This window comes from Chiloscyllium punctatum, chromosome 24, assembly GCF_047496795.1.
Source record: "Chiloscyllium punctatum isolate Juve2018m chromosome 24, sChiPun1.3, whole genome shotgun sequence".
Classification (NCBI taxonomy): domain Eukaryota; kingdom Metazoa; phylum Chordata; class Chondrichthyes; order Orectolobiformes; family Hemiscylliidae; genus Chiloscyllium; species Chiloscyllium punctatum.
In genome coordinates, this window is record NC_092762.1 from 44997999 (window position 1) to 45123699 (window position 125701).

The 125701-nt window shown below is 40.2% G+C and overlaps 1 protein-coding gene and 1 long non-coding RNA gene across 2 annotated transcripts; one reads left to right on the forward strand and one right to left on the reverse strand.

Moving 5' to 3' along the window:
• Positions 1–20812: 20812 nt before the first annotated feature.
• LOC140494517 (uncharacterized) lies at positions 20813–21469 on the reverse strand. The gene is made up of 2 exons (XR_011963999.1): positions 21164–21469; positions 20813–21044 (listed from the first exon to the last, which is right to left on the reverse strand). It is a non-coding gene; the product is annotated as an uncharacterized lncRNA (long non-coding RNA).
• On the forward strand, positions 20841–113131 carry LOC140494516 (E3 SUMO-protein ligase PIAS4-like). The gene is made up of 12 exons (XM_072593779.1): positions 20841–21065; positions 32771–33295; positions 66188–66560; positions 76258–76339; positions 78487–78528; positions 85868–85958; positions 92339–92470; positions 92884–92989; positions 95934–96007; positions 98963–99123; positions 105015–105154; positions 111235–113131. The coding sequence occupies exons 1-12, from the start codon at positions 20841–20843 to the stop codon at positions 111312–111314; spliced, it is 2031 nt and encodes a 676-aa protein (XP_072449880.1). The 3' UTR covers positions 111315–113131.
• The last annotated feature ends 12570 nt before the right edge of the window (positions 113132–125701 follow it).

Sequence of the window (125701 nt, forward strand, 5' to 3'; positions counted from 1 at the left end):
GCAAATTTGGGAATGATTTTCAAACTCTAGAACTTCTTTACCAATTTTAGGATCAATTTCTCTCACTTTTAATTTAGCAACCACAAGTAACTGAAATTAAACAAACTATCTCACCTACATTTTATTTATAGATCTAAGACACTAATTGGCAAGTGTTTAAATCTGCTGGGATCTTTCATACCCCAAATCTGTTTAAATTTGTCCAAATCTCAAGAATGGATCTGTCTAGATCTGTCCAAATTACAGACCTGAACTCCTAAACTGTAACGGCATAGGGTAAACCCTTCTGCTAATTAAACCAAACACACAGAAAAGCTCACCTTGCTTCATAATCTGAGAAAGGATGAGTGACAGAAAGCTACTCAAATTCTACTGTTTAAAGAAAAAAATAAATTAATTCTTTGACTTCAAAGGTGAACTTTAAACAGTAACTAGTTACAACTCTAAGCCCCCTTTCTCTGAAAGATTTGTTATCTACCTTCCACCCTATAACAATAAACTGATCCGATAAAGCCCCTGTTAAATTTACATCAAATCAATTTTTAAAGGCTAACCACGGTTGTCATCTTCGGGTGTCGATTCTTCTTTGCTTGTAGATCTCCCTGGGTCATCTTCGGTCTTCTGCTGCAAAGATGTTTCATATGAAAAAGGTTACCGTTTAGAGAGAGGGTTTGCGGACAGTCTGTCAATGACCAAAGGTGCTCTTTCTCTGGATAACTGTCCAAAATACCTATATTTTACACACCAAAACATCAGATTGTCTCATTGGTTCAATGTTGCCAAAACAGTGTTGCCAAATTCTAATTTGATTGGTTTTTAGTATCTTGGGGCATAATTTAAACTGATTGGTTAAATTCAAACTGCTGTGAAAACAGCTTTATATCTAAATTACAGCTCAAATGTTACATCTTCAAATTGTCCAGTACACTCTGTGGCATTACAGGTGTTTCCCAGCTTTAACTCTCTCTTAAAAGTACAGTACATGCCTCAAACCTCATAACACATAAGGAAGGGTAATTATATAAAGACAAGGGCTCAGCTGGCTGGAATAGCCTTGGAAAAGAGTTTGGCAGAAAAGCTAGATGACCAACAATGGCAGACATTTAAGAAAGCAGTTTATGACTCTCAGCAAAGATGTATTTTGTTGAGGAAGAACGACTCGAGGAAGAGAATAAACTGATTGTGGTTAACTGAGGAAGTGAAGAATAATATCAAATTGAAAGAGTAAAACACATTTTGGCAAAATTAGTGGTAAACCAGAGGATTGGGAATGTTTTAAAGTTAATAAAAATCATGGGCGAAAATAAACTATGCAGGCAGGTCTATCCCCAGTTGGCATAAAATAGATAGTAAGAGCTTTTTTAAATATATAAAAAGGAAAAGAATTCAAGTGAACACAGGCCCCTTAGACTGGACCATTGCCAGAGTAATAATGTTATTCAAAAAGAGTGGGAGGAAAAAAACTCATAGGTAACTACAGGCCGTGTATCACTGAAAAAAAATGTTAGTGTTGAGTATAAGGAATACAATCGTGCTTGACAAGTTTATTACAGTTATTGAGGACAGAACAAATAGGACAAATAAAAGGATAAAAGTACATGTTAAATATTTGGTTTTATATAAGACTACTTAAAAAGATCTCATGAACCTGAGGTTAGTAATATATTAGCATGTTTAGAGGATTAGCTAGACATTTGGGATAAAAGGGGCATTTTCAGGATGGCAAGCTATAACTAATGAAATACCACAGGGATAAATCACAATGCATACTCTAAGCTTAGCTGCAAGTAGGTGTTAAAATGGGAATTAGTCCTTATTGGTTCAGTAAAAGTCACTGTGGAAAGAACGTCCGAATATCCATTTCCAGAGGTTACGGCTTACCTGTTGGGAGCCCTCTTGCAGTAAGAAGCATAAATCCATCCAGAGTGGCTCTCGATCTTTACAGCAGTACTGGTGATAAGTAAAACCTGAAATGGATCCTCGAATCTCAATTGCAAGTTGTTCCTTTTCTTGAAAACTTCCACATACACAAAGTCTCCTGGCTGTAAGTTCTGGCATGATTTCTCAGCAGGTTTGCTCAGTGCTTCTCACACTTGTGAATAAAATCTGGAAATATGTTTAGTTAGGGTGAGACAGTAATTAAAAATTGCAGTGTGTCTAAGAGAAATGAACAAACAGTGAAATTCACAGCTGATCTTGGAGGAACCTGTGTGAGGGGAGTTCACAGAATAGGAGCAGCTAAGTACATAGTTTTTCAGTGTAAGCTTGTTGTTTTTTGTAAATCACCAAAGTTAGTAGAGTGGCTTCTTTTTTGATGATATATTTTACTGAGATCTGTTTCTTGATTAAATTTTAAAAATTTAAACCATAGATACTAAGTTAGTCTGGAAAAGCGTTTTTTAAAGCAGGAAGACGGTGCTATTTACTGGGTCTGTAGATTGTTAAGGTGCAAAGGTGGCCTTTAGTAGAGTGATGTGCTCTTCCTGTCGGATCTGGGATAAGGGAGGATTTCCATGTCACTGATGATTACGTCTGCATTAAGTGCGTTTGCATATCCTGTCAGATTGCATGGATTGTTTGGAGTCGCATTTTGAGGCAGTGAAGAACTTACAGGAGCAAGGGGTTGTGATGGATGGCAGTTATAGGAAGGGAGAAAAAAATGCATATCCAGTCAGGTAGATGGGTTACCTCCAAAAAAGGGTAGGAGAGAGGGGCAGGTAGTGCAGGAGTCTTCTTTCACGATCCCCATCTCAAACAAGTATATTGTTTTGGAAAATATAGGGGGTGACGGACTCTCAGGAGAATGTAGCACAAACAGCCACGTTTCTGGTACTGAGAATGGCTTTAATGTAAGGAGGGGTACGTCAGATTCCCAAGTGATCAATTTTGATAAGGGACTGTCTAGTCAGAGGCACAGACGATTCTGCGGCCAACAGCAAAAAATCAGAATGGCGTGTTGTCTCCCTGGTTCCAGGATGAAGAATATCTCGGAGAGAATGCAGAATATTCTCAAAGAGAAGAGGGACCAGCAGAAGGTCATTTACACACTGGAACTAACAACATAGGAAGGGAAAAATATTCAATTCTGAAGGTAGAATATTGGAAGTTAGGCAGGAATGGCAGGATGGGGTGGGACTCAGGGAGTTAATGAGGAAAGAGATCAGTCTGAGACTGGTACAGTTGGGAAAAGGAGCAAGTAAAACAGTCAGGGTAGGCAGGAACAAAGCAGAGAACGAGGTTGGACTGATAAACAGTATTTATTTCAATGCAAGAGGTCTAACAGGGAAGGCAGATAAACTCAGGGCATGGTTATAACATGGGACTGGGACATCATAGCAATTACAGAGATGTAGCTCAGGGCTGGACAGAACTGGCAGCCTAATGTTCCAGGATACAAATACTATAGGAAGGATATAAAGGGGAGCTACAGAGGAGGGGCAGTGGCATTTTTGATACAGTATAATATTACATCTTTATGTAGGAGGGAAATTCCTAGGAGTATGTCCAGCGAAGTTATTTGGGTGGAACAGAGAAATAGGAAAGGAATGATCTCCTTATTGGATTGTACAATAGACACCCCAATACTCAGAGGGAAATTGAGAAACAAATTTGTAAGGACATAAAAGGTTCTTTTTCAGAATGGCAGCCGGTGACGAGTGGTGTCCCGCAGGGTTCGGTGCTGGGGCCACAGCTGTTCGCATTATATATTAATGATTTGGATGAGGGAACCGGGGGCATTCTAGCGAAGTTTGCCGATGATACGAAGTTAGGTGGACAGGCAGGTAGTACTGAGGAAGTGGGGAGGCTACAGAAGGATCTAGACAGGTTGGGAGAGTGGTCCAGGAAATGGCTGATGGAATTTAACGTGAGCAAGTGCGAGGTCTTGCACTTTGGCAAAAAGAATAAAAGCATGGACTACTTTCTAAACGGTGAGAATAAAGCCAAAGCACAAAGGGATCTGGGAGTGCTAGTCGAAGATTCTCTAAAGGTAAACATGCAGGTTGAGTCCGTGATTAAGAAAGCGAATGTAGTGTTGTCATTTATCTCAAGAGGGTTGGAATATAAAAGCACTGTTGTGCTACTGAGACTTTATAAAGCTCTGGTTAGGCCCCATTTGGAGTACTGTGTCCAGTTTTGGTCCCCATACCTCAGGAAGGACATACTGGCACTGGAGTGCAGTGGAAGCCGGGACGCTAAATGTCTTCAAGGCCGAGATTGATAGGTTCTTGTTGTCTAGAGGAATTAAGGGCTACGGGGAGAATGCTGGTAAGTGGAGCTGAAATGCTCATCAGCCATGATTGAATGGCGGAGTGGACTCGATGGGCCGAATGGCCTTACTTCCTCTCCTATGTCTTATGGTCTTATGGTCTTATTTTAATTATCTGTAATAATAATGTGGTGGTCATGGTAGGGGACTTTAACTTTCCAAAAATACACTAGTATTGCCATAGTGTTAAGGGTTTAGATGGAGAAGAATTTGTTAAGTGTGTACAAGAAAATGTTCTGATTCAGTATGTGAATGTACCTACTAGAGAAGCTACAAAGTTTGATTTACTTTTGGCAGGTGACTGAGGTGTCAGTGGGGGAGCACTGTGGGGCCAGCGACTGTAATTCTATTAGTGTTAATCATGGAAAAGGATAGATTGGATCGAAATGTTAAAGTTCAAAGGCTAATTTTGGCAGTATTAGGCAAGAACTTTCAAAAGTTGATGAGGGGTGAATGTTTGCAGGTAAAGGGATAGCAGGAAAATGGGAAGCCATCAAAATGAAATAGCTTTAGTCCAGAGACAGTATGTTCATGTTTGGGTGAAAGGCAAGTTTGGTAGGTATAGGGAATGCTGAATGACTGGAGACATTGAGATTTTGATGAAGAAAAATAAAGTATATGTCAGGTATAGACAGCAGAGATTGAGTGAATGCTTATAAGAGTATAAAGGCAGTAGGAGTTTACTTAAGAGGGAAATCAGGAGGGCAAAAAAGGGGACATGAGATAGCTTTGGCAAATAGGGTTAAGGAGAATCCAAAGGGATTTGTAAATACATTAACGACAAAAGGGTAACTACAGAGAGAATAGGGTCCCTAGAAGTTCAGCAAGGCAGCCAATGTGTAGAACAGCAGGAGATGGGGAGATACTAAATAAGGATTTTGCATCAGTGTTGACAGTGGAGAAGGATATGAAAGATATAGAAAGTGGGGAAATAAATAGTGACATATTGAAAAATGTCCATATAGCAGAGGAGGAGGTGCTGGATGTTTTAAAACAGTGGATAAATCTCCAGGACCTGATCAAGTTTAACCTAGAACTCTGTGGGAAGTTAGGGAAGTGATTGCTGGGCCTCTTGCTGAGATATTTGTATCATCAATAGTCACAGGTGAGGTGCAGGTTGTCTAACATGGTGCAACTATTTAAGAAAGGTGATAAAGAAATGCCAGGGAGCTGTAGACCAGTGAGCCTGACATCGGTGATGAGCAAGTTGTTGAAGGAATCCTGAGGGACAGAATTTACACGTATTTGGAAAGGCAAAGACTGATTAGGAATAGTCAACATGGCTTTGTGTGTGGGAAATCATGTTTCATTAACGTGATTGTTTTTTTTTGAAGAAGGAACAAACATTTGGGTAAAGCGGTGGATGTGATATATATGGACTTCAGTAAGGTGTTTAACAAGATTCCTCTTAATAGACTGGTTAGCAAGGTTAGATCACATGGAATACAGGGAGAACTAGCCATTTGGATACAGAACTAGCTCAAAGGTAGAAGACAGAAGGTGAAAGTGGAGGGTTGCTTTTCAGACTGGAGGCCTCTGACCACTAGTCTGCCATAAGGATCACTGCTGGGTCCATTGCCTTCACCATTTATATAAATGGTTTTGATGTGAATACAGGAGGTACAGTTAGCACATTTGCAGATGATACAAAAATTGGAGATGTTGTGGACAATGAAGGTTACCTCAGACTACAAAGGGATCTTGATCAGATGAGCCAGTGGGACAAGGAGTGGCAGATGGAATTTAATTGAGATAAATGTGAGGTGCTGTATTTTGGAAAGGTAAATCACGGCAGAACTTATACGCTTAATGGTAAGGTACTGGAGGCTGTTGCTGGACAAAGAAATCTTTAAGTGCAGGTTCATAGTTCCTTGGATGTAGAGTTGCAGCTGGATAGGAGGAGGAGGCATTTGGTCTGATTTCCTTTATTGTTCCAAGGATTGGATATCGGAGTTGGGACGTCATGTTACGACTGTACAGGACATTGTTTAGGACACTTTTGGAATAACGTGTGTAATTCTGGTCTCTCTCCTATAGGTAGGATATTGTGAAAGTAGTTTGGTTAGAGACACTGTTCTCTGTGACCAGGATCAAGAGTCCCAAATGTTGTATTGCCTGTGGTGCTTCAGTTCGGAAGAAGGATTGATATGGGCAGAGCAGTAGATGTGATCTATATGGACTTCAGTAAGGCGTTCAACAAGGTTCCCCATGGGAGACTGGTTAGCAAGGTTAGGTCTCACGGAATACAGGAAGAACTAGCCATTTAGATACAGAACTGGCTCAAAGGTAGAAGACAGAGGGCGGTGGTGGAGGATTGTTTTTCAGACTGGACGCCTGTAATCAGTGGAGTGCCATGAAGATCGGCGCTGGGTCCTCTACATTTTGTCACTTACATAAATGATTTGGATGAGAGCATAACAGGTACAGTTAGTAAGTTTGCAGATGACACCAAAATTGGAGGTGTAGTGGACAGCAAAAAGGGTTACCTAACATTTCAACACGATCTTGACCAGATGGGCCAATGGGCTGAGAAGTGGCAGATAGAGTTTAATTCAGGTAAATGCGAGGTGCTACATTTTGGGAAAGAAAATCTTAGCAGGACCTATACACTTAATGGTAGGAGTGTTGCTGAACAAAGAGACCTTGGAGTGCAGGTTCATAGCTCCTTGAAAGTGGAGTCGCAGGTAGATAGGATAGTGAAGAAGACGTTTGGTATGCTTTCTTTTATTGGTTAGTGTATTGAGTACAGGAGTTGGGAGGTCATGTTGCAGCTGTACAGGACTTTGGTTAGACCACTGATGGAATATTGCGTGCAATTCTGGTCTCCTTCCTATTGGAAAGATGTTGTGAAACTTGAAAGGGTTCAGAAAAGATTTACAAGGATGTTGCCAGGGTTGGAGAATTTGAGCTATAGGGAGAGGCTGAACAGACTGGGGCTGTTTTCTCTGGGGCATCGGAGGCTGAGGAGTGACCTTATAGAGGTTTACAAAATTATGAGGGGCATGGATAGGGTAAATAGACAAAGTCTTTTCCCTGGGGTCAGGCAGTCCAGAACTAGAGGGCATAGGTTTAGGATGAGAAGGGAAAGATTAAAAAAAAGAGACCTTTGGGGCAACTTTTTCACACAGACAGTGGTATGTGTATGGAATGAGCTGCCAGAGGATGTGGTGAAGGCTGGTACAATTGCAACATTTAAGAGACATTTGGATGGGTATATGATTAGGAAGAGCTTGGAGGGATATGGGCCAGGTGCTGGCAGGTGGGACTAGATTGGGTTGGGATATCTGGTCGGGTTGGACCGAAGGGTCTGTTTCCATGCTGTACATCTCTATGACTCTAACTCATCTGGGCCGCAGAGGAATTTGGAGTGGGTGGGTAAAGATCCAGTGGTTGTGGTCCATGTAGGTATCAAGATCATAGATAAAACTAGGGTAGAGGTTCTGCAAAAGGGAGTATGAACAGCTAGGAACTAAATTACAAAACAGAACCAAAAAGGTCATAATCTCTGGATTACTACCTATACCACAAGCTAATTGGTATAGGGTCAATAAGATTAAGCAAGCAAATGCATGGCTCAAAGATTGGTGTAGGAGAAATATGTTTGAATTCATGGGACATTGGTACCAGTACTGGGGAAGAAGGGACCTGCTCCAATGGGACGATCTTCATCTGAATCGTACTGGGACAAGAGTCCAAGTGAATTGCATAACTAGGGCTGTAGACAGGGCTTTAAACTGAATGGGTTGGGGGGGGGGGGGGGGGAGGGGGAGGTGGGGGTTCAGCGAGAGGGAAATTTAGAAAACAGGAATTAAAGGATGAGGTGAGAGTCTAGAACTCAGAAGTTATTAAAATCTCCAGCACAGACACTAATAGGATAGAGTGTATGGAAAGGATTAGCTATCAAACTTCACTGGACAAATGAATGAGAAGAGGAATGGTTAATACAGGACTGAAGCTGTTAGATCTGAATGCATGCAGTATAAGGAAGAAGGTAAATGAGCTTGTGACACAGGTTGAAATTGGCAGGTATGACATGCTGGGCATCACGAAGATGCGGCTGCAAGGCGATCAAGATTGGGGGCTGAATATTCAAGGATATACATCCTACCGAAAAGATAGGCAGGTGGGCAGATGGGGTGGGGTTGCCTTATTAGTAAGAAATGAGTATGGTCAAGTGGTGTAGAATCTGTGTGGGTAGAATTGAGGAATAGCAAAGGTGAAAAATAACCCATTGTTGAAATTATGTACAGGCTTCCAGACAACATTCAGGAGTTGGGGTGCATGGCACCAGGAGATAGAAAAGATATGTAGGAAAGGCAAAGTTAGCAGTGATCAAGGGGGATTTCAATATGCAGGTGGACTGGGAAAATCAGGTTGGTAGTGGATTGCAAGAAAAGGACTTTGTGGAATGTCTACAAGATAGCTTTCGGAGCAGCTTGTGGTGGAGCCAATTGGGGAACAGGCAATACTGGATTTAGGGTTGTGCAAGGAAGCAAACTTGATAAGGGAGCTTAAGGAGAAGGGATCCTTAGGAGGCAGTGATCATAATATGATTGAGTTTACTCTGCAATTTGAAAAGGGAGAAGATAGAATCAGAGGTACCGGTATTACAGCTGAATAAAGTCAACAACAGAGGCATGAGGGAGGAGTTGGGTAGAATTGACTGGGTCAGGAGCCTAGCAGAAAAGACAGTGGAACAACAATGACAGGAATTTCTGGGAGTAATTCAGGAGACACAGCAAAAATTCATCCCAAGGAAAAAGAAGCATGGTACAGAGAGGATGAGGCAACCATGGCTGACCAGGAAATTAGGGATAGCAAAAAGGCAGAAGAGAAAGCATATAATGTAGCGAAGGGCATTGGTACACCAGAGCATTGGGAAGCTTACAAAGACCAACAGACGGCAACAAAAAGAAAAGAAATAAGAAAGGAAAAGATTAAATATGAGGGTAAGCTAGCCAGTAATGTAAAGGAAGACTGTAAGAGTTTCTTTAGAAATATAAAAGGCAAAAGTGGACATTGTGCCCCTCAAAAATGATGCTGGAAAGATAGTAGTGGGGAACAAGGAAATGGCTGAGGAACTTAGTAATTACTTCATGTCAGTCTTCACAGTGGAAGATAAAAGTAATATCCCAAAATTTCAAGAGAGTAAGGGGGCAAAACTGAGTATGGTGGCCATCACCAAGAAAAAGGTGCTACAAAAACCGAATGGGTTGGTGGATAAATCACCTGGACCAGATAGACTACACCCTAGAGTTCGAAGGGACATAGCTAAAAAGAGATAGTGGAGGCGTTAATGGTGATCTTTCAGGAATTGCTAGAGTCAGGGAGGGTCCCAGAGGAGTGGAAAATCGCTAATGTAATACCCCTATTAAAAAGGGAATAATGCAAAAGATGGAAAATTACAGACCAATTAGCCGAACCTTGGTTGTGGGTATGATCCTGGAATCGATTGTGAGGAAATAGATTTCTGACTACTTGGAAATGTATGGTAAAATAGGGCAAAGTTAGCATGGTTTCATCAAGGGGAGGTCAGGCCTGACAAGTCTTCTAGAACTCTTTGAGGAAGTAACAAGCAGGTGAGACCAAGGATAGCCAATGGATGTTATCTACCTGGACATCAAGAAAGCCTTTGACAAGATGCCACACAGGAGGTTACTGAGTAAGATAAGGGTCTATGGTGTTAGATGCATGATGCTAGCATGGATAGAAGCCTGGCTGTCTGGCAGAAAGCACAGAGTAGGGATAAAAGGGCCCTTCTCAGGATGGCAGCCGATGACAAGTGGTGTTCCGCAAGGCTGCGTTGGGACCACAACTTTTCACTTTATACATTAATGATCTAGATGAAGGAACTGAGGGTATTCTGGCTAGGTTTGCAGACAATACAAAGATAGGCAGAGAGACACGTAGCATTGAGGAGGTGGGGAGGCTGCAGAAGGATTTGGACAGATTAGGAGAGTGGGCAAAGAAGTGGCAGATCGAGTATTATGTGTGAAAGTGTGAGGTCATGCACTTTGGTAGGAAGGATGGCTGCATGGACTATTTTGTAAATCCAGAAGTCTGAACTGAAAGAAACTGGTCCAGAATTCTCTCAAGGGAAGTTTGCAGGTTGTGTCAGTAGTTTTGGAGGCAAATGCAATGATGGTATTTATTTTGAGAGGACTTGAATATAAAGGCAGGGATGTACTTCTGAGGCTCTATAAGGCTCCACTCAGACCATATTTGAAGTATTGTGCACAATTTTAATTCCTATATCTCAGTAAAGATGTACTGGCATGTTCAGAGGAGTTTCACAAGAATAGTTCCAGGAATGAAATGTTTAACAAATGAGGAACATTTTAGGACTCTGGGTCTATACTCAATGGAGTTTAAAAGGATGTGTGTGTGTTTGGTGGGGGGGGGGGTGGGAAATCTAACGGAAACATAAAGAATACTGAATGGCCTACATAGAGTAGATGTTGGGGAAAATGTTTCCATTGGTAAGAAACACTAGGATCCGAGGGCACAGCTGAAAGTAAAGGAACGAATATGAGGAGCATACGAGGAGAATATGAGGAGAATTTTAGAACGAATATGAGGAGCAACTTCTTCAGCTAGAGAGTGGTGGATCTATGGAATTCATTTCCACAAAAGGCTGTGGAGACCACACCATTGAGTATATTTAAGACAGAGATAGATAGGTTCTTCAGTATCAAGGGGATCAAGAGTTGTGGGGAGAAAGTGGGAGAATAGGATAGAGAAACTTAGCCATGATTGAATGGAGGAACAGACTCAATGGCCTAATTTCTGCTCCTATGTCTTATGAGATGGTTCAGAAAAGATTTACAAGGATGTTGCCAAGGTTGGAGGGTTTGAGGTACAGGGAGAGGCTGAGTAAACTGGGGCTGTTTTCCCTGGAGGGTCGGAGGCTGAGGGGTGATTTTATAAAATCATGTGGGGCATGGATAGGGTAAATAGACAAGGTCTTTTCCTTGGGCTACTGGAATCCAGAACTAGAGGGCATAGGTTTAGGGTGACAGGGGAAAGGTTCAAAAGGGACAACTTTTTCATGTAAAGGGTGGTGTGTGTATGGAATGAGCTGCCGGAGGAAGTGGTAGAGACTGGTACAATTACAACATTTTAAAAGACATCTGGATGAGTATATGAATAGGAAGGGTTTAGAGGGATATGGGTCAATTGACAACAAATGGAATTAGATTAATTTAGGATATCTGTCGGCATGGACGAGTTGGACTGAAGGGTCTGTTTCCGTGGTGTACATCTCAATGACTCTACTCTCCTCCAATTTATGAATACCCATTGTTTGACAGTTAGAGGTGCAGAAAATGGGGGTGGGGTTCATAATGATCTAGTGTAGTGATATTCCTGTTGTTCTATTAGAAGTAGACTGCATACACATTAGGGCAGAGGGCAAAATGTTAATCTATTTCAATCCCGTTTCCTAACATAGTTTTGCAAGTTTATTTTTTAATACTCAGTTGTATTGTTCTACTAGTCCTATTGCCTGTTGATGCTAGCTGCAGAAAAAATGCTGATTGATCTGCAAGGCTTTACACATTTCTTTAACAATGGTTCAAGTAAAATGTGATCCACGGTCACTTGATAGTTGCACAGGTATACTGAACCTTGGTACAATTTAACAAATGCTTAGTAACTATAGTTGCACTGTTTTTTACTACAAGGAAAGGCTTTGATCCATTTAGAAAATATATCAATGATAACAAGTACATGCCTAAATCCCTTAAATGGGGGTAGTTCAATAAAATCCATTTGTAAATGTGCAAAAGGCCCTGTGGGATTCCGGTGGGGGATAGCCTGCACTTTCTCAATTTTCTCCAGATTCATAGTTTGACAGGTAATGCACCTTTCACTAATTTGTTTCACAGCTGATGAAATTATCAGTGTATACTGTGTTTTCAAAACGTAGTCTGCCATTCTCCCTTTGCCTGCATGTGTGAATGAGTGAACACAGTGGACAATCTACAAAAGCAGAGCTCTGGACACCACCACACAGTCATGGTGATGAACCCAGACCCCCTCTGATGTCTTGTTACATTGATTTTGTGCCCTGGCTAACATCTCCTCAGCAACGGCCTGAGACTGAAAGGCCAACATGTCATTAATTGTGGTCAGTAAATCAGTAGGTGCAGATTTTTCAAAACAAAGGCTGCGACCTGCAAACTAGTATCGGACAAGGCAGTATTACAAGCCATCTTATCAGCCCTGTCACTGCCCAGTGCAATCTCATCCCACTTGGCTGTATGTACCTGACACTTAATAATTACTACTCACTGAAGACACTGAATAGCATGCAAAAGGTTGTCAACTTGTTCAGCATTTTTGATAGTTGAGTCTGAAGAGGTGAAATAACCCCTAAGCTTCCAGATCTGTCCAGTCATGAGCAATGCCAAACACATAACATGAGTAAGTGTAAGTATCAACAGTATTGCCTGTAGCCAATATACATGCTAGTGTTAGGGCAAAAGGTTCAGTTTATTGTGCAGGGAAATTGCTGGGGACAGCTGCTGCCTCAGCAGTAGAGTAATTTGTAGTTACAACATCATCTGCACAGCGTTGTCCATTCTCGTTTCTCAAGACAGATCCGTCAACAAAATAGACCAAGTCCAGATTTCCTAGGGAGCTGTCACTCATGTCAACCTGAGGTTTTGAAACTAATAGAGTACTGCAATTGTTTCACAGCAAAGCAGAGTACCATCTTCAGGAGTCAGCAGAAATATTGCCGGATTCAAGGTTCTGCAGCATTTGATGATTAAGTTCAGATTAGAAATTTTAACTTCATGCTTAGTGGTACGAGTGGAGTTCACACGTTGAGCGGCACATTTAGTTAATAGAATCTCAGTATAGTACAATGAATCAGGGTGATAACTGAGCTTGTTGAACAGCATAGGAAGTGGCAGAAAGGGTAGCTAGGCAGCCAGATAGACCCCTAGCAATGGGGTCCAACTGAGTACTGAAATATGTCACAGGGTGCTGGCTACCTCCAATAGTTTGTGTCAGGACAGACTGCGCAAAACCAGATGTATGATTGACGAATAAGTTAAGAGTTTTGCATAATCTGTGAGTCCCAAAGCAGGAGCAAAATGAGAGATTGGTTTAGAGAATTAAAAGCATCCCTGGCTTCCTCATTCCAATCCAGAATATCAGACTGCGAAGTCATGGAAATGTCTAGGACCAGGTGGGCCAGCTTGGCATAATTAGGAATCCATTGCCTACAATATCTGGTCATGCCTAACAAATGTTTCATCTCCCTTTTGGTAGCTGGCTTATGGGGCAGAGCAGAGAGCCTCAATCCTATTCCTGTATAGCTGACTGATATCCCTGTATAGTTCATGAACCAAATAATGAACCCTTTCTGACACAAATTGCAGCTTAGCTTTAGAGACTTTATGGCCCTTTTCTGCTAGAGACCATAGTGAAATAATGGATCGGTCTTTCAAGCCTGTTTACTAGGGGATGCCAGAATGTACTGCATTAAAGTAGAACTGCTTGAAAAATTACACCTTCCAATTCTTTCTTCAAACACAGGAAGAGACTTGTAGGGCTTTCTGTGTACCATTGCGGGAGCCTAGTCCACGTGTACTGAGTTCCACAATAGTTAAAAGCAAGAGAAATTCTGAATCAGAGTGTATCAGGATTGAGAAAAAGACTGAACATAAATCAATGACAGTGTAATAATAGGGAGCCTGCAGGAATACTAGGAAGAATTATAGCAAGATTTGGAACCAATTGATAAGTGGGAAAGACTGATCCATTAATCGCCCAGACGTGCAGAACAAGTGCCAATTGTCAGTTCTGAGGCCAGGTAGTGACAGGTATACTGCAGGGTCTTCTGGTAGGCACAATAACACACTGATCGAGGAGACACTTTATGGTGGGAGTAATTCTTTCTTCTGCAGTTTGAGAAAAAGGATACGGAGACTTTTGTGGAAGGGGCACCACTGGGTTAAGGGTGACTTTGTAAGGCTGGGTGGTCAACATTTTCCTGACTTCGTTGGGGTGACTAGACCAAATTTGTGGTGTGGCTTGGCTCAGAAATTCTTCCACCTCCTAATGGTGGGGAAGACCAATACATCCGGTAGGTGCTTCTCAAATTCACCATCAAAGCTAAGTGGAGTATTCACGGAAAGGCCATATCCCTGCTCAACTTCATAGCAGACCAAATTACCTTCATGCATTTGCCATTCCCGTTCTACATCTAAATCCTTCATGAGTTTTATCATGGTTCCCAAATCGCGCTGCTCATATCCATGTGAGACCACTAATGCACAGTGGGGCTCATTATTCTGCAGCTGGAAGAGATTATATGCTTGAGCAGGGAGAAGGAAAGTAGCAGCTATACCCTCAGGTCCGACAAGGATCTTTGTAATTTTAAAAAAAGACTTACAGTGTAAAAAGAGCTTGTAAAAGACTTGTTCGGCTTGGTTCTTGGCATCCTTGTCATAAAATGTGACACGATGATGTTTAAAGTATGAGGGTCCCAAATATGAGGAGTCACAATAATAGGGGACCACTTTCAGGACAGGTACAATTGTATTCACAAGGGTATTGCCTAGTTCGTGGGAATAGCTGAACCATACATAAAGGACTGGAGCTGAATTTGTTTGTAGAGGACACATACCATATTTCTCCTCCAGGATATGGACCGCGATTCCATTTTCTGAGCATTTAATGACTGCGTTCATTTTACACAAGTCTCTCCCACACAGGTTCAAAGGAGACTCATCAGACTGAAGGAACAAGTGACAGTTATTATGCCGATTGTGGCCATATGCAGAGGTTCTGAAAACGATGTCATCTGTACAGTACCCGTGACTGTAGCATGAGTAGTTGGGGGAGCTATTTCCTTAGCATGCTCCTTAGTTAGGAGGGAGTAAGTTGCTCCAGTGTCCATTAAAAACAGACTGTCTTTATTGTCTAAATAGAGAGTGTTATAGTGGGCTCTTGTATTGCACTGGTTGACACAACAGGCTGCTAGGATAGGGAGGTGGCTGTGCGTGATTCTGACAGTCAGAACTGCCGTGTAGATTGGTCACGGTGTTCATTTTAATTTCCCAAGGATTTTGGACTGTGAAATTGGCCTGAGGTCTAGTGGGAGCTTGGGCTTGCTGAGGCTGTTTAACTATCATTTGTCTAGGGCTTTCCACTTGTTGTTTACCATCTACAAACTTGCTGTGACTTTTCTTTGTTTTTCTTCCCTGCATAACTTTTCTCCCTACTCCTCTCAGCTTCCCTTTTCCAATCTCCAAAGTTTACCTATTTCTTACCTCTTCTAAATGGATCTTGTTCTAAAAGGCACTCTTCTAAGCAGAATACTCTTTCCAAGTTAAAAGAGCCATCAAGTGGAAATGGCTGGTGGCTAACTTTAGTCCACTTTATTGTAGTGTCTTAATGGTCAATTGATGTCTGGCTGCAGTTTTGTAACATAAAATAGGCTGGGGTATCTTTAGGTGAGATTTTGCTAGCTCTGGCACCCATCCTATTTTTGTACTATACATTCTTGGCCGATTAGTTTTAAAATTTTCTCGGTCACTCAGTTTTTTCCCCTCTCCAATTGGTGGTCTCTACTCCCACTTCTCCTGGCCATCACGTGGCCCTCCTGGGGCTCAGTCTGGGTGTTTAAGAACTTTGTTGGGAAATGACCAGCTTGTTTTTGGAGTGACTGAGTTCTTAAGTTTTAACTCAACCAATTTAAGCATGCTCAATGTCCAAACGCGCCCTGTTCTTTAGTTTCCTAAATCTCACAAAAATTACACATACAATTAAACAATATTAAGACAAATCCTTTAGTCTAATAAATCCAATCAATTCTCAGACTGTGTTGTTTCCCACTACAGTCTGAGTCCCTAACATTGCTAAAAGGTCTTAATTAACATACAATAAACAGATCAGACAAACAACAGTCTCAGTATTGGTTTTACCACTGGCTGGGCTAATCAAGACTACTCTGAGACTTAGTATTTAAAATTGCCAGCATAACAAGGTCACACTTTAAAAACAAAAACAAAAACAGATAATTATAATACAGACACTTAGCAGTTTGGTATGTTTGACAGCCGTCGACTTGGCTCAAAAAAAATCACACTTAAACAATTAACATTGGTCGGTTTGTTATGTTTGACAGCTGCTGCCTGAACTAATAAAAAAAACTCTCAAAACATCAGTTATTCTTCATAATCTATTCAAAATATCATTAACTCTTCATATCTTTTAAACAGCTGTGGACCCTTCTGGTGCGCACAATTATCAATTTTTCAAAACTTAATGAAACTCATTCTTTATCAATGTCAACTGTACCTGGTTTGTTTCCCGAAGCAAAATCTCACCAGACTGGATCCATGGGACCCATCGAGGGAGAAATAGTAAACCAAGCACAGAAATGAGCTTTGTTGATCACAGTACCTTCACAGAGGCAGACAGGCAACAATGCCACACTATCCAAGGAGAGAACCCACATGACGATCAAGTGTTGCCGCTTGCTGGCTCAGGATTCCACCTCGAAAGGTGACAGCACTCCCCTCTGCTGTCTCTGCAAACAGCAAGGGATCTCGGTGGAACCTCCAAAATAACTCGAGTTTTTTTTAAACAGACAAGACCCAAACAAATGACTTCTTTGTACAAAACCTTTTTTTTTTATTAGTCATGTATGAGGAGTGATCCTATAGACATATAGGAAGCATCTCCAAAGGGTTATTCGAATTACAGTCTTTTATAACAAAATTATGGGAAAGTCATAGTCATACTATACATGACTTATTAATTTTAGGAATAAGTGCAATTATGATAAAATGCCATGCTGATAACAAATGAATGGAGGTACAGTTTTACAGTTATATAGTATAGGTCACAGCTTGTTCATGTCACAGAAGCTGTGTTTTCTTTCCCAGGGACTCTAGCCAAAAAGACCTATACTTGTTAAGGCTAACTGATTATAACCATAAAATGTCTGCTTCAGAAACAAGTGGACTGATTTTAAATGGTTACTGCTTTATGCTTTTAGCTAAATACCTTTATTGTTAGTAATAATATATTTTAATCCTTAAACTATTTTGTCTTTTATGTTACTAAATTTTAATCATTGAGCTATTCTACCTTTTATGTTGTCCTAGTAAACAGTTTTAATCTCCCCCAAGCTAAGGTAGCACAATGGAAACTGAGCTCTACTACTCCCAGAGTCATCACAAAGGTTAATGATTTTGAGGTACTGTAGGTACTTTATAATTCACATAACCTATAGACCCAACTTAATAGAAAATGCAGCTGAAAAACGTGTTGCTGGAAAAGCGCAGCAGGTCAGGCAGCATCCAAGGAGCTGGAGAATCGACGTTTCGGGCATAAGCCCTTCTTCAGGAATTCAAGAAAAAGGGCTCATGCCCAAAACGTCGATTCTCCTGCTCCTTGGATGCTGCCTGACCTGCTGCGCTTTTCCAGCAACACGTTTTTCAGCTGTGATCTCCAGCATCTGCAGTCCTCACTTTCTCCTCCTGATAGAAAGCACAGTCCAGATTTCCATGCTGAACAAGAATGATTACTTATTACAATTATACTCAAGCTACAGATAAACAATTATAAATCATCAAAATACAGTACTGCTAATTAAATCTCTAATCCACTGATAAACTCCCCAATACACACACCCACCACCCCATCCCACACCACACTGCAAGACAAACAGGGTAAAATGGATTATGGGCAGATGGGAAAAACTAGAATGACCATTGAGTAGTCTTTGTTCTCAGGTTTTCTCGTTAAGATGATCCTTGGAACTCTTCTATTGGCCAGCATGTTGCTTCAGTCTCTTTCTCTGGATACTTCTACTGGTTGTTAAGAGACACAAAGTGGCCAATTCATTTTTATTTATTAATAGGGTAATGACTAATTAGTTAAAAGTCACAGCTTAGAACTGCTGATAGGAAAGATAAACTGGTTTTCTTCAATTTTAAAATTAGTTTTGTCTGCACAGAACAGAGACTACCTCTGAGCGGAGGAAGAACATCTTTCTCTCTCAATTCACTCCCAGTGCCAAGCTGTTCAATTACCTGCAAATCAATCACACAGTTGTTAGCAGGCAAAAGGTTTTTCGCATGGATAAATGGTCACATAGACCATACACCAACTTTTTGTTGTCAGCGAATGTTGTAGCTGTAACCTTGGCTCCAAATGAATCTGCAAGATGAACTTCAATTACTGCTTGTTCAAATACTGGTTTACATGATGCTTGCCATGAACGCTAGGTGCCATTATTTTATTTATTATTCTTATTTTTCTTGCACTAATTTTGGCAAGTTCCCTATTCCTGATTCAATATTTGTGGCTAAGTGTTCACCTCCCTAATATGTTTTTTTTCCCCCCAGTTTTTGTTTGTTTTTGCTAATAACCCAGTCAGTCATTCTAATCCTTATTGTTCTGTTCTTTATCTGACATGGGGATTACCCTTACACTGTACACACTGTTACACCAATCTCATTCTGAAACTGAGCCAATTCAATATATTGAAAGTCTGGAACAAACTGGCCAAATATGGTTATAGAATCATAGAATTTACAGCATGAAAACAGACCGTTTGGTCTAACTCATCCATGCTGAGCAGATATCCTATCTAATCTAGTCCCATTTGCCAGCACTTGGCCCATATCCCTCCAAACCTTTCCTATTCATATACCCATCCAGATGCCTTTTAAATGTTGCAATTGTACCAGCCTCCACCACTTTCTCTGGCAGCTCGTTCCATACATGCACCACCCTCTACGTGCAGAAGCTGCCCCTTAGATCCAATTCTCTCTTCCCAATGTATCAGTGTTTCAATTCACACTTCAACTCAATAAGTCTGTGCCAGAAAGATTTAAGATGAATACAACTATTGGAGAAGTGTTCATGCACACTCTGGACAGCATATACTAACTGCAACATACTTTAGATCAGACACAATCTGCCACATCTTTATCTAGATTGCTTACATTTTACATATTAGTTGATACTTACGTGAATTACTAAAATAACTAAGAAATGAAAGCCAGTACCACCACCTCCCTCTGGATCAAACTCCTACTTGCTCAATCACAATGTTTACATTTTGTTTACAGTGCAGTCATCTTTTGTTTATTCTGTGTCAACCATAATAAAACCAACTGCAACCTTGATGTAAAAGTTCTCAAACCTCAAGGAGAAAAAGTGTGGACTACAGATGTTGGTGATCAGAGTCAAAAAGCATGGTGCTAGAAACGTCAGACAACATCTGAGGTGCTTGAGAATCGACATTTGGCCAAAAGCCCTTCATCAGGAAGGTGGGAGGGGGGAGTGCAAAGGGGCTGAGAGATAAATAGGAGGGTGGGGGGTGGGCCTGGTAGCTGGGAAGGGGATAAATAGATGCAGGTGGGGGTGACTGTGATAGGTTGGAGGGGAGGGTGGACCAGATACGTGGGACGGAAGATGGACAAGTAGGACAGTTCAAGATGGTGTGCTGAGCTGGAAGGTTGGATCTGGGATGAGGATGGGGAGGGGAGGTGAGGAAACTGGTGAAATCAATGTTGATGCTGTGGGATATAGGTAAATTAATGTTATTTCTGCAATTCTGCAATTCCATTTTACAAAGTAAATGAACTCACACCAGTGTGTAATTGTTTTGGCCAAGAGCTGAGTCAACAAGAATGGAAACGATATGGAGGAAATACATAATTGTTTTTGTATAAGCTAAAATTGTATGCCAGAATATAGATATTACGGGCAAATAGATAAGATGTTGTGAGGGGATGAAGTTAAGCTAGTTACGCCTGTACAAACAGTAGGTATAAACATCTGTTTCCCACTTTTACAGAGACAGAAACAAACCCCAATTAAAAGGGCCATAGGGATCAGAATGGCCTTGGGAAAGGCACAGATGGAGGGGGTAGATAATGATGAAGAAAGAATATGCCCAACAATGACCTACAGCAGGATGAGGTCAAACGGCCTTGAGAGACCAGAAATAAGCATTTTGTCACAGACAAGGCCGGATAAGACAAGAGATAAACAGGGGTAATGGGGGCCGGTCTTAGGGAAGTGGGAGATGTAAGCAGGGGAGGAGCAATGTAAAACAAAAGAAATCAGATTATATAAATATTGTGTATGAATTGAATTTGGTGTGTGTACGTAGGCACTGGACATCTCACCCTCTTGCGAGTGTAAAATAAAGGACACTGCTTATTCAGATTTTGTCTCGGACTGCAATTATTGAAGTGTGTGAGCTTTGTTTCTCACAATGCCATGTAGTTGGAGAGTTCCAAGGCAAACCTCTAGTTTTCTGAAAACCAAAGATTACCTGCATTATTCTCATCTGCTCCCTAGCCACCTAATCTCTCCACATGAATGTCCACTGGTACCTTTTGGCTTGCTGTTTATTGTGCATAACATTAATACCTAATGTATCTGCACTTTCTACCTAATCTCAAATTCTTTCCTTGCCTGCTCTGCTAACAGTCCCAAGCAAGTGGCATACTGGCTTTGCCTGTCATTCCATTCTTGCACCAATATTAATTCACAGCAAGAACCTTTTTTCCTGTTTACCACATTTGCTTTAATGGGGGTAAGATCGCGGCATGGCGAGGACACAGTGAAAATCCTCAACCCCTATGTCAACAGCTGCCTGACACGTTGTAATTGCAGGCCTCCAGACAGTGGCGGCGCCATCGGGCTAGGCCCAGTTAATGGGAGTTGTTGTTGGGCTCCTCGGCTGCAAAAGGGCTTCCAACCTTTTCCCTGGACACAGCACCGGCCTGGAAACCTGCACGGGGGAAAAAAAACCGTAAGAAACTATTTATATTATAAATCCATTTCTTTCTTGTTCATCCACAAACTTCCTAAAGATCAAAGCGACCCCGCCCGGAAATAACAAGATCCTACCCCGGAGCAGTGATCCCTGTTGCTACCGCTGAGATCGAGTGCGGCCATTCGCTGCTCCGACCAATGCATTCTGCAGCCCGTCCCAGTGCAGCGATCAAGCCGTCCTGGAGGTTATCAGCCACCTTCCTGGAATAGGGCCCACCCCAGCAACTCCGCTTCCGCCAACCGGCTCTTCGGTTTCCAGAGAAGAACTAAAAAGGTCACCCGCCCGACCCATTGCGGGCAGCGACTAAACAAAAGATCACCCGGCCGACTCGCCGCCTTCGAAAAAAAAAGCACTTCCTAAGCACCCCTCCCTTGATGTTTATTATACCTTCCTCTGCACCTTTTTTTCTTTATGTTCTCTTTCTTTAGGGTGTGAAGAACGATATTCATTTGCGCCTAAGTCAGCTGTTAGTGTTTGATGTTGGCAGTTGTTGGGGTGTCTGATCAGTGCAATCCAGTTCCGCAAATGAGACTTTAAAGGGCAGGTTGCAATTATATTCCGACCGACCAGCTCAACTTGTAAGGCTGCACAACTGAAAACTATTGTACAATTAAAATACCTTAACTGATTTAATAGCTACATTAATGAACAAAAATGTTGGAAAGACCAAGTAGCAGCATCTGGGGAAAGACTATGTTTAATGTGTCAGGTTCATGATCGTTCAATGCATAGAATTCCAGTAGTTACTTCGTTTAAATATAAAATTCATAGACTTTTTTTCAGCAGTGGCTTTAGATATTTTTGAAGGAAGAGCTGAAGTTTTAGAATACGTATTTCATATCTTGATATCCTAAAGAATTTTTCAGCCAATTAATTACTTTTGAAATGCAGTCACCGTTACTTCTTCCCTCCCCTGCATACTGAGGGCCTTTCGTTTACTGCCAACAATGCATTATTTCATCACGAAATTGTCAGCATTATCACAAAAGTAACAATCGCCTCGGAGTCAGAACGTCATGTGTTTGACCTACAATTCGTACACAACTAGGCAGCTTACAACATTGAGTGAATGCTGCACTGTCAAAGTACTATTGATCGTTCAGATTGTGAAAAATTCGATTTAAAATATCTCAGCATTATCTCAGAATAAACTCATGGAAATGTTCCCTTTGTCGTTGCTAATATACTTTAATCAGCCTCAACATAAACAGTTGAACTGATTGTCCATTTTGATGCTATTTTCTCAGACCTGTGTTTTAAAATTGCTTGGTTTAACTATAAAAATAAGACCACTTAAAATGTAATAATTACTATAGAATAATTATAGAAAAATATGTTTTGAGGTTGGTTCTAAAGGGAAATTTGATTTTTGACATGATTATTGCATTTTCCTACCCTCCAGGCACCCTTTTTACATGCAGGATCATATTTCCATTACCTTTTCTGCATTCAGGATATAGTCTGCCTAATGTAAAGATTGGCAGGTTGCATAGCAAGGTCCCACCAAGAACAAGCAAGTGAATGGTAGTTAATTTCTGGCAAAGTTGAGGAAGCAATCTTTGTTGACCAGAGCATCAAGAGAACTGCCTTTGCTTCTTCCAATAAGTCAATCATTATCTCAATTTTATGTCTCAATTGAAGGTAGCACCTCTGACAATGTAGTACTGCACTGAAATGTTATTTTACCTCTGGTAGTGTATTCACTTAAGAGTTTCTGCAGCAAGATGCATTTTTACATGCATGTTGTAATGTGGAGCTATTGATAGTGAAGGGAAAGACTTCAGTGTTCCTGCTTACATGGCTGACCTAGAATCTTTCCTGTTCTTACTGCGTTGGGTGGATATGTAAACTTGATACTCAATTCATTTTACCATGACATATCTTCCATGATTGTTAAGTCCTGGGAAGGAACTTGAATCCAAAGCTTCTCATTCAGTGGCAGTGACATGATTCTCAGGATCACAGACTTCTCAATTTAACTACATAAAATGTCATCCAACTAATTTGATTATGTGAAACAGACATTTAATTAAGTAAAAAATCAAATTAAATGACAGTGTCAAATAATTCAGTGGAACAGGCTAGAACGAGATATACTTAAGTTCCATTGGGTGATACCACAGGTTAAATGGAACAGATTCTGAACAAATCTAGCAGCTCAAAACTGGGCATCCATGAGGTGCAGCAGGCCATCATCAGTGTGTAGTACTACAATCTGTAATCGCATGGTTTGACAATATCCATCACTATTTTATTACCATCAAGCCAAGGGACCAACCTTGGTGCATTGAGTAGTGTTGTAATATAGGGGGAGGGGTGCGGGAAAGAGGTGAAAGCATCTGTGCTGTTATTGAGCCCACAAATTCAACTTTAGCCCAGAATTGCCAGCTCTCTCCTTCATCTACCATGAGAAGCCTTCCAGCTATATTGCTCAATGACTGGCTATTTATTGGCCTGTTTTTTAATTACAAAAATATACTTTATTCATAAAAGTTATGTAAATGCACAAGTCCTAAAACAGTTCTAAAAATCTGTTTTCTAATTTACCCATTCAAAAATGTTATTACACACCTCTGAAACAGGTGGGACTTGAACCTGGGTCTCCTGGATCAGGAGGTAGGATGCTACCACTGTGCCACAAGAGTCTCAAAAACAGTTCTCTCCAGTATTTGCAGAGAGAGAAAAAAATATAAATGACACATTGTAATTTGACATTCCTCAGAGCTTCCCTGCAGTGCAAAAACAAAGGCATTTTCTACTCATGCAGGAAACTATTTACATGCACTTTGAGGCAATGGAGGGTCTGAGAATTGAATGGATCCCTGTTATACTTTGGCAGAAATACCTTAGACAATGGTCTTTCCCCAGTGCACTTTGGTGGCAGCTGGCCCAAGCTTAAATGCATCACTCAGCATAAAGTCCTGGACCTTGGACTGTGTCAGTCTGCAATATGTTCTTTGTAAAGGCCTATTCCAGAAAGAGATATGTGCTAGTCTCTTTTCCTCCCACAGCCACTTTGAGGGCAGTGTGCAATAGTGGAGATTGTCCAGGCATACTAGCCTTTGCTTGTGCTCCTCCCTTCTGCAACACCTCTCCTGGATTCTTAAGTCATGGCCCCCCCCCAAACATGTGGAACCTCATCCTCAGTAGGACAAAAGTTATTAAGTATGGACCATCAAGGAATAAGCCATGCATGTATATGAGATACATTCTGGCTTAGAATGTTTGTTGACAGTAACTGACATTAGTGGCAAAAACTGAAGTTGCTGGAATAGCTCAGCAGGTCTGACAGCTTCTGTGAAGAGAAATCAGACTTAATGTTTTGGATCCGGTGACCGTTCCTCAGAACTGACATTAGTGGGTCTACTTTACTGCTGAGATGACCATTTTGGGACTATCTTTATGTTGGCTTGGCAGTTAACTATCAAGCATAGTCTAACTGCTGCATTATCCATGGCAATATCTCTATCAGAATATATTTACTAATGAATCAGCACTATCCTCTCCACACAGTAATCATATTGTTTTCCTTTTATAATTGTGAGCCCAAGACAAAGACTTTCACAAAGTGTATTTTTTCAGTAGTTATAAATGTTCTTTTCAAAATAATTTACATAGATTGAGGATTTGTATGAAGGAAGATCCAAGAGAGGAGGGAGGGAGAAAGATTAGCTTTTTAACAACCCTGCAATGTAAACAGCAACCACCACAACATATCTCAATTCTCCGCTCCCCTACCTCCACCTGCCTGTCACAGCAACTTTCAAGCCTCAAAATGGGGTCATCATAATGCAAAATGGTTTGGGAAGCACTGTCTTAAACCATCTAACTAGACATAGGGTAGGAGTGTAATTAGAGTAGTTTCAATAACACTCAAAACTTGACACCCCATCTGACTAAAAGCAGGCTGCCTGGTTGATAGCTCATTCATCACCTTAAACATTTACTCCAATCACATACTTAACTTTAGGAAAGTTAAAAAATGAAAACAGAAGCAGTCCATTCAGCCCATCAAGCCCATGCTGGCATTCAGCATAACCATGGCTGGTCCTTCATGTCTTACTTTTGCTCTGTCTCCATACCTCTTGACACCTTTTGCCTCTAGAAAGCTATCAATTTCTTTCTTAAATATATTCAGTAACATAGTCTCCAATAGCTTTCTGTGGTAGAGAATGACCTCTTGTGTTTGAACTTCTAGTCCACTGAAAACATCATTCCTTCATCCAGACTTTGCAGCCCTGTCAGAATTTTGTATTTTACAATGAGATCGCCTTTCATTCTTCTAATCTCTAGTGAAAACAGGCCCAATTGTCCTAATGTCTCCTAAAAGAACAACCCTGCTATCCAAGGAATCAATCTAGTGGAGCTTCAAGATGAACCTCCATGGAATCATTAGAGTAAAATTTCCTTTGTCCAGTACTTGAAACCTTCTTGTAATGAAGGCCATCAAACCATTTGTCTTCCTAAATGCTCCTGCACACTTGCTGTAGCTCTCAGGTCCTTTTGTACATCAACATTTCCTCAATCTATCACCATTTAAATAATACTGTGCTGTTCTGATTTTCTTCCTAAAGCAAACATCTTCACACTTATGCACATTATACGACACCTGCCACTCACTAAAGCTGTTTAAATCGCCTTGATAGCTGTTTGAATACTCTTCACCACTCATAATCCTACATAGTTTCGTACTGTCTGCAAACTCGGAACTATTACTTTTGATTCCCTTTTCCAAATCGCTGATATATACTTTAGATGGTTGCGATCCAAGCACTTCTGTACCCTTCTTGACACACTCCTCTATTCTGAAGAACTCTCCTCTATTCCTAATCTTAGTTTCCCATCAGGTAACGAAATCTCAATCCATGCCAGTATATTACCATTAATACTATGTACGTTTATTTGGCACATTAACTTTTTATGTAGGACTTCATCAAAAGGTTTCTGAAAATCTAAATGCACTACATTCACTGATGTTCCCTCATCTATTCTACCAGCACAATCCTCAAAAAACACTTTGGTAGGTTTGTCAACAAAATTTCCCTTTTATAAATTCATGTTGACATTGAGTAGAGAGAAAGAGAGTAGCTTTTTATTTGTCATTTCTACCATATACCACTGATACAGTTTTAAAAAAAGACAGTGTTCCTTCAGGACAGCACAAACTACACAATCGTACATGGCATAAAGTGCATAAGAAGTGTAAAACACACAAGTTACAGTGTAATTGAAGAATGATAAATAATAGATATGTTTCTAGCAGCAATTCAAAGTCGTGCAAAGAATTTCAGGTGGGAAAGAGTCAGATCATACTGTGTTAAGAAGCCTGATGGCTTGGGGGAAGAAACTGTTGTACAGTCTGGCTGCGAGAGTCCGAATGCTCCAGTATCTTCAGCCAGATGGCAGCAGGGAGAAGAGTTTGATTGAGGGGTGTGTGGGGTCTTCCACAATGCTCTTAGCCTTTTGGATCAGAGTAATCCTGTAATCCTGTTAGTATTTTTCGAAGTGTCCTATTATCAAATGCTTTATAATAGTTCAGCTAACCAGTCTGTAATGTACGGTTTTCCTGCTCCTTTTTTAACATTTGCCACACTCCATTTTGCTAATACTCTAAGATCAACATAATTTTGAAAGGTGACAACCAAAAGAGCCATTATTTCATGGTCAACTCCTTCAGTACCCTGGGATGCAGATCAGGTCCCAGGGATTCTCAGCTACTAGTCCCATTAACTGCTCTAGTACTTTTGTTTTACCAACACCAATATCCTTCAATTCCTTGTTCCCAGGAGATGCTGGTTTCCCTAGTATTTCTGAAACTGTATTGGTGTCTTCTTGCATGAATTTAATTAATTTATTTATTAAATTAATTGCTTTGCCATTTCTTTGTATATGATCACTTTTCCGATTTTAATCTGATAGGGACCTATATTTGTTTTTGCTAATCTTTTCCTTTTTACAAACTTATGCAAACTCTTACAGTTGGCTTTTATGTTCCTTGCAAATTTGGTTTTGGTTAACCAAAGGGTTAACGAGGGTTTGGTTAAGAAAAAGAAGGAAGCATATGTCAGGTATAGACAGGATAAACCGAGTGAATCCTTAGAAAAGTATAAAGGTAGTAGGAGTATACATAAAGAGGGAAATCAGGAGTGCAAAAAAGGGACATGAGATAGCTTTGGCAAATAGAATTAAGGAGAATCCAAAGGGTTTTATAAATATATTAAGGACAAAAGGCTAACTGGGGAGAGAATAGGGCCCCTCAAAGATTAGCAAGGCAGCCTTTGTGTGGAGCTGCAGAAAATGGGGGGAGATACTAAACGAGTATTTTGTATCAGTATTTACTGTGGAAGATATAGAATGTAGGGAAATGGATGGTGACATCTTGAAAAGTGTCCATATTACAGAGGAGGAAGTGCTGGATGTCTTGAAATGCATAAAAGTGGATAAATCCCGAGGACCTGATCAGGTGTACCCATGACCTCTGAGGAAAGCTTCGCAAGTGATTGCTGGGCCTCTTACTGAAATATTTGTATCATCGTTAATCACAGGTGAAGTGCCAGAAGACTGGAGGTTGGCTAACGTGGTGCCACTGTTTAAGAAAGGTGGTAAGGATGAGCCAGGGAACTATAGACCAGTGGCGAGCAAGTTGTTGGAGGGAATCCTGAGGGACAGGATGTACATGTATTTGGAAAGGCAAGGACTCGTTAGGAATAGTCAACATGGCTTTGTGTGTGGGAAATAATGTCTCACAAACTTGAGGTTTTTGAAGAAGTAACAAAGAGGATTGATGAGGGCAGAACGGTAGATGTGATCTATATGGACCTCAGTAAGGCGTTTGACAAGCTTCCCTGTGGGAGGCTGGTTAGCAAGGTTAGATCTCACGGAATACAGGGAGAACTAGCTGTATGGATACTGAACTGGCTTAAAGGTAGAAGACAGAGGGATGTGGTGGACGGTTATTTTTCAGACTGGAGGCCTGTGACCACTGGAGTGCTACGAGAATCAGTGGTGGGTCCACTACTTTTCGTCTTTTATGTAAATGATTTGGATGTGAGCACAAGAGGTATAGTTAGTAAATTTGCAGATGACACCAAAATTGGAAGTGGACAGCGAAGAAGGTTACCTGAAATTACAATGGGATCTTGATCAGATGGGCCAATGGGCTGAGAAGTGGCAGATGGAGTTTAATCCAGATAAATGCGAGGTGCTGCATTTTGGGAAAGCAAATCTTAGCAGGACTTATACACTTCATGGTAAGGTCCGAGGGAGTGTTGCTGAACAAAGTGAGTGCAGGTTCATAGCTCCTTGAAAGTGGAGTCACAGGTAGATAGGATCGTGAAGAAGGCGTTTGGTATGCTTTCCTTTATTGGTCAGAGTATTGAGTACAGGAGATGGGAGGTCATGTTACGGCTGTACAGGATACTGGTTAGACCACTGTTGGAATATTGTGTGCAGTTCTGGTCTCCTTCCTATCGGAAAGATATTGTGAAACTTGGAAGGGTTCAGAAAAGATTTACAAGGATATTGCCAGGGTTGGAGGATTTGAGCTTTAGGGAGAGGCTGAACAGGCTGGGGCTGTTTTCCTATGGAGTGTCGGAGGCTGAAGAGTGACCTTATAGAGATTTACAAAATCATGAAGGGCATGGATAGGATAAATAGATCAAGTCTTTTCCCTGGGGTCAGGGAGTCCAGAACTAGAGGGAATAGATTTAGGGTGAGAGGGGAAAGATATAAAAGAGACCTAAGGGGCAACCTTTTCCACACAGAGGGTGGTACATGTATGGAATGAGCTGACCGAGGAAGTGGCGGAGGCTAGTAGAATTGCAACATTTAAAAGGCATTTGGATGGGTATATGAATAGGAAAGGTTTAGAGGGATATGGACTGGGTGCTGCCAGGTGGGACTAGATTGGGTTGGGATATCTGGTCGGCATGGACAAGTTGGACCGAAGGGTCTGTTTCCATGCTGTACGTCTCTATGATTCTATGTTTCTCCTCTAATCAATCTCTTGGTCCTCCTCTCCTGAATTCTGAACTGCTCCCAATCCTCAGGCTTGCCATTATTTCTAATAATTTTACTCAATTCCTCTTTGGATTGAATACTATCCTTAATTTTTTTGAGAGCCATGATTTAGGCGCTTCTTGAAGGATTTCTCACAGCAAGGTTATTAACTTCTCCTTGTTACAATCTGCACTGCAGCAATTTGCCACTTTTTTTTGGCACTGCCTCTTAAACCCAAGACTGCCACCACCTAGAACAAGGGCAGCAGGGCCATTGGAACACCACCATCTGCAAATTCCCATCCAATGTTTTCTTCCCCAATGCATTCACAGGATGTAGGCATTTTTGGCTAACAAATTTGCTGCTAATACTTACTGCCTATCCCTCCTTGCCCAGCGGGCACTTAAGAGTCATCCACATTGCTATGAATCTGGAGTTACATGGTGATCAATCAAGGTAAGGAAGGCAGACATCCTCCCTAAAAGAAATGAGTGATTTTTTTTCTTTTATGACAATCAACATGGTCACCATTAAACCAGTTCTCTGTTTCAGATTTTATTGAATTCAGATTTCACCATCTGTCATGGTGCATTTCAAACCAATGTTGCCATAGCACTGGCTCTGGATTGTTAATCCAGTGACATTACGATTAGTCCACCTCCCCTAAAGTCACACATCATCCTAACTTGGAAATGCATTATCCTTCCTTTCTCATGGTGAGCTCAAAATCCGAGAACTCACTTCCTATCAGCTCAGAGAAAGTTCTTTCACAACATAAACTACCTTCTTAAACTGTTTTAATCTACCACCACTGTCGCGAGGACAACTAAGTATGGGTGATAAATGCTGGCCTAACCAGTGACACCAGATCCCAGGAACAGTAACTAAAACTAACAGGCGAGGAGAGTTCATTAACTGCTCCAAATGGTTTCTCATCCAATTATTTTCGATTCATTTTGGATATCTGGTCGGCATGGACGAGTTGAACCGAAGGGTCTGTTTCCATGCTATATGTCTCTATGACCTATTCATAACACCTGGCAAAAGAAAAGGAGGAGGAGTTGTAACAGAATCCACAGAGCAGGTGTGCTGTAAATGTTAGCATACTGCTTTGTAAATTAGTCTTGTTTAATGAGATTATTAAAAAGCAATGCATCTGAATGAATGATATGATTTTGCATGCAAATTTGTGATTGAGATTTATTCAGCCAGTGAGTAGCCTCTGCATAAAGCAAGCTGTTTGCTTAATGATCAAAGTTTCAAATAAGGCATGAATTCCAGCTGAACCTCAACAATAAAGGAGAATTTAGAATGCGCGAAACCATTCTTAAGAGAAATTTATCATGAACAATTAGTGGAATAAGTGTTCAATTACTCACTATAAAGAGGTTAAGCAGAAATGAGTAGCAGACACTTTACAATATAATATCTTTGTATTAAAAGTGCAACCCATCAAGCCATTTGACTGAGTTTGCAAGGGATGTTTATCCTGATCTCACATCTATCTTGTTCCACTATCCTTATCACTTTTATCACCCTATCCTTCAATCTCTAACCTAATTTTTTTGAATGTTAACATGGTCTCTGCTTTAATTACTAGCTCATTAATACAATTCCCAGTCTCAAACCTGTGTACAAATGCTCTGTCCAACATTTCTTGCATTTAATTTCTGGCACTAGTGACTCTTAATGTTACATCTTGCATTTTGTAGATGGAACGTGAAGACAGGACACAAATTTCAACCAACAGTGCACAGAGAAAAAAATTCTCAAATCACTTAACAGCCAATTAAATGTTTCTGAAATGTAGTTATCATCACAAAGTACAAACTAATATTGGGGTATGGGAGGGCATTCAGGTCATCTAAACACAATATAGAACACAGATTTAACAGTGAGGGAAAATGCACCTTAAATAGATGGAACACAAAGTATGATGAGAAAAGGTAACAGAAGCCATTCCAAGGGAAATATGAGTGTTAGTAACAGAAGGTGGGGAGGCAAATGACCATGAAAAAGAAGGGGATAAAAATGGAAACACAGGAAGAGGTACAACAAAGAATATAATAAAGCAATGTCTTTAAGCTGGAATAAACAGAATGAAATAAAAATAATAAAAAGAGCAGGGATTGAGTGTGGCTAGAGGGTGCTAGTAATAACAGGGAGTGGAGGGAAAAGTTACAACTCAGGTAAATGTGAGAAATTGATGAAAAAAAGTCTCAGTACAAGATCTTACTCCCACATTCGAGCTGTTCAAGCTATATTTTCCTCTTTCCTTTGAACTCAGCATGAACTACCTGAATACTGTGGCTACAGTATGTATTGTCTAAAATATGCACTGCAGCAACTGACTAAGGGTTCATCAACAACACCTCCCAAAACTGTTAACCTTGGCCTAGAATCACAAGAGTAGCATGTACATGGGACCACCATCACCTTCAGTTTCCTCCTAGTCCCACACCATCATCACTTGAACATCACTGCTTGTTAAAATCTTAGAACTCCTTATCTAAGTACTGTATTTTGGAAATAACGTTGCCACCCAAATGGAGCAATTAAAGAATAAACCACAGTTTCCTGATCAGTAACTAATGATGGGTAACAAATGCTATTCTAAGTAGTGATGCCAACATTCCCAAGAGTGAATTAAAAAACCAAGTGATTCCTTTGTCTTCTGTGGATGAACTAAATTTGCAAGATGAAGCTCAAGCTGCAAAGCAACAGGCAATTTACTTAAATGATCAGTAATTCCACGCAAAGCGCTATATTTTGTGCAGTAGATATGTACTCAAGAACAACATTTTAGCATATTTAATTAATTAAATATAAAAATGACCTAAGGCATTCTATAGCAGCAAAACAAAACTGTTAGGACTGAAGGGAAAATTTAGGATAATTAGTGACTTGTAACAATTAAATTACATTTCTTTTTATGTTGTAATAGATAAATGCATTTACATTACAAACAATGATATTGTCCATAATATCATAGTTAGCTTTTCTTCATGTATGTTTGTCCCTCAGATGACATATTTGCAGTAACTGAATTCTAACAGTACTCAATTTGCATTGAAAGAATCTGCTAGACAAAACTGAACATAGTATCTCTGCAACCAACACATGTCAACTTAATTTTATGGGAAGTATGGCCGAATTAATATAGATTAACATTTGGCTGCTTGGGACAAAAGCGACTAGCCAATTTTTCTACATGAACTGAGGTTACTAATCCATCCTTGGTGGAATACAAATTATGAATGTACTACAGGTAATAACACCCTCATTAATCCTTTAAGTTTTGTCAAAGAATTGTTATCTTGTCTCAGAATTTGCTTTCTTACTTCCATTGAAGTGTAGGCCAAAGCATACCTTTACGACTTACATTGTTCTTACTACATTCCTAGTTTTCTCTCTAATTTGCTGTACTTTATTCTCATGAAGGATAGTCTTGTACTAGACCGTATCTAAATGGTCATAATGTTAGGTTACTCATTCCCTTGCTTTAATGCATGCCTTTCCCTAAAATGCCAACATTTGTTTGTGCTACTGTATTTAATTTTGAGTTTTTCAATATGCTTAATTGTCATCATTTTCCCTTGGAATTTGAGTTTCAGCTTAGTGGGTGTCGTATGTGATAGTAACTAGTCTCTCTTCATACTCCTAATCTCTTTTCTATCAAACAGTTCTTTTCCAGAATGGATGCACCAATGTCTTCTGATCATGAAGTCCACTCTGGGCCAGAAGAACATGTTGAAGTTGAAGTGTCTGTTTTCCAGATAGAGAGAGAGGAGCCTGAAGATGCAATTATACGAATTAGATTGGGTAATCGATTACGGCAGCGAAGGCGACGGCAACGTCTTCGTGCTGCTAGAGCTGGGGCTGAGAGGGCAGAGCGACTGCAAGTAGCATGTCCAGTACAGACTGTTGGGAGTGAAACTGAGCAACCAGAAAATCATGCAGAGGTTTCACAGTTAAGCCAAGAAGAGCAACAGGAAAATCTTCCTAATGGTCGAACTGCAGAATCTTCTGCGAATGAGGATTCTGATGAACAACTTGCAAGAAATAGAGAAGCTGCTAAATTAAATGAGTTTGAGCGAATCCTAAGACGTAGAGAGACTATAAGATTGAGCCAGCAAAGACGAAGAGAGCGTCTTCGTAACATGAGTCGAAGTCTTGAGGAATCTCCTGATCCACTTGCAAGGTGTCGAGTGAGTGAATCATTGTATGAACATCAATATGAAAATCTTAAAACTTTAAAAGGTCTTCATTATTTTGTGTACTGCAGTGGGAGATCGAGATGTATGGATAAAATCTGTATTACAATTAGAATCTTTCCACAGTGTGCACAACGTCAGGCTAATTTTGACTTTGGTCAATAAGTTCAACCAGAAAATATTAATTCAGCCATGCAGTATACATCTCTCTCAATTTTCAAAACCAGGAGTAATTATGAGCTACTGTTTTATATTATCACTCAAAATTAGCCCCTTAATTTTCTAGTCAGGTTTTATGATGCACTTTTATGTCACCTTTTTCTCATCATAAATTAATCAGTCAGCATTTATTATGGAGTTGCCTTGCAATCTCATCATTCAAACAGCGTAATCTGGTTGTGCAGGACACCTACCAGATTTCAGTTCTTTCAAAATGCTTTCTCAAATATTTTTCTCAATTTATACCATCTGAAATAAGGGTTCAAAAATATTAAAAACTCAGTTATGTATTTAATTATAACATGATTAAATTTATTCATTGATTTGGCTGTTCAATGTGTGTTCTAATGAGCTCATTAAAGTTTTTATTCAAACACCCAATCTATCCCAAGAAACTTAACACTTGAAACTTAAAGACCATAAAAATTTGGAAAACTGAATTTTGGGTACAGGGGCTTTAATTGGTGGCCTATTTGGATTTTGAAAACAAGCTAGGTTCCTTTATCCACCTCAGTTGCATGATTATAGTGTAACTGCAAATGGCTCCCGAACAGCCCCATACTCAATTTTGTATATTGTACTCTTGCATGCTTTAGGGTCAGCTAGCATTATACGTGCACCTAGTAACCTACCCTTTTCAAAAGTACAGCCTACCCAAAAGGGAAGCTGTAGCAATGCACTACAACTGTTTTTGAGTATTCAGTGACAAACTGGTATGCCAGGGTAAGAGGAGAGCTTCCACCACTCTTGATATACTTAGCTGAATTTCTCAATATTTTATTTCTGTCCAGTGGAACCATGTTTGGACATGAACTTGATTGTAGCAGGACTGCTGATTCAATCTTCTAGAAGGCATCTAATTAGGAAGACACCTCTGGAATTGTCGGCCAATTAAGGACAATGAGAAGGTTGAAGAGGTGGGAAGAATGTGCACTGAATATACAGTCATTGGGCATGATGTCAAGGCTGGTCAGAGGCCATTGCTATGTCTACAGGGAGAGTGCTGCTGAGGTGAATGGAACAGCAGAGGGAGGACAAAACAGAGGTGCAATTAAGTCCAAACGAATCAGTAGCACATCTTCACTGAGGCATCAGACATTAGGAAGTAATCAGACAATTGATAGCCTCTGCCTGCAAATGGCCTCAGACTCTCTGATTTGCACCACTAACACTCAGAATGCATTGAACTTTTGTGCCACATTGACTACCTATGGTGCATTCGCCACCTCTAGTGAGTGAAAGTGCAGCTGCCACAGCATGGGTCCCATGTGATGCTGTTAAAGACAAAATAGATGAAACTGGTAAAATTATACTGTCTCTGGAAAACTGTAAATTACTAATGATTTCCCACCACTGTCAACTGGTTTCTGATGGCAAAGGAGGTTACATACAGCAGGTAAAACAAGCAGAAGAACGGCATGAATCTATTGCCTCAACATCCTCGGGACTGTGGGTACCAGTGTTGTATATCTAGTAGTACTAGGTATTACCAAGGTCATTGTGGATGACAGAGCATTGTCTTATTCCTCACCCTGAAAGATGCCACAAAATGAAAGCTGCAGATGGAGTAACTGTACGCCTTTTCCTTTCTTCCCAAACCTCTTACTTTACTTTGCTCCCACCCTTCACCTAAGTTTTTGTGTTTTCATAATGTCAGTGACTGCCGAACTGTCAACCTCTGCAGCCTCAGGTGGTAAAATGTGAGAGTTCACAGGAAGAAGCACAATCATTTAATTTAACACTTGAGGTCACCAACTCAGATACTAGCATTAGAATATTAAAGGCTAGCTTTGAGCCTGGGTAGCATGTGGTGAGTCATGGGCATAAGTGGGTCACAGTCAGGCCGTGTAAGGGAAAGATCACCTTGTATACAAACAGATCATGCATCAGGTTTTCTTCTGGAGATTTAGTTAAATAAGGCAAACACTAATGTACAAAAACATACAGTTGGTTGGTATATTGATAGGGTTGCCAGATAAGCCACAGTCTTTGGCTAGAACTACAAAAGCATTCTGACTTCATTGTGGCCAAGAGTATTGCACAAAGTCTAGACTCGCTCTTTCTACAGTGGGAGTGGTGGGCACTCCATATTAATACTGCCTATTAGAGCCAGGATAAGAGCACATGTTGGTCACCGTATCAATTTCCATTTTACTGAGGAAACCTCTCAATGAATCAGTGTTGCAGTGGAAATTCAAAGGCCATGAGATCCATGTGGATCTGTGTTCAATAGGACATCTAAGCCTTCACAGTAGTCCAGCAATTACAAGGATTGCTGAGGTGCTCCCCTATGAGAGTTAATGGCATTATGAAGCACAAACCTGCTGCCCTTTTTGAGGATAACAGTATTCGTGCTTCCATCAGTGCTTCTCTCCAGATGACCTTGCTATTACTTCTTGGCAACCTACCAAGACTGCTGCTGTCATTCTAATGTGTCTAAAGCAAGGGTGAAGAGTCATTTGCAGTGTCCATTGGGTAGATCCTCCTAATTCCAAGGTTGTGGAGGAGACAACATGCTATCACAATCATGGAGATCCTCTGAGTTATGTGCTGCAGATTATCTCCTTTTCTGTCCTCCATGTGCAGAGGGTTAACCCTTGTTTTCCAGCATCAGTGCTGTCAGTTTTGGAAGCCTGATGATTTTAGGAACTGCTGATTGTCAACAACACCAAATTGTATTTTAAATGTAACAAATCTCAAGGAATTTCAGAGGCTTTATTTAAAAAATACTGAGCTGCATACGGGGATATTAGCTCAGATGACTAAAAGCTTAGTCAAAGGGTTAAGTTTTAAAGAGTGACATAAAGAAGAAAATTGGTCGAGAAGTGAGAAGGGACTTTGAGGTTAGGATCTAGGCAGCTGAATGCACAGCCATCAATACTGGAGGAAATGAAATCAAGGTGCCCAAAAGGCCAGAATTAGAGTATACATCACAGAGGGTTGTAAGACTGGGGGAAGATGAGAGAGATGGGAAGGGGCCAGGTCAATGAGAATGCAAATTGATCACAGGGAAGATGGGTAAATGACAACTGGTATAAATTAGGACACAGGTAGCAACATTTTGATAGAAGGGGGAGGCTGGCCAAGAGTGCATTAAAATTGTCAAGTCTGGAAGTAACAAAAGCACAGATGCAGGATTCTACAAAAGTGTACTGAAGTAGCAATAGAGATATGCAGAGTTATGGAAGTAGAAATAGATGGTCAGTGGTTGAAAGTTCATCCCAGAATTAAATATGACACCAAGGGTGTGAACAATCTAGTTGCACCTCAGTTACTAGGGCGATGGATGGAATTGGTCAGAAGGGAGCAAAATTTGCAGTGGGTCCAAAGATTTAATTGGAGAAAAGTTCTGCTCACACAGTCTTTTAATGTCAGATAAGCAGCTTGACAAGTTAGAGATGGTGCCAGAAGAAATGGTATGGTAATGGTAATGAGGGAGAACGGTGTGTTGTTAGCATATGTATGGAAATTAATGTGTTTTTGGAAGATGTTACTGAGGGGCAGCATGTCGCTAAGAAATAAGGAAGGGTACAAGGATAAAGGCTTGGGGATACTAGATGTTACCATAGGAGTAAGAAAAGAAGCCTTTGAAGGTGATTCTGTGACTACTATTGCATAGATAAGAGTGGAACCAGAGAAATAAAGTCCCAACAAACTGGAAGGCAATGGAGGTATTGGAGGGGGATTCTACCTGTGTCTGCTTGGGTTTCCTCCGGGTGCTCTGGTTTCCTCTTACAGTCCAAAGGTGTGCAGGTTAGTGAAGTGGCCAAGCTAGAATGCCCATTGTGTTCAGGGATGTGTAGGTGAGGTGCATTTATCAAGGGCAAATGTAGAGTAATAAGGTAGGAGAATAAGTCTGGATAGGTTACTCTTCAGAGGGTTGGTGTGGACTTATGGGCCGAAGGGCCTGTTTCCATACTGTAGGGATTCTATGTAATCAGTTGTATCAAAGGCTTCAGATAGGTCAGGAAGGAAAGGGGGGATAGCTTCCTTTTATTACAGTCATGTAGGATGTCACTTGTGACTCTGTTAAGAACCATTTTGATATTGTGGTTTGAAGGGATTCTAGATTAGAGTGGTGCTAGAAAAGCACAGCAGTTCAGGCAGCATCCGAGGAACAGGAAAATCGATGTTTTGGGCAAAAGCCCTTCATCAGGAATAGAAGCAGAGTGCCTGCAGGATGGAGAGATAAATGAGAGGAGGGTGGGAGTGGGGAGAAAGTAGCATAGAGTACAATAGGTGAATGGGGGTGGGGATGGAGGCAATAGGTCAGGGAGGAGGGTGGGGGAAGGTAGCAAAGAGTACAATGGGTGAATGGGTATGGGGATGAGGTGATAGGTCGGGGGGGGTGGAGGGTGGAGTGGATAGGTGGAAAGGAAGATAGGCAGGTAGGGCAAGTCATGGGGACAGTGCTGAGCTGGAAGTTTAGAACTGGGGTGAGATGGGGGAAGGGAAATGAGGAAACTGGTGAAATCCACATTGATGCCCTGGGGTTGAAGTTTCCGAGGCAGAAGATGAGGCGTTCTTCTTCCAGGTGCCAGGTGGTGAGGGAGCAGCAGTGAAGGAGGCCCAGGACCCCATGTCCTCGGTTGAGTGGGAGGGGGAGTTGAAATGTTGGGCCACAGGGCGGTGTGGTTGATTGGTGCAGGTGTCCCAGAGATGTTCCCTAAAGTGCTCTGCTAGGAGGCGTCCAGTTTCCCCAGTGTAGGGGAGACCGCATCAGGAGCAACGGATACAATAAATGATATTGGTGGATGTGCAGGTAAAACATCCACCAATATCATTTATTGTATCCGTTGCTCCCGATGCGGTCTCCTCTACATTGGGGAGACTGGACACCTCCTAGCAGAGCGCTTTAGGGAACATCTCTGGGACACTACAGAGATATAGAGTTCATAAAGGAATATTTACAACCAGGGCAGAAGGAAAGTAAATTGCAAAGCGACCAATTGCGCTGGTTAAATCATATCCCAATTAGCTTCATTGACAATCTTTAACAGGTAGTACATTTCTTGTAAACATTTCCATTGTAAAATTATGTGACAGTTACACAGCAGTGGAAAGCATAATAAATGCATATACAATATCGATTAGACATGGTGCAAGTTTGTTAAAATAAGGATTGAATGTGTCACTTTAAAATGGAAGCTGAACTATCTTTGTGTGCTTATGTCCAATCACTTCTTGTCCTCTATTCGTATTTCACTTGAACACTTTTTTTTGTTTTAACTCTCCATTTACAAAGCTATGGGAGACACCTAGAGGGAGGAATTGTTTATAGTGCTGTTGGAAGCATGTTATGCAGATGTTGTGGTTCTGTTCGCCGAGCTGGGAATTTGTCTTGCAAACGTTTCGTCCCCTGTCTAGGTGACATCGTCAGTGCTTGGGAGCCTCCTGTGAAGCGCTTCTGTGCTGTTTCCTCCGGCATTTATAGTGGCCTGTCTCTGCCGCTTCCGGTTGTCAGTTCGAGCTGTCCACTGTAGTGGCCGGTATATTGGATCCAGGTCGATGTGTTTGTTGATAGAGTCTGTGGATGAGTGCCATGCCTAGAGGCACTCATCCACAGACTCTATCAACAAACACATCGACCTGGACCCAATATACCGGCCACTACAATGGACAGCTCGAACTGACAACCGGAAGCGGCAGAGACAGGCCACTATAAATGCCGGAGGAAACAGCACAGAAGCGCTTCACAGGAGGCTCCCAAGCACTGACGATGTCACCTAGACAGGGGACGAAACGTTTGCAAGACAAATTCCCAGCTCGGCGAACAGAACCACAACAACGAGCACCCGAGCTACAAATCTTCTACCAAACTTTGAACACCTACGGGCGAGAGACGCTAAGACATGTTATGCAGAGACTATTCCCCTGAAGCAGACAACATCACAGATTACTTGAAAGAGAAGGCATGATGTAAATGTCATATTCTGTGCATTACATGTAATCATACTCTTTGAGATCCTTGATAGATAACGTGAAAGGGCTCCTTAAGTTATCTGCATAGCCTTTGCAGCTTCATTACTAATGGTGATTTCCAAGCAATGACAATCCAGGAAACTACCTGCCCTGAGAAAATTGACAAGAGTGCATAGCACAATTCAAAGCTGTGCTCTGAAGATATTCCTCCTCACAACTCCCCTCCTGCGTGCTTAAAATAAACTGCATGTTCCATTTTGTGACTGCATTACACATTCAGAGGTGATCCATTATATTCTAGATAACTCACATAAATATAACACCCATTATGGAAAGGACACTAAAACCATGGAGTATGAGGGATGATGGCATAGTTGGAAACTATCGTAATACGGAGACAATTGGGATATTCAAACCAATTCCACTGAAGCAAAGAATGTTAAAAGAAATTTTCACTATGTTTTAAAAATACATATAATAGATGTTGATAGAATGAATAGCAAAAGATTTATTTTGGTTGGGAGGCCATCAATTTAAAATTGTTGCCAAATGAGGGCATATGTTAGAATCAGTATTTCTGAGTGAAAGGTTGTTGATGCATGCAATGCTTAGCCACAAGAGATAGTTGATAAAGAGCCCACTGCATCTTTCAGGGGAAGATTGTAGATTTTGTTGAAACTCTTAGAGCAGAGGAAAAGACTGGGCATTAAGAGGGAACATGTATTTAGTTTTGGTCTGCTCCAGCAAAAGCCATAGAAATGGAAAAGAAAAGATTTCCATTTTTACAGAACCTTCCACAACCTCAATGCAACTGAAGATTTTTTTTCAACAAAATTGTTGTCGGAAACCATCATCCAATTTTACACAGCAAGATCCCACGACAATAATCAGCAAATTTTAGTGATATTGACTGAATAAGTACTATCAATAAATGTAATAATACTTGATAACAGGAGCTGAATTACACCTTCTCCAGTTCTACCCCATTACAGCTTTTAAACCTATGTCATTACATATGTAAGTTTACAAAAGATTGGTTAATTGTCAAATAATATGCAAATACATGTGATGGCTGCTTGAGAAGCATTTCAAGTTTAACCCATATTAAAAAAAGTACTTAGAAAGATACTATTCCTCAGCTTGGTAAACCTCTTATAGTTCATAATAAGATGTTATATAGAAGTGTAACTTAAACGTTATTCAAGTATTCTAGTTTACATTCAGATCACTTTTGAAAACACATTAATTACTGTGGACAGAAATAATTTGATGCTAATACTTAAAAGAAATAATATTAGAACGTACATCATTTAAAAACAAGGCCATACTAGGTATATAATCAATAAAGGATCACATACAAATATGGGATACATGTAGTATGTATTACTAAAATGGCTTTACATGAATGATGTTTCAAACATTTGCCTTGCGTTTCCACAAACTATTTTCAAAAACAATAAAGTACATACCGTTGAACACCTAATACAATTAGAGTCACCAAGTCCTACAGCATGGAGACAGGCCCTTTGGCCCAAACTGGTCCAGCCAACCAAAATGTTCATTAACGCTAACCCCATTTCCCTGCACTTGGCCCATATTCTTCTAAACCTCTCCTATCCATATATTTATACAAATGCCTTTTAAGTGTTGTTAATGTACCCACCTTAAACACTTCCACCGGCAGCTCATTCCATATGCGTACCACCCTCTGTGTAAAAAAGTTGCCCCTCAGGTTCCCATTCATTCTTTCCCCTCTAACCTTAAACTGATGTCCTGTAGTCCATGGTTCCCCATCCCTGGGAAAAAGACTGAGTACATTCACCCTATCCATGCCCCTCATGATCTTATACACTTCTATAAAATCCCCCTCAGTCTCATACGCTGGAAAGACAAAAGTCCTAGCTTGTCCAACCTCTCCCTATAACTCAGATCGTTGAGTTCAGGTAACATCCTTGTAAATTTCTTCTGTACTCTTTCCAGTTTAATAGCTTCCTTCCTATTGCAAGGTGACCAAAACTGAACACAATACTAACACAACACAATTAAACTCCAATTGCCATTTCTTGGCCCACTTACCCAGTTGATCAACATTATGCAATTTCTGATAACTTTTCTCACTATCCACGAGATTTCCTATTTTAGTGCCATCTGCAAACTTATTAATCATGCCTTGTACATTTTTATCCAAATCATTAATATAGATAACAAACAGCAATGGACCCAGCACCGACCCGAGGTACTCCACTGGTCACAGGCCTCCAGTCTGACAAGCATCCTTCCGCTATTACCCTTTGCTTCCTACAATCAAGCCAACTGTGTATCTAGTTTGCCAGCTCTCCATTGATTCCATGTGATCTAACCTTCCAGAGCAGCCTACCATGTGGAACCTTATCAAAGGCCTTACTGAAATCCATATAGACCATATCTACCGCTCTGCCCTCGTCACCCTTCCTGGTTACTTCATCAAAGAACTCTAACAAATTATTTCAATCAGTCTGAGTAAATTCCACAGCTGTACACTAGGAAATTGTGCTCCCTACTCATGTTGAAATAGCAACAACCATTTTCAACTTTTGAAGTTTAAATACTAAAAATGATAATTGAGTGAATGAATGTAGTCAGGTCATTGTTAAATATAATTAACTTTATTAAAAAATCTTCCAGAAAACCTTATTTTAAGTCTCTCAAATTTCAGCAGTGGACCAAAAAAATTGTAAAGTACTGATTTGATTAATCCAATTTAGAAGTTTTTAAAAATTCATTTATAGGATGTGGGGGTAGATAGCTAGGCCAGCAAAAATTGCCCATGAGAAGGTTGTGGTGAGCTGCCTTCTTGAACTACTGCAGTCTATTTTGTGTTGATAGACCCATTATGCTGTTGGATTTCCAAAGGTTTGACCCAGTGTCACCGAAGGAACTTTGTTATATTTCCAAGGCAGAACAGGGAATGGCTTAGAAGCATACGTGCAGGGGTGGTATTCCCATCTGACTGTTTCTGTTGTCTTTAGTGGCTGGGAGTTTTAAAGATGCTAAGGAGTTTTAGTGAATTTCTAGGGTATATCATGTAAATGGTACACACCACTGCCAATGTTCCCTCTCAGCTGCACAGCTGCTGGGAATCTCTCTCTCTCACACACACACACACACTCTGATTGTCATGCTGCTGCATAATTCTAATAACAGAAGTCATTCCAATGCATGGATCTCAAAGGTCCACTAAGAGTGAAGGAAAACTAGAAGAATCATTGCCATCAATGAGCATTGGTATTGGAGGAAGTAAATTTGTAGATATTATATCAAGCAGGCTGCTTTGTCCTGAATGGTGTCAAATGTTTTGAGTGCTATTAGAGCTGCACTCATCCAGGTCAGTGGGGAGTATTCCATCCCACTTCTGACTTGTATCTTTAAGACAGCAGACAGGCTTTGACAGTCAAAAAATGAGTTACTTGCTGCAAAATTTCTTACTTTTGACCTATTCTTCTTGACAGCATTTATTCAGCTGGTCAAGTTCAGTTTCTGGACAACTCCCAGGATGTTGATGGTGGGCATTCAGCAATGGAAATGCCATGAATATCAAGACTTTGTGATTAGATTCTTTCTTGTTGGTACGGTCATTGCCTGGTACTTGTGTGGCACAAATGTTACTTGTCACTTTTTAGCCCAAGCCTGAATATTGTCCAGGTCTTGTTGCATTGGACGCAGACTGCTTCAGTACCTGAGGAATTATGGATGGTGCTGAGTATTGGGGAGGCATTGGTGAATGTCCCTACTTCTAACCTTATGTTGGAGGGAAGGTCATTGATGAAGCAACTGAAGAGGGTGGGTCTAGGATACCATCCTGAGGAACTCTTGTAGAGATGTCCTGCAGTTCAGATGAGTCACCTCGAACAGTTAAAACCTTGATTGTGTGATTCCAACCAATGGTGCCCCCCGCCAAACAAGCAAACCCCCATTCCCACTGACTTTAGTTTTGCTGGGACTCTTCAGTCAGATGCAATCTTACTGTCCTGATGCAATAAGTTCAGGAGCTGAGTGGCCTGTTCAGGTTGGGGTCTGAACTGAGCAACAGTTGCAGGTTGTTGCTAAGCAAATGCTTATTGATAACACTGCTGCTGAGCCCTTTTGCTTATTTACTGATAATTTAGAGTCGATTTGTTGGATGAGTAGATAGGTTGGATTTGTTCTATATTTTTGTGACAGGACATAGCTGGATAATTTTCCACATTGTCAGATAGATGCCAGTATTGTCGCTGTCTGGAACAGCTTGGTTAGAGGCCTGAAATTCTGGAGCACATGTCTTCAGTACCACTGCAGGAATATTGTCAAGGCTCACACTCAGTGCCCTTAACTATTTTTGTTATCTCGTGAAGGAAATCAAATTCACTGAACACTGGCATCTGTAATGCTGGAGACCCTCAGATTAGGTAGAGATGGATCATCCACTCAATACTTATGGCTGAATGTGGCAGGACTGGCATCAGATCCGTTGCTGTGGAATCGCTTAGCTCTATCTATTACTTGTTGCTGTTTGACCCACAAGTAGTCCTGTTTTTTAGCTTCACCGTGTTGATATCTCATTTTTAGGTGTGTCTGGTGTTGATCCTGGCATGCCCTCCTGCATTCTTTGTTGAACCATGGTTGATGTAATGGTAGAGTGGGGATGTGCCATGAGGACACAGATTGCGTTTGAGTAGAATTCTGCTGCTGTTGATGGCCCATAGTGCTCATGAATACCAGTCTTGAGTTGCTACATCTGGTCAAAGTATTTAGTATGGTGATCATGCCACACAGTTAAATCTAAGACAGAGGATGGGAAATAATTGTGGCTGTAAGAGCTGCTCCTTGTTTGAGGTATTTTAGATTATGGAGGTGATTTCCTTGATTCCAGGAGCAGCAATTACTGTTTTACATGCTGTTGCATGGTTTTGGAACCGTGGGGAAAAAAGATCAAAACAATGGCACTTTTAAGAGGAGGAAGACAGTGATCACATTGTCCGTGAGGGAGAGAGAGAAAGAAACCTACACTGCCAACTGACACAGCAATAAATGTGCACAGTTACTGCCTTTGCTGTTTGAGTTCATGTATATCTGAATATTGGAGTGAGTCTAGGAAAAAATTGACAAACAGAGAAATTCACAGCTGACCTTGGAGGAACCTATGGGGGAAGAGCTCAGCACATGAATAGATAAGTGCATAGCTTTTAATATGTAACCTTGCTGCCCTACAGTAGTGAGTAGAATGGGTTCTTTCTTGATGTTTTATTGAGATCTGTCTCTTGATTAAAAATTTAAAAAATATAAACCATAAATACTAAGTTAGACGGTGCTATTTTCTGGATCTGTAGATTGTGAAGGAGGAAAAAAAGCCTTTATTACAGTGATGTGCTCCTTCTGTCGAAAGTGGAAGTTTGGGGAGAATTTCAATGTTACTGATGATTATGTCTGCAGGAATTGTCTTTGGCGGCAAAACCTATCAGATCACATAGATCGGGTGGAGCAGCAGTTAGAGGCAATGAAGAATTTACAAGAGCTGGGGGTGTGATGGGTGGCAGTTATTGGAAGGGAGAAAAATACAGATCCAGTCAGGTAGGTGGGTTACCTCCAAGAAAGGTAGGAGATGGGAGAAGGTAATGCAGGAATCTCCAGTGGCTATCCCCATCTCAAACAAGTATGGTGTTTTGGAAAATGTAGGGGGTGATGGACTCTCAGAAGAATGTAACACCAACAGCCAAGTTTCCAGTATCGAGACTTGCCCTAATGAGGGGTACATTGGGTTCCAAGTGATCGATTGTGATAGGGGACAGTTTAGTCAGAGGTACTGACATTTCTGCGACAAGCAGCGAAAAATCAAAATGGTGTGTTGCCTCCCTGGTGCCAGGATCAAGGATATCACAGAGGGTGCAGAATGTTCTCAAAAGGGAAGAGGGATCAGCAGGAGTTCATTGTACACTTTGGAACTAATGACACAGGAAGGGAAAAGGATGAGATACTGAAGGGAGAATATATAAAGTTAGGAAAGAATTTAAACAGGAGGTCTTTGAGGGTAGTAATATTTGGATTACCCCCAGTGCTATGAGCTAGTGAAGGTAGGAATAGGAGGATTGAGCAGATGAACGAGTGGCTGAGGAACTGGTGCAGGGGAGAAGGGTTCACATTTTTGGATCATTGGAATGTCTTCTGGGGTACAAGGAGGACAGATTGCACCTGAATTGGAAGGGGGCTAATACACTGGCACAGGACATTTGCTAGAGCTGCTGGAGAGCATTTAAACTAGTAAGGTAGGTGGGACCCAGGGAAATAGTGAGGAGAGGGATCAATTGGGACTGGTACAGTGCAGAAAAGGTGCAGGCAGGAACAAAGCAGAGAAGAAGATAGAACTGATAAACTAAACTGTATTGACTTCAATGCAAGAGGCCGAACAGGGAAGGCAGATGAATTCTGGGCAGGGTTAGGAACTTGGGACCAGGTTGTCATAGTAATTACAGGGATGGACAGGACTGACGGTTTAATGTTCCAGAATACAAATTCTATAGGAAGGATAAAAACTGGAGCGAGAGGAGGGGGAGTGGTGTTTTTGATAAGGGATAGCATTACAGCTTTACTTAGGGATGATATTCCTGGAAATACATCAAGGGAAATTATTTGGGTGGAGCAGAGAAATAAGAAAAGGATGATCACTTTCTTAGAATGTGTGGAAATAGATGGTGATATCTTGAAATATATTCATATTACAGAGGTGGTGGTGCTGGATGTCTTGAAATGCAGAAAAGTGGACAAATCCCTAGGATCTGATTACATGTACCCTAGAATTCTGTGGGAAGCCAGGGAAGTGATTGCTGGGCCCCTTGCTGAGATATTTGTATCAGCCCATTGGCCCATCTGATCCAGATCCTGTTGTAATCGGAGGTGAAATTCTTTGCCATCCACTACACCTCCAATTTGGTGTCATCTGCAAACTTACTAACTGTACCTCTTAAGCTCGCATGCTTTAGTGAACAAGATTTTTTTTAAAGACGATGAATGATGATTAGACTTTTAATTCCATGTTTTATTGAATTCAAGTGCCATGAAGGGATTCAACCCCAGGTCCCCAAAACATTACCTAGGTCTCTGTATTAGTAGTCCAGTGACAAATTCCACTATCACCTTTCGAGTTGTTTCTGCTCATTCGGAATGGATTGGTTTCAAAAGGTCATTAAGACATTCTTAATGGAAGTTTCCAAGCAAATTTACTTTGTTTTGGTTTGTTAATGCCTTTTAAAATTATGAATTGATATTTTACATCGAATCACAAATGGCATATGACAACAAAACATTAAGTCAATATTTATACATTTTCAGAATACAGTAATATCATGACAAGGTACAGTTAATATGTACACAAAGTGCATACAATAATGAAGATTATTAAGATTAGTTTGTGGTGTCACTTTACAATCCTAACAATGGGGTTATGCTAATCTACAACATGGTTGCAGTTGTAGATGAAGCACAATGTGTAGAATTCAAAATTGGTTAAAGCCCAAGTTCTATCATCTGCAACGACATCTTATATTTAATACTTAATGTATATAATATTCTGTAATGTTCCTGTGAAGTTCTATAAAGCATGACAGCTTGATAAAAGAATACTGGGTCAGATGAAAATGGTAGGTTTTAAGGGATATCTCAAGAAGGAAAGTGAGATACAAAAGGCAGAGACAACAGTGATTAAAATTGGGACGCTCATGCAGCCAGAATTAGATGCACTCTGATATCTTGGAGGTTGTGTGCATTTACACAGGTAACAGAGAGCAAGGCCATGAAGAGATTTGAAAAGAAGAATGAGAATATTCAAACTAAGATGTGTTTGGCTGCTAACATAGATCAGTGAGCACAGTTGACAGGGAATTGGTCCAAGTTAGGGCACAGGCAGTATAGCTTTGAATGATAAAATTCACAGATGGCAAAAATGTGGAAGAACACCAAGGATGTGATGGAATAATAAAAATGAAAGCTAACAAAAACAATATTGCAAATATTTGGATGGAAATCAGCTCAGCATCTAATATAACATCAAAGTTGTGAGATGTGTGCTTTAGTCTAAGTTGCGTGTAGATGAATCAAAGAACATTAGAAATAAATGCAGATAAATAAAGTATTACATTGCAACACTACAATCATTCAAAAGTAAAAGGAACAAGAGTGTGAGAGCCTAAAAGCTGTGCTGCAGATTGTAACTGTTTTCTTTACTTGCTTCTTGACATTTAGTTATTTATTTTGCACAGACTCATACTTGTACTTTTCTGGGGAGTAGGAAAATAAAAGAAAATTTATTTAAAAGCAGAAGATTATGAATGGAAGGAAACAGAATCAGGTGTGGTTACATTTGGTGAGATGAAATTGCAGGGATTGAGCAAGTCCAAAATTTCATTTCTTATTTAAATTTTTTAGTCCTAACAGCATTCTCAGAGCAACTCTGTACATCTCACATAATTACAACCTTATTGTAATGTGACTAGAACTATATATAACAACTGAGATGCGGCCAAAATAACGTTTTATACAGTTCTAGCATATTTATTGTGCATATATTCTAAATTATGGTCAAGTATTCTGCATGCCTCAGAGTCACAGTCCTACAGCAGAGACAGGCCCTTTAACCCAAACTGGTACATGCTAACAAATGTCCATCCATACTAATCCCATTTCCTTGCACCTGGTCCGTATTCTTCTAATCCTTTCCTATCCATGTATTTGTCCAAATGCCTTTTAAATGTTGTTAATGTACCCGCCTCAAACACTTCCGCTGGCAGCTCATTCCACATGTGTGCCACCCTCTAAAAATAAAATTGCCCCTCAGGTTCCCTTTTATTCTTTGCTGTCTACCCTTTAACTGATGAGCAGGAGAATTGACGTTTCGGGCATGGAATGGAATATTCCTGAAGAAGGGCTCATGCCCGAAACGTCGATTCTCCTGCTCCTTGGATGCTGCCTGACCTGCTGCGCTTTTCCAGCAACACATTTTCAGCTCTGATCTCCAGCATCTGCAGTCCTCACCTTCTCCTACCCTTTAACTGATGCACTCTAGTCCTCGATTCCCCAACCAGAGAAAAAAAGATTGAGTGCATTCACCCTGTCCATGTCTCTCATCATCTTATACACCTCTACAAAGGTCACCCTCAGTCTCCTAAGCTCTAAAGAAAAAAGTCCTAGCTTATCTAACCTCTCTGTACAACTCAGACCATTGAGTCTAGGCAACGTCCTTGTAAATTTCTTTGGCAATCTTCCCAGTTTAATAACATCCTTCCTATAACAAGGTAACCAAAACTGAACACAATACTTCAAGTGCGGCCTCACTAATGTTCTGTATAACTGCAACATAACTTCCCAATTCTATGAAGGCCAGTGTGCCAAAAGCCTGCTTCACTGCCCTGTCCACTTGTGAATCCACTTTTCAGAGAACAGTGAACCTGATCTGCAATATCCTTCTGATCCATTACACTTTTAGACCCTACTATTCACCATGAAACTCCTACCTTGATTTGACTTTCCAAAATGCAAGAACTCACGCATATCTATATTTAACTCCATTTGCAATTTCTCAGCCCACTTCTCCAGCTGGTCAAGGTCCTGCTACAATTTCTGATAACCTTGCTCACTGTCCATAATACTGCTTATTTAGTATCATCTGCAAACTTAATCATGCCTTGTACATTCTCATCCAAATCATTGATACAGATAACAAACAATAATGGACTCAGCACCAACCCAAGGCACTCTACTAGTCACAGGCCTCTAGTCTGACAAGCATTCTTCCACTATTACCCTCGGCTTCCGACCATCAAGCCAATTTTGGATCCAATTTGCTAGCTCCCCCTCAATTCCAGAGCAGCCTACCATGTGGAACCTTATCAAAGGCCTTTCTGAAACGCAACTTAGTCAACCTGCCCCAACATCAAATATTTGAGGACACGCTCTCCAATATTTCACTATTTCTGTACAATTCTCCACATATTCTTTTGCCAGGTTTGTCTTCCCCTAATGCACATTTCTCCAGATTGAAACCCATTTACCACCAATCCGCCATTTGACCAATGCATTGTTTTAATTCTTTATTCATGAACAGGCAAGCCCAGCATTTTTGACCATACCTATTTCCCCTATAAATGGTGGTATTGACGGTCTTTTGGAACTATTGCAATACACATGATACAAATATACGCAAAGTGTTGTTAGGAAGGGATTACCAGAGTCACTCAGCAACATTTCCTCCAAAGATGAATGCAGTCATACTGAACATGAATGTTAAAGGCGCACATTAAAAATAAAACAAGAAATGCTGTCAACAAGTGACAATGAAAGAATGGTGATGTGGTTCCAGGTCTGGATTTGGGAGCATTGAGGGAACTTACAGGTGATGGTATTTGCATGCAGATGCTGCCACTGTTCTTCTAGGTGGTGGTGGCTACAAGTTTGGAAGATGCTGTCAAAGGAGGATTGGTGAGTTATTGGGGAGGTATAGATGGTACATTGTAGGAGCAAATTACTACATCTGTTGGAATCTGTACTGAAAACAAAAATTGTTGGACACCACAGCGGGTCAGGCAGCAGCTCTGATGAAGAATTATCTAGACTTGAAACATTAGCTTGCCTTCTCTCCGTGGATGCTCCTTGACCCACTGTGATCTCCAGCATTTTTTGTTTTCAGTATGGATGATATGCTGCAGTCAATGTGGACTTCAGAAACCCAAGATCCCTCCGTGCATCAATACTGTTCAGGGTCCTGCCATGAACTGTATAGTTTCCACTAACATTTGATCTCCCAAAGTGCAGCATCTCCCATTTGCCTGTATTAATCTCCATCTGCTACTTCTTCACCCTAATCTGCAACTGATCTACATCCCTCTGTATCCTTTGGCAAACTTCTAACTATCCACAATTCCACTGCTGTCATCTGCAAACTTACTATCCCACACATTTGCATTTTCATCTAAGTCATTTACATATATATTACAAACAGCAGAGGTCCCAGTACAGATTCCTGTGGAGCACCATTAGTCACAGAACTCCAGCCTAATAAACACCCTTCCACGATTACCCTCTGTATGCTACGGGCAAGCCAATTCTGGATACAAGCGGCCAAGTCACTGTGGAGGCCTTGCATTTTAATCTTGTGGATGAGCCTACCATAAGGGATCTTGTCAAAAGTCTTAGGAAAATCCATGTCGACAATATCCATGGCTCTAGCCTCATCGATCACCTTCATCACCCTCCTCGAAAAATTCAATCAAATTCCAAAGACATGACATGCCCTACACAAAGCCATGCTGACTGTCCCTATTTTGACCATACCTTTCCAAATGCATGCAAATCCTATTCCTAAGAACTGTTTCCAATAGCTTCCCAACCACCGATGTAAAACGCACTAGTCTTTATTTCCTGGGTAATCACTATTTCCCTTCTTGAACAGAGGAACAACATTAGCTACTCACCTGTCCTCTGGGACCTCTCCAGTGGCTAGCGAGGATGCAAAGATCTTGGTTAAGGGCACCAGCAATCTCCTCTCGTGCCTCTCTCAATAACCTGGGTACATACCATCGAGCTCTTGAAACATACCAACCTTAATGGTCTTAAAAAGAGACCTAATGTTATGACACGGGATAAACTCCTCTGCTAATTTAAAACAGCCACACAGAAAAGACTCATCTCATGCTGTAATCTGTTAAAATGAGAGAGGCAAAGTGCTATTCCAGAAGTCACTATTTAAAGTAAAAATTAACAACTTTATTTCAAGTCCAACAGAAAATATCAAAACCAACAACTACTTAACTCCTGTCTCTTAAAAAGAAATCTTCTACCTCCCACTCTACTAGTCCGATAGAAATTCCAATTAAGATTTACAAAAAAAAAATTCAACTTTCAAAACCAGTCAGTTGTCTAATCTTCTCTTTGTATCTTCCTCTGCAGATTTTCATCTGTCGTCTTTTCAATTTTCTGCTGTGCAAACTCGCCATAGACCTGTATGTTTCAGAGAGCTGTTCTGTTGGCCATCTGTACTTGGTGGTTTGGCAGTTCTCCCTCTAGCGGTTTAAAATGTTTGGTTTTATATCTCAAAACATCAGACTACTCCATTGGTTTTAATATTATCAAAATACAAAATTCAAATTTGATTGGAGTTTGGTATCTTCAGACATAATTTAAACTGATTAGCCGAAATTGAATTTGTTTTTGTATCCTGGCAACTCATCTGCACTATTTGTTTTGCCCAAGTGTTACACTGTTACCCTGTTCTCGACTGAGTGTGCTTTGTCCTTGCAAGCTTTCAAACTCTTAAAAAGGTACAGTACCTCCACACCTTTCATAATACCCAACTCCACTTCTTTCCTGATCTCAAAATGCTATAGCATATTAGTATGCTCCACCAACCTCACTGTCCTCCATGTCCTTATTCTGGGTCAATACAGATACAAAGTGCTCATTTAAGATCTCGCTCACATCCTCTGCCTCCAAGCACAAGTTCCCTTTGTCCTCGAGTGGTCTTAACCGCTTCCTCTTTTTTAAAAAATATATATGTATGGAATGCCTGGGGATTTTCTTTAACCCTACTTGCCAAGGTCATTTTATGGCCTCTCCTTGCTTTCCTAATTCCCTGCTTGAGTTCTTTACTGCTTTCCTTATATTCCTCACAGGCACTGTCTGATTTTAGTTTCTTAAGCCTTACAGATTTTTCTTTGTCCCCTTTTGACTAAATTCGCAATCTTCCTCATTACCCAAGGGTCCCTTACCTTGCCATCCTTGTCCTTCCTCCTTAATGAAGCATGCCAGTACTGAACTCTGATCAGCACGTTTTTAAACAATTCTCACGTATCAAATGTGGACTCACCTGATGACAGCTGCTCACAATTATATCTCCCTAGCTCCTGTCCAATATTATCATGATTTGGCTTCCCTCAATTTAGTGCCTTGCCACAAGGTCCTGACTTATCCTTATTCATACCTATTTTAAAATTTAAAGTTGTGATCACGGTTTCCAAAATGCTGTCACACAGAGGTCAGTCGCATGGCCAGGCTCATTAGCCAAACGTGTGTAAATCCTATCCCTAAGAATTCTCTCCAATAGCTTCCTAGCTACCAATGTGACTCACTGGTCTATCCCTATTTTCTTGAACAGAGGGACAACATTAGCTACTTGCCAGTCCTTCAGGACCTCTCCAGTGGCCCAGTATGGCTCCTCTGAGTTGGAATATCCACATACTGTTAAGAAATTCTCTTTGATGCACCCTAGTTGCCCTTGAGCTGGTGGTGGTGAGTTGCCTTCTTGTAGTCCACGTTATGGTTGGCCTACAGTGCCCTTTGGGAGGGACTTCCAGGATTTTGACCCAGTCACACTAAAGGAATGGTGATATATTTCCAAGTCAGGATGGTGAGTGGCTTGGAGAAGAACTTTTAGGTGGTGGTGTTCCCATGTATCTGCTGCCCTTGTCCTCCTGATGGAAGTAGTCATGGGTTTGGAAGGTGCTATCTCAGGATCCTTGATGAATTTCTGCAATGTATCTTGTAGATGGTACACAGTGTGCTATTGAGCGTTGGTGGCAGAGGGAGTGGATGCTTGTGGAAGTGATGCCAATCAAGTGGGCTGCTTTGTCCAGCATGGCATCAAACTTCTTGGGTGTTAGAGCTGCACTCATCCAGGTAAATGAGTATTTCATAACACTTCTGACCTGTTCCTTGTAGATGGTAGATGGGCTTTGAGGAATCAGGAGCTGACTTGCTTGCCACAAGATTCCTCGCTTCTGACCTGCACTTGCAGTCACTGTATTTATATGGCAAATCCAGCTGAGTTTCTGGTCAATGGTAACCCTAAGAATGTTGATAGTGGGGGATCCAGTGGTGATAACATCACTGAATGTCAAGGGATGGTGTTTAGAATGTCCTTTTTTGCAGATGGTCATTGTTTGACATTTGAAACACTGATGTTACTTGCCACTTTTCACCCCAAATCTGGATATTGTCCAGATCTTGTTGGATTTGTGCATGGATTGCCTCAGTATCTGAGGTGTTGCAAATAGTGCTGAACATTGTGTAATTACTGTTGCACATCCCCACTTCTGACCTTTGATGAGAGAAGATCATTGATGAAGCAGCTGAAAATGATTGGGCTAGCACACCACCCTGAGGAACCCCTGCAAAGATGTCCTGGACTGACCTTCAACAACCACAACCATATCCTATGTGCTGGGTATGACTTCAACTAGTGGAGAGTTTTCCTGCTGATAACATTGATTCCAGTTTTGCTAGGGCTCGTTGATGCCACACTTGGTTGAATGCCTGATATCAAGGACTGTCACTCTTACCTCATCACACTGTTAACTTTTGCAATGTAGATAGTGCAAAGGCTTTTGGGAGTCAGGAGACGAGATAGGAGATATTTGTTGCAGAATTCTTAGCCTGTGGCCTTCATTTGTAGCTACAGAATTTAGATGTCTGGTTATAAGTTTTTCATCCATGGAAACCTCTGTGGATGCTGATGGCGAGTAATTCAGTGATTGTAATGCCATAGTACGTCAAGGGTAGATGGTTAGATTTTCTCTTATTCGAGATTGTCATTTAAGCCACACGAGGAGGCAGCAATATCACTTTACCATTCTTATCTGAATGTTGTCCAGGTATTGTTACAAGTATGTATCAGCCTGGATATACGTTTCTTTGCTGAGCTGAAAGGTTAATTTTCAGACATTTCATCACCATAATAGGTAACATCTTCAGTGAGACTCCAGACGAAGCACTGCTGATGTTTCGTGCTTTCTATTTATATGTTTGGGTTTCCTTAGGTTGGTTATGTCATTTCCTGTGTTGACATCATTTCCTATGGTGATGTCATTTCCTGTTCTTTTTCTCAGGGGTAGTAAATGGGACCCCAGTCAATGTGTTTGTTGATAGAAACACAAACACACTGACTTGGATTCCATTTACCACCCTGAGAAAAAGAATAGGAAATGACATCACCATAGGAAGTGACATCACCAACCCAAGGAAACCCAAGCATCAAACAGAAAGCAGGAAACACCAGCAGTGCTTCGTTTGGAGGCTCACTGAAGGGGTTACCTAGAATGCTGACAAAACGTCTGAAAATGAACCTTTCAGCTCAGTGAGCAAACCGACATCCAGAACCTCAACCTCAGCTACAAATCTTCTCAAAACTTGATAAGTATCAGTATCTGAAGTCATGAGCACACAGCGTTCAATACCAATCATAAGCAACCACTTCCACTTCTCTCAATAAGAATGGAGAATTATTGATGGAGACAGTCAATCCTAAAATACTACTACACTGACTCCTTCGGTTTTGAGGCTGAAATGACTGGCGTCCGACAATCACAACCATCTTAATTTCTGCTGAGTATGACTTTAGATAATGGAGAGTTTTCTCCTGTTTTCATTTTAAATTCATTCCAAGGATGTGGACATTGCTGACTGGGCCAGCATTTATCGCTCAACCCAGTTACACTGGACAAGGTGATGGTGAACTGCCTTCTTGAACTACTACAGTCCTTGTGGACACCCATAAAACTATTAGGAAGGGAGTTTCATACGTTTGAACTAATGAGTCTAGGAACAACCACACAGTTTCAATTCAGGATGGTGTGTTACTTGGAGGGGAAGTCACAAGTGGTAGTACTCCAATTCATCAGCTGCCATTGTGCTTGTAGATGATAGAGGTTGCAGGTTTGAAAGTTATCGGTGGAGGTGCCTTTCTGAATTACTGCATTGCATCTTGTAGTTGACATAACACTGTTCATGAGTAGTTAAGGAGTGAATGCCGAAGGAGGTGGAGGGGGTGGTTGCTTTGACCTGGATAATGTCAAGCCTTATGACTGATGGAGCTGCACCCATCCAAGCAAATGGAGAGTATTCCATCACAATCTTAATTTGTGCCTTGATCCTCACAGACTTCAGTTTTGCTCAGGTTCATCAATGTCACACACAGTCAAATCACCTTCACAAAGTCTCACCCCTTGAGTTCAGATCGCTTTTCCATGTTTAGACCAAGCTGTAATGAGGTCTGGAAACAAACATCAGGCTGGAAGACAGCAAGCCAGGCAGCATCAGGGGCTGGAGAAGTCGACGTTTCGGGTCGAGACCCTTCATCAGGACTGTAGCTGAATTCCCCTGACAAAATCCAAACTGAGGTTCAGTGAGCAAATTATTAATAAGTAAAACTAGCTTCACAGCACTGACAATGATACTTTCTGTCACAGGACATTCATGTAATACGCAGCTTACTTTTTCAGGACCCTTAAACCATTGATGCAGGCACAAAAAGGAAATGATCTATTGCTGAGCTACTGCAAACTTGTAGTTATAAGATAAAGAATTGAAGATCTGAATCAAAACGTGCTGGCAAAAGTTAACATATCTGGCAGCTCTGCAGACACAAAAACAAACAGTTAACAATTTGGCATTCTGATGACAGGTCGCTCAGCTCAAAATATTAACTTGGTTTTTCTCTTTACAGATGCTACTATACTTGCTGAGTCTCTCCAAAACTTTGTTTTTGTTGCAGTCCTAAAATATTGGTTGACCATTCCCTTTCTTTTCCCTAACACTGAGCCATTTTGAATTGAACTTGCCCCTTTTCCTTGGGGTCCCACCTCCTCTTACTTTTCTGGACAGACTGCTTGGAAGAACTTTTCAAAAGGCATGTCAAGATCCATAGAGACTCTATCAAACTCACTACCATATTCAGCCCTCCCTGCTGTCTTTTGACAAAGCAAAAACTCAATCAAGTTCAACTGTTCTTTTAAAACATAAAAAGCCTATACAAAGATTATAAGTTTTTTTAAACAGTTGATATTTTACACTTTAGAATTTTCTAGACATCTCGAACAGAACAATTATTCAAAATTATCTTAGTAAAATTTCAAGTTAAATCATAATATGCTACTTTACAAACAAAATACATTTTTGCAGGTTCTTACTGAAGTTTTCGTAGCAGCCTCAGGCCAGACGACCAGGAAGAGAAGTTAGGATCAGGATGTTCTGAAGAAGGGTCACTGGACCCGAAACCTTTAATTGTGCTTTCTCTCCATAGACGTTGCCAGACCTGCTAAGTTTCTCCAGCGATTTCCGTTCAGCATAAGGGTGACTGGAATTCTCAGACGTGAAAAAAAATCATCCAAAACCCCTTTAAGGCCGTGAGAAACAGCAGTGTATAGAAATATGTGCTTAAAATATAGGGTTAATTTTTAGGAATCGTGTCAGGCCACATTCTATGATTTACCTTCTGTGAGACGAAACAGCATACACCCAAAATGATTTACTGAGACAAACCGCCAGTCAGGCATTAATGCGAAAAATAAAATCGAGTGAATCTGAATGGTGAGAAACGAGGAAAGCTATTTTTATCACTTTCACTTATAGGTGTGAACATTATGATTGTCATGTGACAGCAATCTGCTGTAAACTACGGTCTATGTTGTCCGTGACGAGTCGCCGCCTTGTTCGGGTTTTTAAACGGTTACGACCGTTGAGACTCCCGCCCCCACCTCTCGCTTTTACCCCCTCCCCCACTTGATAATGATCCGCTCTGTGATTGGCTGCTTGCCCCCTTGGGCGGAGTGATTCTGCGCGGGGAGAGCGGGCCGCTGTGAGGAAAAACAAAATATGGCGGAACAAAGCGCGGCTAAGGTAACTGGCTCAAGTATGGTGATTGAGATACTGGATCGTGCGGGGAAGCTAGCGGACCGATCTGGAGGGCGGCAAGGTTTCTCAATGAATTCCGGTCTTGTTTTTGAACGATTATTCCACCGAAGGGCAGGTAGGGGTGACGGGCCGGCTCCCCCCTTACCCACTGACTGAGCATGCTCAGTCCTGGAGGTGGTTTTTCTTCTTAAATTTCCCGCCAAAGGCTAGGGAAGGAAAACGGCTGATTTCATCCTGAGGGTCAGAATGACCTCCGTTATTAAAACGGCTAGTGAATTATGATCGTTGCAGGATGAAAATAATTCTTTAACAATTTTTAAGGTTGAGCTGGAAATGTGTTTGTGGAGAAAGAGGCATCGCAATTTAATGGCTGAGGTGTAAATATTGAGCAGACAAATTCCTGCTCATCGTAGAGTGTCTTGGGAAAATTTGACTTTGAAAATTTGACACCACCCTTAGAGTTAATGTCTCATCTAAAAGATGAGTAACTAAAAGGCGTAGATGAAGAAACTGAAAGGGAAAGCATAATAAGACATAGAGAGAGAGAAAAGTATTGCAGAATCCTTAAGTAGTATGAGTGTAAGTTGAAATTATTGGCAAGTAAAATTCAGGCGCACTCACTTTATTTTAATGAATACAAAAATAACCAAATAACTAAGGGAGAATCTCTTGGGTGTTACTGTTACTTCAAGAGGGGAATGTCTGTTCATGAATACTTTAGTCTGCTCTCACAAGAGAGGGGTGACATAGATATTTTGAATCAAGAGAATTGTGAAATATTACATGAAAATAACAACCTGAAGGAAAGAGAGTGTGAATGGAAGTATTTGAGAGGCTTAGCTTCTTTGAAAGTAAATAACTGATTTCAAATGAAGTATATCTCTGGTTGTAAGGAGATTATATCGTGGGCCTCAAGCTCATTCTTCAGTCCTCTCTACCTACAAGTGTGGTGTCAAGATGGAGGACAGTTAACATTGTACAATTGTTTGTTAAATATCGGTAAAAAGATTGACAGGAAACCTATTGGAAAAAAGCACAAAATCAATCTTGGTTTGGAAAGGCAATGATTTGTTAGGGGGAGATATTGTCTGATGAAAACGGTGGAATATTTTGAAGCAGAATTAATGACCATCAATGAAGGTAATGGGTTTCATAGAATCCCTACAGTGTTGAAGCAGATCATTTGGCCCATCGAGTCCACGCTGACACTCCAAAGATCATCTCATTCAGATCCACATATCTCTGTAACCCTGCATTTCTAATGGCTGGTCCACCTAACCTACACATCCCTGGATACTATGGGCAATTTATCATAGCCAATCCACCTAGCTTGTACATCTTTGGACTGTGGGAAGAAACCAGAGCAATCTCATGCAACAATCGTCTGAGAGTGGGATCAAATCCACATCTCTGATGCTGTGAGGCAGTAATGCTAATGATTGAGCCACTGTGCAACTCCTCATAGTCTACATGAATTTTAGCAAGTCTTTCAACAGCATCTTCTATGGCAGACTGGACATGAAAGTAAAAGCCTGTAAGATTCAAAGCAAAGTAGCAAATTGGATCCAGAATTAACAGAGAAACAAAAAGTAAAGGGTATAGGTTGATGTATATTTTTTTGACTGGAAGACTTTCCTGAGTATTCAGATATTTGTGGTTCTTTTGTGCTTGTGTAGCAATGATTTGTACTTAAATGTAGAGGCATGATAAAAAGTTTGAAAATGACCCAAAATTAGCTACATAGTTGAAAGTGATGAATACTGTGGAGAGAGATTCTAAAAGGGGGAGGGGGAGCTGCCCGAAGTCGTGGTCCACATTGGCACCAATGACATAGGTAGGTGGAGGGCTGAGGATGTTAGGCAGGCTTTCAGGGAGCTAGGTTGGAAGCTTAGAGTTAGAACGAACAGAGTAGTTGTCTCTGGTTTGTTACCCGTGCCACGTGATAGAGAGTCTAGGAAAAGGGAGAGAGAACATTTAAATGCGTGGCTATAGGGATGGTGCGAGAAGGAGGGATTCCGGTATTTGAATAACTGGGGTTCTTTCTGGGGAAGGTGGGACCTCTATAAACAGGATGGTCTACACCTAAACCTGAGGGGCACCAGTATCCTTGGCGGGAGGTTTGCTAGTGCTCGGGGAGGGTTAAACTAACTCTGCAGGAGCATGGGAACCTAGACTGTAGCTTTAGGGTGCAGGACCTGGAGTGTAGGGAGGTTAGGAACATGGCATCAATCTCAAAGGAGGGTGCCTGTAAACAGGAAAGTGGCTTGAAGTGTGTATACTTCAATGCAAGAAGTATACGAAATAAGGTAGGTGAACTTGCAGCGTGGGTTGGTACCTGGGATTTCGATGTTGTGGCTATTATGGGGACATGGGTAGAGCAGGGACTGGATTGGCTGTTGCAGGTTCCAGGGTTTAAATGTTTTAGTAGGGTCAGAGGTGGGGGTAAAAGAGGGGAAGGTGTGGCATTGCTTGTCAAAGATAGTATTACAGCGGTGGAAAGGACGATGGATGAAGACTCGCCATCTGAGGTAGTTTGGGCTGAGGTTAGGAATAGGAAAGGTGAGGTCACCCTGTTAGGAGTCTTTTACAGGCCTCCTAGTAGTCCTAGAAACGTAGAAGAAAGGATTGCGAGGATGATTCAGGAGAAGAGTGAAAGTAATAGGGTGGTTGTTATGGGGGACTTTAACTTTCCTGATATTGATTGGGAAAGCTACAGCTCAAGTTCGTTAGATGGTTCGGTGTTTGTCCAATGTGTGCAGGAGGGTTTCCTGACACAATATGTAGATAGGCCAACAAGAGGTGAGGCCATACTGGATTTGGTTCTCGGTAACGAACCAGGCCAGGTGTTAGAATTAGAGGTAGTGAGCACAATTCGGTGACTTTTACTTTCGTGATGGAGAGGGATAAGTGTGCACTACAGGTAAGAGTTATAGCTAGGGGCAGGGAAATTATGATGTGGGGCATGACTTAGGATGCGTGGCTTGGAAAAGTTGGCTTCAAGGTAAGGGCGTAATTGATATGTGGAGCTTGTTCAAGGAGCAACTATCGAGTGTCCTTGATAAGTATGTAGCTGTCAGGCAGGGAGGAAAGGGTCGTGTGAGGGAGCCGTGGTTTAATAAGGAATTGGAATCCCTTGTTAAAGGGAAGAGGGCGGCCTATGTAAAGATGAGGCGTGAAGGTTCAATTGGGGCGATTGAGTGTCATAAGGTAGCCAGGAAGGATCTGAAGAGAGAGCTAAGAGCAGCAAGGAGGGGACATGAAAAGTCCTTGGTAGGACTAGGGAAAATCCTAAGGCTTTCTATAGATATGTCAGGAATAAAACAATGACTAGGGTAGGAATAAGTCCAGTCAAGGATAGTAGTGGGAAGTTGCGTGTGGAGGCTGAAGAGATTGGGGAGACACTGAATAAATACTTTTTGTCAGTATTCACTCAGGAACACGACATTGTTGCCGATGTGAATACTGAGTCACAATTAATTAGAATGGATGGCTTTGAGGTATGTAGGGAAGAGGTGTTGGAAATTCTGCAAAGGGTGAAAATAGATAAGTCCCCTGGTCCTGATGGCATTTATCCTAGGTTTCTCTGGGAAGCAAGGGAGGATATTGCAGAGCCATTGGCCTTGATTTTTATGTCCTCGTTGTCTACAGGAATGGTGCCAGAAGACTGGAGGCTAGCAAATGTGGTTCCCTTGTTCAAGAAGGGGAGTAAGGATAACCCTAGTAACTATAGGCCGGTGAGTCTCACTTCTGTTGTGGGCAAAGTCTTAGAGAGAATTGTAAGAGATAAGATTTATGAACATTTGGATAGGAATAATTGATCAAGGATAGTCAGCATGGTTTTGTGAAGGGCAGGTCGTGTCTCTCAAACCTTATTGAATTCTTTGAGAAGGTGACTAAGGAGGTGGACGAGGGGAAAGCGGTAGATGTGGTGTATATGGATATTAGTAAGGCGTTTGGTAAGGTTCCCCATGGTAGGCTACTGCAAAAAATACAGGTGTGGCATTGAGGGTGAGTTGGAGGTTTGGTTTAGGAATTGGCTGGCTGGAAGAAGACAGAGGGTAGTAGTTGATGGTAAAGGTTCATCTTGGAGTGCAGTTACTAGCGGTGTTCCGCAAGGATCTGTTTTGGGACCATTGCTTTTTGTCATTTTTATAAATGACCTGGAGGAGGGGTTAGCAGGTTGGGTGAGCAAGTTTGCGGATGATACGAAAGTCGGAGGAGTTGTTGACAGTGAGGAAGGATGTGGCAGGTTATAGCGGGATATAGATAAGCTGCAGAGCTGGGCAGAAAGGTGGCAAATGGAGTTCAATGTAGCTAAGTGTGAGGTGATTCACTTTGGTAAGAGTAACAAAAAGATGGGATACTGGGCTAATGGTTGGATACTTGGTAGTGTGGATGAGCAGAGGGATCTTGGTGTCCATGTACACAGATCTTTGAAAGTTGCCACCCAGGTAAATAGTGCGGTGAAGAAGGCATATGGCGTACTGGCTTTTATTGGTAGAGGAATTGAGTTCCGGAGTCCTGAGGTCATGCTGCAGTTGTATAAGACTCTGGTGCGGCCGCATCTGGAGTACTGTGTGCGGTTTTGGTCGCCATACTATAGGAAGGATGTGGAGGCACTGGAACGGGTGCAGAGGAGGTTGACCAGGATGTTGTCTGGTACGGTAGGAAGATCGTATGAGGAAAGGCTGAGGCACTTGGGGTTGTTTTCATTGGAGAAAAGAAGGTTTGGGGTGACTTGATAGAGGTGTACAAGATGATTAGGGGTTTAGATAGGGTTGACCGTGAGAACCTTTTTCCACGTATGGAGTCAGCTATTACGAGGGGGCATAGCTTTAAATTAAGGGGTGGTAGGTATAGGACAGATGTTAGGGGTAGGTTCTTTACTCAGCGAGTCGTAAGTTCATGGAATGCCCTGCCAGTAGCAGTTGTGGACTCTCCCTCTTTATGGGCATTTAAATGGGCATTGGATAGGCATATGGAGGATAGTGGGCTAGTGTAGGTTAGGTGGGCACGGATCGGTGCGACATTGAGGGCCAAAGGGCCTGTACTGCGCTGTATTCTTCTATGTTCTATTTAAAAAGACTATGGACTGGTCAAGTAGGCTGAAAAATTTAGAGAATTGCACATTTAAAGACGACGGACAAGACAAGGGACTGAACAACATACTAGAATTTGCTGGGTGTTTTGCAGTTTGTTGTTTTAGTTGAGGTCATGGGCATGTTTGCAGAGCTGGGAAGTTGATTTGCAGATGTTTTGTCCCCTGGCTTGGTGACATTTTCAGTGCTTTGGAGCTTCCTGTGAAGTGCTGCTGTACTGTATCTTCTGGAATTTCTTTGCTTCTGTTTTTGCTGCTTCCAGTTGCAGGTTCCGGTTGTTCATTATAGTGGCTGGTATATTGGGTCCAGAGCAATGTGCTGCTTGATATGAGTCTGGATAAGTGCTGTGCTTCTAAGAATTTTCTGGCTGTCCCCTGTTTAGCTTGTCCTAAGATCGTTGTGTTGTCACAGTCAAATATGTGGTCCCTGTCATCTGTATGTATGGCTACAAGGCACAGCTGGTCATGGTGTTTAGTGGCTAGTTGGTGTTCGTGGATGTGGATCGTTAGTTGTCTGCTTGTTAGCCCTATGTGGTGTTTCATGCTGTCTTTTCGTGGAATCTTGTAAATTTGTGTTAGTCTTGCACATGATGATGGGGATCAGGTTTTTTGTCCTGGTGCGTTGTTGTCTGAGTGTGGTAGTCAGTTTATGGGTTATCCTGAATCCCAGTGCTTGGAGAAGTTTGGCTGTCAGTTCCAGGGTGTTTTTTTAAAATGTAAAGTAGCCTGGCTAGTCAGTTCGGTCATAACATGTCCTTGTCATGTTTGTCTGTTAGGTATCTACAGATGAAATTGCAGGGATATGCATTTCTGGCAAAGACTGTTCTTCCCTTTGTAGGTTGGGGTGTAGCCCTTTTGAACAGGGTCCTAATGCAGCTTCTCCTGTGTGTTTGGGTGGTTGCTGTTGTAATTCAGGATCTAGTCTGTGTACGTGGTTTTCCTATACACTTTTTTGCGGTGTATTCACCATTCTGTGTTCTTTGAACCATCACATCCAGGAATGGGAGTTGATTGTTGGTTTCCTCTTCTCTCATAAATCTGATCCCTGTGAGTATGGTGTTGATGATCCAGTGTGTGTTCTTGATTTCTGTTCTCTTAATGATAGCAAAAGTGTCAGCTACATATCTGATCCAGAATTTGGGTTGGATTTGTGTTTGGGCTGTTTGTTCCAATTTTTGCATCACGGCCTCTGCTATGAGCCTGGAGATGGATGAGCTCATAGGTGTCCCATTGATCAGTTCATATATTTGATTGCTGAATGTGAAGTGTGTCGTCAAGCACAGACCTCCTATTTGAGTATGCAGTTCTTGTTGATAGGTTTCCCATTGTGTTGTGTGTTGTCTGTTCTCCCTGTCCAGGAGGTTGGCTTTTGTCTGGCTGGCTAGAATTTTGCCAATTGAAGTGAACGGTGCCGTTACATCGAATGAGACCATTGCTTTGTCCTTATTTCTGTTTATGTTCTTGACGTTGTCTCGGAATATGTAATTGTTTGGATCCACCGATAAGAAGTTTTAGTTTTTGTTGGTGTTCTTTTGCCAGTTTATGTGATTGGTGTTCCTGGCAATGCCACGATGGATCTGAGTAGTATGTCTGATTTGTGTACTTCGGGTAATCTGTAAAATCTTGCTTTCTGATTTCATCCTTAGTAGGTCAATCCTGGTTATTGATCAGTTTTTTTTTATATAAGGATCCATAGTGTGTTGTTTTACAATAGCAGCCACCCAAACACACACAGGAAACTGCATTAGGACCCTGTTCAAAAGGGCTACAACACATCACAGTACTCCAAACCTAGTAAGAAAAGAAGAAGAACACTTCTACAGAGTCTTCGCCAAGAATGGATATCCGCAGACAAACAACATGACAAGGACATGCCACGACCTAACTCGCTAGCCATGCTACCTTACGTAGAAAAAGTTTTGGAACTGGCAGCCAGACTTCTCTGACCACTGGGATTCATGACAGTCCATAAACTGACAGCCACACTTGGACAACAATGAACCAGGACAAAAAACCTGATACCCATCATGTGTAAGAATAATGTAAGTTACAAGAATCCAGGCTAAGACTTCACAAAACACTATTTTGGGCAAACAGGCAGACAACCAACCATCCGCGTCCATGAACACCAACTTGCCATTAAACGCCACAACCCAGATGTCCCTAGTAGCCATACACACAGATGACAGGGACTACAAATTAGCTTGGGACAACACAACAATCATAGAACCAGCTAAACAGAGGACAGCTTGAGAATTCCTAGAAGCATGGCACTGATCCATGGACTGTTCTTAACAAGCTCATTGCTCTGGACCCAATATACAGAAGATCCTCGATTATTCGAACAAGATGGGCAAGGCACTATTTCGTTCGGATAATTGATTATTCGGTGAATCGATTCAGTGCCTTTCCTCAGGCTCAGGAGCCTATTAAGTCTGCTCCTTGTTCAGGAGACTAGCAGCAGCACAGCAAGCATGAGCCCTCTTCCATCCAACACTGCCCGTCCCCTGGCCTGCCTCTGCCCCTGCCGCTCCTACTGGGCAGCCAGACTGGACACCAACAAGGAGACTGTTGCTGATGCTACTACTGCCTTTTGGGGGAGGTGAGTCTCCAAATAACGCACGCACACAACTGTACAGAACAATGTTAAAGATTATCTGGTGAAGGGGGATTTAGGGTACATGCCTGTGTAGAACTCCAGGGAAATTGTGGGGAGAGGGAGGGGATGGGAGGTGAGTCACTTGGACACAGTGTCTGTGCTCCCATCAGTCCAGGACTGTTCTCAGCAGCACTTTTAATCACAAAACAAAAGACGCAATCAGTGTTGAGGACACTTCTTCGTATGTAATGTTTCTGTCGGGACCTCTAGATCTCCTTCGGATAATTTGATTTTTGGATAATTAGTATTCGGATAATCGAGGTTCCTCTGTATTGGCCACTGCAGCAAACAACCAGAAACAGCAGAAGTAGAACCACACAAATTCCAGAAGACAAGGTATAGTAGCACTTTGCAGTAGCCTCCAAAGCACTGAAGATGTCACCCAGACGGGATGAAATGTCTATAAATCAACTTTACAACTATGTGAACACATCTACAATAATGACAACTGGCACCTGAGCTACAAATGTGCATATTCTTTCGAATAACTGTGCAGGTATAGAGTCAAGATGTTTGTGATTCTTGCCTTTGTTAGCTGAGATATACTATGTTGGTGTGAGGAGGAGATGCTGGAACTGTATCTTTTAAAACAAAGCTGTTTAGGCCGCAGCTGAGTAATTGACACAAATCTGGCCACTAAACATTGAATAAGAGTGCTCTGAAATAGACAGAGGAAATTTCTGGTTGTTGCCTAGACTGGCGTATTTTGTCATGAGACAAAATTGGTTAGACTGGAGTTATTTTCTTTGAAATAGAGGAGGCTGGGAGGCAATTTAGTTGAAACGTTTAAATGGATAGGCCTTAATAGAATGGGAAAATATGGTCCAATTTTCTTTGGTTGAGGGGTTCCTAAGCGAAGGCATAGATTTGAGTGGAAGGTTTAAAAGGGAGGCGGGAGAGTTTTTTATTCAGGAGGGCAGTGGGGATCTGGAATTCACTGTCTGAAAGGAGGCATTAAACTCTCTCATAACATTTAAAATATGCTTTTAAATCCCCTTGGAAATATTTTATCTGACAAGGTTGCGGACCAAGTACCGCAAAGTGAGATTAGGTTAAATGGCTCCTTGTTAATAGCCTGTTTCCTGTGCAGTAGATTTGTATGATTTCTGCAGCAGTCCCCCAGTGATTTACTGAAATGTCAATCTGTATCATTTTTAAACTCCTGAGTGATATTTGATTTAGTATATTTCTTTCTACAGGACTTAATTTATGTAAACTGTAAAGTTCAATAATTGAAATGCCTCAATTAATTGTATTTATGGTCTTTGTTTATTTCCTCCCCACCCCCAATGTCTCCAAAAAGAATATGATCCTGGGATTTAGAGTATCTGAGCTTCAGGTACTCTTGGGGTTTGCAGGACGCAACAAAAGTGGGCTGAAACATGAATTGGTCTCACGTGCATTACAGCTGGTAAGGAACAACTGTTCCTCGGAGATACTGAAGAAGATCCAAGACTTGCATGCTCATCGCTACAGTACAAGGTCCTCAAATGCACAGTGTCAGCAACTTCCGCCTGCTCCAACATTTCCTCTGCATTCTTCAGAGGCAGCCTTGAATGCCAGAACGTCTGTTCCAAATTGTCACACTGGAAAAGCTGATACAAAATCCAAAGTGAGATTAACAAAATTGCCTTTCTACGAAATACTAGATGATCTGATGAAACCTACAGATCTAGGTAGGTTTAATACCTTTTATTAGTTTATGAATGGGGCAAAAGCACCCACTTTCCTTTGCTTGGGTTGCAAGGAAATGCCATTATTCAAATTTGATTTTCTTTTCACTTGAATGATATATGCTTTATCATGTTCAATTTGAATTGTTTTAACATTTTTGAGTTGGTTCCCAGTGAATTCATTGAAACAGTGATTTTTTTTTAAGTTTCAAAATATAATAGTTGTACAACTTTGTTTGTTTGTTTTTTTTCTTCTTCCTGAAGACTATGGCTCCTGTCAGAATTCTGCAATCATTACACTGCTTTGCTGTTTATCTGAGAGTAGAAATAGTTGCGAATTGCAACAGTGAGCACATCAATAGCTAATCCCAAATAATGGGTCACTTCAATTGGTAGTCTTTTAATGAACACCCTGCTGTTCTTCTCCTCTTTCCCCCTCTTTCTACCCCCCCCCCCCACTCCAATTCAGTCAGTTGTTTGCAGACTATTGCCCCTTGGCTGGTGTCTGAATAAAGTACAGGTTTGATTTTGTAGCATATGTTATTTGAAGACCTAAAATGCACTTGAAGATATGACCTTTTTGTAGAATTTTAGTGTATTAAATCATTAACTTGTGGTGATTCTGGTTAGAAACCAATATGACATCAAGAATAAGGCTTTCTAATTTTGGGAAGTTTACGTCTTCAATTAATTAATGAGAAAAGAGCATGTCCTGATTTTTTTTTTCTTGATTTGATTTTATCTTCTGATCAAGAGCAAAACTTTTGTTTTAGGACTGACCTTTCGATTTCCAATGTCTACATCGGAAGGAGCAATTAAATCTTTGACTTCCCATGTCTGCTGGTTTTTAATATTTTCAGTTAATGTGCTATGATCTTACAACCAACTAAATGCTGTGAAGTTGAACTTCATACGTACAAGAACTGCAAACTAATGGGAATGCCAGTGTCTCCTAAATTTTCTTAAATCTCTCACTGTCCTGGCTTGGAAACATTATTCAGTTCTCTCAATGCTGGACCAGAATCTGGTCAACTGGCATAGTGAGAGCAATTTCTTCAGAGGCTTCAGCAGTTCAAGAAGGCAGTTCACTAGCAGCTTCTGATAGGCAATTAGGAATTGATAAATGTACACTTTGGCAGTGATGCTAGTGTCCTGTGAAAGAATAAATAACATTTTTAAGAAGTTGAGAAATTCTGCTGCCAAGAAAATGGCTTAATGGTCACTGTTGACTGTCTATTGAAAGCATGAACTGTTAAACAGACAGCACATCTGAATTCAGTCTTGCTGCATTTCTAACAATTTCTGTTTCTATTAGAGATTCAGATGTTTAATTAAAAGCAAACTATCGATGCTGGAAATCTGAAACAAAAAACAAAATGCTGGAGAAACTTAAATCGAGTGGGATCTGCAGAGAGAAACAGTTGAACATTTTGATTCTAATATCTGTTCTGAAGAAAAGTCATAATGGACTTAATGTTAACTCGTGGTTCAAGTCTAATAAAACTTTTCTTCAGAACAGTCATATTGCAATCAAAACTGCTTCTTTCCATTTATGATGTCAAGCTGGAGTTTCTCCAGCATTTTTATTTTATCAAAATCCATAAAATCATCTGTTTATTTTTCGTCTTACCTCTGGTAGCAACTGAAAATAAATTGAATATCTTTCTTGAATGCAGATTTCAAAAACCTATTACTGAGAAATGCATATCTTGATCCCATGTGCATCAAAGTTGACAGTTACACTTGTGCTGCTTTTTCATTTTTGTTCACTCAGCAAAAAGTCTGAGAGGACATTGCAGCGCAAGCAACATATTAACTATTTGTAACAGAATTAGAATGTCCCTGAATGGCTATGAATCCAAAGTATCTTAATTTCAAATTCATATGTATGTGGAAGATAACCAAATGAATGCTGAAGTCATTTACATTTGTGAACATGCAGCAAAGCCTTTTTAGGTGATAAAGATTACAAATGTGAATTCTAGATTGGTCTATATTATGTGTCTAATTTTTTTTCTTTCCATATAGTATAGAACTGCATTTAGATTATATGAATATCCAGCCTTGCAGCTGGAATTTGTGCAACATTGTAAAACTTAAGACTGCCATAATGGTACATCTGGCTCATCTTTTGTGTACATAAGAGGCAAACAGTAGCCAATTGTTTCCATTGTATGGAATTTTATAAGTTGTCATAAATATAAACAGGTTAAATTAATTGTTTTCTATAATAGCACCAATGTTGAATACACTGAGCAGGTCAAGCAGCTCTTTTTCTCATCAGGGCAAATATTCTTTCTCCCACATCAAACTGAAGTGCTTCAGGTGGATACTTGTAATATACTCAGATGAATTCCAGCAGTTTCTTGGCTGCATAAATGTATTACTGAAAAAGATCATCAGTTTGAACAATTGTGCATATTCATGATCATGCATCCTTAACCCCTCAATTTGTTTTAAATCTAGTACTTCACAAAGGAGCATCCAGCTTGGAGCATTCCTACTTTTACTTGGGTTTTCTGGACATGCTGGTTGAACTGTGAAACAAAAGCTGGTCTAACCTAATTGGCCTTTGCTGGTGTTTATGTTTCTTGCTCTCCTTTTCTAACTATCACAATATGTCAGTATTTGTAACTGCTCACTATTTTTATCAATGGAAATAAAATGTACAATATCTCAATGTCTGGACTGAAATTCCACAGAAATTCAAATTGAGGTTTTCTCAGACCTATTCACATTTTAACTAAACATCTGTTGCATTGCCCCTAAATAGAAACTAGATGTGCTGTTAGCCTTAAAGAAAGAAGTAAATGGCCTTTAATTGTGATTAACACTTTGAAAGTCAAACTGATTGACAGCAACTTATGATGACTGACTTCTGAATACTTTTGGGATATTCGATCATGTTGCTCAAATAAGTACTATAACCAAAAAACCTTGTTTAGAATGAGTTTAAATGTACAAATCCTAATATATTATAAATTAGCAAACGTTTTGGTTTAGGCTTCCAGCTCTCCCAATCAGTTTGTTATGAAGAGAAAGGTGCCTTTGGGCAGTGCAGAGTGCACATTTCCATTTTAGACAATTACTTTCACTTTGAAAGTATTTTTTAAATACCTAATTTTTGGTGTGAAAAGGGAATAAAGTGTATGCAACCATAAGACAAATGTCAAATCCTGGAAAATAAAGTAATGACCAGAGTAGAATTGTGCTTGGCTTCTCCTGGCTGACTTGATTTTGGTTTTGGGCTGCAGAAATAAGATTGAAGTTCTTGTATTCAAATAGCATTGCATTTCACTTTGCTGGTATGAATAAAAAGACATGTTTTCCTCTCAATGGTCCTGATGAATTTTCTCCATCGTTTCCTATATAAAAGACATTCTCACCTTTTTATAAATATTGAATCATCCCAGGAACACAACTGATGGCATTTTCTAAAATACAGTGCCAGCTACCCAAAGGTTTATGGTGCTACAAATGCACATATTCTCCGATAGTTCAGAATGATATAAATAACTTTTATTAGTTAGTAAATAATAAAACATCCATGAAGCTTTGCAGATTGCCAGTTTCACTGTTAAATATATTGGAAAAAATGATTTAATGTTTCTTTTCATTTAATTCAGTGTGGTCTCAATTCCCAGTTTTCTAATTTGATTGTTCAAACAATTAGTCTCTTTTTTTTTAAAATTGTTTCTTTCATGTGCATGGAGGAATAACTTATTTTGTTTCTAGCTAGCTTATTCAGAAACCATTCTTCTTCCTTTTGTGTCCATCAGCGGAACCTTGAGTTAAAGCAGAAAAATCTGGAAATATTCAGCTGATCCCATAGTATCTGACGAGAGAAACTATTGAAGTTTCAAATGGATAAACCTTTTCATTGGAGCTAAAAAAAATCATTTTAAGCTGTAACAGGTTTTAAGCAAGTACAGGGAGGGAAAAGCGAGGAGGAGAAAACAAAAAGGGCGGTTTGCAGTAAAGTTGAAACAATCAATTTAAATAACAAGGGCTACAGGTGCTAGACAAGGAGTTGGTAATGAAACGAGTAAAGAAACAAGATGGATCTACAGGACTAAGTGTGAAAAGCAGAAATATCCTCATTGGCGGTTCAAAAAAATGGTAGAAGGTATGGTCAGAAATTGAACAGAATCTTATCTTGCAATGTCTTGGTTTTCCAGAGTCAGCATTGAAATCAACAATGCTTCACTTTGAAGGAGTGTTTGGGACTTTGGTGGGAAAGGAAGGCATAAAATGGAAGCTGCTGGCTTGGGACCTAGCCAGTTGACTCAAGTAAGAGTTGTCTTATGGCAGCCAAGATATTTTTAGGGCATTCCAGTTAGTTGTTGAATTGCCCACTACAACACATTACCAGAAGTGGCAGGACTGCAGATCTTTGATCTAATCCATTAGTTGTGTGATCATATAGCTCTATCTATCATCTGTTTCCACTATTTGATATACATGTAGTCCTGTAACTTCAGGTTGGAGCCTCATTTTTCGATGTGCTTCTGGTGTGCTCTTTCTACACTAATTACTCTTTATACAGGTTTTATTCTCAAGTGGTACAGAGGATATTTGCGCCACAAGGTTAGATTACACTTGAATGCAATTTATTTTTCTTCTCTATTTGGTTGTGGGTACTCCTGGCAAATCATTTGATGTCCATCCCTAATTGGTCCTGACCTGACTATTTTGCTAAGCTATTTCAAAGGGCAGTCAAGAGTCATCCACGTTGTGTGTCTGGAATCAGCATACGACAGATTTCTTTCCCCTTGGGCATTAGTGAGCCAGATGGCTTTTTACAGTATTTGACGTTCATTCCATAGTCAATATTACAGATGGTTAGCTCTTGTTTTCCAGATTTATTAGAATTCAGATTTCACAGTGCGATTTGAACTATTGTCCCAAGGCATTTGCTGTAGCAAATGGATTAGGAATCCAGTGACATCATTGCTGTTCTGCCATCTTGCTCCATAACCTTTGGATGTTGACCGATGTTTCATCGTGCATATACAGTTTTGAGCTTCCAAATTTGTTCTGAATCTGTTCTATTCAGCATTGTAATTATGCTGTATATTATGATAAAGGGATCCTCGTGTGAATACAAGATATCTCTCCACAAGCAATGGTCACTCCTACCAATACAGATGAATCCATATGAGGGTGAGGTCAAGTCTATTTTGTTTCCTCCTGTTACACTTGGTGCCACACTTTGGGAAAGATGTGACAGTGTGTTTCAGTTGCAGACCAATATTGGAAAAATTGGGACTGCTTCTCTTGAAGAAGAGAAGACCTTGAGATTTACTCGGAGCTGTCAAAATAATGAGGGGTCTGGACAGAGTTGATGGTGGAAAAACTGTTCCCAGCAATGTGTAGGTCAAGAATAAGGGCACACAGATAAAAGATGAATGGCAAAAGAAACAGTGGATGCACCAGGAACACTTCAAGGGGTCTCCCATTGAAGGCAGAGATGAGGCCAAAGTCTTCTCTTGGAAGGATCACCATTCTGTGGGTCTGTTTTCCTCAGAGATTGATGGAGGCAGGCTTATTGAATAACTTGGATAGATTTAGTTTTTTCACTGACAAGAGCATGGAAAAATATCGAAAGTAGATTTGCAACCATTGTCTTATCACTGATGGAATGGGTTCATGAGTAGCAGTAGTGGTGCTAATTTGATTGTTCAAAACTTTGAATGAGAAACTTTTAGAAGCAGTGAGTTTATAAATTCCAGAATACGTGAAGAGTGATGAGAGAAATTTTAATCAAGGCATTTAAGAAAAAATTAGATTGCACGTGCGTTACTTTTTTGGATAACAATGTTATAGGAAGAAGATAGGAGAATGCCACTAGTTGCATTGCTTATTGAGAGTTGGTGCAGAATTGATAGGCTGAATGGCCTCATACTGTAACATTGCTGTGACCTCCAGTTTAACAGGTATATTTTTCAAAATGGTAGAGGTGACGTTTTACCATTTCCCCCCCCCCCCCCCCCCCCGCCCACCCCAGTCCAGATTTCATCCTGTGCCTTTGCTGCCCTCTGTTTCTTCTAGTTGGTGTTTAACAGAGTAGTGCTAATTCATCAGCTAAAGCAAGGTAGCAAATGGGAATGAACAGGAGATTTCCTTTTCCATGTTCAATCTGATCCCATGACACATTGTGCACTCCAGACTCTCCAAGGATTTCCAAGATCACATTTTGACACTGTTGTTCTCTAATTGGATTGGCCCTGTTGTTACAACAATGTTGGATGAATATTCTCATCACTTGTAAGGTCTGATTCTATAGTATAACTGACTAGCTAAGGCTGTTGCTTCACTGATCTGTGGGACAGGACATTGCATTTTGGCACAAGATCCCAGAAATTAGAATGACTCTTCAGGGTTGACATGGCATGGTGTGCAGTTGTCATTTTTAGAGCCTGAGATGTGGCAATTGAACTGGTTTCCTCTACATGCGGGAGACAGGGCGCCAACTCACGAGCATTTCGGGGAACATCTCTGGTCCACGCACACCAAATAACTCCAACGCCCTGTGGCTGAACACTTCAACCCCCCAAGGTCTTACAAATTCTGGCCCTCTTCCACTACCAAATCAAAGCCACCCACCAACTGGAGGAAGAACATCTCATCTTCCGCCTTGGCACCTACAACCACATGCATCAACATTTGACTTCACCAGTTTTCAAATTCCTCCCCCCCGCCCCCCCCATCCCAGATCCAACCCTCCAACTTGGCACCACCCCCTTTACCTGTCCACCTTCTTGCCTATCTGCTCATTGACCTGTCAGAATTACCTCCCACCTGCATCTGCTTATCACCATCCCACCTACCCTCCCTCTAGCCCCACACCCACCTCTCCTATTTACCTTTCAGCCCCCTTTTCCCCCTCCCCATTACCAATGAAGGGCTTATGCCTGAAATGTTGACTTTCCTGCTCCTTGGATGCTGTCTGACCTGCTGTGCTTTTCTAGCACCACATTTTTTTTCATTCTTATACAACTGAATACCACTTCAGGACCCAAACACTTGCTTTGGTTTTGAAACATTACCTAAGCTAAATTGGTTAAGAACAGCTTTTTGAAGGATAGTAGTGAACCAGATGGGTTTTCTATGCTGTTGTGTATTTTCATGGGCACCATGACTGAAGTTCCTTTTTTTTTTTGTTCCATCTGTATTAATATATTTAAGTTCTACAGATACCGTGGTTGCAAATAAGTTCATCACCAGAGCTTTAGTTTGGACTTCTGAATTACTAGTTTGATTTATGGCAAATGATATCTTGAATGTGGAGGTTGATGGCGTGTAAAGTGAAGACAAAGGGAACTGATTATGGGACATGGGGCCAGAATGATGGCAGAAGTGTAGGAATGGATGCAGTTATGGGTCTAATCAACCGACAAGATGGGGAAAAATCCTTGTTGAAGGAAATGGGAAGACCTATCAAAAGCAATAATAAAGATATAAAATACAGAAACTGCTTGACAACTGAGTTTAAGCTGCTGACACTTCATCAGAACTGAAGAAAGAGAAATGGAATAGGTTTTGCGCAAGTGGAAATAGTGCAGAGCACTTGTCTTCAAGTGAGAGGCATATTCAAAGCCAAAATAAGTTTTTGATTTTGCAGTGAGAGCAGAAACTGGCACAGATAGTTTAGAAAAATTATTGGTGAAAGATCTAGAGTGGCAGAGTCTGACCTTTTTTATAGAGGTATATAAAATCCTGAGGGGAATGGAAAAGGTAAACAGCCGAGGTAGGGAAATCTAAAGCTCGAGAGCATATGTTTAAGGTGAGCGGGGAAAGATTTAAAAAGGGCCCAAGGGGCTACCTTTTCACACAGAGTGGTGTGTGTATGGAACGAGCTATCGGAGGAAATGGAGATTGGTACAATTACAACATTTTAAAAGGCATCTGGATGGGTGTATGAATAGGAAGAATTAAGAGAAATGGTCCAAATGCTGATGAATAGGGCTAGATTAATTTAGGAAATCTGGTCAGCATGGATAATTTGGAACAAAGGGTCTGTTCCTGTGCTGTACAACTCTGATTCTATGAGGTATCAGACCTGTGAACTGAAATAAAGAATAGTTTTCACATGCCATGTAAAGATTAGCTTAGCCATGATCCTATGTGGGTTTTCATTGCAACAGTTATTTGGAGGAAATGAGTGGAGTAAGCGAATACACTGTTCAATATGAAAACAAATTCTGCTATGTAGAAGGTTGTGGTGGTGAATGTTGACTGATTGAATTTTTTTTTGAGAAGACCACAGCAGTCAGGCTGACAGAGGGTGTATGTGCAGGTAGTTTGGGTGCCTCTGTTAAAAAGCCAATGGTTAGAGGTAACAAAAAGTATAAACAACAGGTCCCCAAGGGAAAGTCCATTTTGGATTATGGAAAGTATGTAAAAGAGTGCTGTCCTGGAATGTGGGGCTAAAAAAGGTACTTATTATTTTGAATCTGTTTCCTAGTTCTACGCCAGACAATCAAAAAATAATTTCTATTTTGAAAATAGCAATTAAATTACCATTTACTATTCTATTTTAGAAAACACTATCCTAAAATGTGATCTTGTTTTTTAATTTAAACATTGGAGTCTTTAATAAGTGGGTAATGAGCCTTAGTCCCCAAAAGAGGTGACTCTCCATTAGAAAGGGACAGTTGATTATTTAGCTTGAAGGCCAGGCCTCCAGGAAGTAGTGGTATGAGATTGAACCTCCTACTGTTGGTGTTATTCTGCACTATACTCGAGCTATCTGACCAACTGAACTGTTTGGATTCTAGGGGTCAGTTGTAATTCTGATAACTGAGGTTGGAGTCCCTGAAAGGATTTCGGGTGGTGATTAGATCATTCGCAGTCTTGGCCAGTAGATCTTTGAGAACATTTGCTAGCAATTTGCCCAGATTGCGTATCTGTTCACTCTTGCCCACTGCTGTTTCCCTATCCTCGTATTTATTCAGCTGTCTACCCTTGAATTTCTTTTGACTTCTATACTCATCCCTAACAAAGTAATAGAGGAAAATAGGCAAGTGCCATTATCACAGTGTAACAAACCTAAAAATAGCAAAACAGTCAGCACACTAAGCACTGAGCATCTGATAAGACTGACCTGTGTTCTTGCCAACTCTCAAAATACTCCATGAAAAAAGCCATTTCAAAAGCTGATAGCTTGTGGTGTTTGGGAATGCATTTCCACTATTTTCCCTTGGTTGTCATGTTGCTCTTCTTTCTGACTTGCCTGTGCAACACATTTTCAGCAATCAGTCTGTCTTATCACAGAACCAATAGATTGAATTGCTAAAAAACAGTCACCTACTATAAATTCAGATTTTGAGCAGAGTATGTTGTCTCTTATGGATAGATCTGGTTTTGTAATAGTATAGTATAAATATGATACCATGAATTACAGAATGATTAGTTCTACTCCTACACCTTTTTTAGGAAAGTTAGGTAATTAAGTTCATGGTTTGAACAGTCTAATATGTTAAATGTAAAGCACTTCTTTGTCAGTTTAATATTCCTCCTTCCATGATCTTGATATTTTCTGGATAAATGTTTGGTACTTTTGTGACACATTTATGAACTATTGCAATTCATTCTATATCTACCTTAGTATTAAAAATAAGGAATATAAATTTGTCTAATGCTGCATTTATGATTGGCTGCAGTTCAAAATAATTTTAATCACTGACTTTTCTTTTAGTTCCAACTACTAGTGAAAGGATTCAAGAGAATCAATTCAGTTTTACATTAACTGATAAACAGAGAGAACAGATTATCTCTGGGTGAGTAGAAAATATTGTTACTTTTTCGATTTAAGTAGTGAAGAACACATTTGTGTTTTCATGACTACTAATGAAGTTTTTTGTTTATAAAAGTATATGCTCCAGTAGAGGTTATTCATTTGTGAAGAGTTAGCCTATGATTTCTTGGAATGAGGTTCCACAAATGTCCTGAGTCTCTAAACTGAAGTATATATCTGCCTGAAAACAACAAAACACATGCTGGAGATCACAGCGGTTCAGACAGCATCCATTAAGAGAAAGCAAGCTAATGTTTTGAGTCTAGATGACTCTTCAGAGCGAAGTGAAATGTGGAGGGGGCTGCATTTATGCTAAAGTTGGGACGGTGGTTGGTGTTTTAGTGGGTGTAGTGAAAAGATTCTGATAATTCAGATTGAGTGATTTGGCATGTGAGAATGGTAGGATAAAGGTGTCTCCTGTCAGATTCGAAATGGGGGAGGGATGGACATGATAACAAGCTAAAAGAAAGGGAAGAAATGGGAGCTGATTCACAAATTAAACATGTTCAACTCCAATATTAAGTCTAGAAGGCTGCAAAGTGCCTACTCTGAAGATGAGATGTTGATCTTGCACTTTTTGCGCTGTGATTCACTGGAGCAATGCAGCATGTGTAGTCTGCATTTGGTTTCTTCAGTGTAAAGTAGGTCACATCAGATGCAACAAATATGATACACAAGATTGGAGGAGGTTCAGGTGAAATGCTGCTTTACCTGTAAAGACTTTGTTTGAGCTCTTCATTGGTGAACAGGGAGGAGATGAAGGGGCAGGTGTTGTATCACCCCTCCCATTCTTCTCCCATTCCAATCACTTAATCTGAGCTATCAGCATCTTTTCTCCATCAGCTCCTCCCCCCCCCCCCCCCCCCCCCCACCCGCAAACCCCCAAACTATTGCACAAATGGTGCTACCTCTACATTTCACTTAAGCTCTGTTGAAGAGTTAGCTAGACTCTAAATGTTGGCTTGCTCTCTCCTTAGGTGCTATCTGACTCCCCGTGATCTCCAGCATTTGTTGTTTTCAGCACAGATTACAGCATCTGCAGTAACTTCTTCCTATAAATCTAATTCCTTGAAAACAACAGCAATTCTTCAGCCAACATTATGATTTATGTTGTAGGATAGCTTTTTGATAAGAAAGAAAGGAGGAAATCCACACAAATCCGCCTATATAGGAACATTGAACAATCAATGTCTAAGACTTTTCTCTCTGGCATTTGGTGAGAATGACTGACTCATCTGTGATCTGACCCTTTTTTGCTCATGATACCTCTAACTAGTTAACAGAAATCTATTAATTTTAATATTTCATCCAGCATCAACTTACATTTGAGGAAAGGTTTCAGAATTTTACTAACCTTTGTATGTAGAAGTATTTATTAACTTCACTTCCATAAGATTCAATTTTTTTTTTTTAGGGTCTGTCTCCTCTTCCTAAATTTCCCAACCAGAATGTATGATTTCTGTCTATATGTCCACTAAATATTGAAACCTTCAATCAAATTGCTCCTTAATCTTCTAAATTTCAGAAAATATGCACCATTTTATAAATCTACACTGCCACTTTCCAAGAACTGAGCAGAGTGCACAAGGTTTGCTCTGTCCAGACCATTGTATACTTGCAGCATGACTTCTAACTTCTTGCATTTGATTTTCTGACTTTATTCAAAACACACACCCTTACCATCTGGAAGGTCACAGTTAACGAATACGTCTCAGTCCTAAACAGTCAACCCTTATTGTGTTCCTGTATTCCAGTCATTGTCTATTCTGTCGAACCCCTTCAGAATTTTTGTACATTCAGGGGAATTCTCAATTTTCAAAGCCCACAATTGAGAAAACTTGAAGATCAGTTAGGGCACCTGCAATATATTGATTTTTGCACAGGATTTTTTGTCAATTTTCTTCAAGGCTATAGTCTGTTGTTTTCCCATATGTCTGTTTGGCCTGGTAGAGGCAAAAGGTAGTGTTTCAACTTATTTACCACAGATTATGGGGAAGGTTGGGCTGACTTCCCACAACTCCATACTATGTGTATTTATTTCTTTTAGAATGGGCTGTGTATTAGAGGCATGTGTAATTTCTTTACACAAATTATTATAAAACATTTTAGTTTTTATTTGCTTTCTTCAAGATGTTCAAAGAATGGCGTGCAGTCAATTCAAGTGCAGTTAAGGTAAGCAATGCAATGATTTACACAAGTGGAATTGTAATGAAATGTTAAATATTTCCAATTTAATTCAAGCCAGAGTGATTTGTCAAATTCCTACTGTAGAGATACTAAAATATCTTTTTGCTCTAATGCTGTTTCAAAATTGGAAGTATTAATATATCTTTGCGGTGATTGTGGCAAGGTTAGCCAGGTGCACCTCCATAAAATGAGTTCCCTAATTGGGGAAACTGACCTGGTCCATTCAGGGAGCCTTGCCTGAAAAGTATAAACAGGAGTTCTGGAAAATATAAAGTTCTTGCATTATGGTGTCAGTACATTACTGCGTCAGTACATATTGACACAAAGCCATGGGTGATGTGAGGATAAGATAAGTACAACTGGTGGAGCCTCTGGGTACAGTGTCAATGTTGGGGGGAGGGGGAGGGGAGGGCAAGGTGGGGACAGGAATCTGAGTCTCCTCATTCTAGGAAGAAAACAATAAACTGGAGTGTCAGAGGTTCTGTTCATTCTGAGGAAGCCTGACCACTGTAAATACATTGTACATGTAAATAAAGGGTGATGTAGTGGTGAGATACCTGCCTCTGTGGAGTTACTTCAGTGACTGAGGAAAAAAATAAGGTCCTGAAGAAATTTGCTCTCAACAGTCTTCTTTGAGTTGTGATGAGGTGCTGGCATTGGTTTGGGGTGGACAAAGATTTTATCTTTTGAGTTGGTATAAATGTCTCTGGCATCATGCTGTTACTTGGGAAGCTTGACTTATTCGATCCTGTCATTGAAGACTGAGCGCAGTACGTAGAAAGAATGGTTTTTATTTCTGACCAAATGATATCGGTACTGATGAAAAGCAACGAGTAATTCTCTTGCTATCTAATTGACCTGCAGCTTTCTTGGTTATTAGGAGTCCAATGTTTCCTGAGGCACCTGATTCTAAAATCTTTAAATACTTGGCAGATTTCGTTAAGGAATATTACGACCCCAAACCACCTCCAATTCTGAAACGCTATCCGTTTTACTCAGCAGTTCAAGAACCAAGGGAATCTCTGTTGGGATTTTGATGAAGTTAAGCTGACAGAGAGACTTTTTGACTTTGGTTTAACCCTTAATGAGATGCTGCGAGACCATTTTGTATGTGGGATTAATTATGTAACAATACAGAAGCATCTATTCCCTGAAGCCCAATTGGATTTCAAATAAGCACTACAGCTAGCTTTGTCATTAGAAAATATGGCAAATGGAGCATATGAGTTCCAGGGTGTGTCAATGGAAGTGGACACCCTTTCCAGGCTCTGAGTTTGGGGGAACACAACTCGAATAAAGGCAATTGTATAGCCTCACAGGACATATCCTGAACTGAGGGACTTTAGACCAGCCCACAGCAAAACCCCAAAACAAAGCCAAGCTTTGGCCAAGTGGTTAATATTTTCTTCAGGATCCAGGTCAACAAGCCATTGTAGTCGCTGCCGTTCTGTGGACTCTAGACAGCAATGTCGTCCCAGCAAGCCTGAATTGAGTAAGAGAACTCTGGCCGGTATCAAGGAGAGTGCACACCCTAGAAGGTCTACCTACATCTAGCTTGGAACAGTTAAATTGCTTAGCTCCATCCAAATCTGAATCAATGAAAATAAACATCTGGTTAAATGGTGACCTGGTCCTAATGAAGGTCAGTACTCTTACGGCCATTTCAGTGATTGCAGAACCAGTCTTTAATAAAAGTTGCTTTAGACCCCAACCCTTAGGTTTGCACAAGACCTTGGTTAGTCTAAGATCCTTTTCTGGGGAACCTTTACAGATTAAGAGTACAACTTTGGTTCCAGTCTCTTATGAGAAGCATCTGGTTCAGATACCGCTGATGGTATGAAAAAGCTTGGGCCCAAGGTGAGGCAGCCTGTCCCAGCACTAAAATAATAATTGTCCCAGTAAATTAATAGATAGCAGGTGTGAGATGCTGCCTGTTAACTCCCTAAGCAGCTACCAGAACAACAGCTAAAGTTACTTTCTGATTAAATTTTAGGAATACTTCAGAATATTTTTTTTTAAAAAAGTTCCTGTTAAAGATTCTTCAGAGAATCATGGGGTACTTTTCAATATGGGGGAAAAAAAACAAAGCATAATAAACATTAAAGAAAAAACATTGACCTAAATGTGAAGTTAACTAGCTTTAGGAAGCAACTTCTCTTATGCCCTGAACAAAATAGATTGTTCACAGACCATTAAACACAAAGTGCTGACAGTAGAAGTAGCTGTATAACTTAATATTTTATAACCATTCAGTATTACAAATCTTAGAGCAAGTAAGTTAAAACTTTTTTTGTATTTTTACATTTATCATTATATCAGTGGGAAACAAAAGAGGAGTAACTAAATTTGATAAAGGTAGCACGTGGAATACATTGAATAATTGAATTCAAGCTGTCCTTTGAGATAAGACAGCTGGAAACAGATCTGAAGAAGTGTAGATAGTAATTTTGGAATGTGAATGTATAGGATGCATTGGAAGATCCCAGGGCCTAGAAATTGTAGTGTCTGTTAAACACCATAAGATATGGGATTTTGGGGCTATCCATTATTAATTAGGTATCTATAGGATTGCGTAAACAGAGTAAGAGGCAAGGACATAGTGACCACATTGTATGTGATCATTGTAACTCCATGTATAAGAAAAATGTTCTTTACTGTAAAATCAGTGTGTGTCATTGACCTCTCTTCTGATCGGAGTGAAAGATTAAGAGAATAATTGAGTTCATACGTGAAGACCAGATCCAGGGATGTTCCTTTGGTCCTCTCCCTGCATTAACTGGTTTTTGCTTAAACAAATGTCTTCCATTTGCCTGAATCCAGCCTACCTCCTGCATCTTTGTCCCGGTTGGGGTTATGCTCCTTTTACTGACAGACCTGTTGATGGACGGTGCATAGAGTGCCACAAGGACAAAAAATTACCGTTAGCTGTTCCTGCACATTCATGGGAATGGCCAGGTAAACCCTGGACTTGGTTGGCATATTCAATGTATAACCATTTCGTGGGAGTCAAGATTCTTCATCATTGTGGATGCTCACTCAAAGTGGCTGGAGAGCATAGAGTTCATTTGTGAAACATGGATGACAATAGAAAAGCTGCAAGCATCTTTCACAATACTTGGACTCCCCAAAGTGTTGGTCACAGACAACAAGCCATTATTTACCAGCAGGGAATTTGAATATTTCCTCGAGTTGAATGGCATTTGGCGTCAGCATCCAATGGTCCAGGAGATATCTGATCACCCTTCATGCAACTACAGGGATAGCTCCAGCAGAGTTACTAATGGGGAGAAGACTTTGCACTAGATTAAATATGATCTTCCTGGACATGAGGAGGAGGTGAAATGACATGAGGAATACCGGTGCTAGACACCAGTCTCCTCTATATGAGTTTATTTACAGGGATGAAATTTGGTGTAGTATCCACAGAAATGGCTGTGCATCATTAACAGGCATGGTCGACATGAGGTCAGGTCCCACGATACACAAAGTTTGGGTAGGTGAGGCGATCCCGAACAAGCACATGAAACTGAAACTGCAAACTTACGAACAATGCAGGAGCAAAACATACCCTACCCCTCAGAACAGCCAGAAAGGCTGGCAGACCCTGTGGGTTCTCCCTCTGTCTAGCATTGATGAAACCTTGGAGTGTGAGGTGGGCACGACAGATATCACTGCCTCAGGGTTTTACTGCCTGATGTGGAGGTGCTGGTGTTGAACAAGATCAAAAATCGCATGGCATCAGGTTATAGTCCAATGGGTATATTTGAAAACATTAACTTTTGGAGTGCTGCTCCTTCATCAGGTGCTAGTGAGAAAGGAATACGTTAGATACAGAATTTATACGGAAAAGATCAAAAGGTCGTTCAACTCTTGCAACTGAATTCGTTCTCATGAGTTGTATGACACTTTGTTCTTTCCTTATAAGTTTTTTGTGTCTAAGGTCTTCCTCTCTCATTAGCACCTGATAAAGGAGCAGCGCTCTGAAAGCTAGTGTTTTCAAATAAAGACTTTGGACTATAACCTGTTGTCATGTGAGTTTTGACCTTTTTACTGCCTAAAGAAGAGGATGAATTTCTTTCGGGATGCTCTGGGCACAAGAATTGGGTTACAGTCTGCTACACGTTGCCGGTATCCAAGGCTGAATCGGAAGAACTGGACCTAGTGCGTAAACTCCTCAGGAGAGGCTACAAGAAAAAGAACAGGCCTCTGTTGTCAGATTGAGTGGGAGGGATGTAGTACTTGTAATGAGGTCAGTCATATGGACATCACAGAATGAGGTCTCTCTAATTAGGGCTGTTAACTTGGGTCAGTCAGAGTCCTGGCTGATAGATATAAACAGGAGCATGAGGGGTTCTTTTCAATCTGAGCTGGCACTGAGGAAGCCAGACCAATGTCAGACTATGCACGTGTATATCAAAGGTAGCTTTGTGACAGCATACCAATCTCTGTAGATTATTTCAATCATCAGATTTTTAACTTATTAATATAATTTATTTTTTAAACATTTTATGGTACATTTCAGCTTTTGGTACAACTTGAATAACTTGAAATATATTTTCTCATTTTAAAATTTAATGTAAATTTTGAACTTCCAAGAAAGCGCTGACTGTGTCATTGATTTGAGTGATTTGGAAATTTTTGAAGTACTTCAGTAAATATTTATTAATTATAGAATCTATGCCAGAATGATTTAAAGGGGCCAGGAGACTTTATTATGATGATTAGTGTTGTAAATTGGGTATTTTCTCATTGGAAAAGAGGTGATTTGATTGTTGCATTTTGGGTTCTAAAGTACTGACTCATGTAGAGTATGTATTGGATTCTGGAGTAGAGTGGTGCTGGAAAAGCACAGCAGTTCAGGCAGCATCCGAGGAGCAGGAAAATCGACGTTTTGGGCAAAAGCCCTTCATTAGGAATACAAGCAGAGTGCCTGAAGGGTGGAGAGATAAAACCATCATGTAGAATATGTAGCTGTTCCACTTTGTCTAAAATAGTACAAACTGAGCAAAATGAACCTGCGGAAGTATAATTTCAATTGGAGAGTGACCAATTTATGCAATAGGACATCAAGGATGAAACTGATAGCAGTTAGTAATGATTCATTCAAACCCAAAACATTTTTGGGTTATTAGAAATTTGAGACACCACATGTCATCAGGCACTCGAGGTGGCTTTGAATCTTTGGTTCCTGCATCTATTCACCAGTGGCAATTTCTTCTTCTCATTTGTGTTCGTTGATTAAACCAATATCATTGCTATGTTGGATCAACAACTCTGTTAGCCGTGCTTGCAGCAACTAGGATGGGTGAAGGCAAAGTAAACGAGGCTCAGTTTGTCGCAATAAGCAATTCCGATGGGTCAAATGCCACTTTGTTTATGAAACATGAAAGGATTTTTAAAATTTGTCATTTTCTTCAATGCTTCACCAGTGTCTCTAATTACTCTACTCCAAGGAAGTAAATTCTTCATCAGTATTCTAAGATGTGTTGCTATTAGTTATTCAGTAATGCGAAGTGGTTGGCTCTTGTTGACGGTCAGTTCTCCTGATGATCAGCCAGGTCTGTCCCAGATCTCCTTCTGACAATCCACTTGGGGCAACTTCTTTAACCGCAGTAAAAATCTCTGATTTGTTTACTATTTTATATCCCTTCTAAGAATAGTATATTGATACTGTTCTTTAAATCTGCCCTTAAAGCTCAGGACTTAATTATATTCTGCTCACTATATTAAAGGATTTTAACCTACCCAGAAAGAACCCCTTTTTTGTTTTTCATTTCTTCTTTCATTTTTCCCTTGCTTGAAGCCTCTTGTGTTCAGTCTTCTAGAAAAAGATGTCTATGCTTTGTTTGCTGGAACACGACTCCATCTTATCTAAATTGTACAGTTCCAAGGCCTGTTCTTCTTCATAAATCCAAAGATCAATGTCTTTTTGTTGCCTGCAGTATCTTTTCATTGTTCAAGTTTAATTTAGAAAATTTGAAATTTGCACAAGTGATTGTCTTCAGTCCAATTTAGTTTGTCATGAATTATGGTAGATATTACAACTAAGCTTTTTAAATTGTTTTTTAAATTTGCTGTCCCATAGCCATGCCACCTGAGAAGACACTCACTCCAGTCAGTATTGTTCTAACTATGTAATCAGATGTACAGCACAAAAATAGACCCTTCGGTCCAACACTCCAACCAGATATCCTAAACTAATCTAGTCCCATTTGCCAGCACTTGGCCCACATCCCTCTAAACCCTTTCTATTCCTAAACCAATCAAATGTCTTTTAAATGTTGTAATTGTATTGGCCTCCACCACTTCCTCTGGTAGCTAATTCCATACACACATCACCCTTTGCCTGGACAATATTGCCTCTTGGGTCCCTTTTTAAATCTTTCACCTCTCATCCTAAACCTATACCATCCAGGGCAAAGACCTTGTCTATCTACCCTATCCATACAATGAAAATTTGAGCAAGGAAAAAATGGCTTCTTTCCGTTTTTAGCCAGTGGTTTTATGTGGGTGAGAAGTGATTTTGCTGATATTCTGTGTTTTCATTGCACTGTCTTCAGTGGGGATGAGAGGTGTGTAAAATACAGTCACAGCAAGGCTATATGTCAAAGATATATGGGGGGGGGGGGCGGGGGGAAGGGAAGGAGATACTTGTGGATGCAGTGCCAATCCAGCAGGCTGCTTCACTTTTGGATTATGACCACCTTGTGTTTTTTGGAGTTGAACCCATCCAAGCAAGTGGGGGCTATTCTCGTGAAATGGCTATTGGCTTCACCTTATTGTCATGTTCAGCTCCGATCCTAGTTGATCCTCTCATTGTAAGTGAGACTGGGATAATTATTTAAATTTCAGGTGTTATGTTGAACATTAGCCTAGACATGCAAATTACTAAATCTTGTGATGGGCCGATTTCCAATTTTGAGACTTAATTTATTTTCTCTTATTTCTCCCTTCCTTGTATCTCAAACAAAAGTGAAACCACATTTGTAGTTCATTATAAAGCAATACAGGTAAATATTCTGCTTTTCCTTGATAACTAATGGAAGAATGCTGGCATTTCAAGCAAAATTTCAATGGAGCTCCTAATGGACTAATTTCTCAAGTTTTTGGCTGTGCTACTGCAGTCAGTACGTTAAAGCAGTGGCATATTCTGATTTTTGCAAATGTAAAATTAGTGTTGGAACAGTGCTCCTACAATCCAAACAAAGCAATGAAAAGAACTACAAACTCTAGTTTGGCCTTCTGTAAAGATGAGAGAAATGGTGATAGAAGTAGTGATACAGAATTTATTTTTCAACAAAATTAATTTTTTCTTTTTTTAAAGGATTTGCCACTCAGATACAGAATTTATTCAAGACGACCAGTATCCTCCCTACCTGTCAATAAAAGTAAACTCCAGAGTGTGTCCTTTTACGGTAAGCCTTTGCTGTCTCATTGCGTATGAAGACTATACAAGAGAATTTTAAAACCTGATATGAAACTGGAAGACTAAAAAATCTTTTCATATGCAAAATCTGATTACATCTTAGTAATTAAATATTAAAGTATTTAACTGAAGTAATGTAGGTTGGAAGTAATGTGCTTACTATTAGTAGAATTTAAAGAAAAGGTTTCTGATGTAAAATCATTGTCTTTTTAAAGCAACTTTCATAGTTGCTACCAGGCCATCAATCAATTTTCAAAATTCACATTTATTCTCTAATTCGCCGTTCACGCTCTTTCTTTCACACATTCCCTCTAGCTTTCTCTTTTTGCAATCAGAATTATGAAGAACATGCATTGATCAGACTAGGCAGTTTGCTCATTGAAAAATTAGGTAACAACAAGTGTTGTAATAAATGCCAGTTCAATTGGTTTTTTAAACTGAACATTGCCTAGCACTTGGAATTTTGTAATTAACTGTGTTTGTAGCACCAAAAGTAAAGGGAACTGATGAATTTGAGACTTATTTTACTGCTGAAACCAAATTTGATTTTGGTCCAAACAAATGAGATCATCATGCAGCTGGAAGGATCCTATGTGAATTAATTATGGAAAGCTTCTGTTTAAGTTCTGTTCATGACTTTGGATCTTGTTCAGAGAATCTCAAAGATGGCTTGGAGAAATCAATCCTTTGGCTTGAGTACCCCATCTGAAATTGTCAAATGGTGGATCTGATTGAAATGTAGAAAATAGGAGCAGCAGTAGACCAAGTGGCTCTTCAAGCCTGTTTTGCCTATTCAGTTACCTGTTCCTGTTTTCTTCCCATGCCTGTTAGCCCAAAGAATGATATCTAACTCATTTGAAAATATTCAATGTTTGGCCTCTACTACTTTTCTGTAGCAGAGAATTCCACAGGCTCACCACTCTAGTGAAGAAATTTCTCTTCATCTGAATGCTAAATCCTTAGATGGTACTTGAAGATTATGGAGAATGTAGCGTTGCAAAATGTTCAGTGATCTCATATGTTTGGTCAAGATTGGTGATTGTATCTTCAAATGTCATCTTATCAAATGCACTAGCCCTGCGCTTTGCTTCATTTACCTGAGTTCAATCACCTACCTATTAATAATTCCTATAAATCAGGGCTACATCTGACATGTGCATGCTTACTACTCAAATACTTAGCACTGCTTGAAGCCTCATTCCTGCAGCTTGTGTGCACTGCCAATTTCTTAACTTCGCAGTGATACCAGCCAAAGTGCTAAATAAGTATTGGGTTGCTTGCTTCTCACTTTTAAGATAAGGTTACACACACCTGAAGGTAGCAGAATCAAACTGGAGGGCGATATGAATGCATACGTACCCTCTTGACCCAAAAGGGGGAGATGTTACTGACCAAAGACTTGCATTGCTTAGGCTGGAGAAACAGAAGTGCTAAACCATGGAAAATTGTACTCTCCTCATACCTAATCCTCCTGTTTTCATCCCAAGTCCCCCTTGTCTTAATATACAAACTGCACCTGATGTAAGCATGCAACTCTCACTATCCCTGCATGGAAACAGATCATTCAGCTCAACCTGTCCATGCCAACCAGATTTTCTAAACTAAACTAGTTCCATTTGCCTGTGTTTGGCCCATGGACAGGAAGGATTTAGAAGGACATATACCTGTCCAAATGTTTTTTAAATGTTGGAATTGTACCAGTCTCTATGCTTCCTCTGGCAGCTTGCGTTCCTGTCCTGCTTCATTAGTTTGTCCTATATGCCCTCTTGTTAGTTTTCCAAGTCATGCTGTCATTCAAGGGACATGTGTACTCCTACACCTATATGTGGGAACAGCTGGTTTGTACAGAAGTATTAAGGTCACTACCAATCCATTTGGGTTGACTTTAGCAACTTTAAACAGCCATAGAAAATATTTCACACTTGTAGAATTAAAACAAAGTCTAGAGCTCAACCAACAACTAACCTATGGGTAATAGTTATTCCCTTTTATGTAGCACTGAATTGGGGAGGTAATGGGAAATTAGCTAAATGCATATTAAGGAGTGACCTTTTGGGAGGACATCAGCTGGAGTCCTAGCACTAAAGTGGCTTCACATCAGTGTTCTACTTTTTAATATAATAAACTGCTTGCTCTACATGGTTCCAGCTGTCATTGTGAGTACTTGCATTGTAGAAACCATTTTGAGTATAAATTCATTTTTTTTTCAGTGCTTAAACAATTTGCACTACGAATCTGAATTTTGAGTCATTTAAATATATTTAGAGTTATAGAGATGTACTGCATGGAAATAGACCCTTTGGTCCAACTCGTCAACGCTGATCAGATATTCCAACCTGGCCCATATCCCTCCAAATTCTTTTCTATTCAAATACCCATCCAGATGTCTTTTAAATGCTGCAATTGTACAAGCCTCAACCACTTTGTCAGGCAGCTTATTCCATACACCACCCTCTTTTTTTTTTTTTTTTGAAAAGGTTGCCCCTTAGATCTCTTTCATATCTTTCCCCTCTCACCTGAAACCTATGCTGTCCAGTTCTGGACTCCTCCACCCAGGTAAAAGACTTTGTCTGTTTATCCTATCCATTCCTCATCATTTTATAAACCTCTATAAGGTCACCCCTTGGGCTCCGACGCTCCAGGGAGAACAGCCGTAGCCTATTCATCCTGTCTTTATAGCTCAAATCCTCCAACCCTGGCAACGTTCTTGTAAATCTTTTCTAAACCCTTTCAAGTTTCACAATACTTTTCCGATAGGAAGGAGACCAGAATTGCACGCAATATTCCAACAGTGGCCGAACCAATGTCCTGTACAGCTGCAACATGACCTCCCAAATCCTGTACTCTATACTCTGACCAATAAAGGAAAGCATACCAAACGCCAACTTCACTCTCCTATCTACCTGCAACTCCACTTTCAAGGAACTATGAACCTGCAATCCAAGGTCTCTTTGTTCAGCTACACTCCCAAGGACCTTACCATTAAGTGTATAAGCCCTGCTAAGTTTTGCTTTCCCAAAATGCAGCACCTTGCATTTATCTAAATTAAACTCCATCTGACACTTCTCAGCCCATCTGATCAAGATCCTGTTGTAATCTGAGGTAACCTTCTTCGCTGTCCACTACACCTTCAATTTTGGTGTCATCTGCAAATTTACTAACTATATCTCTTATGCTCACATCCAAATCATTTATATAAATGATGAAAAGTAGTGGATCCTTGTGGCACTCCACTGGTCACAGGCCTCCAGTCTGAAAAACAACCCTCCACTACCACCCTCTGTGTCTTCTACCTTTTGAGCCAGTTCCGTATCCAAATGGCTAGTCGCCCCTGTAGTCCGTGAGATCTAACCTTGTTAACCAGTCTCCCATAGAGAACCTTGTCAAACTCCTTACTGAAGTCCATATTGATCATATCTACCGCTCTGTCCTCATCAATCCTCTTTGCTCCTTCTTCAAAAAACTCAATCAAGATTGTGAGACATGATTTCTGATGCACAAAGCCATGTTTACTATCCCTAATCAGTCCTTGCCTTTCCAATACATCCTGTCCCTCACTATTCCCTCCAAGTCACTCACCACCAACGTCAGGCTCACTGGTCTACAGTTCCCTGGCTTGTCCTTGCTACCCTTCTTAAATAGTGGCACCACATTAGTCAACCTCCAGTCTTCTGGCACCTCACCTGTGACTTTCAATGATACAAATTATTATGTAGTTTTTAAAATCTCTCAATCATTCCCCATTATTATACCAATTGTAATGGTAGAGTGGATTACCTAATTGCCTGCAGTTATGATGGTGGCAGCATCTGCCCGGCCCTAATGCATTCCACCAAGTAATATATTTGCCGTCCGCCTAAAATAATTTGAGCAATGCTTCATAGATTTAGTTGGTGAGTACTGATGAAACCACCGTTGAACTGTAAGCCAGATTTCAATGATGTATGAAACCTCGTGAGCTACCATTTTTTTTTTTCTGAGGGGTTTTTGAATTAAAATGATTAGTCTCTTTTGGGGCTAACTGATAACCTCTTTCGCTTCTCAAACCCCACCCTGCAACAAGGACAGAATTCACCCCCCCCCCCCCCCCCGGTCCTCAACTTCCACCCCACTCACCTCTGCATAAAGCGCATCATCTACCACCCACAAACAGACCCCGCCCCCCCATCAGGGATATATTTCCCTCCCTACCCCTATCCGCTTTCTGCAAAAGCCGTTCCCTCCATGACTACCTGGTCAGGTCCACACTCCCCAACAACCCACCCTACCCTCCTAGCACCTTCCCCTGCCACTGCAAGAATTGCAAAACCTGTGCCCAAACCCTGACCTCCATCCAAGGCCCCAAAGAAGCATTCCACATCCATCCAAGTTTCACTTGCATTTCCACAAGTGTCATTTATTGTATCCGTTGCGGTCTCCTTTTACATTTAGGGAGACTGGATGCCGCCTTGCAGAGCACTTTAGGGAGCATTTCTGGGACACCTGCACCAATCAACCCCACCGCCCTGTGGCCGAATGTTTTGACTCCGCCCCCAACTCTGCCAAGCACATGCAGGTCCTGGGTCGCCTCCACCTCCACTCCCTCGCCGTGCGCGCTCTCTGTTTCCTTCTTTCTCTAGGCTCCATCTCCACCTATTGCTCCTTCTCCTCCTTGTCCACCACCACCAATACCAACCTTCTAGCTATAACCAGTTCTGCAGCTGAGTTTTTCCAGCAATTTGTGTGTTTGCTCCGACTTCAATTCACCAGTTAAGTATTTGTCCATTATACTGCAATTAGACAGCTTTTCCAACTCCCATACCATCTATTCTTTGGGCTTGGAGTGAGATTAATCATTAGTGCCACATTTAGGATAGTATTATTTAGCTCATTACACATGAAAAACTTGAAATAGACTGTCCAATCATTTCACATAGGATTTTGGTACATATTGATACATAAATTCTGCTTAAGCTGATAGAATTGGAAATGCTAGTCTTTAACCTACCACATCGTCCTCTTCCCAAAATAATACATTTTAAAGAATTATTTTCATATCATAACAGATACATTAATTTTAATCACTTTCCTTAATTTCTATAGTAATATGCACCATTGTTGATTTGTTTTTGTTTGAAAAATTGGTCACATATTTCACATGTATTTTAGGTCTTCAAATAACAGAACAGCAGTTTGTACAGTAATATGATATGCAAGTATTTTGCTATTGAAGTGCAAATCTGTCGCACACTAGACCTCACAATTGAGATGCTGACCATTAATTAAAAGTATAAATGAAGTTTTTTTTATTCAGATACCAATGAACATTTTTAGTTAATACATTTTAAGTGTTAAATTTGCATCATAGGAAACATGGCTGCTAATTTGCTTACAACAGGGCCCCACAAATATAAATATGGTATTGGCCATATAATTTTATTTTTGTTTGAGTACTAAATGGTGGAAGAGATACCAGGAAAAATCCATGCTGTTGTTCAAAATAGTGTCTTGCAATCTCTTAAGTCCACTCAAAGATAAAGTGTCTCAGTTTAATGTCTTATTCAAAAGGTGGTTTGGTCTTGCTAATATTTAGTGAATGAAATTCTGACTTCCTAGGGCAGTACAACATTAGTCATGATGTAAAATTATAGCTACCTGGACACACCCTCATGCTTATAGGTAAGTTGCTGAAGTTGGCTGAAATAAGAGAGGGTTATACATGGAATATTTTCCCAAATTAGGGCAGACTATGATAAAGATTTGTTTTTTTTTTAATGGAAAATGTGCTAGCCACGTTGGACCAATTGGATTTGACAAATTGAAGCGACAACAGTGTTATAGAGGACTTGAAGTGAAAAAGTTTGAGCTGTCCTACTTTGAAGGGAATGGAATAATTTTGCTATGTCAGTCCATTATTTTCCCCCTCCTGTTTCACTGCTGTCATGGTCAATCACATCAAACAAATGAGTAATTTGTTGTGTACTAATGAGAAGGATGCACTGATAGGGTTAGGTGAAGAGAGGTGGTCAGATGCTTGAATACCATCATAGACTGGTTGTTTGTCATTCACTTGTTTCTATGCTATAGATGAGGTTTTTAGGATGATTTTCATGGTTCTGAACCAGAATTAGAACGATAACATGTTCCTGCTTTTAATTTCCTGTCCCTTTTGCTTCCCTCCGTATAGGAGGAGACTCTTCCTCTGAGCAAACTCTGAAGTCTGGTGTTTATCGACAACTTGAGATCTATTGGGAGTATGATGTGTGAAAGAGACTTGGCCTTCAAAGTACTGAATCTAAAGCTAGAATCATCTTCTGTGATTTTAACTTGCAATATTGAATGAAATTTATGACCAGTACCTTTTATACTTCTGTTTTTTCTTTATTATAGAGTTACTTTTCATCAAATAAACCTGGAGTAGAGCCAAAAAGGCCTTGTCGACCCATTGATATCACACCACTATTAAATTTGACATCTCGTGGAGCTAACTATTTAAATATATTTTGGGGACATTTTGCCAAGGTAAAACCCTCATTGGTTCTAAATGGCCAAATATGAAGTGTAATGCATATTGGCCAGTTAGTCGAGTTGGCTGGCTGGCTAGTTTGTGAGTGACGCCAACAGTGCTGGTTCACTTTGCATTGGCTGAGGTTACCATGAAGGACTCTTCTTCTCAACCTCTCCCCTTGCCTGAGGTGTTGTGACCTTCAGATGAAACCAACATTAATCTCCTGTCTCTAATGAGAGAGCAGTCCAGTAGTCTGGGAAGACTATAGTAACATTACCTTTTGTGTGCAGTGCAATATTTTATTGCCTATTCTGCAATTCAATTTGATATTGTAAGTGAATTAATGTAGGTATGGACACTAGCATCTGATGTGAAGGAGATTTGACTTCATGAAAGTAACTGTTTCTCTTTTGATTATTTATTCTAGCGATATTCTGCGGTCTTGTACCTAGTAAAACAACATATAGTAGCAGAATTGCTACATAAACTTCAAGCAAATGAAACTAGAGCTTCTGAAATTTCCAGAGAATTGAGTGAGTAGTTTTTTTTTTGGCTAAAAAGAAAAATGCTTGTTATTAAAGCTTTTTGTCTTGCAATCATCAGGAGCCCTAGCCTTCAATTTGTTCCAGGATACAAATCCTACAGGAAGGATAGAAAGGGAGGCGGGAGGAGGAGGAGGAGGACAGAGGTGGGGGGGTGGCATTTTTGATAAGGGATAGAACTACAGCTGTGCTGAGGGAGGATATTCGCAGAAATACATCCAGGGAAGTTATTTTGGTGGAACTGAGAAATAAGAAAGGGATGATCACCTTTATTGGGATTGTATTATAGACCCCCCCCCAGTAGTCAGAGGGAAATTGAGAAACAAACTTGGAAGGAGATCTCAGCTATCTGTAAGAATAATAGGGTGGTTATGGTATGGGATTTTAACTTTCCAAACATAGACTGGCACTGCCATAGTGTTAAAGGTTTAGATGGAGAGGAATTTAAGTGTGTACAAGAGAATTTTCTGATTCAGTATGTGGCTGTACCGACTAGAGAAGGTGCAAAACTTGACCTGCTCTTGAAAAATAAGGCAGGGCAGGTGACTGAGGTGTCAGCGGGGGAGCACTTTGGGGCCAGCGACCATAATTCTATTAGACTTAAAATAATGATGAAAAGGATAGACCAGATCTAAAAGTTGAAATTTTAAATTGGAGAGAAGCCAATTTTGACGGTATTAGGCAAGAACTTTCAAAAGCTGATTGGGGGCAGATGTTCGCAGGTAAAGGGATGGCTGGAAAATGGGAAGCCTTCAGAAATGAGATGACGAGAATCCAGAGAAAGTATATTCCTGTTAGGGTGAAAGGAAAGGCTGGTAGGTAGGCAATGCTGGGCGACGAAAGAAATTGAGGGTTTGGTTAAGAAAAAGAAGGAAGCATATGTAAGGTATAGACAGGATAGATCGAGTGAATCCTTAGAAAAGTATAAAGGTAGTAGGAGAATATGTAAGAGGGAAATCAGGAGGGCAAAAAGGGGACATGAGATAGTTTTGGCAAATAGAATTAAGGAGAATCCAAAGAGTTTTTATAAATCCATTAAGGACAAAAGGGTAACTAGGGAGAGAATAGGGCCCCTCAAAGATCAGCAAGGTAGCCTTTGTGTGGAGCCGCAGAAAATGGGGGAGATACTAAATGAGTATTTTGCATCAATATTTACTGTGGAAAAGGATATGGAAGATATAGACTGTAGGGGAATAAATGGTGACATCTTGCAAAATATCCATATTACAGAGGAGGAAGTGCTGGATGTCTTGAAATGGGTAAAGGTGGATAAATCCCCATGACCTGATCAGGTGTACCCTAGAACTCTGTGGGAAGCGAGAGAAGTGATTGGTGGGTCTCTTGCTGAGATATTTGTATCATCAATAGTCACAGGTGAGGTGCTGGAAGTCAAGAGGTTGGCTAATGTGGTACCACTGTATAAGAAGGGTGGTAAGGACCAGCCAGGGAAATAAAGACCAGTGAGCTGACGTTGGAGGGAATCCTGAGGGACAGGATGTACATGTATTTGGAAAGGCAAGGCCTGATTAGGGATAGTCAACATGGCTTTGTGCATGGGAAATCGTGTCTCACAAACTTGATTGAGTTTTTTGAAGAAGTAACAAAGAGGTTTGATGAGGGCAGAGCGGTTGATGTGATCTATATAGACTTCAGTAAGGTGTTTGACAACGTTCCCCATGGGAGACTGATTGATTAGCAAGGTGAGATCTCATAGAATAAAGGGAGAACTAGCCATTTGGATATAGAACTGGCTCAAAGGTAGAAGACAGGGTGGTGGGGGAGGGTTGTTTTTCAGACTGGAGGCCTGTGACCACTGGAGTGCCACAAGGATCGGTGCTGGGTTCTCAACTTTTTATCATTTTCATAAATGATTTGGATGCGAGCATAAGAGGTACAGTTAGTAAGTTTGCAGATGACACCAAAATTGGAGGTGTAGTGGATAGCGAAGAGGGTTACCTCAGATGGGCCAATGGGTTGAGAAGTGGCAGATGGAGTTTAATTCCGATTAAATGTGAGGTGCTGCATTTTGAGAAAGTAAATCTTGGAAGGACTTATACACCTTAATGGTAAGGTCCTAGGGAGTGTTGCTGAACAAAGAGACCTTGGAGTGCAGGTTCGTAATTCCTTGAAAGTGGAGTCACTGGTAGATAGATAGGATGGTGAAGAATGCAGTTGGTGTGCTTTCCTTTATTGGTCAGAGTATTGAGTACAGGAGTTGGGTAGTCATGTTGTGGCTGAACAGGACATTGGTTAGGCCACTGTTGGAATATTGCGTGCAGTTCTGGTCTCCTTCCTATCGGATGGTTGTTGTGAAACTTGAAAGGGTTCAGAAAAGATTTACAAGGATACTGCCAGGGTTGGAGGATTTGAGCTATAGGGAGAGGCTGAACAGGCTAGGGCTGTTTTCCCTGGAGCATCGGAGGCCGAGGGGTGACTTTATGGAGGCTTATAAAATTGAGGGGCATGGATAGGGTAAATAGGCAGTCTTTTCCATTGGGTTGGGGAGTCCAGAACTAGAGGGCATAGGTTTAGGGTGAGAGGGGAAAGATATTAAAGAGACCTAAAGGGCAGCTTTTTCACACAGACGATGGTAAGCGTATGGAATGAGCTGCTAGAGGAAGTGGTGGAGGCCAGTACAATTGCAACATTTAAAAGGCATCTGAATGTGTATATGAATAGGAAGGGTTTGGAGGGATATGGGCTGGGTGCTGGCAAGTGGGACTAGATTGGGATGGGATACCTGGTCGACATAGAGTTAGACCAAAGGGTCTATTCCCGTGCTGTACTTCTCTATGTTGCAAGTTCATTTTGCCTCCTCCAAGCAGTTTATCTTTCCAACACGATATAAAAATTATTGTTACTGCTGTTTTATGTTAACATGCTGTTTTGATTGGTACAATTTTGGTAATGGAAATTATTCCTTCTTACGTTCCAGTTCGAAAAAAACTTCGACTGGAACCTGACAATGACGTTACCACCACTGGCCTCCGTGTTTCCCTTATGTGTAGTGTAAGTATTCCTCTATTGATACGACATCTTTTCTGAAAGACAATATAACAAAAGTAAATCTAAAATTCTCTCAGTATTAACCAGATCTAGCTTTAAAAAATAATTTTGAATGTTTGTTTCTTTTTGCAAAGACAGTTTATTTTATTGGGTTTTTTTTAAACTTAAATGACAGCTTTTTGTAAAAGCTTTCTTTTGTAAAAACAAAATTAGATGCCTTCCTTTTTAAACATTTTAAAATAATTTGTGTTCAGGAAATAATTTGTATATAGGGCCACCTCCTGAGATCCACATTGCAACATTACTACCTGCTGCAGCAACCCATGTTATGTGGTTTGAACTCAACTGGAGAGAAACAAATTTCATTTTTGTTCTTGACATTATTATTACATTTTTGTTTTATTGTCAAAAAAATGAAAGTTTCATATTATGTCTCCCACTGTACTTACTTTAAATAACATGAAACACCTTTAATGCAACAGAATTATCACTGGGCATTTAAAACGAAATTTGATGCAGATGGTCTGTATGTCAGTAAATAAAGTAGTCTTTGAACTCTTTGCACTTCATCTTGGAGAAGATGATGAAGGAAAGGGCTTAAAGGGCTTGTGGTGAAGGAAAGAAGCTGTGGGTTATCTTTGCATTCCAGAATGTTTCCAAAACAGTGAGCAACTTGGCACAAAAAGAAGACCTGATGGCCCAATCTGCGTTTTGCAGTGAATGCTGAAACACGTTTCCCACGATATATGTTCAAGTCTGCATTCCTTGGATTTCAGTGAGTAGAGATGAGGACCACACTGGATGGAATGGCTTGTAAGGTGTATAGTATATATTATTGGCATTTTTGGAATTTGGATTTTTCTTAACATTTTGACAGAAGAAATTTGGTCAATTCATTGTGTTTTCTGAAAAAAAGCCAAACTCACTGGAATAGTCAAAAAATGATTCTGTTCCAGGAAGAGACATGGTTGCTGACAAGTGACTTGACAAACCCCTGTGGTGTTAATTGCTAAAATGTTTCTACTTTCTGACTTGATGGGTCAGTGCAGTGGGTAGTAATGTTGCATTGTTGAAAATATTATTTTGAATATATTATCACAAGCAAATTAGTTTAAACTGACTTGGGAACAATGGTTCAAAGCTTTTAGTTCAGAAAAATGCAGATTTTAGTATATAAGGTAGAATATTTCTTTTAGGAAGGGAAACTCTTCTGGTCAAAGTAAAGTCACTTCAGTACAAGTGCTCTCTGGTTTCTGAAACTTCCAAGCCATGAGATTTTGGATAGAAATCTTCCAAGTTGTTAGAACTGAGAGACTTTAGGCCATTGGAATTGTGAAAGGTTCATGCTGTTGGACGTGGAAAGGAATCTATTAATTTTCTCGACAGTTCAAGAAAATGAAGCTGAGTGGTGTCAGTTTAAGTAAAGATTTAAAAAGCTGAAATACAAGGGATATTTCTTTGGAACTAAATTTTTTAATGGATTGTGTTGAGGAAGCACATTGAAACTTGAAAACTTTGTTTTGATGTTTGTGTAAAGATTGTTCGAACTAGTGTAAATAATTTTTGATTATTGTGTATTAAAATGAACATGTCCTATGTTTTAAAGAGCATGTTTTCTGCCTCGTGTGAATGTGTTTCTGTGCTTAACCAACATATTAATAAAAACAAGTTGAGAGTATGTTTGAGTAAATTAGTAACTGCAGAAATCTGAAAAACAGCAGGCCCAAAAAAAGCATGCCATTGTAAGTAAATCGGAGCATGGTTTTTCTTCTGAGAAGGAATCGAGAAGGTAGAGTTTGGATGTGTGGGGCTAGAGAGGCATGTAGGTGGAAAGTAACACAAATGTGATCAAAGATAGCCTTATCTAGGATTGACTAAATTGAGGGGGCACTAGAGGAGGGACATTACTTGTCGTATCAATAATCCAAATTTTTCCTGGATCTTTAGAAACTGCTGTCATCAACCGCACTGTCCTTGGCTTCTAAGTGTATAGAACTAGTTGACAGCGGACAGTTAGAATACTTTCAGGTTCTCCAGTAATGGAGCTCTGGCTGTAACAACACTTTTCATGCTGAGCTTGACAGATTTTTAATCAGCGACAGAATTGTGGATTATGAGAAAAGGCAGAAAAGTGGAATTGAGAATTGTCAGATTAGCTATGATCACATTTAAACGATGGGCTGAATGGTCTTATTCTGATCCTGCGTCTCAAAGTAGACAATTTCTTGTCTAACTTTTGAAACTGCTGCCAACACCCTGTCAGACTACAAATTCCAGATCATCATCACTTGAAGCCCCTGTTTTTTTTTCTTACCAGTTACCTGAAGTCTGTCACCTCCCAGGTTCCATCCCATACCAATGAAATCCATTTCTCTCATCTATTTTATCAGGTCCATTCATTTTTTTAAAAAATTGAAAAGAGCGATATTATCAAAATACTGGTTTTCTTCTACAAAGAATTTGCAATGGGTGAACAGAAAAGAAATTAGCATAACCTAAGATAAATTGCAGAGCACTACACACTTGAGACCAGTGGTCTTGCTCTTTACCAGTCTGTCTTGATATTGTGAAAAATGTGCTGCTGGAAAAGCGCAGCAGGTCAGGCAGCATCCAAGGAGCAGGAGAATTGATGTTTCAGGCTTATGCTCCTTGGATGCTGCCTGACCTGCGCTTTTCCAGCAGCGCATTTTTCAACTCTGATCTCCAGCATCTGCAGTCCTCGCTTTCTCCTAGTAGATATTGTGAACACTTACATTTTTAAGGTGGTTGAGCTGTACCATCTTTATTTGCCACATGAACATCTGTTCAAGTTTCAGATAGAAGATAACACTGCAACAGAACAGAAAATTCAAAATGATGTCATGTTCTTGTTCATAATTTCAAATGCTTCTTTTGAGCTTTTATTATTCTATTTGACAAATGTTTCTAATATAATGTTCCAATATTGGTCCTCAACAGCTTGGTAAGATGCGGCTTTCAGTGCCCTGTCGTGGTATTACTTGCACGCATTTACAGTGTTTTGATGCAGCCCTTTATATTCAGATGAATGAAAAAAAGCCGACATGGATGTGTCCTGTGTGTGACAAGCCAGCTCCTTATGAACTGTTATTTGTAGACCAGTAAGTATTGTTCTGCAGACGTTATGCTTTTTATAATGCCAATCTTAATGAGTTTATATATTTGCAGCAGATATTTATCTTGGACAGTCTGATGAAATAAGCAAATCCAGTTCCTCCTCCTAACTGCTCCCATGACTCTGAAAATGTGTTCACACTGCATTCATATCTCCTGATAGTCAAAACAGATCGTACCACTTTTAGATAACCAGCTTCAGGTTAGTCGGTAGTTGAAAAAAGCATATATCATCCAGCAGCACCAGATCAACTTTTGTGCTTTACTTTTCAAAAGCATTGATTTAGAAAGTGAAGGAATTGTGAAGTGAAGATACTCCATCTGGGTTAGATATGGCTCGTTTGAAGTGAGGCTTCTGAGTGCAACCCTCTTTTTCATAAGATCATTCAATGTCACAGTCATAGAGATGTACAGCATGGAAACAGACCCTGCGGTCCAACCCGTCCGTGCTGACCAGATATCCAAACCCAATCTAGTCCCACCTGCCAGCACCCTTCCCATATCCCTCCAAAACCTTACTATTCATATACCCATCCAAATGCCACTTAAATGTTGCAATTGTACCAGCCTCCTCCACATCCTCTGGCAGCTCATTCCAAACACTTACCATCCTCTGCGTAAAAAGGTTGCCCCTAAGATCTCTTTTATATCTTTCCCCTCTCACTCTATACCTATGTCCTCTAATTCTGGACTCCCTGACCCTAGGGAAAATACTTTGTCTATTTATCCTATCCATGCCCCTCATATTTTTTTTAAACTCTATAAGGTCACCATTCAGCCTCCGCTCCAGGGAAAACAGCCCCAGCCTGTTCAGCCTCTCCCTGTCGCTCAGATCCTCTAACCCTGGCAACATCCTTGTAAATCTTTTCTAAACCCTTTCAAATTTCACAACCTCTTTCTGATAGGAAGGAGACCAGAACTGCACGCAATATTCCAACAGTGGCCTGACCAGTGTCCTGTACAGCTGCAACATGACCTCCCAACTCCTGTACTCAATACTCTGACCAATAAAGGAAAGCATACCAAACGCCGCCTTCACTATCCTATCTACCTGTGACTCCACTTTCAAGGAGCTATGAATCTGCACTCCAAGGTCTCTTTGTTCAGCAACACTCCCTAGGACCTTACCATGAAGTGTATAAGTCCTGCTAAGATTTTCTTTCCCAAAATGCAGCACCTCACATTTATCTGAATTAAACTCCATCTGCCACTTCTCAACCCATTGGCCCATCTGGTCAAGATCCTGTTGTAATCTGGAGTAACCCTCTTCGCTGTCCACTACTCCTCCAATTTTGGTGTCATCTGCAAACTTACTAATTGTACCTCTTATGCTCGCATCCAAAGCATTTATGTCAATGACAAAAAATAGAGGGCCCAGCACTGATCCTTGTGGCACTCCACTGATCACAGGCCTCCCCCACCACCCTGTCTTCTACCTTCTGAGCCAGTTCTGTATCCAAATGGCTAGTTCTCCCTGTATTCCATGAGATCTAACCTTGCTAATCAGTCTCCCATGGGGAACCTTGTCGAACGCCTTACTGAAGTCTGTATAGATCACATCTTCTGCTTTGCCCTCATCAATCTTTGTTACTTCTTCAAAAAACTCAATCAAGTTTGTGAGACTTGATTTCCCATGCACAAAGCCATGTTGACTATCCCGAATCAGTCTAAACCTTTAACACTATGGCAGTCTCAGTCGATGTTTGGAAAGTTAAAATCTCCTACCATAACTACCCTATTATTCCTGCAGATAGCTGAGATCTCCTTCCAAGTTTGTTTCTCCATTTCTCTCTGACTACTGGAGGGGTCTATAATACAATCCCAATAATGTGATTATCCCTTACTTATTTGTCAGTTCCACCCAAATAACTTCCCTGGATGTATTTCCAGGAATATCCTCCCTCAGCACTGCTGTAATGCTATCCCTTATCAAAAATGCCACTCCCTCTCCTCTCTTGCCTCCCTTTCTATCCTTCCTGTAGCATTTGTATCCTGGAACATTAAGTTGCCAGTTCTGCCCATCCCTGAGCCATGTTTCCGTAATTGCTATGTTATCCCAGTCCCATGTTCCTAACCATGCCCTGAGTTCATCTGCCTTCCCTCTTAGGCCCCTTGCATTGAAATAAATGCAGTTAAATTTATTAGTCCTACCTTGCCCCTGCCTGCCCTGACTGGTTTGTCTGTCTGTCTTCTGTTCTCAGCTGTACCCGTCTCAGAGCGATTTCTTTCCTCACTATCTCCCTGGGTCCCACCCCCCCCCACCTTACTAGTTGAAATCCTCCGAGCAGTTCTAGCAAATTTCCCTGCCAGTATATTAGTCCCCTTCCAATTTAGGTGCAATCTGTCCTTCTTGTACAGGTCACTTCTACCTCAAAAGAGATTCCAATGTTCCAAAAATGTGAATCCAGCTCCTCAGCCATGCATTCATCTGCTCTATCCTCCTATTCCTGCCCTCACTAGCTTGTAGCAGTGGGGGTAATCCAGATATTACTACCCTTGAGGACCTTTTTAAATTTCTGCCGAACTCTCTGTAATCTCCCTTCAGAATCTCAACTTTTTCCCTTCCAATGTCATTGGTTCTGATGTGTCCTACTGCTGCGCCCCCCCCGCTTCTGCACCCTCCGAGACATCCTTGATCCTGGCACCAGGTAAGCAACACACCATTCTGTTTTTTCTCTGCTGGCCACAGAAATGTCTGTCTGTACCTCTGACTACAGAATCCCCTAACACAGTTGATCTCTTGGAAGCTGACGTACCCCTCGTTGCATTAGAGCCAGTCTCAATACCAGAAACTTGGCTGTTCGTGCTACGTTCCACTGAGAATCCATCACCCCCTACATTTTCCAAAACAGCATACCTATCCACAAAAGACTCTTGCCCTAGCTGCCGACCTCTCTCACCATTCCTGGAGTTAATCCATCTATGTGACTGTATCTGACACTTGCCCCTTTTCACCCCCCCCCCCCCCCCCCCCCCCAAACTGCCATCCATCACATACTGTTGCTGTTGTAAATTCCTCATCACTTCTATCTGTCTCCAACCGATCCACACGATCTGATAAGATTCGCATCCAACAGCATTTATGGCAATTACAATCCACAGTAACCCTTAAACTCTCTTTAAACTCCTACACCTGACACGAAGTACTTATCACTGCAAAGGCCATTAATCTTAGAAAAGAACAGATTGTCAATTATGGACAAATCAGACAATTTATTTTATGGGCATGCTCAGTGAGATGCTCGGTTTTCTTTTCCCCAATATTCACAGTGCCCAGCCATTCAGTATCCCAGAGGCCAAAGTAAGTATTCCCAACATCTTTTGAATAAAGTTGGAGATTAATTCAAACGTATAGCTGATCCTTGAACTGGGCCAAAGTTTGTGTGAATGAAAAAATTATCTAAATCATGGCCTGTTGCACAAACAGATACCTAACTTGCAGGGGTCTGCTACTTTTTCACCTGAAGGCATCTAACCTTGTCTAGTGTTGCACTAATGTAAGATCTGGTCCTCACAAACTGACTTGCGTTGAAAGAAGCCATTACTCTAACACAGTTACATCCTTTTATCACCTTGAGTCTCCATCTTGTTACCCCTAATTTTCCCCTTTATGATACATAAGTGTAAATTTGGCTCATGGTAGTGGCCAGTTTTCACATTTCTCAAGGGCTGCGTTTTGATATTTGGAGTTTACTTTCTCATTCAGTAATTCCATTAGGTGAGATGCAATCATACTGTAACTGTACCTTGTTTGAACATGAGGTATTTAAATTCATACAGAAGCCGAATTAGAAGGATTTATCAATATCTTCAAGAATTATCAACCTTCATTAACTTTAAAACCACACCACACAAGGTAATTTTTGATTTCCTGGTTGCCACAGTTTATAAATTGGCATTAAACCACAGACTAAGGAGCAAAGCTCTTTTTCAGAATAACTGACATACATTTCAATAAAGGCAGATTAGTTCGGAAAGGATTTGTTTGCTTCAGTGATATCCTATTTTCCTTGCTCCGTGTTTTTGAATATTTCTTTATTGACAGGCTTAAAACTGATCACTCCCTTTGATGGCCTATCCTACTCTTCTCCTTTGCACCCCCTCCCTTTATGCCTCTCCCTTTTTCCGGCCATTCATATCGCACCATGCCTACCTTTGTAGACTCTTGTTTCTTCTCCTTGTTCCCCCAACCCACCATCCTGATTCATGTTCCAATATGAAATATAGCAATTCAATAAAGCAGCTTCAGCAGCACTATTTATGGCAATAAATGCTGGCCTTGCCAGTGATGCCCACAACCCAAGAGCAAATTATTTTACAGATCACTGTCACGTCCTCTTGTTTCGTTTCTGCTCGTGGTCTCCCACACGTGCCCCCTCGTGCTCATTCTCACATGCATGCATCCTTCTCTCACTATCCCTCTCTCTCACATGCCTCCCATCCACTCGTGCTCCCCCTTTTTTGCGCGCCCCCCTCGCCCCCTTGCATCCGCCTCTCGTCCATGAACCGTTCTGAGTCTCTTGTCCAAGAAAAGATAACTGACATTGGTGACAGTGCAACAAGGTTCATTAAGCTGATACTGGCTATCAAGGGGTGTCTTATGATGGGAAGGTCAAGTAGTTTGGGCCTGTACTCCAAATTTAAAAGAATGTGAGGCAACATTTGTTGTAACATACAAGATTATTAGTGGACTTGACAGAGTAGGTTTTTTTTCTTGGATTACTTGCTTAGTGTGGAAACAGGCCCTTCGGCCCAACAAGTCCACACCGACCCACCGAAGCGCAACCCACCCAGACCCAGTCCCTTACATTTACCCCTTCACCTAACATTACGGGCAGTTTAGCATGGCCAATTAACCTAACCTGCACGTTTTTGGACTGTGGGAGTGGAGTTGTTGTTTCCCTTTCTAGAATAGTGTAGGGCCAGAGGGTATAATCTCAGAATAAAGATCATACATTTATAACAAAGGTGAGGAGGAATGTCTTTTTTCAGAGTAATGCATCTGTGGAATATTTTTTTGCTACACAGGGCTGTTGAGGCAGGGTCATTAAGTATAGTCAAGGGTGACATTGATGAGTTCTTAATCGGTGGAGGAATCTAGCATGATGGGGAAAAGGCAGAAACGTGGAGTTGAGGCTTATCAGTTCAGCCATTATCTCATTCAATAGTGGAGCAGACTCAATGGATTGAATGGCTTACTTCTACCCCTACAGTCTTATGGTCTTGTAATGTGAATGTTTTATTGGCCAATCAGATTTGTGTGTATGCTCTGAAGGGTCACCAAACCAAAATGCTAATTTGATTTATTTTCGCAGATGCTGCCAAACCTGCTGAGCTTTTCCAGCAATTTTTTTTTAGTTGTTGGTTATGTGCGTGCTTGTTATATTAATAATTTATCATGACAATGATTCATCTAGTTTCAGTAAATAATAGAACTGACTGTTTTGAAGGATAGAGATCAATATACTGCACAATTCAGGAAGTGATTTCTACCTAACTGAGGAAGAGATGATTTGTGTGCAGAAGACTTTAAATTGTTTGAGGCAACGTTTCTTGAAATCTTTAGAATTACAAATTTTGGTGGTGTGTGTAAAAATCTCCTAGTTTGTTGATTTTTTTTTTTTATCTGCCCATCATGCACAAAGATCTCCCAAGTTAAGAAATGTCTTTGTGCCTGCTTTTGTTCTGATTGAAGCCCTGAATATGGGAGAACCCTTACATTAAGAGGATTCTACACATCATGACATTGTCTGTATCCATATTGCCTTAAGCAATCCTCAAAGCTTTATTTTTTTCAAAGTAGATTTAACTTGATCGTGATAACCAAGAAAAATGGACAATTGAAAAATAAACACAAGTTTGTTTTTATTTTACTTAGGCTGTTTTTAGATATTCTAAAGGAGTGTGAAGATGCTACTGAGGTTCAGTTTAAGGATGATGGCAGCTGGATTCCAATAAAACCAGATAAGCAGCCTCAAAAGAATTCTGGTCCTCAATATTCAATAGTGGAATTGGAAGGTTTGTTTATTTGATTTCAGTGCCATAGATCATCTTGGGTGATGACCTGTAATTTACCACTTACAGATAAATTTAAGCTTTAAGCATGCTTTGGGACTCTCTTTCCACTGTTGATGCTTCTAAATGTAATTTTAAAACAGGAAACACTTTTGATTCCCTTTGTCTGAGACTGCTTCATGATGAATAATACCCTTTATGCCTTAATCAGTATCATGGCTTCAGTATCAAAGCACTCTGCACTCGGGTTCTCCAGAGCAACAATGTTGTTGTATCCAAAAGAAGTTGGGGGAATTTGTGCTGTAGTCCTATACCTCTGGGGAATTGGATTGAATGCTTGAACTCCATTTGGCATTTGAACTGACAGAACAGCTTTGATTGTTAATTTCTATCCGGATGTCAGAAGTAAATGACCTAAAAAAATGAAGTGCAGGTGCTGGTGTTAGACTGGGGTGGACCAAATTAAAAATCACACAACACCAGGCTATAGTCCAAAAGATCTATTTGGAAGTACAAGCTTTCGGAGCACTCACTTGTGCTTCCAAATAAACCTGATGGACTATAACCTGGTGTTGTGCGATTTTTTTTTTTTTTACTAAAAAATGAAGTCTGTTTTGTTGATCTTTACAATATTTTCTAAAGATTATTCTCTTGCTTTTCAAATTTCCTAGTAAACTGTTGGATATCAGGTTATCCAAGATATTGGGCCGGCTCAGTGGTTAGCACTGTTGCCTCACAGCAGCAGGGACCTGGGTTTGATTCCAGCCTCGGGCAATTTTCTGCCTGTGTGGAGTTTGCACGTTCTCCCTGTGTCTGCTTGAGTTTCTTGTAGATGCTCTGGTTTCCTCCCACAGTCAAAAGATGTGCAGGTCAGGTGAATTGGCCATGCTTAACTGCCCATAGTGTTAGTTCCATTAGTCAGAGGGAAATGGGTCTGGATGGGTTGCTTTTCGGAGGGTCAGTGTGGATTTGTTGAGCAAAATGGTCTGTTTCCATACTGGAGGGAATTTAATCTAAATAGACAAATAAAACAGTGTAACTATTTTGGATTTGTAGAAGAATCTTCTTTGGTTGATTTTGCTGCTGGTCAGTTGGCTGCTGTTTTAACACTGCCTTTATTTCAAAATCCTCATCTTATCAGTTCACAATGTAGCTTTGGAATTCTCTATTGTTTTAATCTTTGAGCTTTACTACTATCTGTCTTGTACATTCCAAAATTTTCATCACTGGAGGATGGGTCTTAAACTCTGGATTCTTGAGCTTCATATCTCTTCCTGTAAGAAAACTAAAATCACGGCTTAGGGCAAGTTTTTGGTTGTTTGCCCTTATGTGATTTAATGTCAAATTTTGTTAACACTTTTATGGACCATCTTGGAGTGCTTTAATGCATTACAGGTACTGAATAAATGTAAACTATATTCAACAAAAGAAAATCTAAGCATTGCCCCTTGACAATCAATGTCATTGCCGATATATTGGAATCCTCTCCTGCCATTGACCAGAAACTTGGTGTAGCTATATAAATACTGTGGTTACACAAGCAAAATTAGAGGCTATGAACCTTCAGTGAATAACTCAACACCTCGCCCCAATAAGCCTATCCACCATTTACAGGGTGTGATAGAGTACTCTTCACTTGCCAGATGAGTGCGCTCCAATATCCAGGGCAAAGCAGTGTTAAGTAAACCAACTGGTTGCATCAATCAGTTCTGTATTGCTTATCCCCTTAGTTTATAAAGTGTGAAAAGATTTACCCTGAATATATGTTGTTAAAGTCAATAAGCCACTATTCCTGAGTAAGACCCACCTCTGAATTTCACTATTGATTTGCCTGGGCAGTTTTTAATGTTTCTAGATCTAGAAGTCTCTTGTGAAACTTTGTTAGCTAGTTCATGAAAATGCGTTTTAAATTTCTTCCAAATCTAGAAATTATCACTGTTCTCCAGCTCCTTGGTATAAGTCTTGTATTTATAACTTGGTCTTAATATTTCTCCTCCTTTCTTCTGCTCCTCTTCCCCTGCCATTGTAAGCTGTTTACATTTTGCTCCTGACAAATGAGCTAGTATTTCTGAAACTGTGCCATCTTTAGTTATAACGTACCTAGATACAAATCATAGATACAGAAAAGAAAAAGTAGTTGCATGAATAATGGCTTTGTAAGAAAGCCACTTGGAAGATTTAGAGGCAGTGCACTTTAATGGTTTCAACTGTACAGCTCCAAGTGGACAAGCTAGAGTTTCAAGAAATTTGGATTGCTGTGCTGTTTTTAAGGAACATGTTTCTCTTCATTTTTGCAAGGATCTATTCTGGCAATATATGGGCTTACGGAGGGTCATAACTAAACAGAAATAAAATACTGCAGGTGCTGGAAATCTGATATTAAAAACAATGTTGAAAAATCTCAGCAGGCCTGGCAGTATTTGGGGAGAACAACGGTTTAAAATTTCAAGGTGAATGACTTCAGAATTGAAAGTAGAAATGTGACAAAACAAAAGGTAAGATCTGGGCTAATTAGAGAATGGAATAAATGGAATAACAAAGTTGTGAAACAAAAGATAAAAGGGAGGTGGGTCTATAGTAAAATCCCAATAAGGTGATCCTCCTTTCCTATTTCTCAGATGCACCCAAATAAAGTCTGAATCCCCTAATGTCATTGCCATTTGATTGCTTCCCCCTCCTACAACCCCCTGAGTAGCTGAACCATCTAGAGTGGCATGACCTTGGCTTTGACAGGAGAACCGTCACTGTTTTGATTTTCTAAGGCCTAGAACAAATCAGTTTGGGAATGAGGTGCACTTAATGCCTATTTGGGCTATTGTTTTGTCTGGCAGTCACCCATTCCCTCTGCCTGCAATTCCTTATGCTGCTGAGTGATCACATCCTGTAATTCACTATCCGTGAACCCCATAGCCTTACAAATGCATCACAGTGCCTCCGGTTGCCACTCCAGTTCCAAAACATGAAAGTACAGTTGCTTCAATCAGAGGCACCTTTAGTACTTGTGGTCATTCAGACTGCCAGGAACGTCTAGGATTTCTCACATAGTGCTGGATGTGAAATCAGTTCTGGGCACCTTATTTTAAGACAGATCTGAAGATATCCAAAAAGGTGAAGAAACTATTTGAGATTCATTCCAGCAGAAGTGGCGAAGTGGTACAGTGGCTCAGTGTTTAGCGCTGCTGCCTCTCAGCGCCAGGACCTGATTTCACCCTCTGAGTTTGCACATTCTCTATGTCCTTCAGGTGCTCTGGTTTCCTCCCACAGTGCAAAGATGTGCAAGTTAGGTGGATGGATGATGCAGGATTGCGGGGATACCGTTAGGGGAGGTGGGTCTGGGTAGGATGCTCTTCAGAGGGCTAATGTGAACTCAATTGGCTAAATGGCCTATTTCTGCACTGTAGGGATTCTGTGATTCTAGATAATTCAGTTAGCTGGAAAAGTTGGAGAAGCTATTCTTGGAGAAAAGAAAAGAGATTTGATCAAGGTGCTCAAAACCATGAAGGGGTCTAAATAGAGCAGATGGGGAGAAACAAATCATGGGGCAGAAAGAGGAGAACCAAAGGAAATTGCTTATTTTGCCATTCACCTTAATATCAAAGGTGACATGAAAGGGGGAAGGTAATGTTTTATATGTACAGAGTGCACTCCAGTTTATAACTACTATCTTGAAACTATGGTGAGGCAGATTGAATTGAGGTTTTTAAAAGGGTTTTTGCATAATTATCTGGAGAGAGAACTTGCAGAGCTATGACGAAGTGTTGAAAGAATTTGATTGGATACAAGACAAAGTCCCGTTTATGATTCAAGATTTGTAGAATATTATAACTGCTACTTGAGTCTAAGTTTGAGTGGCTTGCCTATTTGAAGTTTGACTGTTATTTATCACCTTCCTCACCTACAACAGCAACACTAATAGTTATTTTTAATTCACCTGACACTTTTTCAAAACCTTGTTTCATTCAAATCTAACTAATCCACGCAGATACCATTATATTTAACATACATACAGAATAGTTTTTGCCGAATAAGTTCAATCAAGTAATTGTGCATGCCATTTTGTTGCATTTAACCAATTCCATTATCCCATTCACTGCTCCCAACCATTCCATCCCTCTTGAAACAATCTCTCAATGCAGACTAACTTTGTTTTTGTAATTGGCTTAGCTTCTGCAATCTTGTTCTCTACCAAATCGCCTATGTAACCAACTGTGGCAGCTGCATGGACCATACATTCCAGGTTTTCATGCATCCCACATGCTTCATCTACACCCACTAAATAAACTGACCAATCACAACCAGTCTGATTAGACCCTAGCTTTAGATAAATGGGGCAAGGTAAAGAGAAACAATTTCGTGTCTTTCCAGAGTAAAAAGCTGTACTTCTGTTGCAGAAAGCATATCCATTTGGTTGAGAACATTGAAATTTTTAAAGTGGTGGGAGACAGGAAATTTTTTGTTCAATTGTAACTGTGTAACTGTACACATCACAAATAGAGATTGTGGTGCTTAAGGGCTTATGCTTGAAACGTCGATTCTCCTGCTTGTCAGATGCTGCCTGACCTGCTGGGCTTTTCGAGCACCACACTCTACTCTGATCTCCAGCATTTGCAGTCCTCACTTCCTGCACGTATCACAAAGTTAACATGCGCAGCTACAATTAGGAAAGTAAATGGGACCTACTACTTTATTACAAAGCGATTGGAATACAAAATTGTAAAATGTAATCTTAGTGGAATTTATGCAAAACACTGCTGAAATTATCTGAAGTGCTGTTTTGGTCTCCTTATCTAAGGAAAGATGTACTTTAGAGGGCTGCAACTGAGGTTTGCTAGACTGTTTTTGGGATGAAGGGATTTTCCTATGGTGAGAGTGACTAGACCACGTTTATATTCCTTATATTTAAATGAGATGTAATCCTATGAGAATGCATGGAAATTTTACAATTCTAGAAACCATAGAAAGTTTACAACACCAGAAAAAGCCCACTTGGTCATTGTATCTTTGCCAGTAGTTAAAGGGCATGACAGGCTCAAGACTGGACGAATCTTTCCAGTAACTGAAAATCTTGGAATTAGCGGTCACAGCCTTGGAATACAGAGTCAGTCATTCATGACTGAGATGAGGAGTAACTTGTCCACTTGAAGGATTGAGAATCTGTGGAATTATTTACCAGAGAGCTGTGAAAATTGTTTAAGTACATTTAAATGAGAGATCTGCAGACTTTTGGATACTAAGGTGGGAAGGCATAGCAGAAGTTAGAAAATCACTTATGATCTTATTTAGTGCAAGAACAGGCCGTCAAATGGCCTACTCCTATTTCTTGAATTTTTATTGGTAGTTAGTGGAAATTAGCAAGCCTGCCATGATTTTAGAGGAAGAGTTTCCCTTTTTTGTATATTTTCCCTGCAGCCATATTGGTTGTTTTAATGAAGGGACAGAAATACTTTAAAATTATTGTTCATACAAGTTTGGAATGAAATGTTACCAACCTGAAATGTCTGTTTCTGTCCCCACCACTGCTACCTGGCCTGCATATTCACAGCATTTTCTATTTACATTTCAGATCTTCAGCATTTCCAGTAATTTGTTTTGTACTGCACTTGACATCATTGAGTATTGTAATTTGCCTTTCACACAGTATACAATGGTAGCATTCTCACTTTGTGTTAGAAAGTTGTGGATTAAAGACACACAACAGATATCGTAGAAATGAATCTGGGCTGAAACTTTAGTGTTGTGGTTGGGAGCCTTGTGTGCCATAACGTCTCAGGAAGTTAAACTGAGGCTGAACCTCTTATGTGGCCTTTAAAGATTCTGTGACGCACTCAAAAGAAAAGCCAAAGAACTCTCCTGAAAGCCTGACTGTGACTTTACCTCAAACAATGCCACCAAATCACCAGCTGCATTTTCACACTGCTGTTCTTGGGATCTTTGCTGATACATTTTCTCCAGCTACAAAATGTGACTAATTTCTGTAGTGTTTTGGGATGGCTTGTGGTTGAGAAAGGTATTGCGCAGATGATTTTATTTTTAAACAGACTTTTTTGAATTTAGCTGACTGATTTCAATTTTGAATTTTACAGACACTGGCAACAATCAGTTCACTGATCCTGCAAACAGGAAGAGTGACATGGATGTCATTGACCTGACTATAGATTGTTGATTTCAACGGTCAAATGCTCAAAATTGAATGTAACTGTGAATGCTGGAGAAAATTCACTACCAACCGTGCAGGACACAATATGGAAAAACATGTTGAAGAAGTCTACCTCTAGCATTGCAGGTTTTAGTTACTTTGAGCCCTTCCGACCACGTCTACCTCCTGAAAGAAGTGGTACAATAGAGGGTTGGAGAAGTGACACTCCTGAGCAGTTCTTATGGATGTGAAGGACCAGTGTATAGTTCTTGAAATATTTGGAGAAATAAAGACAGCACTAAGTTGTAGACAATTGTTCATAAATTCTGCTTTGTTGACTGCTAATTAAGCATTGATTCCTAGTAAAGTCCCATATTCTCATAGTGACACACAGGAAATGGGGGGGGTGAGGAGAAGTTCATGGTCTGTTTGACTGATATCTTTTTGATCTCCCAAAGTTTCCAGTACAAATATGTCAAAGAAGGCTGTATGCTGATTTATAAGAGCTATAACAATGTTATAGATTAGATGTATGCCCATCTCCATCTCACTGCTTGATTTTTTTTTTAAATCCTCAACAAATATATTGTTAATATTTGTGGAAGCAGTTGAATTAAATGCAAAGGAGCAGTGCTGATCAATTCTGTTCTATCAACTTTTGTTATAGCTTGCATATTTACTTTAATTTCTACCCAATCTTTCGCTACCCCTTTAATAATAGGAGTAATGAGAAGTATATAGTAATGTTTAAAGTGCTTTCTCAACAGGAGTAGCCAGCTCAACAGAAAACCTTTGTAATATGTTTTTCTTCTCCCTTGGGTCACTGTAGGAGGATGCCATTGAAAAGCAAAGCTGCAAACATGTCTGTATCTAAAGAATAAGTATTTAATTCATTTAGGGTTTTTTTAAAAATAAGGTATGGATCTTGAGGCTCAGTTGGTTAACAGTAGGTCTTTTTTGACAACTGTACTGTGGCCATATTTATTTTTGCTTCAGTTTTCTTTCCGTATCTACCAGTGTCTGCTGTAAACATTTTGAAGCCAAGAAAGTCCAGTAATTGGACTCTGCCACTGCAGTTTCTTTACCTTTTTAAACCAAGAGGCACTCTAGAACTATGCAGGGAAATTTCCCAGTTTTCTTATCCTCACTGAGACTAAAATATTTGATTGGAAATTCAAATGAAATTTGTAGTGAAGAATGGGATTCAACCTTGTTGAACCTAGTACTGTGATGCTGTAGCTACTGAGATGCCACTTGTTATTTCTCTGCTTTCTTTTAAAGTTATTATTGTAAAAAGTTGTACATATCTGCATATAGTTTATTTAGTTTAGTTTGTTTTAGTTGGTCAAGGTGTTGAAATTCATAATCTCAAATTATGTAAACCAAATAAGTTAAAGCACTGGGCAGATATGTGGAATTTTGTTTTTACTTTACAGCCCTGCCACCAATTTCTAATATTTAGTAAGTAATGTGATGAGAAAATATTGTACATTTTTAACAATTCAAAATTTCCCCGATTTATATGCGTCATATTGTTTCTGGCACTAATATCAGATTTGTTGTATAAAGATTTTGAAGGAAAATGACATGGGTTAATGTCAACTTTTGTCTGCTCTAGTTCCTTCATCGTGCTGCAGTCTGATACTTCTGATTCTAATGTCAATTTTCTGTGTTGAAAGCACAAATAGATTTGTGATGTATTTATTGCTTTCACATTTTCACTATACCTGATTATTGGAATGAAAATATTGTCCAATTGTGATGTTTTTACACCATGATTTCCAAATCAATATTAATGTTTATGCTCTAGACTCTGACATTAAAGTAAGGATTTGGATCAGTAACATTGGCTGTATTTTATGCTTTTCCTAAACATTTGTTGGGTAAAAAGTAATCTAAATTAAATAAAGACATATGAAAGTTTTTGACACACAACAGTAAATCAAACTCCTGTTCATTTTCCTAAATAGTCATTATACTGAATTTTATTTTTTTTTAAATCACATTTTCATGGTTTAGAAAGAGCACTTGCAATTATTTTTTAAAAATACAAAATGCAGTGTTGAATCTGTAAAACCAAGCAGCATAGCCATGTTTATAGGAAATTCCATAAACTGGATTTTAAGACCCAAATCTTTGGAATAAGGTTTGCAAATTGTCTGTGGACATATTAACACTCTGTTCAACCATTTGCCCAGAAAAGGTACTAGATTGACCTTGAAAGAATGTTTTGCACCTTGTGAATATTTAAATGAATTGTAGCTTCCAGTCACCAGATGCAGCTTTGCTTTACAAATTTAGTTTTCTTTTATAAATACTTCTTATATGAATGTCTGTCTAAACTTGAAACGAGATCAAATAGAGTAGATACTGGCTTCTATTTTAAAAGTGTCCATTTATTCACACAATAGTTTAACTTGAGCAAAAGGTTATTAACATAAATTTGAGTACTATTTATCTTTTTTAAAAAAACCATCTTGTTAAGCATGTTTCCTCTTCCTGTTTGTTATTGGTTAAGCAGCTTTCAAAGATGCTCTTGTTTAATGTAGATAAATATCAGGTTATGTTAATATTTAATAAACTTTTAAACTTGCCTCTCACTATTCCTTGAAAAGAAGTGAAAATGTTGCTGTCATTCTCTTTCCTTCAAACCTGAACCTAGTTTCAACTAAACTGCTAACTTCACTCTTTCTTTCAGTTCTTACTGCTCATAATTTTCCACATTTCTTTTGATACCCCAAATAGGAATAGTGTTCTTTTGGGTACAACTAGATTTTGTTCCTTTGAGATCCTGGACAGCATGTTTAGTAGTAATATGGCATTGTGGGTTATTGCAGCCAAACCCAAACATGTCCTCACTTAATGTCTACATATGTGAAATCTTTAGCAAGTTTCACTGGATAGGTGATTAAGGATTTAAAATGTTTTTCTCCTGAAGGGCTTTTGCCCAAAACATCTACTTTTCCTGCTCCTCAGATGCTGCCTGACCTGCGCTTTTCCAGCACCACTTTAATCTAGACTCTGATTTCCAGCATCTGCAGTCCTCACTTTTGCCAGTGGTATTACTGTCCATTGTAATGCTCCACTACTTCTGTTTATAACATCTAATTTAATTAATCTTGATTCGTGAAAGGGATGCATTTACTCACTTTACCATTAAGCGTTCCTATTTTTGTGGATGGTAGAGACAATAAGTTTAACATGTCCCCGTTTGGAAAATAGTTTGTGCTTTTTTTAATTGTGACATGATTGTAGAAGACTTTTTTTTTACAGGTTACTTTTTAGTTGCTTTAAAATTTAAATCTTAACTATGACTACAAATGATCCAATTATTTCAGCATTTGTAAAAAGAATTGTAGTCATGCCATTAGGCATGAGCAGCACCAAGACCAGTATTCCAAAATAAAATGTGTGGTCTATCTAGGTGGTGAACCCCCTCCAGTCCTGGTCTTTTTCTTGTTTTCTCTTCTTAGGCAAATACATGAGATATGTCTTTAGCTCTAATTTTTGAGCAGCACAGGTGTGACCACCATCTCGTCATTTTTTGTGTTTTAGACTGGAGTTCATATTCCTTTAGTTGCCTTAAGTGAGATTTTTTTTCATTTTATAAGTTAATATTTTGAAACCACTTATGGTCACCTATCAACCATTTGGAACTGGTTTTGCAACTAGTAATTTATATAAGCATGTGGTTTAGACAGTGTTGCCGTGTCTTAGATACAGGCACTGAATCCTGCCATCTCTAACTGCATAACTTCACTGACATACTGCATACCAAACAGAAGTTAGAGCTGCTGTGTAATCACCTTTACTCACTGCAAAAAAGATTAGCCTTCAGATTATTAAATCGCAACTGACATAGGATGACCTCCTCCAGAACCTGGGCATAAAAGTATTCATGTTCTTGGGTAAGAAGAAGGTTTGAATGGGAATTTGGAACCTGCATGAGATTTGCTGCTCCTCAGCTAGTCTTGTTAAACCATTATTTTGTGCTTGTGTTGAATGAAAAGAAATTACAGGTGATAAGAATGTTATGGTGTGGCCCTAATATTAATGTTGGTCAGCACAAAGACACCTTCTGTGTTATTTGATAAAAGACTGGTGTCCTAACTGAAGAATTGAAAGGAAGTCATCTTGGATTCTCTGCTTCTGTAGAGGAGAATAATGAGAAAGAAAATGAGTTTCCATTTCAGAGTGTTACACAGAAAACTATAGATGACTACAGGGAGGAAGTTGACTCATCATATGTCTTTTCATGATGAACGCTTGTAACTATCTGATTCGTTAGGGTTAATTTAAAGTGGTGTAAGTAATTATCTTAGCACTGGTTAGCACTGCTGCCTCACAGCGCCAGAGACCCGGGTTCAATTCCTGCCTCAGGCGACTGACTGTGTGGAGTTTGCACGTTCTCCCCGTGTCTGCGTGGGTTTCCTCCGGGTGCTCCGGTTTCCTCCCACAGTCCAAGGATGTGCAGGTCAGGTGAATTGGCCATGCTAAATTGCCCGTAGTGTTAGGTAAGGGGTAGATGTAGGGGTATGGGTGGGTTACACTTCGGCGGGGCGGTGTGGACTTGTTGGGCCGAAGGGCCTGTTTCCACACTAAGTAATCTAATCTAATCTAATCTATCTTTTTATGAAAATTTCTATGATTGAATAGTGGTCTTAGCAAGTTATTGGGGGACCTACAACGGACAAAGCGCTCTGGAACTAGTATATCTGAAATGGTTTTTGACTAGAATTGTGACCATTATAGTTTATACATTCCTTTTTTTAAAGATTTGCAAAAAGAATCCTGAATTATCTCTGGACTACTGGCTACATCATGCGTATGACAGCAGTCAGCACATTTACCTGCAAATTATAAATCCACATCAGTATTTTACCTTCACATTTACTAATCGTAACTATTTAATGAAAGGAAAAAAGTAAATATTTGATTGCATTTTTAAATTGGAGAAATAAAGTGAAATATCTTGATTTTATTAATAAGATCCATTACAGTGCTAACACATTTGACTTTAGTTCCATTTATATAACCTAAATAAACGAGACTGAAATAAAATGCTGGAAGATTAACAGGCCTGTTTGAAGAAGGTCTTTATATTAAATTCTAATATGAGATGCATTGCTTGTACACTTATTATTTCTCTGCTCTATATTGTATCAAAATGTCACAAATTGGGTCTTGTTATAAAGCACCAATTAAGCTATTTGATATATCAAATCCATGTTACCCGTGCAGAGGAATGCAGACAGTCCTACATTCAATTATTTTCTCATGCACTTATCCAGTTTCCTTTTAAATAATCTCTGCTTCCAACAGTCTTTTTAAGCATTGAGTTCCAGATCATGATCACTGTGTTCAAAGTCTTCCTTCTTATCTTCTCTTATATGTTACCCAAAACTTTAAATCTGGGTTCCTGAGACTTTACATTATCAGCTAATGGGAACATTTTATTTTTCTTGACTTTATCTTTCTATGCTCTGATCTTGTACAGCTCTATCAGATTACATTGTGAAGAATAATTCTAGGATCTGCTCCTTAACCCCGTAACCTGTAACTAAAATTCCTCATCACTGGAATCATTCTGGTAAATCTCTGCACCCTGTAGTCCTCTATAGTTTTCTGTGTAACCTTCAGAAATGGAAACTCATTTTCCTTCTCATTATTCTCCTCTACAGAAGCAGAGAATCCAAGATGACTTCCTTTCAATTCTTCAGTTAGGACACCAGTCTTTTATCAAATAACAGAGAAGGTGGCTTTGTGATGACCACCATTAATATGTTTTAAGTTCTGGCCAAAGTTTGAGCGCATTGCTCTATTTGGAGCCTAAACTGAGCTCTAAAATAATCTAACTCACCAAAGGATCTGTTTCCGTGCTGTATATCTCTATGACTCTATAACAAACAACTCTCTCAATAAGTCCTACAACCTTCAAAGATCTATGCATACTTTACCCAGTCCCCTCCAAACGTTCCTCTGTCTTAGCACAGAACTGTCAGAAATGCCTTGTTTTAAATGGGAAGAAGTGAGGTAGTGCTAAAATTCTTGTGGTACATTGTGCTATGTAGGCCAAATAAAAATCTTAGATGGCTGGAGATCCTACACAGACAAATTCCATTATTTTGTTCAACCTAACAAAATCTAAGCAGATATAGTGATTCCTGATGACAATTTGAGGGGGCAGAATACTTCTAACCTGAGAAAGCTGATGCAGTTAAAGAAGCCAGCTTCCAAATAAATGAAGGAATAATACAAATCCTACAGAACCTCTTTTTGTTTGCCATAACCATTGATTACTGAAAGGTTCAATTTCCACAAGTGGAACCAGCAGGATGGTGAATCTATCTCCCAGTTTGTAGAATTTTAAACAAGTTAGCTAATTCGAAGACAACTTGTACAATGTAATAAGGTTACAGACTAGTGTGAGGTTTATGATGTGAAGCAAACCAGAAGGTACCTAGATTTAAAGGAAGAACTGGAAATAATAGTATTTGTGGAACTAGCAGCCAAGGAAGCTCCACAACTAAGCTCAAACAGGAGTTCCCAAATTGGCATCAGAGTCTTCACAAAATGGCTCGGAGCTGAACTACAATGCAGACTTAAAAGCGCCACTGTAGTGGAAAAACAGGTCACATTGCGACAAACTCCTGAAATAAAAAAGTTGTATGCAAAAAAATGGGGTGCATTGAATGGGTGTGTTTCAGGAAGAGAACTAAAAATATACATCAATATTATTGAAACCGAGGGGGAGGAAGAAAATCAACACAGTACAAAAAGGCACGAGAAACCCAAACTCTCAGTCCAAAGAGGAACTGTTACTAAACATACTGACCATTACTTGCAATATCAACTGATACTGGGTCACTACTGAATGATAAACCAGTAAAGTTGGAACTGGGCATTTGATTGGCTGTTTCATTAATACCTGAAAGTGTGCATCAGAGCAGCTGAATCACGTTTTGCTGCAACTCAAAAATTGTATTAAGAACATACACAAGTGGTGTCTTTAAGGTATATCAATATGAATGTTGAGTTCTACAGTCAGTCTGAAGATTTCCCCTTACTCATTGACAAAAGGAAATTTTCCAGCTTTATTGTGAAGAACGTGATTGAAAATCAAACAACTGGGCTGAAGTAAATTGTTTGTCAGTCTAAAACTGATCTATCACAGATTCGAAATAAATATGCCATTGTTTTCAATGGGTATCTGGGAAGCATGGAAAAGACCTGTTAAACTGAGGATGAGAATAAAACAAAATATTCCAAGGCTAGATCAGAGCCTAATGCAATTAGGTCAAAGGCCAAGGCAGAATGGAAGAGGCTGATGAAGACTTTGAACCCATAAATGTGAATGTTTGGGCCATGCTTACATACTGCTGATGAAGAAAGATGAATCAGTTCTCGTTTACTGTAATTTTAAGGTCAGTATTAATCGGGCAATGTGTGCTCAGCAGTGCCCTTTGGACTAGCTGCAGACAGCTTTTCAATATAATTAATCTTAGTCATGCATGTCACCAGGTGAATGTAGATCCTGCGTCACAAATATTTATCTGTCACTTTAAGAATTTGATTTTAGGGCATAATGTCGACCTCATTGGTCAATTTGGGTGGGGTCTCGGCAGTCTCCCTGCAAAGTGAACTCCTTGTCAATAAAGTTCCTGCTGTTAAACATTTTGTCCTCCTAGTCTTCCTTGGAATTCAACAGTGCCATTGGCAATTTTTAAATATTTGTGTGTTCTAATATACACTTTATTTACGTAGTTCAAGAAAGCAGTCAGAGAAATTCTATGTAACTATGATTTGTTATCCTTTGTCCTTTCAGTCTCCTGTCTTTTTGTCTTTCTAAATACTACCTGTGACATTATCTATCTAGATGTTGCACAGAACTCAGGTTTTGGTTATGTGGGAAATATGACATGCTAAATGAATTCTTGCATGGCTAGAGGTGATCAGCATTAAGTGTATTACATTAGGAAGCATCAGAGTGGAACTGGTGGTTGGTAAAGTTTCCAGATGATTTGGCATTGGAGCCCTGAGTTGCGATTTCAACAATAACTTAATTAAATGGTTATTGCACTAAATGTTTGTAAACAAATCAAATTGGATGGTGCATACCATTGTTATGACGCTGAAGGCATGTACTGTACCCTTAAGAGGAAGAGAATGCTGTTCTGAACTGAGAGATTCCAATCACTTGTGTATATGACTAGATGGCAATCCCAGTGTGTTAAAGTGGAGATTTGGGACAGCCCAGGGAATCCCTTGTGGACTCAGACCTGTGAAGCCTCTCTCTTGGTTCGTCCTGGAGATTGTACTCTTTGGAAGTCTGGAATAAAAACCTCGTACATATAGTTATGTTTAATTTTAGTCATCCCCTTTATTCACTAATAGCATCACCTTTAAAACAGAACACTGATACCTATAAGCTAAACTAACTATGTTCTAATAACCTGGTAAGTAAGGACAAGGGCAACTTTATCACTATTGTGGGACGGAAGAGAGGAAGTGAGGGCGGAAGTGCGGGAGATGGTTGGACCTGAGGGCCCTGTCAACAAACATGCTGGGGAATTCTCAGTTGAGGAAGAAGACATTTTGGAGGCCCTCTTATCGAAGTTGGCCTCATTGGAACAAATGCCACTGAGACGTAGGAGTTGGGAGAATGGAATGGATTCTTTACAGGTGCAAGGATATATAGTCCAGATAGCTGTGGAACTTGGTGGGCTTATAAGTGGATTTTAGTTTCTAGTCTATCCCCAGTAATGGAAACAGATGTTGAGGAAGGGAGGAGTTAGAGATATAGACCAGGTGAAAGTGAGGGCTCGGTGGAAATTGGAAGCGAAATTGATTAACTTTCCTATACCAGCCCCCTCTCACCTGTTTTCCCCAGCTGAAGCCACAAAAGCCATTGACATCCAGAAATCATGTTTTTAATTGCATTGATAACATGGCAGACTGTATCACATGTGCGTCCAGGAGCAGTGTTATAAGTATAAGATTAATGAGATTTTCCAGTGCTAAATCCTAACATTTTTCAGTACTTTTTACAGTATAAGGTTAGGCTACTGTAAAATCCAAACAAATTGAAGAGGCAACATTTTCTCCTCCTTTTATTGTCACTACTTTTTTGGTCAATTGTCTGTTTGAAGGTAGAGACAGGTTTTTCGAGGAGCCTCCTGAACTTCTCAAAGGGCTGCACTGAAATGTAGGATTTGTGGGTGTCCTCCCTATGATTCATCGTGTAGTGTTTAGTTTCATCATTATTAAATGTTTGGTTCACCTAAAATCTGGAATAAAACGTAGGTGCCTTTGGCTTCATGGTGTGTTTTGAACTTGTGTCTTCTTCGCATTGGTCCAAGCTTCTGAATTGTGACTGTACCATTGCTATTGCACACACTCCTACATACGATCAGGGTTTTTGACTTTGTGTGTCCCAACATTGCTGCTAAATAGTGATTGTTTTCAGATTCTGGATCTCGGGGTTGGGTCACTTCCAAGTCTAGTAATGCAAGGGAGTGAATTGAGGTCAGATGTTTCAGTGATTTTATAGTTCACCTGAGTGTTAATTTCTTGCACGTTAGGAACATAGGGAATAGGAGCCGGACCAGCCCATTCAGCCCCCTTAAGTCTCCTCTTCTATCCAACTAGATTGTGGGTGACCTTCAGTCTGTGACATATTTTCCCCTTATCAACCCTGTCTCTGCCTGTAATGGCCCCACATATGTCTTTGCTCATCTGATTACATCTCTTATATGCCTGCGAAAGCTGTTACAGTCTGTAGTTTTTTGCTAGCTTGCTATTGTGTTCTATTTTCTCTGCCTTAGTTTCTTGATCCTCCTTTTGCTGAATTCCAAACTGCTCCCACTCCTCAGGCTTACTGTGTTTGGCAACTTTGATCGAAATAATCTTCAACTTTTCTTGTTAGCTGTGTTTGGATATCCTTTCCTGTGATTCTTTTTGCACTGCAAAGGAATGTTCATTTATTGTGAATGATATTTTAACTTTTCATAAAGTACTTTTTTTAAAAGTAGCATTTCTGGCCTACAAAGCCAACTTTCCAATTATAACATAGGCTTGAGTTCTAATACAGTAGCGCCTCGACTTACGAACTTAATCCGTTCCGGGACCCGGTTTGCAAACCGAAAAGTTCGCGAACTGAATTGATTTTCCCATTGTTCGGATATTTCCGGAGTCTTTTCTCTTTTTTTTGTCTCTTGGAGGTTGGTGATGCCACAAGAAAATGATCCAGAGAAACTTGTTTTTTTCTTTGTTGCAGAATTTTCCAAAAATGGCACATCACATTGTCATTTAAAATGTTCACTGCTCTGTTGGTCACAGTTTTGTTAGGGTGATGCCTCTCAACAAAAGCCTGCAGTTCACTCCATTTGCTACAAATGTCTTTGATTTGAACACTTGATACATCTTCCCTCTCTTCTTGCTCCTCTCCAGAATGCTCCTGCTGCATAACCTTCACCCGCTCCTGTTGCAATTCATCAAGATCTTCTGTGCTGAGTTCTTGTCTGTGGTCCTCCACCAGCTCCGCCACATCATCCTCATCGACCTCCGACCCCATATTTTGGCCCAGGGTCACAATCTTGTTCACTACATTTACTGATGTCTCCTCCTCAAAACCTTCGAAACCTCTCTCAGGTACACAATCTGGCCAAAGTTTCCTCCAGGCCGACTGCAACGTACGGAAAGAGACCTCGTTCCATGCCTTATCAATAAGGCTTATACAGTGGAGGATATTGAAGTGGTCCTTCCAGTACTGACCCAGGGTCAAATCTGTGTTGTTGGTGACCTGGAAACACCTGGCGAACAGAGCCTTCGGATGTAATTTTTTGAAATTTGCAATGACATTCTGGTCCATGGGTTGGATGAGAGGAGTGGTGTTGGGAGGAAGGAACTTTACTTTTATGAAGTCGTATTTGATGTCCAAGTCTTCTTCCAAATTTGGAGGATGGGCAGGAGCATGGTCCATTACTAGAAGACACTTAAGTGGCAAATTATTTGTGTCAAGATATTCCTTGACAGCTGGTGCAAAAACTTCCGTCAACCATTCCATAAAAATCATTCACGCGACCCAAGCCTTTCTATTCGCCCTCCACATTACTGGGAGTTTGGCCTTCAACACATTATTGCGTTTAAAAACGCGAGGATTTTCAGAGTGGTAGACTAATGGAGGCTTAATCTTGCAATTCCCACTTGCATTCGCGCACAATAAAAGAGTTAACCTGTCCTTCCTTGGTTTGTGGCCCGGTTGTGCCTTCACCTCTTGGGTTATGTCGGTCCTTTTGGGCATTTTCTATTCCCAGAAAAGTCCAGTTTCATCACAGGTTAAAAACTTGATGTGAGACATAACCTTCATCTTCGACAAATTTATTGAATTCCTTCACAAAGTCCTCTGCTGCCTTTTTGTCTGAACTAGCCGCTTCTCCATGCCTTATTACACTATGGATTCCAGTTTGTCGACGAAATTTATCAAACCAGCCTCTGCTGGCTTTAAATTCTTCAACACTAGCGGTACTTGTACTCGGCGGTGTCACCAACAAATCACGGTGTATGTGTAGAGCCTTCTCGCAGATTATAGTCTCATTAACACTATCTCCAGCAAGCTCTTTTTGATTTACCCAAACTAATAATAATTTTTCAACCTCGTCTAACAATTTAGACCTTTGCTTCGTTAAAATAGTCAATCCTTTAGCCACGTCAGCTGCCTATAGTGCCTCTTTGTTCTTTAGAATAGTACAGATAGTCGATTTCGCCATGTCGTACTGCATGATACATGAGCACCATTCTCGTGTTTAGCTATTATTTCCTTCTTCGTTTCTCCAGTAATACGTTTAGGCTTCTTCACACTATTATCAGTACCACTTTTCACTTTCTTGGGAGCCATAATGAGGGCTAATTTAATGCAAAAAACAAAAAAAATCATAAGAATGCCTGGACATTGGATGTTCACAGCACGCGTGCCAAAGATGAACTGAATGAGATCAGGCGGGGTCCGAGAGCTTTTGCGTTCAAAGCGCGCATAGAAAAGCAGAACAATGACAATGAAACCACGGGCTTTTTGCGTTCGTACCTTTGTTTGTACCTTGAATTTCGTACATTACGTTGAAGCAAAATTTTGCTTACAATCCTGTTCGTAAACCGATTTGTTCGTGAATGGGGTCATTCGTGTGTCAAGGCGCTACTGTATATAACTCTGGCACGTAATGGTAATGGCAGAGGTTGGTTAACGATTTTTTGTAACTCAGATTTAAGAACAAAGCTAATTCTAACAAAAGGTGATGTGGAGGTAAAAACCTCGGATAATTGAATTAAAATCTTAAGATATTATGGTACGATTGCCCACTCCTGTTTTCTAAATGACAAATGGCAGAATGATACAAGCATGTGGATCTACATTATTTCATCAACAAAGAGGTGACAAGACATAGCTTTGGCACTTTTGCTACCATGCAAAAACAGGATAAATGATTTTTTTAAAGAATTCAAGAGATGTGACTTGAAAGTGCAGGTAGATAGGATGGTGAAGAAGGCATTTGGTATGCTTTCCCTTATTGGTCAGAGTATTGAGTACAGGAGTTGGGAGGTCATGTTGCGGCTATACAGGACATTGGTTAGGCCACTGTTGGGATATTGTGTGCAGTTGGGGTCTCTGTCCTATCGCAAAGATGTTGTGAAACTTGACACGGTTCAGAAAAGATTTACAAGGATGTTGCCAGGGTTGGAGGATTTGAGCTATAGGGAGAGGTTGAACAGGCTGAGGCTGTTTTCCCTGGACCATCGGAGGCTGAGGGATGACCTTACAGGGGTTTATAAAATCATGAGGGGCATGGATAGGATAAATAGATAACATCTTTTCACGGGGTGGGGGAGTCCAGAAATAGAGGGCATAGGTTTATGGTGAGAGGGGAAAGATATAAAAGAGACCTAAGAGGCACTTTTTTCACTCAGAGAGTGGTACGTTTATGGAATAAGCTGCCAGAGGAAGTGGTGGAGGCTCGTACAATTGCAACATTTAAAAGGCACCTGGATGGGTAAATGAATAGGAAGGGTTTGGAGGAATATGGGCTGGGTACTGGCAGGTGGGACTAGATTGGGTTGGGATATCTGGTCGGCATGGATGAGTTGGACTGAAGGATCTGTTTCTGTGCTGTACATCTCTATGACTCTATAACCTAGGAGAGTAGGGTACCAGCTCTTCATGTGTCCCAGCAGGCTACTCCAATGTACTGATACAAAGTGGCTTCCTTTGCACAAAAGTTTTTAAAAAACACTGCATCCTAATTAGATGACAGTGAAAGACAAAAATTCGTAAGGAAGAAAAGTTAATTGACCTGTCTATGTGTGCTTGACTGATCACTCCTACAGGCCTTGAGCTATCCATCAGGTGGGAAAAACAAATCTAGCCAAGTTAGGTGTCTGCTGGCTAGATAAGTTCCTATCAAGAAGTGCCAGTCTAAATTAAGATGTCATAAGGTAACCTTGCATAGCTTGCACGTCTGATATCATTGTTTTACAAAATGGCTTCTTAGCAAGGAGGGAAAACCTAAGACCATAAAATGGCTTCCTGACAGATTGTGTCAAAATCTCTTCAATGTTAGGTTTAGAATAATTTTAAGCTGGGAGCAGATTCCTGCTTTTTGTCTTAAGCACGGAATCATTCTGTACCTGAGGTTGAAATGTTACTGCAAGGTTGTATTTAAAATGATTAATTAATCTCGAATTAAACATGCCTTCTTTTCAAGTTTGTGATTCAAATTCACATAAGACATAAGATCTGACTAGTTAGAATTGACGGTGGGCAATCATGGTCTGTAAAAACAGCAAGTAAGTTAAAGCTTTATCAATATTACCTTTTACAGAGTTTGCATTTCATAACCAGTAATGGCTGCTCAAAATCATCAAAAAGTCTCAAAATGCAATTAAATTCAATCCATAGCAAAAGCACAAAGAGTTAATTTTCTACTGGCTCCAAAAGCCTCAGCACTAAAATGGTCTCTCTCTCTCTCTCTCTCTAGTGTCCTTTTGAACTCTCAAGTCAGCAAAGATTTTTTTCTCTCTGTGTCTGCCCTGCTTGCAAGAGGTAATAAGAATCCATTATAATTGGCAGCATCTAACTATTAATTACAAAGTTTTTGATAGTGCCAAGTTTCGTTTCAGAGTCAGAATCAAACACCGTCATTAATTTCACAAGGGAACGGCTGTGAATGTTATCAGTTGGTGTCCTGTTCACACAGATTCACTGATGCTCTTAATTGTCTTACAGCATCCTGTTATCACTTGGTGAGCACGGGTGTCCCCATCTTCTGCATTCCTTAAGTTCCCCCCTTTTTCTAAGCCTTCCTGCCGGTCTATTTTCTAGTGCAGTAAATGTGTTCTATAATTCAGCATTACACGTTAGTCTA

What these genes read in the sequence shown, in the direction of transcription:
- LOC140494516 (XM_072593779.1), top strand. Translation starts at nt 20,841, where the DNA reads ATGGGGGTAAGATCGCGGCATGGCGAGGACACAGTGAAAATCCTCAAC. An exon ending in AGAGAACAGATTATCTCTGG is followed by an intron (nt 76,340 to 78,486) that starts GTGAGTAGAAAA and finishes GCTTTCTTCAAG; the next exon opens with ATGTTCAAAGAATGGCGTGC. An exon ending in CCAGAGTGTGTCCTTTTACG is followed by an intron (nt 85,959 to 92,338) that starts GTAAGCCTTTGC and finishes TCTTTATTATAG; the next exon opens with AGTTACTTTTCATCAAATAA.